This window comes from Scyliorhinus canicula, chromosome 13, assembly GCF_902713615.1.
Source record: "Scyliorhinus canicula chromosome 13, sScyCan1.1, whole genome shotgun sequence".
In the NCBI taxonomy this organism is placed as follows: domain Eukaryota; kingdom Metazoa; phylum Chordata; class Chondrichthyes; order Carcharhiniformes; family Scyliorhinidae; genus Scyliorhinus; species Scyliorhinus canicula.
Window position 1 is genome coordinate 46,408,636 of NC_052158.1, and position 144,179 is coordinate 46,552,814.

The following is a 144,179-nucleotide window of genomic DNA, read 5'->3' on the forward strand; positions in this document are numbered from 1 at the left end:
GTCCCTCAGCCAGGCCTCCACCCTTGGTGGCGTTGCTGACCAACCCTCCAACAGAATTATTCGCCAGTCAACCTAACAAATTGACCCTGTAATTTCTTTCCTCTTCGCCAATGCCGTCATGGTGGGTGCCCTCGAGCATTCCCTACCTCCCTCAATTATCTCGTTCATTAGCCGTTCATATTCCTCCCTCTTTTCCCGATCTGCATGTGCCTTGAACAGGATAATCTCTCCTCGGACCACTGCTTTTAGTGCTTCCCAAAATGTTGCCACCGACACCACCCGTTTTGGTTCAATTCTACATAATCTTTAATCTCAGCCCGCACTTTATCGCAGAACCTCCATCTGCCAACAACCCCGAATTGAGCCTCCGCTCTGGCCTCTGCTCCCGTCCCGATCTAAGCCAAATCTCCAGTCAGTGGGGCGCATGGTCCGAGATTACTATCCCCACTTATTTTGCCCTTTTCATCCCAACGACAACCTCCTGGCTCATCACAAAATAGTCGATTCTTGAATACAGCCTGTAAACATGTGAGAAAAAGGAATACTCCCCCCTCGGTTCTTGAAGCGCCACGTGTCCACCATACCCATTCTTTTCCATAAACCCACCCAGCAACTTTGCTATTCGTACTCTACCCATTATCCTGGGGCTCAATGTATCTACCCTCAGCTCGACGACACAATTAAAATCTCCTTTCATAATCAGCTGGTGCGTGGCCAAGTCTGGGATTGCTGCCAACATCCCTCTCATAAAACCTACATTGTCCCAATTCAGTGCATACACATTCACCAGTACCACCGACGCCCCTTCTAATAATAATAATAATTATTGTAATAATCTTTATTAGTATCACAAGTAGGATTACATTAACACGACAACAAAGTTACTGTGAAAATCCCCGAGTCGCCTTACTCCGCTAGCTATTTGGGTGCACTGAGGGAGAATTCAGAATGTCCAATTCACCTAACAAGCACGTCTTTCGGGACTGTGGGAGAAAACAGGAGCACCTGGAGGAAACCTATGCAGTCAAGGGGAGAACATGCAGACTCTGCACAGACAGTGACCCAGGCTGGGAATTGAACCCGGGACCCTGTCCTGTGAAGCAACAGTGCTAACCACTGTGCTACCATGCCACCCCATTCACCATCACATTTTTGCCACCCGGGTCCCTCACGTCCTTCACATTCACAAACCCGTTTTCTTGCTCATCAAAATTGCCATCCCTCACAGCTTTGAATCAAACCCTAAGTGGAAAAACTGACCCATCCATCACTCCTTTAGCCTAACCTGGTCCTTCACGCGGAGGTGTGTCTCCTGCAGAAAGACCACCTCTGCTTTTAAACTCCTTAGATTTGCAAATGCCCAATATCTCTTCACCAGTCCATTGAGCCCTCGCACATTCCATGTTATCAGCCGTACCAGGGGCTTCCTCCTCCATTCCCCTCTACCATCTGCCATCCTCCCCTTTTGGCTTCACCCCTGTTAATCTCATCCTGTACCTGGCCCATCCAAGATGGCCCCTTTCTCCACCTCTGACCATGTTTCTTCTCCAACCTTGCCGTGCCGCATCACCGCCACCCCAACCCAAATCCCCTGCCCCCACCACAACCATCTCTCTCGGCCTTCTCCCTCACCTCACTTCCATTCACCAGCATTTCCTGCCAGCGTGGCAACTCCTGCCCAAAGGCTCCTCCTACCGACCCCAGCCCACCCCTCCCCCACCTTCACCTCTTTGTTCTGTGAAGAAGCCATGATGTGGAAATGCCAATGTTGGACTGGTGTGGGTACAGTAAGAAGTCTTACAACACCAGGTTAATGTCCTTCATCTGATGAAAGTTAGTGATTCGAAATAAACCTGTTGGACATTAACTAACAACTGGTGTAAGACTTATTAGAACTGAGTTTAGGAGGAACTTCTTCACCCAAAGGGTTGTGAATCTATGGAATTCCTTGCCCAGTGAAGCAGTTGAGGCTCCTTCATTATATGTTTTTAAGGTAAAGATAGATAGTTTTTTGAAGAATAAAGGGATTAAGGGTTATGGTGTTCGGGCCGGAAAGTGGAGCTGAGTCCACAAAAGATCAGCCATGATCTAATTGAATGGCGGAGCAGGCTCGAGGGGCCAGATGGCCTACTCCTGCTCCTAGTTCTTATGTTCTGTGAAGAAGGCTGCCTGCAGACTGCACCCTCCCCCACCCAAACAAAGACTTATCTCAAACCACAGGTCATCTTCCCCAAAGATAAACAAAAAGGAAAAAGGGAGTGAAAGCAGAAAAAAGAAAAACCCCTCCACATCGGAGGAAAAGAACCCCCCTCCCTCCAATCCCCACTCTACCCATATTCTCAAGAACTACAAAGTGCCAGCACCTCCGTCTCCCAAAATTGTTTAGTTCTCCCCCAGTTTATGTTCCTTAATAAAGTTATTGGCCGCTTCTGGGATCCTAAAATAGTATTCCTGGCCTTCAGAAGTTACCCATAGTTTTGCCAGGTAGAGCACCCCAAACCAGATCCTCTGTCGATACAGCACCGCCTTGGCCCTGTTGGATGCATAGCGTTTTGCCTGTTCAATGTCCTGGTATATTCAGACCTTGTTCCTCTCCCGTTCGGAGTTGCGGATCTCCCTGGCCCACTGCAGACTCATTCTCCACAAACCTTTGGAGCCTTGCTATCACCGTCCGGGGTGGCTCCCCTGCTCTAGGCTTCTGCATCAGCAGCCTGGGCACTCTGTCCACTTCAGTGGCCTTGTCCACCACCAGCCCCGCCAGCATCCTCAAAACGTACCTTGTGGCACTCGTACCTTTCACTCCTTCAAGCAGGCCAATTATTTACAGATTCTTCCTTCTCAACCTATTTTCCTGGTCCTCCACCCTTCCTCTCAATGTCTTGCAAACATCTCCTAAGAGCCCCACCTCCGCCTCCAGTGCCACCACCCGACATCACCTTCTCAAACTCTCAGATTTGCGACTCCTGTCCCTCCAAGCATTTGTCCACCCTTTCCATCGATCCCTTCTGGGGTGCCACAGCCCCATCGATGGCCTTCGAATTATCCTCCTGCATCTCCTTCCTCTGCTGGCGGAACTCTTCCTTGATGAAGGCCATCAACTGTTCCATCTGGGACTTTGGTACTTGCAATGACCCTTCCCCCTCTGCCATTTTTCCACTGGCTGCTATGCCACAGGTCCCTTCCAGCTCCTTAGCCAAGTCCTTCACCTTCTTCTGCCTGGTTTGGTAACCAGCAGACATACCTCTCCTGGGGCGAACGTCTCCTCCGACCCAGTGACACTTTTCTGTCGAAGTTACACCTGATTTGGGCTAAAGAGAGCTCTTTTCAACACCTTCAAGCAGGAGCTGCCCTGTGTGCGACCACTCACCCATTGGCCGCCACCAGAAGTCCTCAAGAGCTTTATTAATTCCTTCTTCAAATTACACAATGTTTTCGCCTCAACTACTTTTTATGGTAGTTAATTCCACAGATTTACCACTCTCTGAGTGAAGAAATTCCTCCTCACCTCAATCCCAAAAGGTTTACCCCTTATCCTTAAACTGTGACCCTAAGTTCTGTATACAATCTTCTGTTTAAGATTACCCTCTCTCTCCTTCATCTCAGCCAATTTTGAATCCATCTTATCAAATTACCTTGTATTCCATGGTGCGTTTGCCTTCTTGAAAGTCCCCTGTCATGTGAGTGTCCCTTTAAGAAAGGTTTAGTGTCTTATCATGTGACTTATCGCACATTGGGCTGTGGCTGTGAGGGGAGAGGAGGTTTCAGTTTCAGTTTGACGGTTTTGGAATGGAGAAGGAGAAAGAAGTGTTTTCCCTGGTTTCATTCTAAAAGCTGTTCTAGTAAAAAGCACATTGGTTGTGGCTAACTGCCTTGGTAACTTTAAAGATATAGTTGCTTTCCGAATGGAGTTTGAATTTGCTGGTTGGAGCTGGATCAGCATTTCAGGGAAAGGACAAGCCCCATTCAAGTGAGAATGCAGTGTGCTGAGCCAGGCCCTTGAAAAGGGGTTCAGTTTATTGGATTTTGTTATTGAACAGCTAAGGGGGAATTCATTAAGTGTTATATACATATATTACTGTAGCTGAGTGGTGTCTTTATGTTTTTAATTGATAACAATTCTTGCTGTGTGTGGATATATATCTATATATATAATGTTAGCTACATTCTTAGAACAAACCTTGTTTTGATTAAGTGTCTCGGAAGTCTGATGAATCACACCTGCAGTGAAGGCTTTTGTGCATACCTGAGCCAAATTGAACATAAAGGTTGTACAAAGAACAAAGAAAAGTACAGCACAGGAACAGGCCCTTCGGCCCTCCAAGCCTATGCCGACCATGCTGCCCATCTAAACAAATCTTTTGCACTTCCTGGATCTGTATTCCTCTATTCCCATCCTATTCATGTATTTGTCAAGATGCCCCTTAAATGTCACTATCATCCCTGCTTCCACCACCTCCTCCGGCAGCGAGTTTCAGGCACCCACTACCCTCTGTGTAAAAAAACATGCCTCATACATCTCCTCTAAACCTTGCCCCTCGCACCTTAAACCTATTCCCCCTAGTAATTGACCCCTCTACCCTGGGAAAAAGCCTCTGAGTATCCACTGTCTATGCCCCTCATAATTTTGTAAACCTCTATCAGGTCACCCCTCAGCCTCCGTCGTTCCAGTGAGAACACACCAAGTTTATTCAACTGCTCCTCATAGCTAATGCCCCCTATACCAGGCAACATCCTGGTAAATCTCTTCTGCACCCTCTCTAAACCCTCCACATCCTTCTGGCAATGCGGCGACCAAATTGAACATTATACTCCAAGTGTGGCCTCACAAAGGTTCTAAAGAGCTGCAACATGACTTGCCAATTCTTATACTCAATGCCCCGGCCAATGAAGGCAAGCATGCCATATGCCTTCTTGACTACCTTCTCCACCTGTGTTGCCCCTTTCAGTGACCTGTGGACCTATGCACCTAAATCTCTCTGACTGTCAATACTCTTGAGGGTTCTACCATTCACTGTATATTCCCTACCTGCATTAGACCTTCCAAAATGCATTACTTCACATTTGCCCAGATTAAACTCCATCTGCCATCTGTCCGCCCGAGTCTCCAAACGATCTAAATCCTGCTGTATCCTCTGACAGTCCTCATTGCTATCTGCAATTCCACCAACCTTTGTGTCGTCTGCAAACTTACTAATCAGACCAGTTACATTTTCCTCCAAATCATTTATATATACTGCGAACAGCAAAGGTCCCAGCACTGATCCCTGCGGAACACCACTAGTCACAGCCCTCCAATCAGAAAACCACCCTTCCATTGCTACTCTCTGCCTTCTATGACCTAGCCAGTTCTGTATCCATCTTGCCAGCTCACCCCTGATCCCATGTGACTTCACTTTTTGTACCAGTCTGCCATGAGGGACCTTGTCTCAGGCCTTACTGAAGTCCATTTAGACATTATCCACTACCCTACCTGCATCAATCATCTTTGTGACCTCTTCGAAAAACTCTATCAAGTTAGTGAGACACGACCTCCCCTTCACAAAACCATGCTGCCTTTCGCTAATACGTCCATTTGCTTCCAAATGGGAGGGGATCCTGTCTCGAAGAGGTCAGATGAGCTTCATAATACACTTTGGAGTTTGTAAGCCCTGGCCCATAAACATCCCATGTGGGACCTTGTCTATAAGACCATAGACATAGGAGCAGAATTAGGAAATTTGACCCATTGAGTCGGCTTCATGATTCAATCATGGCTGATATGTTTCTCATCCCCGTTCTCCTGCCTTCTCCCTAGAATCCCTGATCCCCGTTATTAATCAAGAACCTATCGATCTCTGTCTTAAAGACACTCAGTGATTTGGTCTCTATAGCCTTCTGTGGCAATCTGAGTTCCACACATTTACCACCTCCTGGCTGAAGAAATTCATCCTCATCTCAGTTTTAAAGATTCGTTCCTTGTCTGATACTGTGCCCTCGGGCTCTAGTTTTTCCTACTCGTGGAAACATCCTCTCCTCGTCCACTGTATCCAGGCCTCTCAGTAACTGTAAGTTTCAATAAGATCCACCCTCATCCTTCTAAACTCCAATGAGTACAGACCCAGAGTCCTCAATTCATATGACAAGTTCTTAATTTCAGGGAACATTCTTGTGAACCTCCTATGGACCTTTGCAAGGCCACCACATTCTTTCTGAGATACGGTGCCCAAAACAGCTGACAATACTCCAACTTGATATGCCGAACAGCTTCATATAGCCTCAGAAGTACATCCCTACTCTAGTCCTATCGACATGAATGTTATTTTTTAATAAACATTTTTATTGAGGTATTTTTGGTTTTACAACGACGACAAAATAAACAATGTACATAAATTTATATACATAGTGCAAACGCCACCTTCCTCCCTTACAGGTCCCATCTTTATTAACCCCCGACACTAAACTAAACTAACCCCACCCCCGATTAATTTTCCGCAAAGAAGTCGACGAACGATTGCCACCTTCAGGCGAACCCTAACATTGACCCTCTCAGGGCGAACTTGATTTTCTCCAGACAGAGAAAGCTGACCATGTCAGATAGTCAGGTCTCCGACTTCGGGGGCTTTGAGTCCCTCCAAGCTAATAATATCCGTCTCCGGGCTACCAGGGAAGCAAAGGCAAGAAAGGCTGCCTCTTTCTCCGACACCCGGAAAATCGCCACCTCTGGACTCATTGGCACCCTTATTTTCAACACCATGGACATGACATCCGCTAACCCCTGCCAAAATTCCCTAAGCTTTGGGCATGTCCAGAACATGTGGACATGGTTCGCTGGCCCTCCCGCACACCTTGCACACCCGTCTTTTACACCAAAGAACCTGCTCATCCGGCCACTGTCATGTGAGTCCAGTGAATAACCTTAAACTATATCAGGCTGAGCCTGGCACATGTTGTGGTCGCGTTAACTCTACTCAGCACCTCCGTCCAGAGACCATCCTCAATCTCTCCACCCAACTCTTCCCACTTGTGGTTCAGCTCCTCCGTCTGCGTCCCCTCTGACTCCATGAGTTCCCTGTAGATGTCGGAGACCTTCGCTTCTCCCACCCACACTCTGGAAACTACACTGTCCTGTATCCCCTTGGTGGTAGGAGCGGGAAGGAGTTCGTAGGAAGTCCCGCACCAGCAGGTACCTAAACTAGTTTCTCCTCGCCAATCCAAATTTCTCCTTCAGCTCCCTCAGGCTGGGAAAGCTCCCCTCTATAAACACTTTTTCCATCCTCTCAATCCCTGCTCTCTGCCATCTCCGAAACCCCTCCAGACTCTCAGGGCCGCCACCACCACTGGATTGGTGGAGTACCGTGCCGTCGGGAACAGCAGAGGCACCGTTATCAGCGCCCCCAAGCTGGTGCCCTTGCATGAGGCCAGTTCCATACGCTCCCATGCTGACCCCCCCCCCCCCCCACTTCCTGATCATGGCTATATTCGCCACCCAGTATTAATTACTGAAGTTTGGCAGCGCCAGCCCGCCCTCTCCCTGGCTCCGCTCAAACATCCCCTTTTTTACTCGCGGGATCTTGTCCGCCCATACAAAGCCAGTGATAACTTTGTTAACCTGTTTAACGAAGGACCGTGGAATAAAGATGGGGAGACACTGAAAAACAAACAGGAATATCGGGAGGACCGTCATCTTCACCGTCTGGACCCTCCCAGCTAATGACAACGGGAGCGCGTCCTACCTCCAAAAATCGTCCTTCATTTGGTCGCCGAGTCGGGCCAGATTTAGTTTGTGCAGCCGTTCCCATTCCCACGCCACTTGGATGCCTAGGTACCGAAAGCTTCCCCCTACTACTCTAAATGGCAGTTCCCCCAGTCGCCTTTCCTGTCCCCTTGCCTAGTCCGCAAAATCTCACTTTTCCCCATATTTAGTTTATTACCCGAAAACTGGCCAAATTCCCCCAAAATCATGATTTCTTCCATCCCCTCTTCTGGGTCCGATATACACAGGAGCAGATTGGCTGCGTAGAGCGAGACTCTGTGTTCCACGCCCCCTCGGACCAGCCCCTTCCAACCCCTTGAAGCCCTCAGTGCAATTGCTAGCGGCTCTCTGGCTAATGCGAACAACAGTGGGGAGAGGGGGCATCCCTGTCTCATCCCCCGAAGCAGCCTAAAGTAGTCCGATGTTGTCTTATTCGTCCGTACACACACCACAGGAGCCTGATAGAGCAACCTGACCCAGTCAATAAAGCCCCGGCCAAATCTGAACCATCCCATTACCTCCCACAGATATTCCCAGTCTACCTGATCTTTCTGCATCCATTGCGATCACTACCTCCACCTCCCTACCTTCCGGTGACATCATCATCACGTTTAACAACCTTCTTACGACTTCCGGTGGCGGCAATGCACAGCTGAGCCGCACGTTCGGCGGCTCCCGAGATAAACGGACTTCGGGGCTTTTTTAAAGGCCCCCAGCGGAGCTGAAGAGGCAAACCCCGACGGGGGAAGAGGCCAGGAGTCGTCCCAGTGGTCCCATGGTCTGGACCAGGAGCGGGGCAGGGAGAGAAACGACGGAAGAAACACCCAAAAAAAAAATCGGGACCCGAAAAACAAAATGGCGGCTGGAGAAAGCTTCGAAGAGCTGAAGAAGTGGGTCCAGGAGCAGCAGACGATTCTGCTGCGCTGCTTCCAGGAGCTGAAGGTGGAGCTGCTGGAGTCCATCAAGGTAACCAACAGGGAACTGATGGAGACCCAGACAGCCCAGGGGGCTGTGATCCGGGAGCTGCAGCAGCAAGCCACCGAAAGGGACGATGAGGTCCACAGACAGGTGAAGTTTGGAATGCTGCAGCCGGCGCGTCACCTACAAGGATCGACACCACTACTTTGAGTCCCCGGAGGAGGTGTGGGCCTTCGTGCAAGCCGAGAAGCTGGACTCAAACTGAGAGTCCCCCGGATGGGGGATGCTGTATAATACTGTATTTATTTATACTGTATTTGTATTGGCGGGGTTCAGGGTAAGAGGTAGGGTGGCCTCAGGGTGGGTGGGGTGATGTCGTACGGGTGTTTTTTGTATGGGTTTTCAAGCAGGGGTTGGGTGGGTGGGTTCGGACTGAGGGGTAAACGGGGTGTTCGGGGAGCTGGTGGGGGGGACTGACAAGGGGAGTGACCCTGGAGGAGGCGGGGCCCGGCAGGGCGAAAGTGCGGGCTTTCTGCGGGGTCCCCGTGCTGGGAGAGGGAGGGGGCGGGGTTTCCTTTTCCCGCGCAGGAGCGGGTGAGGGTGGGCGCGTTGACAGGCACAATGGAGGAGGGGCAGTCCCACGTTGGGAGGAGCCGAACGTAGGGCGGGAGCCGCCGGGGTAGCAGAAGATAGCTGGCTCACGGGAGTGCTGTAGGGGGGGGGGCGCGGCTAGGAGGGGTCCTAGCCTGGGGGGGGGGGGGGGGGGGGGGTACCGGGTTTGCTGCTGAAATGGTCAGGAAGGAGCTGGAAGACACAGGGGATGCTGGAGGGGGGGAGTTGCCGCCGTGGGAAACTGGCAGAGCGTGGGACGCTGGCCGGGGGTGGGCAAGGGATGGGGTATGGCTAATCGGCAGGGGAAGGGGGCAGGGAGCCCTCGGATCTGGCTGATAACCTGGAATGTGAGGGGGCTGAATGGGCCGGTCAAAAGGGCCCGAGTAGTTGCGCACCTGAAGGGACTGAAGGCGGATGTGGCCATGCTCCAGGAGACACACCTGAGAGTGGTGGACCAGGTCCGGCTGAGAAAGGGGTGGGTGGGCCAGGTATTCCGCTCAGGGCTGGATGAGAAGAGCAAGGGGGTGGTGATCCTGGTGGGGAAGAAGGTGTCGTTTGAGGCGTTGAAGGTGGTGGCTGACAGTGACGGGCGGTACGTGATGGTGAGTGGCAAGCTGCAGGGGGAGCGGGTAGTGTTGGTGAATGTCTATGCCCCAAATTGGGACGATGCAGGGTTCATGCGGCGTATGCTGGGCCGCATTCCGGACCTGGAGGTGGGGGGCCTGATCATGGGGGGAGACTTTAACACTGTGCTGGATCCCCCATTGGATCGATCCAAGTCCCAGACGGGTATGAGGTCGGCGGCGGCTAAGGTGTTGAGGGGATTTATGGACCAGACCGGGGGGGTGGACCCTTGGAGGTTTGCGAGGCCAAGGGCCAGGGAATACTCGTTTTTCTCCCATGTACATAAGGCCTACTCGAGGATTGATTTTTTTTGTCCTGAGCAGGGGGCTGGTGTCGAGGGTGGAGGAAGTGGAATACTCCGCCATTGCCATTTCGGATCATGCCCCGCACTGGATGGACCTCGGGCTGGGGGAAGAGAGGGACCAACGTCCGCTCTGGCGCATGGAGGTGGGGCTGCTGGCAGAGGAGGAGGTGGCCGGGAGGGTCCGGGATGAATTGAGAGATACCTCGAGGCCAATGATAACGGGGAGGTTCGGGTGGGGACGGTCTGGGAGGCATTGAAGGCGGTGATGAGGGGGGAATTGATCTCCATCCGAACCCAGAGGGAGAGGGGGGAGAGGAGGAAGAGGGAGAGACTGGTGGGGGAGCTGTTGAGTGTAGATAGAAGATATGCGGAGGCCCCAGAGGAGGGATTGCTGGGGGAGAGGCGTAGCCTTCAGGCCAGATTTGACCTACTGACGACCAGAAAGGCGGAAGCCCAGTGGAGGAAAGCACAGGGGGCGGTGTATGAACACGGGGAGGCGAGCAGGATGCTGGCGCACCAGCTCCGGAAGCGAGACGCGGCCAGGGAGATTGGGGGAGTGATGGATAGAGCTGGGAAGGTGGTGCGGAGGGGGGTAGATGTCAATGGGGTCTTCAGGGACTTCTATGGGGAACTGTACCGGTCTGAACCCCCTGTGGAGGAGGGTGAAATGGGGCGCTTCCTGGACAAGTTACGATTCCCGAGAGTGGAAGAGGAGCAGGTGGAGGGACTAGGGGCGCCGATCAAGCTGGAGGAGGTGGTCAAAGGGATAGGGAGCATGCAGTCGGGGAAGGCGCCGGGGCTGGACGGGTTCCCGGCTGAATTCTATAAAAAGTATTTGGACCTGTTGGGCCCCCTGTTGGTTCGGACCTTTAACGAGGCAAGGGAGGGGGGGGCCCCTCCCTATGCCCCCAACTATGTCACGGGCGCTGATTTCCTTGATCCTGAAGCGGGACAAGGACCCTCTGCAGTGTGGATCATATAGGCCGATTTCGCTGCTGAACGCCGATGCTAAGCTGCTGGCAAAGATCCTGGCCACTAGAATAGAGGATTGTGTGCCTGGGGTCATACATGAGGACCAGATGGGGTTTGTGAAGGGAAGGCAGCTGAACACCAACGTGCGAAGGCTTCTCAATGTCATTATGTTGCCGGCTGTGGAAGGGGAGGCGGAGATAGTGGTGACGTTAGACGCGGAGAAGGCCTTCGATAGGGTTGAGTGGAAGTACTTGTGGGAGGTGTTGGAGAGGTTTGGGTTTGGGGAGGGGTTTATCCGGTGGGTGAGGCTGCTCTACGAGGCCCCGATGGCAAGTGTAGCCACGAATAGGGGGAGGTCGGAGTACTTTCGGCTGCATCGGGGGACGAGACAGGGGTGCCCCCTGTCCCCCTTGCTCTTCGCATTGGCGATTGAGCCCCTGGCCATGGCACTGAGGGAGTCAGGGAACTGGAAGGGCCTGGTGCGGGGGGGGGGGGGGGGGGGGGGGGGAGGGGAGGAGCATCGTGTCGCTGTACGCGGACGACCTGTTGCTGTATGTGGCGGACCCGGTGGGGGGGATGCCGGAGTTGATGAGGATTCTTAGGGAATTCGGGGGCTTCTCGGGGTACAAGCTGAACCTGGGCAAGAGTGAGGTGTTTGTGGTGCATCCGGGGGATCAAGAGGAGGGGATTGGTAGGCTCCCATTGAAGCAGGCAGGGAAGAGTTTCAGGTACCTAGGGGTCCAGGTGAAAGGGAGCTGGGGGGCCCTGCACAGGCTCAACCTCACAAGATTGGTGGAGCAGATGGAGGAGGAGTTTAAGAGATGGGATATGTTACCGCTGTCACTGGCGGGGAGGGTGCAGTCCGTCAAGATGACGGTGCTCCCGAGGTTTTTGTTCCTGTTCCAGTGCCTCCCCATCCTTATCCCGAAGGCCTTTTTCAGGAGGGTCAACAGCAGTATCACGGGATTTGTGTGGGCGCATGGGACTCCGAGGGTTCGAAGAGTGTTCCTGGAACGAGGCAGGGATGGGGGGGCTGGCGTTGCCCAACCTCTGTGGGTACTACTGGGCGGCCAACGCAGCGATGGTGCGTAAGTGGGTAATGGACGAGGAGGGGGCAGCGTGGAAGAGGATGGAGGCGGCGTCTTGTGCGGGCACGGGCCTGGAAGCGCTAGTAACGGCGCCACTGCCGCTCCCTCCAACGAGGTATACCACGAGCCCGGTGGTGGCGGCTACCCTCAAAATTTGGGGGCAATGGAGACGGCACAGGGGAGAAATGGGGGGGCTCGATGGAGGCCCCGATACGGGGGAACCATCGGTTCGTCCCAGGGAGCATTGATGGCGGATTTCTGGGCTGGAACAGGGCAGGGGTTAGGAGGTTGAGGGACCTGTTTGTGGAGGGGAGGTTCGCAAGCTTGGGGGAGTTAGAGGGGAAGTTTGGGCTCCCCCCGAGGAACATGTTTAGGTACACGCAGGTGAGGGCGTTTGCCAGGCAGCAGGTGGAGGGGTTCCCCTTGCTGCCCCCACGAGGGGTGCGGGAGAGGGTGCTCTTGGGGGTGTGGGTCGGAGGAGGGAGGATCTCGGACATATACCGGGTGATGCAGGAGGTAGACGAGGCCTCGATGGAGGAACTGAAGGGGTAATGGGAAGAGGAGCTGGGGGAGGAGTTCGAGGAGGGGACGTGGGCGGATGCCCTGGAGAGAGTGAATTCCTCCTCTTCCTGTGCGAGGCTTAGCCTCATACAGTTCAAGGTGCTGCATAGGGCCCACATGACTAGGGCGAGGATGAGCAGGTTTTTCGGGGGAGAGGACAGGTGTGCTAGGTGCTCGGGGAGCCCAGCGAACCACGCCCATATGTTTTGGGCGTGCCCAACGTTGGGGGAGTTTTGGAAGGGGGTAGCAAAGACGGTGTCGAGAGTGGTGGGATCCAGGGTCAAGCCAGGCTGGGGACTCGCAATTTTTGGGGTTGCAGTGGAGCAGGGAGTGCAGGAGGCGATAGAGGCCGGTGTTCTGGCCTTTGCGTCCCTAGTAGCCCGGCGGAGGATCTTGCTCCAATGGAAGGATGCGAGGCCCCCAAGCGTGGAGGCCTGGATCTCTGATATGGCGGGGTTCATTAAATTGGAGAGGGTGAAATTTGCCCTGAGGGGATCAGTACAAGGGTTTTTCAGGCGGTAGCAGCCTTTTCTGGACTTCCTGGCGGAATGGTAGGGAAATAGGCCGGCAGCAGCAGCAATCCGGGGGGGGTTATCGCTCTCTTTTTTTTTTCTCTTGTGTTTTTCTCTTCTTTCTTTTTCTTTGTTTTTGTTCTTTCCTTTTGTTTGAAGTTGCTCTCGAAGCTGGGGGGGGGGGGGGGGGGGGTACTGTTTATGGGGTGTTACCGCGGTTGTATGTTAATAGAGTTAAGATGTTTATATTTTGTATTTTGTAAAAATTTCAATAAAAATAATTTAAAAAAAAAAACGACCTTCTTACATTGGCCACCAACTGCCTTCCCTTAACAAACCCTGTCTGGTCCTTCCCAATAACATCTGGCACACAGTCCTCAATCCTAGAGGACAGAATATTGGCCAGCAGTTTGGCGTCCACATTCAATAGGGATATCAGCCTGTAGGACCCACACAGCTCAGAGACCTTGTCCTGCTTCATGATCAGTGAAATTGTGCCTGTGACATCATCGGGGGAAGCACCCCACTCTCCCTTGCTCGCTGAATGTCCTCATCAACAGCGGCCCCAATATAGAACATAGAACATAGAACAGTACAGCACAGAACAGGCCCTTCGGCCCTCAATGTTGTGCCGAGCCATGATCACCCTACTCAAACCCACGTATCCACCCTATACCCGTAACCCAACAACCCCCCCTTAACCTTATTTTTTAGGACACTATGGGCAATTTAGCATGGCCAATCCACCTAACCCGCACATCTTTGGACTGTGGGAGGAAACCGGAGCACCCGGAGGAAACCCACGCACACAGGGGGAGGACGTGCAGACTCCGCACAGACAGTGACCCAGCCGGGAATCGAACCTGGGACCCTGGAGCTGTGAAGCATTTATGCTAACTACCATGCTACCCTGCTGCCCCAGTGACCTTTTTATAGACCTCCACTGGGTACCCGTCCGGCCCCAGGGCTTTACCCGACTGCATGGCCTTCAGACCCTCCGCTATCTCTTCCAACCCGATCGGGGCCCCCAGCCCTTCTACCAGCTCCCTGTCCACCTTCGGGAAATTCAGCCCCCCTCGGAAGGGCCTCATTCCCTCCGGCCCAGCTGGGGGTTCCGACTCGTACAGCCTACTATAAAACTCCTTGAATACCTTATTCACCCCTGCTGAGTCTCCAACCAGGCTCCCGTACCCATTCTTTACTTTCCATATCTCCCTGGCTGCCTCCCTCTTTCTAAGCTGTTGTGCAAGCATTCTGCTTGCCTTCTCTCCATGCTCATAAATCGCCCCCCTTGCCTTTCTCAGCGGCTCTGCCACCCTCCCTGTGGTTAAGAAGCCGAACTCCGCCTGTAGCCTCCGCCGTTCCCTTAAAAGACCTGCCTCTGGGGTCTCCGCATACCTCCTGTCGACCTATAATATATCCTTTGCCAGTCAGTCCGTCTCTGCCCTGGCTGCCTTCTCCCTGTGGGCACATATCGAGATCAGCTCCCTTCTAACCACCGCCTTCCAGACCACCGCTGCCGAAACTTCCCCCGTGTCGTTGACTTCCAGATAGTTCTGAATACATTTTCTCAGCTGCCCGCACACCTCTTCATCAGTTAAAAGTCCCACGTCTAACCTCCAGTGCGGGCACTGGTTACTATCTTTACTAAACTGCAGGTCAACTCAGTGCAGGGCATGGTCTGAGATTGTGATCACCGAGTACCCCGTGTCCACCACCCCGTCAGTGGAGCCCTGCTCAAAGTGAAAAAATCAATCCGGGAGTACACTTTATGCATGAGAGAGTAGAAGGAGAACTCCTTCACTCTCGGCTGCCCAAAACTCCATTGGTCCACCCCCCCCATCTGCTCCATGAACCCTTTTTGTTCCTTTGCCATTGCTGGCACCCTGCCTGTTTTTGAGCTTGACCGGTCTAAACCAGGGTCAATAACTGTGTTGAAGTCCCCTCCCATGACCAACTTATGCGAATCCAGATCCGGTATCTTCCCCACCATCCTCTTTATAAACTCCACATCGTCCAAATTTGGCGCATACATATTTACTAATACCTCCATCCCCCAACAGTGCAAATGTGAACTTTAACTCACACAGCTCTGCAACTGGCCCCAAATCAATACAGAAGGCATTACAAATAACGTCCACAGAATGAAAAACGGGAAACTTTTTAAAAGATGAATGTTGCAGCAAAGTTTAAAGTTCTCAGTCCTCCACCAGTCCTTTCCTTTTTGCAAAGTCCAGTGTTTCCTCAGGCGACTCAAAATAAAAATGTTGCTCCTCATACGTGATACAGCAGTCCGAACTTCACCTTTTTCTTAAAAAGGGTCGATCTTAACTGGTTGAAACCCGCTCTTCTGGCTACCTCCGCACTCAGATCCTGATAGATCCGCAGGATACTGTTTTCCCATTTACAGCTCCATGTCTGCTTGGTCCACTGGAATATACGCTCCTTGTCCAAATACCTGTGAAATCTCACCACCATTGCCCTCGGGGAGTCTCCCATTCGCAGCTTCCTCGTGAGCGCTCTGTGAGCCCTGTTCACCTCCAAGGGTCGGGAGAATGTCCCCTCCCCCAGCAACTTCTCAAACATGCCCCTATGTATGACCCAGCGTCCGCTCCTTTGGACCCCTCCGGGAGCCTGGCGATTCTCAAATTCTGCTGGTGGGACCTATTCTCTAGGTCCTCCACCTTCTCCAGGAGCCTTTTCTCCTGGTCTCTCAGCAGCCCCACTTCCATCTCCACCGCAGTTTAATGTTCCTCCTGGTCAGCCTTCTCTACTAGGGGCAGCACGGTAGCATGGTGGTTAGCATAAATGCTTCACAGCTCCAGGGTCCCAGGTTCGATTCCCGGCTGGGTCACTGTCTGTGCTGAGTCTGCACGTCCTCCCCGTGTGTGCGTGGGTTTCCTCCGGGTTCTCCGGTTTCCTCCCCCAGTCCAAAGATGTGCGGGTTAGGTGGATTGGCCATGCTAAATTGCCCGTAGTGTCCTAAAAAATGTAAGGTTAAGGGGGGGTTGTTGGGTTACGGGTATAGGGTGGATACGTGGGTTTGAGTAGGGTGATCATTGCTCGGCACAACATCGAGGGCTGAAGGGCCTGTTCTGTGCTGTACTGTTCTATGTTCTATGTCTATGTCTACTTTCTGGATCGCCCAATCTTGGGCATCCAATCTAAGCTCCAGCCGTGGAATTGACTCTTTACTCGGGTCCAAGCAGTCCTGCTTCTGTTTGGCCCTCCTGGATAACTTGCATCAGATGCTCCATTGACCGGTGTCGACAAGCCAGAGCTCCGATCCTCCACCATGCTTTCTCCCACTGCAGCTTCAGCCCAAGCCTTCTCTGTTCGTCTGTTTCTTCCTTTGTGAGCACTTCTAGTCTGCCTCTCCATGCACCGATGTGGGAATCCAGTACACAATTGCCTCTATCATCGATTTTCCAAATCAAGTCCGGTAAAAAAAAATCGGGGGAAAAGGTCCAAAGGTCTGACCTGAGCGGGAGCCACCAAGTGTGCGACTTACTCCTTCATAGACGCCACCTGAAGTGCTATCGACATGAATGTTAACATTGCATTTGCCTTTCTAACTGCCGACTGAACCTGCACGTTAACCTTAAGAGAATCTTGAACGAGGACTCCTAAGTCCGTTTGTGCTTCTGATTTCCTAAGCATTTTCCTATTTAAAACATTTACCAGGTGAACTAAGACAGCGGCTCAAATAACAGATGAGACAATTATTCATATGGGACAATGACAAGTTTAAATCCCCACCTGATCTGCTGCTCAAAGTCCCTTTCTTTCACTGCTCAGTTTCCCAAACTTCAGGAAACTCCTGTTACTGCAGAAATATTTGGATTGTCTGTGAGAGACGTCAATCAGAGAGCCCACCCACTCTGCCCATTCTCTCCTCTTCCTCTACCACAGCTGCTTCACTTCCTGTAGGGACTCAAAACCAAGTCAGGAGATGGTGAGTGAAGGAGCAGAATTTACAATCATTACATTGCACAATATCCACACTAATGTTCAGGCAGTCTGACTATCCTGTGGGCAATCAGCTGTGGAAATGCCCCTTATGCTGTGTCAGAAGATCCAGCTCACAGACCTGTTTACTCGGTGCTTTGTGCTGAGCTGTTTGATTGGCTGTGTGTTGGATATTGAGTGTGTTTATTGGAAGCATTTCCCTTCTGATTTACAGGCTGAGTTTTGTTGATGGGTCATTTCTGAATATGAGAAGGTGAGGTGTAATTATCTGGGAAGAGATACATTTATTGAAACGTCTTGTAATGTCTTCTTTAAAGATTTTACCTGAAGGCCTCGGCCTTTCCCAGAAGCCTGGGCCTGGATTTGATAGTTTAGCCCAGTGCTGTGTGCGAGAGCTGAATTTGGGATGTGCAGCCTGAGTGAGTACAGAGTACAGTATCTAATTTCCGAGGATAAACCAGAACCCTTCAATCAGCTACATTTAAGAAATATTTTTCCTTAGCTTCCAACACTTACTGCCCAGTGTGTTTTCTTCAAATAATTTTGGAAAGCAAGGGGAGAAATTTCAAAATCTCCATTGAATTAACATTTTTCACAGAGTTTTTATTTTAAACATATACTCGAAAAGAGTAAAACTGGTCTTTGCCAGCACAATTTGAGCTCATGGTGAATTGATGGACACTCTACTGGACTGTCTTTTCCATTGTCCTCATGGTGACTGGGAAATGGGGTCGGGATGGAGGAAAGAAAGTAGCCACATTGTCAGCTCCTGATCATTATCCAGCGTCCCTGCTGGTAACATTGAGTGTGTGTGACAGTTAAGTGAGAAAAAGATAGGATTAGCATCTGATGTCCCACACAGGGGAATGGCAGACTGGCACTCGCTGTAGAATAGTCCCCAACTGAGGAATCTGCCCCTTCAGCAAAGGAGGAGAGTGAGTTGGGGGAAATCATGTTTTCTTTTCCTGTTTTACAGAAGGATTGCACAGTACATCACTGGAGAATACAGAGATTATAGACACCACAGATAGATCCTGACCATCACCCAAAGGATAACTGTACAACTGTGGGAAGACATCCAGTCTCTTCACAGCATTGATCAATAGAAACTCTTGGGCAGTGAAACCATCATCTGAAAATCAGCTTTGACAAAGAGTCATCTGGTCTCGGAATGTTAGCTCTTTTCTCTCCTTACAGATGCTGCCAGACCTGCTGAGATTTTACAGCATTTTTCTCTCTTAGTTTCCGATTCCAGCATCCGCAATAAATTGCTTTTATCTGAAAATCAGTTGGGACAGAGGAGCTTTGACATATCATCATATCTGAAACTGGTCAGTGGTGTCGAACCTTCCATCAAAAGCAACCTTTCCGAAGGTTTGGCTATGGGTGATCGGTCAGGGTGATGCTGGGAAGAATTGTGAGTGGACTCCAAGTGTGGTGAGAGCTTCAATCGTTCCATCGAACCTCGTGAACTACTGGCTCCTTCCTACACGTGGAGACTGTTCAAGTTTGAGGTGTTTGTCGGGGTCTGCAGAATTCATATAATCTTCTAAGCTGCATTTGTTACAACTACCGATACCACAAGAGCAGCCACATGGAAGGGAAACGATTCAGGTGTGATGTTTGTGATAAAGGTTTTGTCAATTCTACCAGGCTCCTGAGGCACCGGATGATTCACACAGGAGAGAAACCATTCAGATGTAATATATGCGATAAAGGTTTTGTAGATTCTACGAAGCTCTTAATGCACCAGTTAATTCACACGGGAGAGAAACCATTCAGGTGTGATGTTTGTGACAAGTCCTTCTCACGATTATCGACCCTCCGTCAGCACCAACGCATTCACACAGGTGAGAAACCATTTACATGTAAGGTGTGTGACAGATCATTCTCCGTTTTATCAACGCTCCGCAAACACCAGCACCTTCACACAGGGGAGAAACCCTTCACATGCAAAATGTGTGGCAAATCTTTCTCGGAGTCATTTTACCTGCGTAAACACCAGCGTATTCACACTGGGGAGAAACCCTTCACGTGTGAGGTGTGTGATAAGTCATTCACATGGTCATCAAGGCTGAGTGAACACAAACGTCTTCACACAGGGGAGAAACGCTTCACATGCAAAATGTGTGACAAATCATTCTCAGACTCATCGTATCTCCGTAAACACCAACGTCTTCATACAGGGGAGAAACCATTCACATGTGAGGTGTGTGACAAATCATTCACACTGTCATCAACCCTCAGTCAACATAAACGTCTTCACACGGGGGAGAAACCCTTCACATGCCAAACGTGTGAGAAATCATTCTCGCAGTTATCGAATCTCCACCGACACCAACGCGTTCGCACAGAGGAGAAGCCCTTCAGGTGTGATCTTTGTGAGATGACTTTCAAACGAAAAGACAGCCTTCTATCTCACCAGATGATTCACACAGGGGAGAAACCCTTCCCATGCAAGGTATGTGGAAAATTATTTTTGGAATCACTGGTTTCTTGTGTACACCGACATATTCACATATCTGGTCTGTAACAAATCATTCCCTGAGTCATTTTCCCTCTGTGCAAGGTAACACATTCACACAGGAGACAAACCATTCACATGTCTGGTATGTAACAAATAATTCTCGGACTAATCAGCCCTCTGCACACACTGGTGAGAAGCGCTTCATGTCCAAGCTGTGGGGCAAATCATTCTCACGGTCATCAGACCGACAGACACCACAGTCGCACTGCGGCATTTTAGTAATTTCTGTCGTTTGCCTTGGAGATGGTTCTGATATTGTTATAAGATTTATTTGAATTCAGATGTCCCCCTGGGTGCAGGCTGAAAACTGTCTCCAGCACTCGGAAAATGTGTCACAAGAGAGCACAGCAAAGTCTGGGCCATGATTTATTCAAAATTTTCAGTTCTTCCTTTAGGCAAAGCTGGCCCATAACACCCAGGAGCACTCAGTGACTGGAGAGAAGATTCTGTACGTCAAGGAGCTGACGGAACAGGAGGAGTTCACGAGAAAGCTTTTTAGCCTCTCCAACCCCACGATAACCAATGGCGGATCCGAAATGAGGATGAGTGAAGGTGATGTCAGCAGCTGAGTGTTTAAGCCATCTGTAGGAGAGTTAATTTATGTGACAAAAGATAATAATTGTGATTTTCTTCCTCTGACAGATACACAGGTGTCCATGGGCACATCAGATGGTGATGGAGGAGAGTTGGCAGCAACGTCCGAGATTCCTGAAAGGGCTGATGAGGAAGGGACGGAGGTGAATTCCTCACAGCAATGTGGCATGGCAGCTGCAGTGGAGGAGGGAGAGGAGTGTCAGGAGCATAAGATATCTGATTTGGAGGCTAGTGTTGATGAGTTCAAGTTAAATATTGTGTCCTGTGTGAAGGAGGAGGCCTGTGATGCTCTGGCTGCTGTGGTGGAGGGAGAGCACTCGGAACCTTCTGCAGGTGACGAATCTGCGGCTTTGGGAGCAGAAGCTCCGCCGCCTCCACGAACACACGGACAACATCAGGCCCATGATGCTGGTGAAGAAAATGAAGATGATCTGAAATCTCTTGAGCACTTACATCAGGAACATGTTGAAAGTACAGAGAGTTATCAGGCCACTTCTATATTACTTCAGGAAACTTTGACTGAATTTAAGATGGATGTTAGCCAGAATCTGCAAAGAAGCAATGAGATTCTTCAGCACTATCTACAAAGAAACACTGAGATTATTCAGCGGCATTTGCAAAGAAACATTGAGATTTTTCAGCAGCAGAATGAAGTTCTGAGACAGCAGAATGAGATTCTAAGACAGCAAGATGAAATTCAAAACCAGCATCTACAAAGAAACAATGAAATTTTTCAGCAGCAGAAAGTGGCTCTTTGTCATCTTCTGCAAAGAAGCAATGAGACTTTGAATGTAATGAGGCCAATTCTTTCTCAGATTGTAGCAACTGCACCATCTGGACAGCAGCAGCCCAGTGCAGAGACATCTGCTGCTGGACATGCCTTTGGTACTGGCGAGGTCACGTCATGGGGACAGGGAGGACACAGAACGTATTAGGATTCCACCCTCCAACACTGCCTCCTTTATCTCCCCTTCCTGAGGGATATTTTTCTCTCTGGGTTTTTGCTATGATAGAGCCTCACCATCATGAAGAGCATGGCGGAAGAAGCCCTAATCCGTGATTCCTGGCACCCACTACAGCAGTTCCCATTTCTGTGGGATCAGGTGTGGGCCGAATCGGAATTTTCCCATTTCACATAGGCAACTCCATAGAAATCAACAGCTGCCTCCACCAATGTGGTTTTGGGTGGGAGGTGTCTGAAACTAAATGTATGCAGAATAGTCCCAGTAGGAGCAAGTCAGAACTTTGAGGATTGTTTGGATGGATAAGATGCCCTTTTGTAGAGCATAAGCTCCCCAGACATCGTTGTGGGAGCTCTGCTCTTGCTTGGAAAGTGACAATGACCCAGAGGTTGATGCCAAAGTGATGATTTCTGAGGAAATTAGGGACATTTGATCTCGGCAGGGAAGCTGTGTGTGTGTGTGTGCGCGTGGGCGGATGTGACAGGGTAGGGACAGGGGCCGTCAACTGGTGAATAAAGAACATGCATAGAACTGTACAGCACAGTCCAGGCCCTTCAGCTCACGATGTTGTGCCGAACTAGTCTGAAACTAAGATCAAATCAACCTACTCCCAATCATTCTAGTGCACTCCATAGGCCTATCCAATAACCACGAAAGTTCCTAAAGTGTCCGACTCCACTACCATAGCTGGGAGTGCGTTCCACGCCCCAACCACTCTCTGAGTAAAGAACCTACTATAGACATAGTAGACATCCCTCCTATATCTTCCACCATGAACGTTATAGTTATGCCCCTTTCCAACAGCTACATCCACCCGAGGAAAAAATCGCTGAACGTCCACTCTATCTATCCCTCTCATCATCTTATACACCTCAATTAAGTCACCTCATCCTCCTTCGCTCCAGTTGCTCCCTCAACTGTTTCTCATAAGACCTACCCTTCAATCCAGGCAGCATCCTGGTAAATCTCCTTTACACCCCTTCCAATGCTTCCACATCCTTCCTTTAATGAGGTGACCAGAACTGTACCAATATTCCAAATATGGTCTCACCAAGGTCTTGTACAGTTACATAGAACATAGAACAGTACAGCACAGCACAGTTGCAGCATAACCTCACGGCTCTTAAACTCAATCCCCATGTTAATAAATGCTAACATGCTATAGGCTTTCTTCGCGGCTCTATCCACTTGGGTGGCAACTTTCAGAGATCTATGGACATGAACTCGAGATCTCTCTGCTCCTCCATTCTCAGAACCCGGCCGTTAACCCTGTAATCCGCATTCAAATTTGTCTACCAAAATGAATCACCTCACACTTATCAGAGTTAAACTCCATCTGCCACTTTTCAGCCCAATTCTGCATCCTATCAATGTCTCTTTACAGCCTACAACAGCCTTCCACATTATCCATTACTCCACCAATCTTTGTGTCATCAGCAAATTTACTAACCAAACCTTCAAGTCCATCATCCAAGTCATTGATGAAAATCACAAAGAGCAGAGGACCCAGCACTGATCCCTGTGGTGCACCGCTGGTGACTAGGCTCCAGGATGAAAATTTACCATCTACCACCACTCTCTGTCTTCTATGTGATAGCCAGTTACTGATCCAATCGGCAAATTTCCCTCTATGCTATGCCTCCTTACTTTCTGCATGAGCTGACCATGGGGCACCTTTATCAAACGCCTTACTAAAATCCGTGTATACGACATCAACTGGTCTACCTTCATCTATGTACTTAGTTACCACCTCAAAGAATACAATAAACTTGTGAGGCAAGACTACCCCTCATAAATCCGTGCTGACTATCCTGGATGTAGCTATATCTTTCCAAATGATTATAAATCCTATCCCTCAGGACCCTTTCCAATAATTTACCTGTGACTGAAGTGAGACTAACCAGCCTATATTCCCAGGGTTATATCTATTCCCTTTCTTGAACAAGGGACAACATTCGCCTCTCTCCAGTCTTCTGGCACTATTCCTGTAGACAGTGAGGACATAAAGATCAAAGCCAAAGGCTCTGCAATCTCATCCCTCGCCTCCCAAAGAATCCTAGGATATAACCCCCCAGGACCAGGGGACATATCTATCCTCAGGCTTCTCAGAATTTCTAACACATCTTCCTTTCGAATATCTATGTCCTCCAGCCTACCAGCCTGTATCACACTATCCTCCTCAACAGCATGGCCCCTCTCCTTTGTGAACATTGAAGAAAAGTAATCATTTAGGAGCTCTCCTATATCTTCAGACTCCATGCACACGTTCCCACTACTGTCCTTGACCGGCCCTAACTTCACCTTGGTCATTCTTTTATTCCTCACATAAGTGTAAAAAGCCTTGGGGTTTTCCTTGATCCTACCCGCCAAGGACTTCTCATGCCCCTTCCTAGCTCTCCTAAGCTCTTTCTTGAGCTTCTTCCTAGCTATCTTGTATCCCTCAAGTGCCCTAACTGAACCTTGTTTTCTCATCCTTACATAAGCCCCATTCTTCCACTTGACAAGACATTCAACCTCTTTTGTAAACCAGGTTCCCTCACTCGACTATTTCCTCCCTGCCTGACAGGGACATACATATCAAGGACACAAAGTATTTGCTCCTTGAACAAGCTCCACATCTCAATTGTGCCTATCCCTGACAGTTCCTGTTTCCATCTTATGCTCTCCAATTCTTGCCTAATCGCATCGTAATTACCCTTCCCTCAGTTATAAACCTTGCCCTGCCGTATGTTCCTCTCCCTCTCCATTGCTATCATTTTTAAATTTTATTCTCGTTTTTAAAGCACATAAACAGATCATTTGGCCCATATCTTTTCTACTTTGCAACTTCTAAATTAAAAAAAACGTAGAATACCAATTCTTTTGTCCAATTATGGGGGAATTTAGCATGATCAATTCACCTACCCTGCACATCTTTTTGGGTTGTGGAGGTGAGACCCACTCAAAAACAGCGAGAACATGCAAACGCCACATGGATAGTGACCGGGTTCTACTCTACTTATGCTCCACATGAGCTTTCTCATGAAATGGTGATTGATACCCAGCTGCACAGGTCTGCGATTTTGCAGAAATCCAGTGATGTCGCACCGCTGCGCCCAACCTGCCGGTACCCTCTGCACATGTGTCATGATATCACCGTGGACATACACCATCATCCTGATTCTGTGTTGTAAATACCCTGGAATGTTTATTTAGTTCCATTTGTTTCTGGCAGTGTTTCATCTTAATAAATATATTCATTTTAGTTTGTAATAGTTTGACAGTGTGACATTTACTACTTTTAAAATGAGACGGGAAAGTGAGAGGCAACCCACGTATGTGGTCTCTGGGGTATTATAAAGTCATTAATGGTAGGTCCATCCTGCGAAGCACTGATGGAGGTGATCTTGTGGTGCAGTGAGTAGCTTCCCTAATTCTGAGCCAGAAGCTCTGGGTTCGAGTCCCACCCCAGGACTTGATGACCAAGAACATAAGAACTAAGAGCAGGAGTAGGCCATCTGGCCTTTTGAGCCTGCTCTGCCATTCACTAAGATCATGGCAGATCTTTTTGTGGACACAGCTCCGCTCACTGTAACCTTTTATTACTTTACTGTTCAAAAATCTATCAATCTTTGCATTAAAACCTTTTAACGGGGTAGCCTCAACTGCTTCAACAGGGAATACCACAGATTCACGACCCTTTGGGTGAAGAAGTTCCTCCTCCGGTCAGTCCGAAATCACGACCCCTTATTTTGAGGCTATGCACCCTAGTTCTAGTTTCACCCGCCAATGGAAACAACCTCCCTGCTTCTATCCTATCTATTCCCATCATAATTTTATATGTTTCTATAAGATTCCATTCATTCTTCTAAATTCCAATGAGTATAGTCCCAGTCTACTTAGTCTCTCCTCATAAGTGGCCTTAGTATTATGAAGTTTATTCAATTCAGGGTTACCGGTTGTTCTTGTACATTGCTGAAACTCAGTAGAAATTCAAGTTAAAAAAACTTGTCAGGTGCAAATAAGAATTGTTCTATTTGGAGTTCATTGGTTACAACTTGAAAATCATTTAAAAGGTAGTTTGTAGACAATTCGATTTTCTTCAAAGAATCACAGCAATTATCTTCTGAGACAATCACCCGAACACAACTTTAAAAGTCAAAGTCTGAAGTCAAAGTCTGAAAATGAAATATGAATACAGAACTCTTTTCTAACTATCTTCCTTTACTTTTGTCTCTCTCTGTCTCTCTCTGTCTGTCTCGCTCTCTCTTTTTCTTTCTCTCTAAATGGTGGCCAAATCGTCCATGGATATACTATTTCATATCTGTCTTAAGCGATCCGATCACACCCCAATATAATCCTAATTGGTTTGGGTTAGACTCAAACACATTTGATTTGATAGCAAGCTGTTCATCTTCACTATGTAACATTACTTCCAATTGTTGCCTGCTTGTATATTTTTCATGGGATATGATTCAACCTAATCTCGAGCGGCGTGAGAACCGTGCAATCCTTCATTCTTATTCCTCATTGCCATGGATTCAACCCTTGTCCTTGGAAAAATGTAATGATCTTATCAGACTTCTGATATCTGTCTTAAGCGATCCGATCATACCCCAATATAATCCTAATTGGTTTGGGTTAGACTCAAACACATTTGATTTGATAGCAAGCTGTCCATCTTCACTATGTAACAGTACTTCCAATTGTTGCCTGCTTGTATATTTTTCATGGGATATGATTCAACCTAATCTCGAGCGGCATGACTGAGTTTGGAAATTATATAGTTTCTTTCATTTTAAAACTGGGAATTAATATTTATGCTTTAAGCAGCTTTTTACCTATATTAAGTGTATTTAAAATACCTGGCTTCTACAATAAGTTAATCCTGTCAACTCCAAATTCAACCTAGTGAACGTCCTCTGCACCCACTCCAGTGCCAGAACATCCTTTCTCAAGTAAGGAGACCAAAACTGTACACAGTACTCCAGGTGTGGCCTCACCAGCACCCTATATAGCTGCAACATAACTTCCCTGCTTTTAAACTCCATCCTTCTACCAATTGTCATGCGAGTGTCCCTTTGAGAAAGGTTTGGTCTCATCATGTGACTTGTAACATGGCTTCAGTGACGTCATTTGTGGGTGGAGCTGGGCGTTGGCTGTCAGGTGAGAGGGGGTTTTTTTTGTTTCATGTTTTGGTCGGTTGCTTTGGACTGCAGAAGGAGAAAGAAGTCTGTCCCTGTTTTTCTCTGTTTTCATTTTAAAAGCTGTTCCAGCGAAAAAGCACATTTGGTGTGGCAAAACTGCCGTGGTAACTTTAAAGATAGAGTTGCTTTCCGGAAGGAGTTTGAATCTGCTGGTTGGAACTGGATCAGAATTTCAGGGAAGGGACCAGTCCCAGTCAAGTGAGAATACAGTGTGGTGGGCCACGCCCTTGAAAGGGTTTTGATTTATTGGATTATGTTATTGAATTGGAACAGCTAAGGGGGTATACATTAAGTGTTATATACATAGAATACAGTAGCTGTTGTGTTGTCTTTATGTTTGTAATTGATAAAAAAATCTTGCTGTGTTTACATAATTTATATATATATGTTTACCACATTCTTAGAATAAACCTTGTTTTGATTAAAGCGCCTCGGAAGTCTGATGAATCACTCCTGAAGGGAAGGCTTTCGTGCTCATCCTAGCTAAATTCGACATAAAGGTTATAGGTCAGGTGAATTTCATAATACACTTTGGAGTTTGTAAGCTCTGGCCCTTAACAAATTGGGTGCTCGTCTGATAAAAGTCTATCCTTCGTGATTGGGTTGGTTAGTGAACTTATAAATAATGAGGGGTGAGCATATTTGTGTTTGCTTTTCAGGTGTTGTATTCCAGTTTAAATAGGAAGTGTGTTGTGGACAATGGCTCTTTCAATGGCTCAGACATTTATGGGGGTGGAGAAGGTCATGCGCGGAACCTTACAAATGGTGACTAAAACGAGGCTTTTAGAATTGGCAAAAACATTGCAGTTAACATTGCCTGACGAAGTACAGAAAGAAGAGGTAATTGCGGCGTTAGCTGAGCATTTAAAATTGCCTGAGACAGTGTCAAAATCATTGGAACTGGCAAGAATTGAATTACAGATTAAACAGTTTGAACATGAAAAAGAATTAAAGCTGCTTGAATTACAGATCAGGGCTCAAGAAAAGGAAAGAATAGCCCAGCAGAACAAAAAGCCAGAGAAAAGGAGGAACAAAAAGCCCAAGAAATGAAACTGCTTGAATTAAAAGGAAAGGGGAAAAAGAGAGAGAGACTTTGAACTACGGAAACTGGCCATGAAAAGTGAAAGTCAGGTAAAATTTGCGGAGGTAAAATGAGTACATTCTGAGGATGTGAGAAAATGCAAGAGCTTCATAGTCTAAGGCTTGGTGGGGATCGATTTAAATATGTCCAAGCATTACTAAGGTTTGATGAGAAGGATGTAGAAACCCTTTTCATTTCATGTGAGAAGGTGGCTAAACAAATGAAATGGCCACAGGACTGATTCGAACAAAGTTGGTAGGCAGAGGTAGTGAACTGCATAACTATCAGAGGAGGTATCTGGGATGAATGAGGAGGTTAAAAACCCATCTTAAGTGCATATGAACTAGTGCCTGAAGCCGACAAAGGTTTAGAAAATTAAAGAAAGAACCTGATCAAACATACATAGAGTTTGAAAGGATTAAACAGAGTAATTTTGATAGGTGAATATGGGCTTTGAAAATAGACCAAACGTATGAAGCACACAGAGAAATTATAATTTTGGAGGTTTCTAAAAGTTCAGTTCCTGATGGAGTGAGAACTCATGTGGAAGAGCAGAGGGTTAAAACTGAGATTAGCAGTAGAAATGGCAGATGATTATGAATTAGTTCAGAAATCAAAGTTTGGTTTCTAATATCAGTTTCAGCCTGTGAGGGATAGAAACTGGGGAAAAGAGAAATACTCAAGTGGTAAAGATAAAGGAGATCTGATGGGAGATAATAAGGATAGTGTACCTCAGATTAAAAAAGAAATCCAGGAGGGTGGAAGAGAAATTATAAGATTCAGATGTTTTTACTGAAATAAAGTAGGTCATGCAAAGTCACAGTATTGGGGGTTTAAGAAAAGCACTGGGAAGGCTGATGTGGTAAAATAGGATAAGCCAATGGGTTTGTTAAAATGGTAAAGGAAGGGCAGCACGGTGGCCTAGTGGTTAGCACAACCGCCTCACGGTGCTGAGGTCCCAGGTTCGATCCCGGCTCTGGGTCACTGTCCGTGTGGAGTTTGCACATTCTCCCCGTGTCTGCGTGGGTTTCGCCCCCACAACCCAAAAACGTGCAAGCTAGGTGGATTGGCCACTCTAAATTGCCCCTTAATTGGAAAAATGATTGGGTACACTAAATTTATTTTTAAAAAAATGGTAAAGGAAAGCCCAATTGAAGCGATGGAGGTGCAAAATAATGTACAGCCTGATCAAGGGGCGATTGATAAGCAGGTGCCAGATCTCTTTAAAGAATTTACTTGTGTGCATACAGTTTACTTGTGTACCAGGTGGAATAGATAAAGAAGTCAAAATTTTAAGACATACTGGGGCTTGTTAATCTTTGATGGTAAGAGATGAGGAGTTATGCAATTTGGGAGGACTATTGCCAGACAAAGTGGTGATATGTGGAATTCGGGTGAGACGAGTATTCTGTTATGTAAGATGAGATTGGAAAGTCCAGTGAAGAGTGATTAAGTGGTAGTAGGAGTAATAGCGAAATGATGTTGTCCAGGAATACAGTTTATCTTGGGTAACGATATAGCTGGATCTCAGGTGGGAGTGATGTGAGTGTGGTCACAACCCGGAAAACTGGCTCCCTTCCCGTCAGTGACAGACGATCTAGCCAAACTGCTTCAATTGGAAAATAAAGAATGCTGCCTAAAACACAGCTGTCATGATTTGAACAGTGCCATCTTTGGTTGATAAGGGTAGCATGGTGGTTAGCACAATTGCTTCAGAGCTCCAGGGTCTCAGGTTCGATTCCCGGCTTGGTTCACTGTCTGTGCGGAGGTCTGCACGTTCTCCCCGTGTGTGCGTGGGTTTCCTCCGGGTGCTCCGGTTTCCTCCCACAAGTCCCGAAAGACGTGCTGTTAGGTAATTTGGACATTCTGAATTCTCCCTCTGTGTACCCAAACAGGCAGTGGAATGTGTCGACTAGGGGCTTTTCACAGTAACGTCATTGCAGTGTTAATGTAAGCCTATTGGTGATAATAAAGATTATTAAAACACATGCAGGCATGGGGAGAACGGCAAACACCCCAAAGACAGTGACTCAAGGCCTGAATTGAATTGTGAAAATGTCTCTTAAAACTCCCAAGTTTTAACCTGTGCTACCGTACCACCCCAACACAGTTTGCGTTTCACTCTGTTATTACATTGCCACTGCTTCAGACAATGAATCAATATAAATCTCTTGTGCTGAACAGTCTTTCACGTCCACAAAATCCCTAACTCCCTGCTCAGACTAAATTCACTCCCAGGGCCCGAGTCTGTGGTCACAACCCGGAAAACTGGCTCCCTTCCCGTCAGTGACAGACGATCTAGCCAAACTGCTTCAATTGGAAAATAAAGAATGCTGCCTAAAACACAGCTGTCATGATTTGAACAGTGCCATCTTTGTTCCAGGCTGCTGCTTAGTCCATCAGTGGCAATGTAATAACGGAGTAAAACACAAACTGTTGGCAAAATATGCAGCTTTTTATCTCACTCCATCAGCACAGAGACAGACAGTTCGGCCCATCTGCTTTCTACAGGTGCTTACGCTCCACATGAGCTTTCTCCCAACCTATTTTATCTCACACTATCAGCAGATCCTCCTATTCCTTTCTTCCTCATCTACTAGCCTCGCTTCCCATGAAACAATTTGTCTCATTCTCTATGAGTAAGTTTAACATTCAGATTCCCTTTGGAAAGAAGTTTCTCCTGAATTCCTCATTGGATTGATTATTTACCATCTTACATTTCCTGTCCCCAGTTTTGGACTCCCCCAAACAAGTTGGAACAACATCTCTCTATTTACCTCCAAATTCTTAATTTTATAGTTCATCATTTAAAGATTTAAATGATATCCCCCCTCAGTGTTCTATTTTCTAGGGAAAACAGTGCTAGACTGTTCAGTCTTTCCTGATGGTTACAGTTTCTCAATACTCAATATCATCCATCTCAATTTTTTTGGCATCTTCTCAAGTTCCTTTCCGTCCTTTTTCAATATTTGTTCTAACTGCACAGCTCTTCAAGTGTTGTCCAAACAATGTTCTGGACAAGTTCAATATCACTTCTCTGCTTGTCAATTGTATTCCTCAAACAAATGGCCCCAGTGAAATTGTTCGATTTTATAGAAAAATGTCCTTGTTGAGCTGCCCAGCTACTTTTAACGATTGATGAATCTGTAGTTCTGTCCTTGCACAACGTATTTATGACCTTTAACCCTCCATAACCTCTCCTCCTTTGCTGAAGGGGCTGGCTTCTCGGTTAGAGACTGTTCCACAGTGAGTGCCAGTCTGCTATTCCCCTGTGTGGGGGATCAGATGCAAGTCCTTTTTATCACGTGACTGTTACACACCCTCTGTTTCCTGTAGGGACACAGGAGAGTGACGAGGAGCAGAGAAAAATAAAAAACAAAATATTGCCCTTCAGGGAAGGGAACCTGTTCCAGCTGCCTAGTCTGGTCTACATGTGACTCCAGTCCACACTACGTGGTTGACTCTGAACTGCCCTCTGAAGTAGCCCAGCAAACAATAATATACAATCAGTACAAAGTGCAATAATAAAAGGGAAATCAAGCAGATCTGGACATTCCTGACATTGTCTCTGAATAAGATTAAAGTGTCCTCACCATCCTTGGGTTGTCTTTTCCCACTGGCAGGTGGGGAAATTCCTCAATATTGACTCCCTGGAGTCTCATGGCTTCAGGTCAAATAAATTCAAAACTACCACTCCCCTCCCATTGGTAAGATTTTAGAGTCTGTAATTAATGAGATCGCGAAGTACTTGGAAGTGCATGGTAAAATAGGACTGAGTCAGCACGGCTTTGTTAAAGGGAGGTCGTGTCTGACAAATCTGTTAGAGTTCTTTGAGGAGGTAACAAGAAGTTGGACTGAGGAGAACCAGTGGATGTGATTTATTTAGATTTCCAGAAGGCCTTTGACAAGGTGCCACATAGGAGACTGTTAAAATAAGTTAAAAGCCCATGGTGTTCAGGGTGAGATCCTGGCAAGGATAGAGGATTGGTTGACTAGCAGAAGCAGAGAGTGGGGATAAAGGGGTCTTTTTCAGAATGACAGCCGGTGACTAGTGGTGTGCCTCAGGGGTCTGTGCTGGGAGCACAACTTTTCAAAATATATATTAATGATCTGGAAGAAGGAACTGAAGGCACTGTTGCTAAGTCTGCAGAAGATACAAATATCTGTAGAGGGACAGGTAGTATTGAGGAAGCAAGGGGGCTGCAGAAAGATTTGGACAAGCAATGAAGTGGCAAATGAAATATAATGTGGAAAAATGTGAGGTTATGCACTTTGGAAGGAGGAATTTAGGCATAGACTATTTTCTAAATGGGAAATGCTTTGGAAATCAAACGCACAAAGGGACTTGGGAGTCCTTGTTCACGATTCTCTTAAGGTTAATGTGCAGGTTCAGTCAGCAGTTAAGAAGGCAAATGCAATGTTAGCATTCATGTCAAGAGGATGTACCAGGGATGTACGTCTGAGACTGTATAAGGCTCTGGTCAGACTCCATTTGGAGTATTGTGAGCAGATTTGGGCCCTGTGTCTAAGGAAAGATGTGCTGGCCTTGGAAAGGGTCCAGAGGAGGTTCACAAGAATGATCCCTGGATTGAAGCACTTGTCATATGAGGAACGTTTGAGGACTCTGGGTCTGTTCTCGTTGGAGTTTAGAAAGATGAGGGGGATCTTATTGAAACTTACAGGATACTACGAGGCCTGGATAGCGTGGACATGAAGAGGATGTTTCCACTTGCAGGAAAAACTAGAACCAGCGATCACCATCTCGGACTGAAGACACAATCCTTTAAAACAGAGATGAGGAGGAATTTCTTCAGCAAGAGGGTGGTGAATCTGTGGAACTCTTTGCCACAGAAGACTCTGGAGGCCAAGTCACTGAGTTTTTTTAAGACAGAGATCGATAGGTTCTTGATTAATAAGGAGATCAGGGGTTATGGGGAGCAGGCAGGTGAATGGGGATGAGAAAATATCAGCCGATTGAATGACGGAGCAGACTCGATGGGCCGAATGGCCTAATTCTGCTCCTATGTCTTATGGTCTTAATCATTACTGGGATGTTGACTAAGGACATATCCGAAAACTGGATAACCATGAGGTGCAGTGAGCCATCAGTAGCAGCAGGATTGTATCCACCGCAATCACAGCACGGCACAGCATTCATTCATCAATTATCATCAAACCAGTAGATGCACATGTCAGGAGCATCTGTAGGTAAGTCCAAGTTTAAACCAATTGGTCTACAGAGCGCTACATGCAGACATGCATACCAAGAGTGGCTGGTAATAAACAGAGTTGAACCCCCACAACCAACAGATCAGAGCAAAACTCTTGTCGACTTACCTTAGTTTGTCGAGAGTTGTGGACATCAGTTCAGTAACAAGAGGAGGCAGCTCTGTGAACACCTCCGTTCTCAGCAATGTTAGAGCCCAGAACATGAGTACAAGACACAACGTTAAAGTGTCTGCAGCCAAATATAGTGGGTGGATGTTCAAACCCAGCCTGCTCCTGAGGTGCTGGGAGACCACTCCAGACCACTCAAATCCTGCCCACTGTCGAGAAGGCTCGAGTCAGGAATGGGTTATCAATGTGAAGTTTGTAAGACTATTTTGTGTTCAATATTCTTTGTAATTTAAGGTAAAATAAAATACATTGGAAAGGATGATTAGTCGAAGTTTGTACAACTCTGCCTGGCAACAGGCAGGAGACTTCGTAACCACGGGTACAGGTCGGCATTTGCTAAGCAAAATGTAAAGTGATCAACAGCTGAAAACAAAGTCCGGAGCAGCAGGGACAACACCATAGGGACATCTTGCAGTTGGCGGTCTTTATATATACAAGTGTTTATATTTTCACTTTCCTGACTATGTTACCCGGGGGTGGGGGGGGGGGGGGTGGGAGGTAGTGGAGAGATAGAGAGAGGGTGGTCTTGGGATTTGAAAAGACAAAAAACACCCAGATCCCAACACACAGACAGAGATGACCATTCAAAGTCCACAGGATAGTAACCAGCTCCCAACACACACACACACACACAACTCAACAATAGGAAATCATGTCAGAATACTCAGACACTCTGCTCCTCACAGAAAATTACACCTCACCTCATTGCATTGTTCTTGTCGGATGGCCTTATTTATTACAAGAACACTTGTAGTTAAAGCTATAAACAGTTTATTAAAATTAACTGTGGGTAAACTATATATAAGAGAACAGATAAATAACAAGAGAATTATGCACATGCAGCCTCTCCGACTTCCTCGAACCAGTCTTAGGTCAGCTGACTTTACATTCACTGAAATACTAGTGAGACTCCTTGTGGTTATTCGGTGAATTACAACACAACCATGAGATCACAACAACCTTTCCTTTGAAAGAATAAATTATTATTGTCACAAGTTGGCTCACATTAACACTGCAATGAAGTTACTGTGAAAATCCCCTGTTCGCCACATTCCGGCGCCTGTTCGGGGACACAGAGAGAGAATTCAGAATGTCCAATTCACCTAACAGCATGTCTTTCGGGACTTGTGGGAGTAAACCGGAGCACCCAGAGTCAGTCCACACAGGAAGAACGTGCAGACTTCACACAGCGATCCAAGCGGGAATCGAACATGGGACCCTGGCACTGTGAAGCAACAGTGCTAACCACTGTGCTACCATGCCGAATACATTATCACCATATAATATAATCTTTATTGTCACAAGTAGGCTTATACTGCAATGGTTACTGTGAAAAGCCCTCAGACGCCACATTCCGGTGCCTGTTCGGGTACACAGAGGGAGAATTCAGAATGTCCAAATTACCTAACAGCACCTCCTTAGGTAATTTGGACATTTTGAATTCTCCCTCTGTGTACCTCAGTATATTTACATATATCATGAGTCTAACAGTATTTATTTTACATTTTTAAAAACTGGTTTGGCATATATATATATACACACACACACAAGAACAGCAAGCATAGTAAGTACAAATAGTCCAAATCTACAAATAGAGTCGATGAGGTTTTCTTCTGACTCTGCTTGAACTTCTCAAAGTTTGACCTTGCATCACAGAACTTGTAGATTCAATGTTCTCCGTGATATTCTCCTGCTCAGGAACTGCTGAACTATCTGACACTGCAGCAGACGTTGATTCTGACATACATTCTCATCCATCATGTTGTTGTGAAAGTCTTCTCTGGTTTTCAAGATGATTTCTTCTGAAAACCACCCCAGCCTCAGTCTGTACATTGTAGCAATGTGGTGCTACTTCTTCAAGTACAATGGCTTTTTTAGACTAATTGCCTGAAGCTTCTACTCTCACAATGTCATCACCACTCAGAGGTTTCCTGAAGTGGAAAAAGTGCCACACTCTGAGTAGTGATGACATTGTGAGAGTAGAAGATTCAAGACTCTCTCAGAGAACTGCTTTTGTTTTGCTTTAATGTTTAGCATTTCCTGCAGTACTCCTCCTTAGCCAACTATGGTACCACTGTCCTCCTTAGCCAATTATAGAAGTGTGGTACACAACCTTCTATTCATGAGTAACTCTGCTGGCTCAGCTCTCTGATCGATGGCTGCGACAGCCAATCGGGATAGAGGAACCATATGTCCTGCCAGAAATAAACGTGTCAGTCACCCCATGCAGCAAATCATATAAGAGGTGGGACATTGTTACTCCATGCTCTGTCCAGTCTGCACAGCTGCTTTCCAGACCGACTCTCATCCTTTCGGAACTACATTACTGCACACTGCATTTGTTCCCGGAGCCTGCGCAGTGAGGAGTGGCAGTATGGAATCAGGGCACAGCCAGCTTGCGGTGCCTGATGGGAAGTGCAGGTCTGTCACACACAGCGGCAGTTGGTGCCCAGCGTTCGGTAGTGGGAATGTGAGGAAGCGCTAGCCCGAGAGGCTGAATCGAATTGAAAAGCAGAGATTGACCCTTGGGAAGAACCAGAGCGATGGCGATGGGAAGATTCACCATTGCAGCAGATTCTCTGTGTAGAACTGAAGAGGGAAAAGTGGCACAAGTCAGAGCAGCCACACTGACTGCACAACACAGAAGAGTTTCAGGAGGAGGATAGTGTGGTCAGGCATGTCAATGGCTGAAGAGAGGTGACACAAGAACTGTGGTTGGTAATTCAGCCCTCGAACCTGCTCTGCCATTCAATAAAATCGAGGTTGATCTCATCTCGGCCTCATCTCCAACTTCTTGCCTGCTCCCCATAACCCAATTCTACACAAATCTTTTTTTTGCAGCCCAGATGAGATAGCATTAAAACAGAAATTCTGGACAATCCCAGCTGGTCTGACATATATTACACTTGATGCTGTGCTTCAGGAGGCGGTCACACCCACATATTAACTACCTTGAATTCGGTCAGGAAGTGGGGAGTGTGACCACAAGTGAGGCAGAAAGAGGAAACCCTGGTACCAGGTTGGTGACACAGCTTGTGGGAATATCGATCCAAGCTAAAGAGAACAGTGTCTATTCCCCTAGCTACAACATCCCTGACTAGAACAAAGAAGATTATTGCACAGAAACAGGCCCTTTGACTCTCCAAACCCACACCGACCATGCTGCCCGTCTTTACTAAAACCCCTTACCCTCCTGGGTCCGTATCCCTCTATTCCCATCCTATTTATGTATTTGTCAAGCCACCCCTTAAATGTCACTATCATCCCTGCTTCCACCACCTCCCCTGGCAGCGGGTTCCAGGCTCCCACCACCCTCTGTGTGAAAAAACTTGCCTCGTACATCTCCTTTAAACTTTGCCCCTCACATCGTAAACTTATGCCCCCTAGTAATTGATTCTTCCACCCTGGGAAAAAGCTTCTGACTATCCACTCTATCCATGCCCCTCATAATCTTGTAGACTTCTATCAGGTCGTCCCTCAACCTCCGTCGCTCTAACCTCTCATCATAGCTAATGACCTTCATACCAGGCAATATGCTGGTAAATCTTTTCTGTACCCTCTCCAATGCTTCCACATCCTTCTGGTAGTGCGCCGACCAGAATTGAACACTATATTCCAAGTGCAGCCTAACTAAGATTCTATAAAGCTGCAACATAACTTGCAAATTTTTTAAACTCAGTGCCCCGTCCGATGGAGGCAAGCATGCCGTATGCCTTCTTGCCTATCTTCTCTACCTGCGTTGCCCACTTTCAGTGACCTGTGAACCTGTACACTCAGATCCCTCTGCCTATCAATACTCTTAAGGGTTCTGCCATTTACTGTATATTTCCCATCTGTATTAGACCTTCCAAAATGCATTGCCTCACATTTGTCTGGATTAAGCTACATCTGCCATCTCCCCACCCAAGTCTCCAACCAATCTATATCCTGCTATATCCTCTGACGGTCCTCATCGATATCCACAATTCCACCAACCTTTATGTCATCCGCAAACTTACTAATCAAACCATAGAACATAGAAAAATACAGCACAGAACAGGCCTTTCGGCCCACGATGTTGTGCAGAACTTTTGTCCTAGATTAAGAATAAATTAATCTACACCCCATCATTCTACCGTAATCCATGTACCTATCCAATAGCCGCTTGAAGGTCCCTAATGTTTGAGTTACGCTTTCCTCCAAATCATTTAGATATATTACAAAGAGCAAAAGTGCCAGCACTGATCCCTGAGGAACACCACTAGTCACAGCCCTCGAATCAGAAACACCCTTCCACTGATACCCTCTGTCTTCTATGAACGAACCAGTTCTGTATGCATCTTGCCAGCTCACCTCTGATCTTGTGCAACTTCACCTTATATACCAGTCTGCCATGGGGGACCTTGACAAAGGCCTTACTGAAGTCCATGTAGACAACATCCACTGCCTTACCCTCAGTAATCATCTTCGACTAGGATGACATGCTCTTCTCCCCCCCCCCCCCCCCCCCCCCCCCCCCCCCCACCTCACCCATTTGAATGACTCCCTGGTGCTATGGTCAGTTTTCTCATCCTTCTGTCCCTGCTCTCCACACAGGGAGCAAGAGTCTCAAACATGTTGTACAGCAACAGGGCTTGTGGCTCCTGCAACCCTACATCCTGCAACCCTCCATCTGCCTCATTTGTGGTCACACCCTCCTCTTCCTGATCAAATTCAAGGTAGTTAATCTATGGGTGTGACTCTCCTGAAACACAACATCCAGGTAACTCTCCCCCTCCCTGATACGTTGCAGTGTCCAAAGCTCAGACTCCAGCCCCTTAGCTCTGAGCCAAAGCTCCTCAAGCAACTAACACTTGCCACATGTGTAGTCACGATAAACCACAATGGGGTTCACCAGTTCCAGTCATAACTCATCACCTACCACAGCATACAGTCTTATTTAATTGAATTTTCAATGTTTTAAATTTTCCTACTGATCTTTAGTTTTCACTCTAATTTTTCATACTTAGCCTTCAATCTTAAGACAAGTCATAAAGGATAGAAGAAAGGAATAGGCAGCACGGTAGCATGGTGGTTAGCATAAATGCTTCACAGCTCCAGGGTCCCAGGTTCGATTCCCGGCTGGGTCACTGTCTGTGCGGAGTCTGCACGTCCTCCCCGTGTGTGCGTGGGTTTCCTCCGGGTGCTCCGGTTTCCTCCCACAGTCCAAAGATGTGCGGGTTAGGTGGATTGGCCATGCTAAATTGCCCGTAGTGTCCTAAAAAGTAAGGTTAAGGGGGGGTTGTTGGGTTACGGGTATAGGGTGGGTTTGAGTAGGATGATCATGGCTCGGCACAACATCGAGGGCCGAAGGGCCTGTTCTGTGCTGTACTGTTCTATGTTCTAATACTAACCTACCAACCATTTACCTGTGATATCAAATAGGCTGTTCACTCGATGATAGATAAAGGGGAACCAGTAGATATAATATACTTGGATTTGCAAAAAGTGTTTGATAAGTTACTGCACAAAGGAAGAGAGAGGTACCTAATTAGATAAGGGCCGATGGTGTCAGTAGTACATTAGCATGGATACTGGATTATCAAACTGAAAGAAGATGGAGTTGGGAGAACAGGAGCTTTTTCAGGATGGCAACCTGTAACTTATGGAGTGTCACAGGGATCCGTGCTGGGGCCACAATTATTCACAATATACATTAATGACTTGGACAAGGAAAGTGAATGCACCATTGTCAAGTTTACACATGACACAAAAATGGGTGGGAAGGCCAGTAGTGAGGATGACACAAAGTGTCGACAGCACAATATAGGTTAGGTGTGTTATGGGCCAGCATTTAGAAAATTCCAAAGTATATCATGGAGTTCACCTGACCTACGACTGTTCATCGAATTTGACTAGGATGAACACAAAAGACTGCCTTTCAGGTGTTATTCAACAGAGCTCTTAGGTGCTTTTAATCAAAAAAACAAACTTTATTCTACGAATTTAGTTAACATTTGTACAACCACACACATGCAAGAATTTTTATCAACTACAAACATAAATAGCCCCACACTGCTACAGTAATCTATTTATAACCCTTAATGAATCTCCCTTAACTGTTCCAATTTAATAACAAGATCCCATAAACCAGAAACTCCTTTTCAAAGGTGTGATCCAGCATAAGGCGCTCTAAGACTTGTTATTGATACTCTGTTTCCCTTTTCAAACAGCAGGTTTGAATTCCTTCCGGAAAGCAGTTATCTCTTTTAAGTTATCAAGTACTCTGGAAACAGCTTTTAAAATGAAGACAGAGAAACACTTCTTTCAACCACAGAGGGCAGCACGGTAGCACAAGTAGATAGCACTGTGGCTTTACAGCACCAGGGTCCCAGGTTCGATTCCCCGCTGGGTCACTGTCTGTGCGGGGTCTGCACGTTCTCCCCGTGTCTGCATGGGTTTCTTCTGGGTGCTCCGGTTTCCTCCCACAGTCCAAAGACGTGCAGGTTAGGTAGATTGGCCATGATAAATTGCCCTTAGTGACCAAGAAAAGGTTAGGAGGGGTTATTGGGTTACAGGGATCGGGTGGAAGTGAGGGCTTAAGTGGGTTGGTATAGCGCGATGGGCCTAATGCCCTCCTTCTGCACTGTATGTTCTCTGTTCTAACCTGTGCATTACAAACCAGTCCAAACTCAAAACGTAAGTAAAAGCTCAAAGCGAAAGTAAAAACTCACAGAGCCACAGCCCAGCTCCACCCTCACAATGACATCACTGAAGCCCTGTGATAATACAAAAACATTTCTTAAAGGGACACTCCCTTGACAGGTGAGTGGGCAAAAACTTGGCAGATGGATTTTAACGTAGGTAAATATGAGATTCTGAACTTTGGTAGTGTTAGACTTGAAAAAGTAAACAAGGATCAAGTGTGTCAAATTCTGTTCATAGGCTTTATTAAAGATCTTAAAAACGGCTGGGAGAAAAGTCTGTCTTACCGTTCAGTCAAACTTATTTCGGCTTATAGACACAAGAGCAGAGGCTATATACATTTTAGACCTTCTCCACCACTCTTCTTTACTCCTTCCACTATTCTGTATTCTGGCCCTTTCCTAATAAGTAATATTTATTCAAGACACTCAAGGTTTACATGGTGACGCTATTATCCCAGATGTTCAAGGAGTCTCCTGTGACCTTTAAAACTGATAATAAGTCACAACTCTAGATATTTGCCAGCTGGAGACTCCTTCAGCCTATATCGAAAGAATTTATGGCTGCCAAATCCTTCCTCCCGATAACGGCTGATATAGCAGCTTGAATTCCAAAATAAACTTTTAAAGCTTCAGTCTTCTTTATCAGCTAATCAGCCATGAGGCCTCAGCTGGCTTTTTACTACAAGTCTTTTAATACAAAGGATAATATGGACATGGCTTCTAAATCACAAAATGTTTCATAATAATTAGTACAGGAAGATTACAATAGAAATTATACTTAAGGTTATGCAAAGTGAGTTCTTAATATAAGTGTTGCCATAATCACAATTTCTAAAGGTTATACAGAATGAATATACAATATAATATATGGCATAACAGATTATAATGTGACATTCGACACCAGTCTCTATATATCTTTAGTTAATACATAATGTTGAATAATAATCTAAAGACTTATATTATTTCAAATTAGCCACAGACTGTTACAAAGTTTAGCCTATTATAAAGATGAAAGTAGATACTTCTTCGTAACACATATAAGATAGATCATTATATTGAACATCTGTGGTTATGCTTCCTTCTCTCTGGCACCACCAGTCTTCTGTTAATTGCTCCTCCTGCTGGTAACAAATATGAATGGTCCTATTCCCTTGAAGGAATGAACCTCTGGTTGGTGATTGCTTTGTCCTTCATGTAAGGTTAGCCTGGTCTCAGGTCTTAAATTAATAATTATCACAGCCAGCATTTTGTTTTAAAGGATACCTTTCCAGCACCAATCTCTTCAGAGAGAGGCTGTTTCTGCTGGCATAGTGAGTTCAGTTATTAAATATGGAGGCCAATATCTGTTATCTGTGGGTGGTATTTACTGGCCCACAGAGCAACTGTTCATGAAGCAGAAGTTGATGAAATTTCTGTCAAAGAGTTATTTCTAAAGGTGAATGTGATGAATGTTCATAAAACCAGAAGCATTGTCAAATGGCCCTGAGTTATGACTGGGGGTGTGCAGTAGATAAGGAGTAAAGCTCTCCACACTGTATCTGTTCTCATGTGGTGTCCAATATGGGGCTGAATTCTCCGCCGTCAGGATTCTCCATTTTGCCAGCAGCAAGGAGGTTTCCTGATGGCGTGGGGCTGCCCCACAATGGGAAATCTCATTGACCAGCCGGCAAAACGGAGTATCCCAACGGCATGCCGCACCAGAAATCTGGTATGGCGTGAGAAGCCTGCCCATGGAGTCTGATCTGTTCTGAGCAGCCCAAAATGGATGAAGCCCAGATCCCAAATTCTTCAGTAGGAGCTGAATATTATGTGAATGGAGAAGGACTGCAGGAAACTGCAGCATAGAGGAATTTGGGGTCCACGTGCTAAATCACAAAAAGCTGGCATAAATGGGAAGGCAATTAGAATGTTGGTCTTTATTTCATAGGGAAGTCTAGCTAAAACTACACAAGGCAGTAGTTAGAACTACCTGGGATACTGTGAACAGTTTTGGTCCCCTTATTGAAGGAAAGATATACTGGCATTGGAGGCAGTCCAGAGAAGGTTCACTCCATTGATCCCAGGTATGGAGGGATTTTCCTCTGGGAGGTTGAGTAGATTGGGCTTGTACTCATTGGAATTTAGAAGAATGAGAGGTGACCTTGTTGAGCTATATACTATTCTTAGAAGACTTAACAGGGTAGATGCTGAGAGGATGTTTCTCTTGTGGGAGAGTGTAGGACCAAAGGGTATAACGTCAGAGTAAGGGGTCATCCATTTAAGACAGAGATGAGGATGATTTGCTTCTCTCAGATATAGTAAATCGATAGAATCCTTTACCACAGAGAGCTGTAGAGTCGTTAAGAATTTTCAAAGCTGAGATAAACAGATATTTTATCGTAAGGAAATTAAGGGTAATGAGAATCAGGCAGGAAAATGGAGTTGAGTATTAACAGAAGAGGCATCTAAAAGAATGGCAGAGCAGATTTGATGGGGCGAGTGGCGTACTTCTGCTCCTACGTCTTATGGTCCTATGTTGCAGGACTCCTGTGGCTTATCTCCCAGATCTCCAGCCTTTCCAAATATTCATTCTGACCAACAGCTCACCCCCTCCCCAATGAACTTATGTTTCTCCTGTGATGTTAAGCTCTTGGTGTTGCTGACTGTCTGTCCCGGTGTTGTCCTCTCACACTTTCCTCTAGGTGCTGCTCTTTTCTCTCCACAGATGTTTCCTGACCTGAGCATTTCCAGCATTTTCTGAATCTCTATCAGATTCTGGGCGGGCGTGCTCGTGGTCTTAGCCAGGATAGTGGAGGAGAAAGTGGACCCGGACCCTTTGGTGGCGATATTTGAGGTTTCAGAGAAGCTGGAGCTCATGGAGAGGAGGAAGGCCGATGTTGTGGCCTTCGCCTCTCTGATTGCACGGTGGCGAATCTTATTGGAGTGGTGGTCAACATCACCACCGGGGGTAGCGGCCTGGTTGGGTGACCTGTACAACTTCCTGTGGTTGGAGAAGCTAAAGAATGAGTTAAAGGGCCCTGCAGAAGAGTTTGAGAAAAGATGAGGATGTTTGTGACCGTGTTTGAGGAGCTGTTCGTCGCAGTGGGGGGGGGGGGGGGGGGGGGGGGAGAGAAGGGGAGGGTGAGAAAGGGGAAAACATTTGTACAGACTGTATAGTTGTTTCCCGGGGTCTTTGTCTTTATGGGTTGCAACCTGTTTTGATACATGTCTGTAATAAAATACATTAAAAAAAAATTTCCCAGGATATACCAGAACCCTTCAATCAGCTACATGAAGCAATATTTTCCTTAGCTTTCAACACTTCCTGTCCAAAGTGTTTTCTTCAAATAATTTTGGAAAACAAGGGAAGACATTTCAAAATCTCCATTGAATTAATATTTCTCCTGAGTGTTTTCTATTAACCACATGCTCAGAGGGTTAAACTGGTCATTGTCAGTTCAACACGGGCTCACAGTGAATTGATAGCATGTTTTACACTCTGTCCGACTGTCTTTTCCTTTGCCCTCATTGTGCCTGGGTGGATGGGGTCTGGGTGGAGGAAAGAAAGTAGCCACACTCTCTGCTCCTGGTCACTAGCCAGTGTCCCTGTTGGAAATAGAGGGTGTCTGACAGTCAAGTGAGGAAAAAGAAAGGACTTGCATCTGATGCCCGACACAGGGGAATAGCAGACTGCCACTCACTGTGGAACAGTCTCTTACTGAGGAGTCAGTCGCTTCAGCAAAGGAGGAGAGGAAGTTGGAGGAAATCAGGTTTACTTTTCCTGTTTTACTCAAGAATTACACCATACTATAGCAGAGAATACAGAGAGGATAGAAACCACAGATAGATCCTGACCATCACCCAAGGAACAATGACACAACTGTGGGAAGACATCAAGTTCCTTCAAAGCTTTGCTCATCACAGAGAAGATTGGGCAGTGAAACCATCACCTGGAAATCGATCGGGTCAAGGAAGATCTGAAACTGGTCAATGGTGTGGAACCTTCCATCAGAACCAACCTTTCCGAATATTCGGATGTGGGTGATAGGTCATGGTGAGACTGGGAAGAAGTGTGGTAAAAGCTTCAATCATTGATTGAGGCTCATGAACCACGACCCATTCCTCCAGATGGGAGGCTGTTCAAATGTGAGGTGTGTTGGGGACTCCACAGGTTGATAGGATATTCTAAGCTGCATCTGTTGCAACTACTGTTAACACAAAGTCAACTCATGGAAAGGAAACAATTCAGATGTGATAATTGTGATAAAGGTTTTGTGACATCTACAATACCCAAGGCACCAGACGATTCACTTGGGAGAAACCATTCAATTGTGATGTCCATCTCACAATCATGAACCCTCCGTGATCACCACTAACGTCTTCACACGGGAGAAACCTTTCATATGTGAGGCATGTGTAAAATCATTCTGGTACTTATCGACCATTCATAAACGCAAGCACTTCTCATATGTGAGAAAGCCTTCATGTACAAAATGTGACAAATGAGAAGGCAGTGGTGTTGTGGTATTGTTACTGGACTAGTAATTCAGAGACCCAGGGTAATGCTCTGGGGACCTGGGTTTGAATTCAGTCAAGGCAGATGATGGAATTTGAATTCAATAAAAATCTGGAATTAAAAGTCTAATGACGACTATGAAACCCTTGTCCATTGCTGTGGAAAAAAAACCATCTGGTTTACTAATGTCCTTCAGGGAAGAAAATCTGTCATCCTTACCTGGTCTGGCTTACATGTGACTCCAGACCCACAACAATATGGTTGACTCTTAAATGCCCTCAGGGATGGGCAACAAATGCTGGCCCGACCAGCAACGCTTACATCCCATGAACGAAGAAAAATAAAATCATTCACATGGTCAGCAGGCCTCCGTGAACATCAATGCATTCACAGGGGCGAGAAACCTTTCATGTGCGAGGTGTTTGACATGTTATTCACACAGAAAACAGGTCTCCGTGAACACCAACACATGTGATGTGTGCAACAAATCATTCTCACAGTCATCAGACCTCCACAGACACCAGCACATTCACATTGCGGCTCACCTGCTTCCCTTACACTGAGAGTTTTCTGTGTTGTTTACCCTCCAGTGCTCACACAGGGGAGCTGTCCTTCCAAAGTACTGTCTGTCTCAGCAGTGTCTGTCTCAAACCTCTCCCACCATCAGTGCAATCATTTCAAGGTCAATTGAATCTTTGTACAGATTGCCAAACATCATCAAAATAAGACATCAATCTGTGCAGCAGTTGCTGCTTAAGTACAAGTTTCCCTGTGATGGATAAGAGCGCAAGATCTGAATATTTAGATGTTAATTTTCAAAACTTTAAATCGTAGTTTTTGAGCTGAAAATACAGAAAGATAACAAGATTTTGTAAAAGTTGTCTTGGAGATGGCACTGACTTTGTTCAATTGTTTTCTCTAATCAGAAGTCCCCTGGGTACAGGCTGAAAGCTATCTCCAGCACTCGGAACATATGTCACATGACAGCACAGCAAAGTCTGGACCATGATTTGTTTTTCATTTCTTCCTTTAGGTAAAGCAATCCTTCACGTGCGAGGTGTGTGACAAATCATTCTCCAGGTTATCAACCCTCCGTGAACACCAACGCACTCACACAGGAGAGACGCCCTTCAGGTGCGAAGTGTGTGACAAATCATTCTCACAGTCATGGAACCTCCGTGTCCATCAACGTGTTCACACAGGAGAGAAGCCCTTCAGATGTGAGGTGTGTGACAAATCATTCTCAGTGTCATCGACCCTCCGTGTCCATCAACGTGTTCACACAGGAGAGAAGCCCTTCATGTGCATGGTGTGTAACAAATCATTTTCACAGTCATCGGCCCTGCGTGCACACCACCGCATTCACACAGGAGAGAAGCCCTTCAGTTGTACGGTGTGTGAGAAATCATTCTCCAAGTTATCAACCCTCCGTGAACACCAACGCACTCACACAGGAGAGAAGCCCTTCAGGTGCGAGGTGTGTGACAAATCATTCTCAGTGTCATCGACCCTCCGTGTCCATCAACGTGTTCACACAGGAGAGAAGCCCTTCATGTGCAAGGTGTGTGACAAATCATTCTCAGATTCATCTACCTTCCGTGCACACCAACACGTTCACACAGGAGAGAAGCCCTTCAGTTGTGAGGTGTGTGACAAAACATTCTCGCAGTCATCGCACCTGTACAAACATCAACGCACTCACACAGGGAAGAAATCGTTCATGTACGAGATGTATGACAAATCATTCTCGTGTTCATCGACCCTCCATCAGCATCAACGCATTTACACAGAAGAGAAACCCTTACCATGCAAGGTACGTGACTAATTATTTTCGGACTTACTGACTTCCGCATACAGCAAAATATTCACATGTATGGTATGTGGCAAATCATTCCCTGAGTCACCTTCCCTCTGTACACAGCAACATATTCACACAGCAGACAAACCATTCACATGTGACTTGTGCAAAATATAATTCTCACGGTCATCGGATCTCCACAGATTACCAGCACATTCACACTGCGACTTACCTGCTTCCCTTTCCCTGAGAGTTGCCTGTGTTGTTTACCCTCCAGTGCTCACAGTGAAGCTGCCCTTCCAAAGCACTGTCTCAGCAGTGTCTGTCTCCAACAACTTCCACCATCAGTTAAACCATATCAAAAAGGTCAATTTAACCTTTGATCAGGTCATCAAACATCACCAAAAGACATTACAGGGTAGTAGTATAGAAACTGCTGCTTACGCACAAATTTCCCTGTGATGGAAAAGAGGGAAGTATCTGAATATTAAACAGAAATATGTTAATTTTTGAATATTTAAACCCTAGTTTTGGAGTTGAAAGTACAGAAAGATGACATGATGATTCTTAACTAATTTGATGAGGTTTTGTAAAATGTAGTTGTTTTGGAGATGGCTCTGACTTTGTCATACGATTGATCTCTGATCAGAAGTCCCCCTGGGTGCAGGCTGAAAACTATCTTCAGCACTCGGAAACCGTGTCACAAGTAAAGTCTAGACCGTGATTCATTTTTCATTTTTGGTTCCTCCATTAGGTAAATCTAGCCTATGACGTCCAGGAGCTCTCGTTCACTGGAGGGTGGGTTCCGTACATGAAGGAGCTGACAGAACAGGAGGAGTTCACGAGGAAGCTGTTTTACCTCTCCGACCCCACGATAACCAATGGCGGATCAGATATGGGGATGAATGAAGGTGATGTTAGCGGTTCAGTGTTTAAACCATCAGGAGGAGTGTTAATTTTGTTTGTTTTGTTTATTGCCACGTGTACCGAGGGACAGTGAAAATTATTGTTCTACGTACAGTGCAGACAGCCCATTCCGTATATGAAATAAAAACATAGGATATAGATAAATACACAGTGAAAATATATAGACACAATTTATCTGACAAAAGATAATAATTGTGATTTCTTCCTTTGACAGATACACAGGTGTCCATGAGCACATCAGATGGTGATGGAGGAGAGTTGGCAGCAGCAATACAGATTCCAGGAAGGGCTGATGAGGAATGGATGGAGGTGAATACCTCACAGCAATATGGCATGGCAGCTGCAGTGGAGGACGGAGAGGAGTATCAGGAGGGTAGTGTTGATGAGTTAAATTTAAATATTGTGACCTGTGTGAAGGAGGAGCCCTGTGATGATCTCACTGCTGTGATGGAGGGAGGGTGCTCGGAACCTTCCGGAAATGAGGAATCTGCGGCTTTGGGAGCAGAAGCTCCACTGTCTTCACAAACACGCGGACAACATCATGCTTGTGCTGCTGGTAAAGAAAATGAAGATGATCTGAAACCTCTTGAGCGCATCCATCAGGAACAGGTTGAAAGTATGGAAAACTATAAGGCCACTTCTAACTTGCTTCAGCAAACCTTGGTTGAATTTAAGACAGACATTCGCCAGAATCTGCAAAGAGACAATGAGATTCTTCAGCAGCATCTGCAAAGAAACAATGAGATTCTTGAGCGGTATCTACAAAATGACAATCAGATTCTTAAGCAGCATCTACAAAGAAACAATGCGATTCTTCAGCAGCATCTACAAAGAAACAAAGCGATTCTTCAGCAACAGAATGAGTTTTTTTGTCATATTCTGCAATGAAACTTTGAATGAAATGAGGCAGATTGTTGTGCCTGCACCTTCTGGCCAGCAGCAGCCCAGTCCAGAGACATGTGCTGCTGGACATGCCTCACGGAGACGGGGAGACACCACTGGATTAGGGTCTATCCCTCCCACCATTGCCTCCTTGACCCCATTATCTTCTCCTTCTGTGGGATATTTTTCTGTCTGGATATGTTCCAGTACAGAGAATCTCTCCATCGTGAGGACAATTGCAGAAGAAGGCCAAATCCATGAGTCCTTTATCTCCCCACCATCACTCCCCACACAGCCCCAATTATAGAACTTCCCATTTTCAGATCAGGAATGGGTTTGGCTGGGATTTGCATGTTGCACAGAGGCAACTCACCATAGAAATCAGCAGCTGCCTCCACTGTGTAGTTCTCAGTGAGAGATGTCTGAAAACCAATTTGTGCAGGTTTGACCCATGTGATCAATATAGGAATGTGAGATGTATTGTATTATAGCTATTTGGTGCAATTAGGGTTAAAAGCCTGGGTTAGGCTGCTGCAATCATGTTTTAAAAGAAATTCTAGTTTGAAAGGCAAGTATATTTTGGGAGCATGGAGAGCAATTAAACCATTGTAAAAAGCTTTGGTTAATCAAATTTCCTCTTGATTAATGGGATTACTTGTGAAGTTAATTAGATTTCAGCTTGATAAGATGATGTCATTACTGGGTGGAGCTATGGTATCAGGCATTTTGTCAGAAAAGCAGGTCAGTGCAGTTCTGGATGAAGCGGTGATCACAAGTCAGGTTTTATTCTCTGCAGTTCAGTTAAAAAAAGAGATTAACAGTCTTTAAAACAGTGCAGACTAGGGAGCTGAAACAAGCTGAGAAACAGCTTCTGATGACATACAGACAGAGTTTCTGCATAGATCTGACAGGGGTCAGATCTTGACTTTAAAGCAGATTCAAAGGATCTCTCTTAAAGAACATCTCTGGAAAGCAAGTATCCTGGGCGGCATTCTCCCCTACCCGACGTGACGAAAGGGTGCCGGCGTAGGGGAGTAGCGCCAACCACCCAGGGGTCGGGCCTTCCCAAAGGTGGGGACTTCTCCCCACCTTTGGGGGCCAGCCCCGCGCCGGAGCGGTTTGCACCCGAAGACTGGCGCAAAAAACCGGCGCCCTGGCAGCGGGGCTGGCCGAAAGACTTTCGCCAGTCGGCGCATGCGCCGGCAGTGACGTCAGCGGCAGCTGGCCGCTGACGTCACTGCCGGCGCATGCGCGATGTGGGGTTCTCTTCCGCTTCCGCCACGGCGAAGGCTGTGGCGGCCGCGGAGGAAAATAGTGCACCCAGGGCACAGGCCCGGAGTCTGAGCGGGCGGTCCCGATCGTGGGCCAGGCCACCGTGGGGGTACCCTCCGGGGTTCGATCGCCCCCCCCCCCCCCCCCCCCGGACCCCGCTCGCGCTGCTGATCCCGCCGTTCCAGAGGTGGTTCAAAACCTCGGCGGCGGGAGAGGCCTCCCAGCGGCGGGACTTCGGCCCATCCGGGCTGGAGAATCACCGCAGGGGCCTCTCCGATCGGAGTAGCGAGATTCCCGCCACCGTCACTTCCCGGGTGGCGGAGAATCTCTGCCACGGCGGGGGCGGGATTTTCGGCGGCCCCAGGCGATTCTCCGACCCTGCTGGGGGTCGGAGAATTTCACCCCCTATGTGCCATTGGTAGTTACAGTGGCTTTAGAGCTGAGATGATTTTCTTCTTCTTGTTCAAGTAGGAATAAAGAAAGATAGCAATTCAGGGTATTGGATTCATTGCATTGAGGAGTATTGTTTAAGTGGTAATTGTAAGTTATTTTCTGGAGTGATGTTAAAGATTTTAATACTGTGTTAGTAATAAAGTTTGATATAATATACCATATCACTGTTTCTTTGTGTAATCACTCCTGGAGTTAGGTATCCTTTCTCATAGTCTTACAAAATTAAAAGAAAATATTGGGGTTCTGTCCAGTATCCCAGCCACTTTTGGGGTCTGGTGTCGTATTGTAATACCCAACAGGAGCACGTTTGAACTCTGTGGATTTGTTTGGATAGTTAGGGTACACTTTTGTCGAGTATATGATCCCAGGCATCTTTGTTGGAGGTAAGCTGCCCTTTGACATTACTGTAAGTAGAAATGAATGTGCATGGTAAATGCAAAAACCTGTTGGAACTGAGAACTTAAAGAACTGTCAAAAATAATTGTCAGAGGTGTCAACATGAACTGTCAAAAGGAGCCCTCAAGTTATCGAGGCATTTAAACCTCCTGACATTAACTCCGAAGAAACTGGAGTATTAAAAATTATTGCCTCAATGATTGACTGAATTAATGTTACATGATACATTTCACAGCCCTCCATTGTCACAGTAGAGTGCCTGACTCCAAGTGGTTATGGACACTTCAAGTGGAACTATGAATTTCAATGTTTTTTTAGACCGGATGATGCAGTTGAATTAAATATTTGCTATAAGGAATGTAGATGTACTAATTGCTTTTTAAAAATAATAAATTCATGGTTTTAAAAACAGTCTGCAAAAGACACCTGAAACTTCATTTTATTTAACCTCAGCATGTGGTCCTGAGGTCTTCCCATTGTGGATAATGGGTGAGCTGGCAAGGGTGGTGTAATGGCAATGATTGGAAGGCATTGTCTGAAAGAGCCATGTGGATTGGGTGGGGAACACAGGTTGGCATGGAGGGTATGAGGAACCATGAAAGTGGTTGAATGCAGATGTTGAATTGGAAAGTATGGAGTGGGTCATGGTCCGAGGGGCATAGGATGCCATGGAGGATATGAAGGGCAATGCGGCAAGGTAAGTACTTAGGTAAGTACTATTCTGAGTCAGAGATGCTGGAACTGCTGGAGGTAGACAAGCTGAGACCTGATGTACAACACATCAGACTGAAAGAAGCAACATTGAAAGGTCAATATGTGAATCATTCTGTCACAATCTTTGGCACATTGATGTTGCAGCCAAGTTATCAGTTATAGACTTGGGGTTTTAAGAGGCATTTTCACAGTTCGGAACATAGAATCTCTACAGTGCATAAAGGCCCGTTGAGTCTGCACCGACACTCCAAAAGAGCACCTGACCTTAGGCCCAATCCACCACCTTATCCCCGTAACCCCATTTAACCATTGAACACTTAGGGGTACTTTAGGATGGCCAATCCATCAAACCTGCATATCTTTAGATTGTGGACCGGAAACCCAGAGGAAACCCACACAGACACCGGCGTATGTTTACCCAGGACCCAGGTTCAATTCCCATCTTGGGTGACTGTGTGGAGTTTGCACTTTCTCCCTTTGTCTACATGGCTTTCCTCCGGATTCTCCGGTTTCCTCCCACAGTCTAAAGATGTGCATATTAGGTGGATTGGCCATGCTAAATTGCTCCTTAGTATCCAAAAAGATTAGGTGGGGTTACTGGGATAGGTAGGGTGTTCTATCAAAGGGTGGGTACACACTCATGGGTCAAATGGCCTCCTTCTGCACTGTAGTGATTCTGTGTGACAACTCCACACAGACAATCACCCAAGGTCGGCATCGAACCTGGGTCCCTGGCGCTGTGAGGCAGCAGTGCTGACCACTGAGCTACCACGTTGCCCATGAGTCAATATAAATCTCTTGTGCTAAACAATCTCATAGCCACAAAATCTCATCCCGGATAAACAAATGCCTGACTCTCGGACCAAAATACTGCCTGAGGCCTGAGTCTGGCTGTGGCTCGAACCTGGAAAACTGACTCCCTCTCCATTAGTAACAGGTGCTCTGGCCCAAATGCTTCAATTGGGAACTAAACAGTATCTCCTAAAACACAGCAGTGACTTCTTGAGCAGCGCCATCTTTGTTCCTGGCTGTTACCTGATTCATCAGTGGCAACAGAATAAAACACTAAAGCTGTGTTGGCAACAAATGCAGCATTTTATGTTGCCCCATCAACAAAGAGACAGACCATTTGGCCCATCTGCTTTTTACCGGTACTTCTGCTCCACATGACAGTCCTATTTTATCTCACCCTATCAGCAGATCCTTGTATTTCCTCGAACATCTACTTACGTGGCTTTCCATCAAATATCTGAAAACTATCTGCCTCAATCATTCTCTGTGGGAACACGTTCCACATTCTAATCATTGTCTTGGGACAGAAATTTCTCCTGCATTCCTAATTCGATTTATTATTGACCATCTTATATTTCTGGACCCCTGTTTTGGATTCCCCCAAACAAGTGGGGCCATCTATTCATTTACCCCAAAATTCTTTATTTTAGAATTCATAATTTTAAAGATTTCTATGATGGCCCTCCTTTCTAGGGAAGAGTGCTAGCCTGTTCACTTTCCTGATAGTACCAATCTCTGAATGCTGCTCTCCAGTTCTTTTCCGTTCTTTTTCAATATGTTGATTTGAACTGTGCACAGCTCTCCAAGTGTGGTCTAAACAAGGTTCTAGACAAGTTCAGCATCACTTCTCTGTCACTGACCTCATCTCCTCTGGAGATCTTCCCGCCACACAGCCCTCTTTTACTTCCTGCCCAAAATCCACAAAGGACCCAGTAGGCCCATTGTGTCAGCCTGTTCCTGCCCCACCAAACTCACTTTTTCCTATCTTCACTCCATACTCTGTCCTCTTGTCCAGTCCCTTCCAACCTACAGTCACGATTCCTCTGATGCACTACACCAGATCAACAACTTCCAGTTCCCGGCCCTAACCGCCTGCTCTTTACCATGGATGTCCAATTCCACTATACCTCAATTCCCCATCAGGATGGCCTGAGGGCTCTCTGCTTCTTCCTTGAACAGAGGCCCAAACAATCCCCATCCACCAACACTCTCCTCCGTCAGACTGAACGTCCTCACACTCAACGATTTCTCCTTTAACATGTTTCATTTCCTCCAAACCAAAGGTGTGACTATGGGTACCTGCATGGGTCCCAGTTTGCCTGTCTCCTCATGGGTATGTGGAACATTCTTGTTCTAGTCCTACTCTGGCCCCATCCCAGAATTCTTTTATCGGTTCATCAACGACTGTTTCGTTGCCACTTTATGTTCCTGTCTGGGCTTGGGAAAATGTATTCATTTTGTTTCCAATTTCCACCTCTCATCACCTTAACATGATCCATCTCTGACACTTCCCTTACCTTCCTTGACTGTTTTATCTTGACTACAGCTCTTCACACACCATCCCATTCTCTCAGTTCCTTCGCCTCCATATCCTCTGCCAGTTCCGCCAACTCCAGCATGATTCCACCACCGAACACATCTTTCCCTCATTCCGTCTGTCCGCATTTCCCAGGGACCATTTCCTTCGCGATATCCTGAGGGGAGAGGAGTCCATTACTCTATAATGGACTCGTACAAATTGTCTGCTGTCCATAGGTGACTGTGGTCATAGTTGTGCCTGCTATGGCTTGGGTGTTCCCCCATGTAGGTCACTAGTCTTGCCTCAATGTCCCGCAAGCTGAGCTTTTGAATCCCCGTACTAATTTTCTCGAATATCTGTCTCCCTATTACTGAAACCGCAGCCCCGTATTCAGCTCCATACCTAACGGGTGGCCATTTACCTGGGCAGTTATTCGGATTTGAGCAACCAGCGGCACAGCAGTGCAATGTAATTGCATGCACTCATCTTCAGCAGGCTGTTCCAGATGGAGGATCCTGGCTCTGGCTGGTGACCGTTAATTTCCAATCCCTGTGGCTCCCCAGTTGCAAGTGCGGCACAGCCTCGGATCATTCTCCATTGGTTCTGGGAAGGTGTCCTGTCTGGTCATGGAGTGTAAGCCAGATGTTAATTCTTCTGATCACCTGTGGGGCCCCACATACACTGTCATAAAGAGCCTAACCTTCCCCGCAGCCCCAGAAACCAGGATATTCAAAGAGCTAGTGGCACTTGTGACAAACCACTACGACCTCAAGCCATCGGTCATTGTGCAAAGATAGCGATTTAACATGGACGAGAGAACCTCAGGGGAATTCATTACCGAATTTCTGTTGCGATTGCGCAAACTTGCAGAGTATTGTGACTATGGGCCCTCAGCAATGGTCCAGGTCGGATAGTGTTTGGGCCAGGGTGGAGTTCCATGGGTCCCAGCTCTAGGGGCCGCTGTGTTCCTGAATGGGAGGGGGGGGGGGGGGAGGGGGGAGCATCCAACCCTGTTGACCTCCACTCCTGACAGCCCCAGGAGTTCCTGGACTCCTTTCTCTGCACTCATGAGAGGGAGATCTCGACAGCCTTTTTAGGCCCAGTTACGGCTCGGCCAGAAATTCCCGCCGGGTCACCATATTATTTACCCCACATATAAGGTACTGCCATGGGATTTTGGGCAGGAATGGCCCATAATCACAATACTCAAATGAATTCCCCCTCAACGGGGGAGTTCGTACTCCACGATGCTCATGGGAAGATTAATCGGGTCATCCCCGTGGCTCATGGGGAAATGAAGTGAAAATGAGAGGTAGAATTAGGCAAGGAATTAGAGGTGGGATTGTGAGAGGATGTCCTGAGTAGGGTTAAAGTGTTCTCGTCGTGTGCCAGGCTTAGCCTAATACAATTCAAGGTGGTCCACAGGGCGCATATGATTGTGGCCCTTGTTTGAGGTTGTTTGAAGGGGTGAAGGATAGGTGTGGGTGGTGTGTGGAAGGGCCCGCAAATCATGTCCACATGTTTTGGCCATGTCCGAAGCTTAGGGAATTTTGGCATGGATTTGCCAATGTCATGTTCATGGTATTGAAGGTAAGGGTGGTTCCGAGTCCAGAGTTGGCGATTTTTGGTGTGGTGGAAGACCCGGGTGTCCAGGGAGCGAGAGAGGCTAATGTTTTGGCCTTTGCCTCCCTGATAGCCCAGAGATGGATCTTATTGGCGCGGAACCCCCCAAAATCGGGGGTTTAGGTAAGTGACATGGCCAGGTTTCTCAGACTGGAGAAAATCAAGTTTGCCCTGAGGGGATTGATGTTAGGGTTCGCCCAGAGGTGGCAGCCGTTTATTGACTTCTTTGGGGAGCACTGCTGCCTCACGCCGCGAAGAACCCAGGTTCGATTTGGAGTTTGCATATTGTCTGCGTGGGTCTCACCCCCACAAACCCAAAGATGTGCAGGGTAGGTAGACTGGCCATGCTAAATTGGCCCTTAATTGGGAAAAAAGAATTGGGTGCTCTAAATAAATAATAAATGGTTCACTGAAGACTTTAAATTAATTTAACTCTAACGCCCAAAATAAACAATTCTTTGGACTGCACTTCTTTACAAGAAGCACAGACATCATTTCTCCAGTTAAGTGAGCCCACTTACTTTAAAAAAAAATCTGGAATGTACTTTCATTTCTGTTTGACAGTGAATCAGTTTTTGAATACACAGGGTAGGTCATGTGATCTGTGAACATCATTGGAGCACATTTCCCACTTTATGAAGGATAAGTCAGTTCCAAAGTGTCAGTTCCAAAGTTGAACAACATCGAAGATCTGAATATGGCATCCCTTTATTGTGCATGATAGGGAGAAGTCGTGGATTATCTTTTCTCTTCAGGTTGGTTCTGGAGTAATGAACAGTTTTGATAGAGGAAAGCAGGACCCCCTAGTGCTTGATGTGGTCCAGTCAGATCTGCACGGTAGCACGGTGGTTAGCACTGTTGCTTCACAGTGCCAGGGTCCCAGGTTCGATTCCCGCTTGGGTCACTGTCTGTGCAGTGTCTGCTCATTCTCCCCATTTCTGTGTGGGTTTCCGCCGGGTGCTCCGGTTTCCTCCCACAAGTCCCAAAAGATGTGCTGTTAGGTGAATTGGACATTCTGAATTCTCCCTTCGTATACCCGAACAGGTGCCGGAATGTGGCGACTAGGGGATTTTCACAGTAACTTCATTGCCGTGTTAATGTAAGCCTACTTGTGACAATAATAAAGATTATTGTTATAACAATGAATGGATAGAACAGTTGTGTACCAGATACCAAATCTTCACACCTTGGACTTGAGAAGCAGGGAAATCAAAGAACAAAGAACATTACAGCACTGGTACAGGCCCTTTGGCCCACCAAGCTTGCGCCGATCCAGATTCCGTATTTCGACCTACTACTTATTATCCAAATGATCTGTATCCCTCCATTCCCCGCCCATTCATGTGTCTATCAAGATATACCTTGCTCTCATACCGGTCTCCCTCACCTTCACTGGCAATCCAATTCAGGCAGCCAGCACCCTCTGCATGAAAAACTTTCCCTGCACATCTCTCCTAAACTTTCTCCATCTCACCTTGAACTGACTGACTGATTTCTGACTGTTCACCCTGTCTATACCTCTTATAATTTTGTAGACCTCAATCAGGTCTCCCTTCAGCCTCCGTCTTTCCAAAGAAAACAATCTGAGTTTATGCAACCCTCCTCATAGCTAACATCATCTAGACCAGGCAACATCCTAGTAAACCTTCTTTTCACTCTCTCCAAAGCATCCATGTCCTTCTGATAGCGTGGCGACCAGAGCTGCATGCAATATTCCAAATGTGGCCTAACTAAAGTTTTATACAACTGTAACATGACCTGCCAACTCTTGGACCCAATGCCCCAGCCAATAAAGACAAGCATGCCATATGCCTTCTCGACCACCTCATCCACCTGCATTGCCACATTCATGGAACTATGGATTTGAACACTTAGATCTCTCTGTATGTCAATGAGGTTTCTGCCACTTACTGTATAATTCACACCTGACTTTGATCTTCCAAAATGCATCATCTCACATTTGTCCGGACTGAACTCCATCTGCAATTTCTCTACCTAACTCTCCAATCTACCTATATTCTACTGTATTCTCTGACAGTCTTCTTCACTATCTTCAACTCCACCTATTTAGTGTCATCTACAAACTTGTTAATCAGACCATCTGTATTTTCCTCCAGATCATTTATATATATATATTACAAAGAACAGTGGTCCCTGTGGAAAAGCACCAGTTACAGATCTCCATTCTGAAAAACTCCCTTCCACTGCTACTCTCGGTCTCCAGTTGTCAAGCAAGTTCTTTATCCATCTAGCGAGCACATCTTGAATCCCATGCGACTTTACCTTTTGTATCTGTCTGCCATGAGGGACCTTGTCAAACGCCTTACTATAGTCCATGTAGACATAGCCTTCCCCATAATCAATTAATTTTGTCACCTCCTCAAAAATCTCTTATCAAGTTGTTAAGACATGACCTTCCACGCACAAATATGTTGCCTATCACTAAAAAGTCCATTTGCTTCTAAATGTGAATAAATCCGGTCCCTCAGTATCTTCTCCAACAGCTTCCCCACAACTGACGTCAGGGTCACCGGCCTATAATTACCTGGATTATCCCTGCTTCCCTTCTTAAACAAAGGGACAACATTGGCTATTCTCCAGTCCTTTGGAACCTCGCCTGTGGTCAAAGATGATGCAAAGATATCTGTTAAGGCCCCAGCTATTCCCTCTCCTGCCTCCCACAGTAACTTGGGATATATACCATCTGGCCCAGTGGACTTGTCGGCCTTAATGCATTCAAGTTATCCAACACATCCTTCTTCATTATGCTGACATGTCACACACCCATCCCTCTCCTCAATATCTGTCATGTCCCTCTCCTTGGTGAATACCGATGCAAAGTACTCATTAAGAATCTCAGCCACTTTCTCTGACACCACGCATAACTTCCATCCTTTGTCCTTGAGTGGCCTACACATTCCCCAGCTACTCTCTTGCTCACTATATATCCCAATGCCTTGGGATTTTCCTTGACTGCTTGCCAAGGACATTTTATGGCCCCTTTTAGCCCTCCTAACTCCCTGTTTGAGTTTGTTCCTACTTTCCCTATATCCTTCAAAAGCTTTGTTTTTAGTTGCCTTGACCTTATGCATGTTTCATTTTTCTTTTTGACTAGTCTCACAATTTCCTGTCATCCATGGTTCCCTACTACTGCCATTTGTCCTTCATTTTTGCAGAGACATGCCTGACCTGCACTCTAATCTTTAAAAGACTCCCACATATCAATGTGGATTTACCCTCAGCTGCTCTCAATTCACATTCTCCAGCTCTTGCCGTATTCTGTAGTAGTTGGCTTTCCTCCAGTTTAGCACCCTCACTCGAGGGCCAGTCTTGTCTTTATCATAGATTATCATAGAATTTACAGTGCAGAAGGAGGTCATTCAGCCCATCGAGTCTGCACCGGCTCCTGGAAAGAGCACCCTACCCAAGGTCAACACCTCCACCCTATCCCCATAACCCAGTAACTCCACCCAACACTAAGGGCAATTTTGGACACCAAGAGCAATTTTGGACACCAAGGGCAATTTATCATGGCCAATCCACCTAACCTGCACATCTTTGGACTGTGGGAGGAAACCGGAGCACCCGGAGGCAACCCACGCACACATGGGGAGGATATGCAGACTCCGCACAGTGACCCAAGCCGGAATCGAACCTGGCACCTTGGAGCTGTGAAGCAATTGTGCTATCAACAATGCTACCGTGCTGCCCTATGAGTATTTGAAAACTTATGCAATTATGATCACTTTTCCCAAAATGTTCCCCTACTGAAACTTCTGGTCACCTGGCCAAGCTCATTCCCCAATACCAGGTCCAGTAAGGCCCCCTCCCTGGTTGGACTATCAACATACTGTTTCAAAAAACCCTCCTTGCCACACCTAACAAATTGCTCTCGATCTGAATCCCTGGCACTAAGGGAGTCCCAGTCAATATGGGGGAAATTAAAATCACCCACCATAACAACCCTGCTATTTTCACATCTTTCCAGAATCTGTTCCTCTGTATCGCACTGGCTGTTGTGAGGCTTATAATACAATCCCAACATTGTGATCACAGCCTTCCTATTTGTGAATTCTACCCATAATGTCTCACTGCAGGATCCCTCCAACACGTCCTCCCTCATCACAGCTATGCTATGATCCCTAACCAGTAATGCAACTCCCTACCCTTTCTGCTACCCCCTCTGTCTTGTCTAAAAACATCAATATCCTGGAACATTAAACTGCCAGTCCTGTCCCTCCTTTAACCATGTCTCCATAATAGCAACAATATCATAATTCCCCACATTAATCCAGCCTCTAAGTTCATCCGTCTTACCTGTTATATTTCTTGCATTGAAGCAAAAGCACTCCAGAGCTCCAGAGTTCAGCGACCACCCTGTGCCTGCTCTCCCTCTTAGCTATATTTGTCTTTATCTCTCCATTCCTAGCCTCACTAGCACCCAGCATGGGGAGTAATCCTAAAATTACCGTCCTAGAGGTCCTGCTTTTTAGCTCACTGCCTAACTCCCAGTAATATCTTTGCAGGACCTTGCTGCTCTTCCTGCCTTTGTCATTAGTACCAATGTGGACAATAACATATGTTTGTTTGTCCTCCCGTTTTAGGATTCTCTACTCAGAGACATCCATGATCCTGGCACCAGGGGGCTAAAATACCATCCTGAAGTCACTTTTGTGACCACAGAAGCACCTATTTGTGCCCCTGACTATCAAAATAATAATGATAATCTTTATTATTGTCACAAGTAGGCTTACATTAACACTGCAATGAAGTTACTGTGAAAATTCCCTCATTGCCATACTCCAACTCCTGTTTGGGTACACTGAGGGAGAATTCAGAATGTCCAATTCACCAAACAAAAACGTCTTTCGGAACTTTGTGGGAGGAACCAGAGCACCCGGGGGAAACCCACGCAGACACGGGGAGAAAGTGCGGACTCTGCACAGATAGTGATCCAAGCCGGAATGGAACCCGGGTCCCTGACACTGTGAAGCAAGTGTGAACCACTGTGCTATCATGCCGCCCATCAAATCCCCAATTGGTATTGCTCTGTTATGCTTTGCCCTTCCTCTGTACAGCAGGGCCAGCTGTGGTACCACCATTCTGGCTACTGCTGTCACCTGATGGGCTATTCCCCTCATCAGTATCTGTAAGGGCAAACTTGTTAGAGAGAGGGGACAGCCACAGGGGACTCCTGCACCTACTGCCTGCCCTGTCTAGTGGTCACCCATTTATTTTCCTGTGACATATCTCTATAACTTCTATCTCCGCATTTGGTTGCTCTTTACTACCTCCAGCTGCTGCTGAAACCGATCCATTCGTTCAGTCAGCAAGCACAGCTGGATGCACTTCCGCAGACGTAATTGTCAGGGATGCTGTCAAGCACTCATGAATGACCACATCTCGCAGGCGGATCACCAAGCCCTACCAACTGTCATGACTAACCCCTTTTTAGCAGTTCGGGCTCAGATCAGGGTTCACCTCCTGGGTGAAGCTCCTAAACAACACTCCCATGGGAGCTTACGGACAAACACCATGAGCTCCCAGTACTTCCAGCTGCACAGGGGCACCAGGCAGGGATGTCCCCACTGCTGTTCGCCCTATCGATCGAACCACTAGCGATTGCTCTCAGATCAGCAAAAAACTGGAGGGGGATCCTCCAGAGAGCACCAAGTCTTGCTCCATGCAGATGGCCTGCTTCTCTACATCTCGGACCCACAAGGCAGCATGGAAAGAATCATCGCGTTCCTGAAAGAGTTTGGTGCCTTCTCGGGCTACAGCTCAATATGAGCAAAATCAAGATCTTTCTGAGGGCACTGCCGTTTAAACAGGCCCGACACACATTCCGCTATCTGAATGTATGCTGGGATCCCAAAGAACGTTCCATAAAAAACAAAGTCCAGGGGAGGGCTAGCCTTCCCAGACCTACAATACTATCACTGGGCGGCGAAAGCAGAACGAGTAAGGGGATGAATTAAGGAGTCAGAAGCCGAGTGGTGCATGCGGAGGAGGCCTCCTGCAAGGGGACCTCACTCCGGGCCCTTGCCACGGCGGCACTCCCATCCCCACCCAAAAAACACTCCAGCAGCCCAGTGGTGGTAGCCACCCTCCAGATCTGGAACCAATCACGGCAGCAATTCAGCCTGACCGAAATGCGAAATGTCCGACAAACAGCCCATCTGCAACATCCATAGGTTTGTACAAACGCTCATCGATGCCACCTTTAAAAGGTGGAGACAGGAGGGGGGGGGACAATGATAATCAGGGACCGATACTGACGGCAGGGTCACAACATTGGACGAACTGACGGAGAAATTTCAGCCAGCTAAGGGCAACAAACTAAGGTACCTGCAGCTTAAAAACTTCCTACGGAAGGAGACAAGGACATACCCATGACCACCATGACTGACACTACTAGGAGTTACTGGACGCAAACATTTTAGGTAAAGGAAACTGTAGCAACATGTACGAAAGTCTGGTAGAGAGGGCCGACACTACTGGACACGATGAGGAAGCAATGAGAGTAAGACATGGGGCTCGAAATAGGGTGGGGAGTCTGGAGTGAAAACTGCATAGGGTCATAGAACATTACAGTGCAGTACAGGCCCTTCGGCCCTCGATGTTGCGCCGACCTGTGAAACCTCTCTAAAGCCCATTTACACTATTCCCTTATCATCCATATGTTTATCCAATGACCATTTAAATGCCTTTAATGTTGGCAAGTCCACAACTGTTGCAGGCAGGGCATTCCACGCCCTTACTACTCTGAGTAAAGAACCTACCTCTGACATCTGTCCTGTATCTATCTCCCCTCAATTTAAAGCTATGTCCCCTTGTGCTCGACATCACCATCCGAAGAAAAAGGCTATCACTGTCCACTTGTATGCCTCAATTAAGTCACCTCTTAACCTTTTTCTCTCTAACGGAAACAGCCTCAAGTCCCTCAGCCTTCCCTCATAAGATCTTCCCTCCATACCAGGCAACATAAATCTCCTCTGCACCCTTTTCAATGCTTCCACATCCTTCCTATAATGCGGCGACCAGAACTGCACGCAAAACTCCAAATGCGGCCGCACCAGAGTTTTGTACAGCTGCAACATGACCTCATGGCTCCGAGACTCAATCCCTCTACCAATAAAAGCTAACACACCGTGCGCCTTCTTAACAACCCTATCAACCTGAGTGGCAACTTTCAGGGATCTATGTACATGGACACTGAGATCTCTCTGCTCATCCACACTACCAAGAATCTTACCATTAGCCCAGTACTCTGTCTTCCTGTTATTCCTTCCAAAATGAATCACCTCACACTTTTCTGCATTAAACTCCATTTGCCACCTCTCAGCCCAGCTCTGCAGCTTATCCATGTCCCTCTGTAACTTGCAATATCCTTCCGCACTGTCCACAACGCCACCGACTTTAGTGTCATCTGCAAATTTACTCACCCATCCTTCTACGCCCTCCTCCATGTCATTTATAAAAATGACGAACAACAGTGGCCCCAAAACAGATCCCTGTGGTCAACTCCACCTCCACGCATGACTCAATCTAACGCAGAGGTGGTACATCTTGCCCACTTAACAAGAACACCAATGAGTAGGTTCTGCCCAGAGGTGAAGGACAGATGCCCGGCCAATCACACCCACATGTTCTGGTCTTGCCCTGGACTTGCTCGGTGCTCAGTACTGGACAGCCTTCTTCGAGGCAATGTCCAAAGTGGTGGGGATGAGAGTGGAGCTGTGCCTGAAAGCGGTAGTCTTCGGAGTATCACGCCAGCCAGATCTCTTCATGGGGAGGAGGGTGGACGCCCTTGCCTTTGCCTCACTGATCGCTTGCCATAGAATCCTGTTTGCCTGGTGGTCAGCAGCACCACCCAAAGCTACAGACTGGCTGTCCGAACTAACAGAACCTCTCCAAATGGAGAAAAATCAAATTCGCCATCCGGGGGTCGGAAGATGTCTTCTTCAGAACATGGGAGCCATTCACCCAACTGTTTCGGGACCTGTTTGTGGCCAACGAACAAGCAGATAAATGATCAAGTAGCCAAAAGCCAGGAGAAAGTAGCCACAACATGAGAAAAGAGAAGGAATGAGGGAAAGACCCGGGTGGAGGAGGGGTAGGGGACAGTGAAAAAGAGGTTAGCTAAACACAATGGAAAAGAAAGAGAAGCTGTAGGGAGAGGGAGGGAGGCAGGGGAGGGGGGGGGGGCTGGGGAGGAGGAGAAGACGAGGGACCCCAAACTGGAAGGAGAGCGCGGGAAATGACAATGATCATGACAAACACAACAGGGCAACAGAGAGGAAGAAACGACAGACGGCCGAAGCGGTGGCAAATGCACAACAGCGAAAACCGATCGGGAGAAGAAAGCAACATAAGGGCGCCCCCCCACCCCCCCCCCCCAAAGATCTGTTTTGTATTACTGGTGTATGTAATGTCTTTGTTGCAAAAAAAACCCAGAAGATAAGGCCCCCCACGCGCAAAAAGACATATATACATTGTCATGTGAGAGTAACTTTGAGAAATGGGTGTTTATAAATGGGGGTGTATATAAATATCTGTATTGAGAGTACCTTTAAGAAATGTGTGTTTACTACTGCAGTGATGTCAGAGAGTGGGTGGAGCTGGGCTGTCTGTCAGCTTTTTACTTTTATTTTTGAGCAGGCTGCAGGGTGTGTTTTAGTTTCTTTTTCAGTTGGAGCTGAAGCCAGACCAAGCAGGTGTCCTGCTGTTCTCTCTGCCATGAAAAAACTATCTCTTGATCATTTGGTAAATTCAGAATTATAAATGTTCTCAGTAGTGAATGTAAACCTAATGTGCTTTAAGTCTTATTGATGTTGAAAGGAAAGTTGAAAGGATTACTTAGTGTTTTCTTCTTTGGGGGTTGCATTTGAATTAATGGTTGCTAAAATGTTCACTGTATATTTTAAAAAGGTTAACTTGAGTTCATACAATAAATATTGTTTTGCTTTAAAAAATACTTTTCCATTTCTGCTGTACCACACCTAGAGTGGGCCATGTGCTCCCCATACCACAATCTATTAAAAGTTGTGGGTCGTGGGCAGTACGGTGGCGCAGTGGTTAGCATTGCTGCCTCACGGCGCCGATGTCCCAGGTTCAATCCCTGCCCTGGGTCACTGTCTGTGTGGAGTTTGCACGTTCTTCTCGTGTTTGTGTGGGTTTCGCCCCCACAACCCAAAGATGTGCAGAGTAGGTGGATTGGCCACACTAAATTGCCCATTAATTGGAAAAAATGAATTGGATACTCTGAATTTTAAAAAAAAAGTTGTGGGTCAGGTGAACTCCATGATACACTTTGGGGTTCTCTAAACCCTGGCCCATAATAACATGTATAATGTAATTGTCTCTCCAGTGCCTCGATGTATATGCATTTCCCCAGTTTTTATTTCCCACCTCTTGGCTGTTTATTTATGTGATTTTTCTAATTATATAGTGTTGTTGTTTTTATCTTGTTTTTATTATTCTCTTTTCTTCTTCTTTGTGTATATCTGTAAATATACTATGTGCGAAAAACCCAATAAAAAATATTTATAAATACTTTGTTAAATATTAAATTACTTTAATAGATTGTAAATACTCACAAGGATGTCCTCACCAATCAGCTGCCTTCTTAAAGCTATATTCAAAAAAAGAGTGCCCCTCACAGGTCTGAAGCTCTCTTAAATACTATCTCTCTTTTTTTAGCTCGAGGGAGGGATGGAAATCAACCAGGAAAAGAGTAAAGATAATTTTGGAAACAATGGTGTCGAAGGTGGATATGAGGGAGTGATTAAACCAGATTGATGGCTGCCGAAGCATTGTGGTGAATGGTCAAAGGGCAGAGTTGGGAATGAGAAAGCGCTGTCCAACTCACATGGAGGAAGAGCGTCTTCCAGGAATGGAAACTAATTGGTCCAAGGGCCCACATGACAACTGGATCTCTGTAACCATTGTTGGGATTGTACGATGGGAAAGAGCTTCATCCTGTGTCACTGATGTTCGGTGCCATTTCTGACCATTGGAATTGGGAACCAGACTAAAGCACAGGGATTTTAAAGAAACTTCTGTGTGGAGTATTCTGAGAGTTTCCACTGATGTGAGTATGTATATTAGCAAAGTGAGCCAGCTCTCAGCAGTGGATAGTTTCGGACCTCACTTTAATCGGTGATTTGAATTACGGACAGATCCTTTTCAGGTGATGGGTGTTTTACTAATACCTTGGGTAATGTTTGTCCCCTCTGTCTGGGAGGGCTACTATCCTGAGGTAGTAGGGGAGGGAGTGGGCTGAATCCCTACAGATCTGAGTTCCCTCAGCCCATCATACCTCGGTGTAATAACAGTGCAATATGTTCAGATTCATTTCATGTTCTCAGAAAGATCATTGGTAATTTCCAAATGGTATGTTATTTTGGTTGATTCAAGGTTTGGTGTAAGCTGAATGCTGTTGCTCTCCCCCCCCCCCCCCCCCCATCACCCTCCCCCCAGCCCCGGCCACTCCCCACTGTTTCGTCAATCTTCTGTATAAATTCATAACTCATGATAAATTCACGTTTTTTTCAATTTATCCAAACCACCTGATTTTTAGGTATGGTGTGTTCCTATTCACTAAAACACTCGGGAACCTACAGTAAGAGTCCTGTACACAATATATTGGTCAATGTCACTGTAGCTGGTATACTTTTTCCATCAATGGGTTATAATTTACATTTCACAGGAAGTGCAATACTTCCCTGAGAAAGCTATACTTGAATTTATATGTCAAATTTCTTGGCACTGAAATATGTTTTAGAACATAGAACAGTACAGCACAGAACAGGCCCTTCGGCCCTCAATGTTGTGCCGAGCCATGATCACCCCACACAAACCCACGTATCCACCCTATACCCGTAACCCAACAACCCCCCCCCCCCCTTAACCTTACTTTTATTAGGACACTACGGGCAATTTAGCATGGCCAATCCACCTAACCCGCACATCTTTGGACTGTGGGAGGAAACCGGAGCACCCGGAGGAAACCCACGCACACAGGGGGAGGACGTGCAGACTCCACACAGACAGTGACCCAGCCGGGAATCGAACCTGGACCCTGGAGCTGTGAAGCATTTATGCTAACCACCATGCTACCCTGCTGCCCCTAAGTGTGTTTTCAAGTGTGTTTATATTGCAATACAAGAAACATGACAACCAATCTGTGCACAGTGATAATCATTAACAGTTGAAGAGAAATGTGAACACCCATGACCCATGATTAACTAACCCATTGTGTTTTTAATCAAAAACTTTATTGTACACATGTGAATAAAACAAAGAAAGCACCAGAAACATAACACTAGTTTATTATTACACGCTGTGAATCTCAGTTCTACTTCATATTCCACAACAATTCGTTTATACATTACAAGAATCGTGAAGGTTCATTCACTTCTTTTGGGACCTAGTCAAAGGCATGTCACAGTAATCAAAAATTATCTTTAATTCTCCTCAGTGGTTCAGCTAATCTCCTTCCATTAGCTTGTTGAAAGAGCAACCCTCCAATTTTTTCTTCATACCTCACAACTATGAATGCCTCAGCTCCATGTTTGGGTTTCCGGCAGAAACCAAACTGCCTGCACATAGCTTCCAAGCTAACTGCTGATTGCTTTCTGCAACAAGGCTCTGTGAGGACCACCGTCGATTTTTTCTACTAACTACAAACAGAGCAATTTTTCCAACTGCTTCCCTTTCACAAAGTCCCAAACTGTGCTTGAGCCAGGCCTGCATTCCATACGGTGAATGGTAAGGTTAGTATTATCTTGACTAAAACATGCAGTCCTGATGGCCTATTGGCTCTCTCAATCCAGTAAGGTGCAGTCTACCACAAAGCAAAACTGCAACTACCTTCTATGAGCAAACACCCAGCTAAATTAAATAAACTAACCTTCGACCAAATTCTTTAATTCCGTAACCCATATGAATAATTAATAATACAAATAGATGTGATTGTCCTCTCTCCAAATTCACTTTGTGCATCGAAATTCCCTATGTTCACTCAGCTGCTCTCAGCTTCTTTTCATCTGGAAACTAGACATCATTTGAATAATTAAAAACATAAATAATGTTTTTCCAATTAAGGGACAATTTAGCGTGGCCAAACCACCTAGCCTGCACATCTTTAGGGTGTGGGGGTGAAACCCACATAAACACGGGGCAAATGTGCAAACGTCACAGACAGTGACCCAGAGCCAGGATTGAACCTAGGACCTTGGCGCCGTGAGGCAACAGTGCTAACCACTGCACCACCGTGCTGCCCTATTTGAATAATTTATTGAATGTTCAATCTTTTGGCTCCATTTCAAACTTCAAATTGACATTCTATTAATGACTACTTTCACACCACTACCCTTCACCTTACATAGGTTAGCTTTTTACATGAATTAACTCTAAGCCTGTTCAAATTACATTTACATCATTGCCAGTTTCTCAAAGATATCATCAGTTAAAAATTTAAATTCTGAAAACGAAATATTTTCTAAAACATATGAATAATGAACTAGATTTTTTCAACAGCAAGATCCCACAAACAGCCATGTGATAATGACCGAATCTGTTTTGTGATATTGATTGTTCAAATGAAATGAAAAAATGAAATGAAAATCGCTTGTCACGAGTAGGCTTCAATGAAGTTACTGTGAAAAGCCCCTAGTCGCCACATTCCGGCGCCTGTCCGGGGAGGCTGGTACGGGAATTGAACCTTGCTGCTGGCCTGCTTTCAAAGCCAATGATTTAGCCCTGTGAGCTAAACCAGCCCCTATAATCATAATCATTTATTGTCGCAAGTAGGCTTCAATGAAGTTACTGTGAAAAGCCCCTAGTCGCCATATTCGGCGTCTGTTTGGGGAGGCCACTACAGGAATTGAACCCAGGTGTCTGGTCTTGTTCTACATTACAAGTCAGCTGCTTAACCAACTGTGCTAAACCAGCCTAACTGACCAAGATGTCAGAAATAACTTCCTAACTCTTCTACATCCTAATGTTATTGGATCTTTAATGTCCAACACCAGGTGCATAATTCCAGGAACATGGGTTAAAGTTGTTGTCAAGGACACACAAAGATTTCTGGAAGTTCTGGGATCCATGTGCAAACATCCCACCCACTCCCATCACCATTGTTTATTGAAGCAGTTGGAATATTGGAAAAGGAGTGCATGATCATGAACCCGATCAGTTCACAATACTGAGATAAAACTGTTTCAATTGGTCACAACTTAAAAAAAGTCTTACAGAAAATTCCTTGTTGCTTTAATCAGCATAATCTGGCTGAATTTGACTGTGTCAGAAATTTTAAATGTAAGTTATGTCAAAAGTAAACTGAAGTTTTGCGATCTTTAGCACTCAGTAATTAAATATCACCCAGGAAGATTGTACCAACTGCCGAAATTTAAAAAAAATATAAATTTAGAGTACCCAATTATTTTTTTTTCCAATTAAGGGGCACTTTAGTGTGGCCAATCCACCTAACCTGCACATCTTTGGGTTGTGGGGGTGAAACCCATGCAGACACGGGGATAATGTGCAAACTCCACACGGACAATGACCCAGGGCCTGGATCTGAACCTGGATCCTCAGCGCCATAGGCAGCAATGCTAACCACTGTGCCATGTGCCGCCCCTACCAACTGCAGAAATGACCACAGGTCCAGATGGGAATAATGAGAGTGGCGAGCGTCTGCCGATCGTGCCTGTTCAAATTACACTCAAGGTTCTTGGGTGTTCAGATGCCAACAGTCAAGTCTACATGCTGTGGCCAGCAATTATTTCAGCAAACTACAGGCCGACACATCATAGTTTATACAGATGTGGCACAGAAAGGAGTAATAATAATAATCGCTTATTGTCACAAGTAGGCTTCAATGAAGTTACTGTGAAAAGCCCCTAGTCACCACATTCCGCCGCCTGTTCGGAGAGGCCGGTAAGGGAATTGAACCCGCGCTGCCGGCCTTGTTTGCATTACAAGGCAGCTGTTTAGCCCACTGTGCTAATAGTTTAATATAATCATCACCACAATATTACATCAATAACATTGTGTGGGGTTTCTCCTTGTTTTTCCATTTGTGATAGTTCAAAATGGTGAACTTTCTATCTCTTATTTGTATAAAGCTGTAGGAGAAAAAGAGAGCGAAGAGCAGTGATAGAAGAGAGGCAAGAAAATGAGAGCTGGGAGAGAATGGAGGAGAGGTAGCAGAAAGGAATAAGTGGGGAAAATGAAGGAATGGGAGGGAGAGATACAGAATGAAAAGAATGAAAAGGTAGGAAAGAGGATGCGGAGAAAAGTGAGGGTTAGTAGAGAGGAGTGTCAGGAGAGTAAAAGCTGGGGAAGAGCAGGGAAGAGTAAATTCCTCCCTCCTGTGCTGCTCTCTCTGGTCTCATCGACTGTCTGCTGTGAAGTAGCACCTTCTCCAGTTCTACGTAGATTTGACGATAGCTCTTGACATCCATGTGAGTTGACTACTGAAATGAAATGAAAATCACTTATTGTCACGAGTAGGCTTCAATGAAGTTACTGTGAAAAGCCCATAATCGCCACATTCCGGCGCCTGTCCGGGGAGGCTGGTACAGGAATCGAACCGTGCTGCTGGCCTGCTTGGTCTGCTTTAAAAGCCAGCGATTTAGCCTGGTGAGCTAAACCAGCCCCAGAGTGTGGAGTTGACTGTTGAGTGTGTTGAATGTTTGCACTCTAACCGGTTCTCCAATTCTACAATTGGCAGCTTTATCAAACTGAAGTTTGTTTCTCTGTTGTTTCACTTTGATCTTGTCACCCACTCCTGTTGGCCTCAGTAGGTTTTCTGCTGTTGGAAGAATGGTGCACAACGTTCTGTACTTTCAGTAGGTGTGTTTCTCCACTCCTACATTTGTACATATCTGTGCTGCATCTGGATGACTTTTTGATAATCCCTTTGGCAAATTTTCTGCTGTCTCGGCCTTTCCATTTGACTGGAGATGATGTGTGGTGCTGAATTTCCCAATCATTCATTATGTGTCTGAATTCTTCACTCATGAATTGAGGGCCATTGTCACTCATTACAATGTCAAGAATGTTACGACAACTGAAGTGTGCTTTCAGTTCTATTATCTCACTGATAGTTGTTGATATCAGCTCTAACTCCAGTGGTCTGATAGCAGTCAACTGTGACGAGATAATCAGATCCAAGCTTCATCCATGGTTTGTCTGAATAGTCATGAGTCATGCGCAGCTTATCTTGCTTAGCTTGATACTCATTACAAGCACTGCGCTAGCTGATGTTGTCCTTAATCTCATTGCTCGTGTTCATCCAGTAGATCACTACTCTTTCCTTCCTCAGACTAGACTCGATTCCTTGATGGTTTGTGTAAATGTGCTTCAGCATCTCTTTTTTCATCTTTCGGGATAACGACCCTAGTCTTTGTACAAGTTGCCATCTTTGTGATCTTCCGCCCAATGCTCTCTCACAGCAACAGACGTGACCTTGATGGTTTCAGGTCACCCTTTCATCATAATTTTGTGTAAAATTTGTATCTCATTATGTAGTATCCTTATTCTGAGCGAGAAGCATTGCTGTCAGTTTCAATGTCGTTACTGGATCAATGCCTTCTGGGATCAGGAGAGCTGTTGACCGTGATGATTTTCATCCTTGAGAGAGTCCACTGGTTGCCCTTGGAATGTTGAAGAGTCACAAAAACTTCATTACAAACCTCACTTTTGAAGGGTTACTCCAAGCTGTGGCTCCTCTGATGGAGCAGGAGGCTTGTTGACATTGAGAATGATTTGTCACAGAATTCACAGATGTACGGTTTCTTCCCCGTGTGGATGCGTTCATGTATGCGGAGGTACCCTGCCTGTGAGAATGATTTGTCACACACTTCACACCTGAATGGTTTCTCTCCTGTGTGGTACCTCTGATGGACCAGAAGGCTTGATGACCGCAAGAACGATTTGTTGCACACTGAACATGTGAATGGTTTCTCCCCTGTGTGGATGCCTTCGTGTGCGTGGAGGCTCCCTGCCTGAGAGAATGCTTGGCCACATACCTTGCAGATGAATGGTTTCTCCCCTGTGTGACTGCGTTTGTGTGACTGGAGGTGCCCTGCCTGTGAGAATGATTGGCCACACAACTTGCAGATGAATGGTTTCTCCCCTGTGTGGGTGCGTTCGTGTGCATGGAGGTGTCCTACCTGTGAGAATGATTGGTCGCATACCTTGCATCGGAATGGCCTCTCCCCTGTATGGATGAGTCTATGTGAGCGGAGGCTGCCTGCCCGTGTGAATGATTTGTCACACACCTCGCACGTGAAACGTTTCTCGCCTGTGTGGATGCGTTCATGTGCACGGAGGGACGATGAGTGTGTGAATGATTTGTCACACACCTCACATGTGAAAGGTTTCTCCCCTGTGTGGGTCCGTCGGTGTTGTCGGAGGGCCGATGATTGTGAGAATGATTTGTCACACACCTCGCATGTGAAAGGTTTCTCCCCTGTGTGGGTCCTTTTATGTTGGTGGAGATACCCTGATACTGCAAATGATTTTCCACACACATCACATGTAAAAAGTTTCTTGCCTTTGTGAATGCGTTCGTGTACATGGAGATATGATGATGTTGAGAATGATTTGTCACACATCTCACACGCGAATGGTTTCTCGCCTGTGTGAATGCGTTGATGATTGCGGAAAGCTGATAATTTTGGGAATGATTTTGCGCACACCTCACACGTGAACAGTTTCTCCCCAGTGTGAATTCGTTGGTGTACGTAGAAATCCGATGATCGTGAGAATGATTTGTCACAAACTCCACATTCGAATGGCTTCTCCCCAGTGTGAATGCGTCGGTGATTCTCGAATGTCGATGGATGTATGAAAGCTCGATCACACACCTCACACTTGAATCGTTTCTCTGCCATGTGGCTGTCCTTGTATTGCTGGTGGGATAACAGGTGCAGATTGTGTTCGGAGATTTTACAAGCCTGTGGAGACCCCCCTGCCCCCGACACACACTTCACACTTGAACAGCCTCTCACCTTTTGGAATGAGTCAATGGTTCAGTGGTGAACAACTGAAGCTCTCCCCGCACTTGGAGCGCACTCTTACTTCTTCCCAGCCTCACCCTGACCGATCACTCACAGCCGACCAAATTCCAGATGATGTTTGACTGCCCAACCTTCTCTGCCTTGAGCAATGCTGTGAAGAGACTGGGTGTCTTCCCACAGATGTGCAGTTGTTCCTTGGGTGATGGTCAGGATCTCTCTGCGGTGTCTATCCTCTCTGTATTCTTTGTGTAGTACGGTGCAATCCTTCTGTAAAATAGGAAAAGGAAACATGATTTCCTCCAACTCCCTCTCGTACTCTGCTGCAGGGGCTGTACCCTCAATTTTAAATTGATGTTTCCATAGGATGTGGGTGTCGCTGAGTCAGACCACATTTATTGCCCATCCCTAACTACCCTTGATGGTGGTGTGGTGATTTCCTGAATTGCTGAAGTCCATGTAGGTACACACACAGTGCTGTTATGGAGGGAGTTCCAGGATTTTGACATAACAACAATAAAGAAACGTGGGTTAGGATGGTGTGTGACTTGGAGGGAAAATTGCAGGTCGTAGTTTTCCAGTGCATTTAGTGCCCTTGTCCTTCTAGGCGGCAGAGGTTGCTGGTTTGGAAGGGGCTGCCAAAGTAGCCTTGGGAGTTCCTGCAGTGTATATTGTAGATGGTGCACACTGCTGTCACTGTGTGTCACTGGTGGAGACTGCTTGGTCCTGATTGATTAAGAAATTCAAGGTCTTTAATAAAAAATTTCTGCATAATTAAAAATCCCTGAAAAGGTAACAATTTTTAAGCAGTCTGTAGAAACAGCAAGGTCACTAAATTCAGGATGCCAAGCTATCATTCCAAAGTTGGTTAGATGTCATCCAGTACACCTCTTCAAACATTTATCTAACAACTTAAACTACTTTCATATCCTAAACAAAACTTCAAGTATCGGTGAGAGGGAAAAAGAAACTTGGAGACTTCACCGACATGGAGAAACAAAATCATCATCAGTCCTGCTTGTCACAACTCAATAAACCCTCTTGGGGGTAACCACCCCCCCCCCCCCCCCAACACTGTCATATCTCATTCAACCTCTTAGGGGTAACTCCCTCTCTTCCTCTCCCCAGACTAGAAACTTTAGGGACTTACACCAATTTAAATTATTTGCCAGAAGTTCAGTGAGTCACCTTCGAGGCCCGAGTCCAAAATATATCTGTCATGGCTGGTGTTACGTGTGTAATCTCACTGTTATGATTATTTTTGCCAGGAGGCTGATGTCTCCCAGTCCCGCAGTTCACTCACTACCCAGACACTAAGTCAACACCGTTTTACCGCACCAGTTCTCTCCCTATGCCAGGCACTTCTTTGGGCACTCACTCAGACTCTCCCCCCCCCCCCCCCCCCGTTCAACTCTCAGACACAGCACTGGGCAAAATTATCAAATCCAAGCCCAGGCTTCTGGAAAAGGCGAAGGCCTTCAGGTAAAATCTTTAAAGAGGACATTAAAAGACATTTCATTAAATGTGTCTCTGCCCCTCCCAGATAATTACACCTCACCTTCTGATATTCAGCAATGACCCATCAACAAAACGCAGTCTGTAAATCAGGAGGGAAATGCTCCCAATAAACACCCTCAGTATCCAACACACATCAAACAGCTCCGTTCTCTGATTGACGGCTCTCGCAGCCACATAGAGCCAGGTGGAAGAGTGGACCCGCCAATAACGGACATGCCAATCACTCCAAGCAACCAATCGCTCAGGAAGGGGGGGTAACTCACTGGCTGCAGCTTTGCAGCCACTCACCCGATCCGAACTACATTACCCATATTGATTGTGGCCACGGAGCTGCGCAGTGAGGAGCGGCAGTGTGGAATCGGGTGAGAGCCAGCCCGCTGTGCCTGATGGGGGTTGTAGTTCTGGAGCGCGCAGCGGCGGTTGGCGCCCAGCTTTAGGGAGTTGGCAGCGCGAGCTGGAGCGGTTGGTTGTCACGTGGGCGTGGCTGGAATTGGGGGTGCGTATAAGGCTGGGGCAGCGGGAACTTGTGTTCACAATGTGGAGAAACCGTTCCAGTGTGATGCACGATCAATCGTGCAAAGACTCAGATTGGGTACAACTGTGGCTTTATTGCAATAAGATGTGTGACCTCCGACAGCAGCTAGCGAAATGGCAGTTGAATGGAGGACACGCATATTTATACCAATTCCTGGGCGGAGCCAGCAGGCAGGGGCTGCCGGCGAACCTGTAGTACAGGTCCTACCACATCACCTAATACAGGTGTAACAGTGGTTTACCACACAGTGGTGACCAAATCTTCACCAATCGTGGTCACTGGTGTTTCACCGACACAGTCACATTGGGAGAAACCATTCACGTCTTAGTTGTGGAATGAAAACTTTGCACAATTACCAGGCCTGGCGAGTCTCTGACAAATTCACTCAGGGGTGAAGGAAACATTAAAACAAGCAAAATACTGCGGATGCTGGAGATCGAAAATAAAAATGGAATTGAAAAGGAAACATTCACATGTAAGAATTAACTCAGACAATCATTGGGCCCGTTGTATCACATTCGCACAGTGAAGAATCCAAGTGAGGGATGTGACTGAGCTTCACACAGTCAGTAACACTCGTGAAACACTGACCTATCCACACTGAGGGAAAATGTTTCAGTGTGAGGTGTGTGTGTGCGACAAAGGCTTCACAAGGTTGATTTCCTTTCTGATACACCTTGATTCACACAAGGGAGAAATCATTCAATTGTGAAGTGTGTGACCGAGGCTTCACACAGCCAGTGACATTCTTGAAACAATGACACATTCAAAAAGGGGAGAAGCCGTTCAGATGTGAACCATTAAATGGGGGCTTCATTGGCCTGATACCACAGATGTAAGGGGACAAACCATTTAAATGTGATGAAGCTGCCACAAACTTCTCCATCAGAGGAGTCACAAATGGAGTAAACCTTCAAGTATGATGATTCTGATGAAGCTGATGACCCTCCTTGGACACCAATGGTTTCACACGGGGAAGAAACAATTCAGGTATGAGGGGCGAAATTCTCCCAAAACGGGAGAAATCGTCAAACTGCCGTAAAACCCGGGCGGGTTTTACGGCATCGCGCCCCTTCCCGACGGGGGACCGATTCTGGTCCCCCGTCGGGGCTAGCAGCCCGACGTCGGAGGCTCCGACAAGTCGGGCTTAACGAAAATCGTTAAGCCCGCTTGTCGGACTTAGCGCCGGCTGACGCGTCATATGACGTCAGCCGCGCATGCGCAGGTGGGAAGACGCCACCCGCGCATGCGCGGGTGACGTCATCGCGTTTTTGCGCGAAACCCGCGCATGCGCAGTCCGGGTTGCCCCTCAGCCGCCCCGCGTATTGATACTGCGGGGCGGCGGAAGGACAAATAGTGCGCGGGCATCGGGCCCGCTGCCCGCGATCGGTGGGCACCGATCGCGGGCCCATGGCACCCTTGGCACGGCCGTGGTACTGCTGTGCCAATCGGTGCCATGGTTATTTTTTTCCAGGTGGTCACGACGTTTTCACGAACGGCAGGACCAGGTGTGTTTGCCGTTCGTAAAAAGGTCGTAAAGGGCTGGGACTTCGGCCCTTCTAACAGCTGTGAATCGCTGCCGGCCGTAAAAAAAACGGCGGCAGCGATTCGTGTCGGGATTTCAGCGGGGGGGGGGGGGGAGAATAGCGGGAGGGCGTCAAAAAAGTCGGGAAGGCCCTCCCGCTATTCTCCCACCCGTCGTGGGGGGGGGAGAATTTCGCCCGAGGTGTGTCACAAGATTTTCACACAGTCAGTGTATCTCCTGGTCCATTAACAAATTCGCACACGGGAGAACCCCTATCAGTGCGAGTTATGTAATGAAGCCTTCACACAATCGTTGGGCCTCCTGAAACATCAGTGAGTCAACAGGGAAGACAAACCCTTCTCGTGGGACTTGTCTCAGGATTGTCTCACCTACTCTTCCTCTCTCGCCAAACACCGACATCTCCACATGGACTTGGAGCTGGCTCACCTGCTTCCCTTACACTGAGAGTTGTCTGTGTTGTTTACCCTCCAGTGCTCACACAGGGGAGCTGTCCTTCCAAAGCACTGTCTGTCTCAGCAGGATCTGTGTCCAACCTCCCATCATCAGTCAAATTGTTTCAAGAAGGTCAATTTAACCTTTAACCAAACCGCCAAACATCATCAAAAAAAGATATAGAACATAGAACATTACAGCGCAGTACGGGCCCTTCTGCCCTCGATGTTGCGCCGACCTGTGAAACCATCTGAAGCCTATCTGACCTACACTATTCCATTTTCATCCATATGTCTATCCAGTGATCACTTAAATGCCCTTAAATTTGGTGAGTCTACTACTGTTGCAGGCAGGGCGTTCCACACCCCTACTACTCTCTGAGTAAAGAAACTGCCTCTGACATCTGTCCTATATCTCTCACCCCTCAATTTAAAGCTATGTCCCCTCGTGTTGGTCATCACCATCCGAGGAAAAAGACTCTCACTGTCCATCCTATCTAACCCTCTGACTATCTTATATGTCTCTATTAAGTCACCTCTCAGCCTTCTCCTCTCTAACGAAAACAACCTCAATTCCCTGAGCCTTTCCTTGTAAGACCTTCCCTCCATACCAGGCAACATCCTAGTAAATCTCCTCTGAACCCTTTCCAAAGCTTCCACATCCTTCCTATAATGTGGTGACCAGAACTGCACGCAGTACTCCAGGTGTGGCCGCACCAGAGTTATGTACAGCTGCAGCATGACCTTGTGGTTCCGAAACTCAATCCCCCTGCTTATAAAGGCTAGCACACCATATGCCTTCTTAACAGCCCTATTAACCTGGGTGGCAACTTTCAGGGATTTATGTACCTGGATGCCGAGATCTCTCTGTTCATCTACACTACCAAGAATCTTGCCATTAGCCCAGTACTCTGCATTCCTGTTACTCCTTCCAAAGTGAACCACCTCACACTTTTCCGCATTAAACTCCATCTGCCACCTCTCAGCCCAGCTCTGCAGCTTATCTATGTCCCTCTGTATCCTATAACATCCTTCAGCACTATCCACAACTCCACCGACCTTCGTGTCATCTGCAAATTTACTAACCCATCCTTCTACACCCTCTTCCAGGTCATTTATAAAAATGACAAACAGCAGTGGCCCCAAAACAGATCCTTGCGGTACACCACTAGTAACTGAACTCCAGAATGAACATTTGCCATCAACCACCACCCTCTGTCTTCTTTCAGCTAGCCAATTACTGATCCAAACCGCTAAATCACCTTCAATTCCATACTTCCTTATTTTCTGCAATAGCCTACCGTGGGGAACCTTATCAAACGCCTTACTGAAATCCATATACACCACATCAACAGCTTTACCCTGATCCACCTGTTTGGTCACCTTCTCAAAAAACTCAATAAGGTTTGTGAGACATGACCTACCCTTCACAAAACCGTGTTGAGTATCGCTAATCAACTTGTTCTTTTCAAGATGATTATAAACCCTATCTCTTATAACCTTTTCCAACATTTTACCCATAACCGAAGTAAGGCTCACAGGTCTATAATTACCAGGGTTGTCTCTACTCCCCTTCTTGAACAAGGGGACAACATTTGCTATCCTCCAGTCTTCCGGCACTATTCCTGTCTTGTTTTTTAAATTTATTTATTTTAAAATATATTTTAAATTCTTTTTCACATAGCCCAGCAGAGGGTCCATCCCATGGACCAGACCCTCTGTCACTGGCAACCCAGTGCCCCCAGCTCATTGTGCCGCAGCTGGATATATAATGGAGGGGTGGTGTGCATGTGGGTGGTTTGGCTGTGTGGGTGGTGCGTGTGTTCAGCGGGGTGGGAGGTGCGTGTGATCGATGGTGTGGAAGGTGCATGTGATCGGTGGTGGGGGAGGAGAGGGTGTTCGGTGGTGGGGGAGGAGAGGGTGTTCGGTGGTGGGGGAGGAGAGGGTATTCGGTGGTGTGGGAGGTGAGGGCGTTAAGCTGGTGGGGCAGGTGAGTGTGTTAGGTAGTGTGGGAGGTGAGGGTGGTAAAAGGGTATGGTATTGTGGTGTCCATGCCCCAGCACAGCAATCACCAACCCCCCCCCTCCCCCAAACGCTGGTACTCTCCTCCCCCCCCAAACGCCGGTACTCTCCTCCCCCCCTCAAACGCCGGTACTCCCCCCCCCCTCCCCCAAACGCTGGTACTCTCCTCCCCCCCAAAACGCCGGTATTCTCCTCCCCCCCCCCCCAAACGCCGGTACTCTCCTCCCCCCCTCAAACGCCGGTACTCCTCCTCCCCCCCCCCCCCCCCCCCCCCCCCCCCCCCCCCCCCACACACCTAGTTGGTGAAACGTGCGGCAATTAAATTGTCCCGTGCTCGCTGGCCCTGCCGGTGATGTAGTGCAGCCTCCCATGCATGGCCGGCCCCTATGTCCCGTACATTGTTCCCCCTCCCCCTCATCCTCCTAGTCTGGAGAGGCCTGCCCTTGCTCCTCATCCTCCTCCAGCACATTGCTCCTCTGCTGGGCTATGTTGTTCAGGACGCAGCAGACCACAATGATGCAGCCGGCACTCCTTGACCCGTACTGGAGGGTCTCTCTGGAGCGGTCAAGGCACCTGAAGCGCATCTTCAGGACCCCAAATCACCTCTCCACCACATCCCTGGTTGCACAGTGGGCATCATTATAGCAGTTCTCCGCATTGCTCTGTGGCCTCTGTATAGGCGTCATCAGCCACGACCGCAACGGGTAACCCCTGTCGCCCAGCAACCAGCCCCGCAGGTGGGTGGGTGGGTGGGGGGGGGGGGTCTCTCGAACATGCCGGGGATGAATGATTGCACCATTATGAATGAGTCATGTGCACTGCCCAGGTACCTGGCGCAGACGTGCAGGATCTTCATCTAGTGGTCACAGACCACCTGCACGTTCATGGAGTGGTACCCGTTCCTGTTCGTGAACATAGGCTTGTTGTCTGCCGATGGCCACAAGGCGACATGAACCCCATCGATTACCCACTGGAACTGGGGCATCCTGGCGACGGCAGCGAACCCCGTTGCCCAGGCATCCTGGTGGGCGCGGTCCACAAGGAACTGAATCTACCAGTCCACCAGGGCATACTGTCCGTTATGGCATGGATGCACCTGTGCACCGATGCCCGTGAGATGCTGGACAGGTCCCCACTCGGCGACTGGAACGGCCCCGTGGCATAGAAGTTCAGAGTGACCGTTACCTTGACGGTCACTGGTAGCGGGTGTCCACCCCCACTCCCACGCGGTGCCAGATGTGCCATCATGTGGCAGATGTGAGCAATGGTATCCCGACTTCTACAACCTCCTCCTGCATGCCCGGTCTGGGAGTTCCTCAAAGGACATGCGGCGCTTGTACACGTGGCCTCATGTTGCCTCTCTGGCACCACCACCTCCTCCTCCTCCTCGTCTTGTTCCTCCTTCTCCCCCTCCTGTTCCCCCTTGTCCTGTTCATCCTCCTCCTCCTCCAGCCTGGGCGGCTGTCACCTGCCCCTCTGCAGCCCGCTTCTCTGCTGCAGCCTCCACCGAATCTCAGCCGCATGCGCTCACGCTGACACAGCGCTGCATGCAGGGCAGTGGCCCCTCCCCCCCCCCCACGGCGGTCAGCATCGCTGGGTGGTGACCAAACATTATGATCTGCAGGGGGTGAAGGGGACATGTTAACATGGCTCATGGACCCGTGCACAACCAGGTGCCATGGGCTGCATGGTCGCCCCGGTTGGCACCGTGTGCCCCAGCCACGCATGACCCCCACCCCGCCAGTGGCCTGCTCCTGGCACCTGTCCCTGTTGCCATGGCAACCATTTCATGGCACTGCCCTCAATGGGGGCTGCCGTCGGTGTGGCCCTGGGTGTTCCCCCCGGTGGGTGTCGCCGGTTGGGTGGGGTGGCCGGGGAGGGGGGGGGGGGGGGGGGGGGGGGTGTGCAACAAGATGGCGCTGTAATGGTGCTCGGTGCGTGGGCACTGCCATGTCATGTCGGGAGCTCCCGACTGCTCGGCCTGGCCCCCCCACCTTGCAGAAATCACAGCCGGAGTCCGTTTCGTGAGCCCGCGGTCCCCCCCCCCACCAACTCTAGCCCCTCCCGCAGCCGCATCAGCCAGAATGCTGGCTTCGCAATTTTTATAGGTTGTTAGAACTACGCCGTCGGGACTTTGGCCCATTGGGCTGGAGAATCGCTCAGGCTCGGTTGTTGGGGCACCTAATGCGAGAATGTGCAATGTGCCTGTTTACTCCCTTGAAGACCCTGGAATGGGAATCAGCTGTTCCTGGGGATCTCACACTCCAACACGATTAATTTCTCCATTACTGATACCCTGACTGTGTGACTTTTGTTCAGTCCCTGCTCCTGATTCAATAATAGTTTCTTGGGATCTCTGGCATCTTTCATAGGTTTCATCGAATTTACAGTGCAGAAGGAGGCCATTCGACCCATCGAGTCTGTATCTGCTCTTGGAAAGAGCACCCTACTTAAGCTCACACCTCCACCCTATCCCCGTAACCCCAGATAACCTTCTTTGGACATTAAGGACAATTTATCATGGCCAATCCACCTAACTTTCACATCTTTGGACTGTGGGAGGAAACCTAAGCACCTGGAGGAAACCCACGCAGACATGGGGAGAATGTGCAGACTCCGTGCAGACAGTGACCCAAGCCGGAAATCGAACCTGGGACCCTGGAGCTGTGAAGCAACTGTGATAACCACTGTGCTGCCGCGCTGCCCACACATGTTGACCTCTTCCTCTATTGTAAATACTGAAACAAAGTCATTATGTCATTATGCCTGCCATCTCCTCATTGTCATTGACAACAGAACCATTATCAGTTTACAAGGGATATGGTGGAGGTATGGGCTTGGGTAGGGTGCTCTTTCCAAGAACCGGTGTAGACTCGATGGGCCGAATGGCCTCCTTCTGCACTGTAAATTCTATGAAAATAATTCCATCTGACCGCTCTCTTTTTCCTAATGTAATTGTAAAAGTTTTCTGTGATGGTTTTGATCTCAGTGTGAGTTTATTTTCATGCCCCATTTCTGTAGATTTTACTCTCTGCTTTGTCACCACCTTGTGACCATCTTGTAGCCCTATCTCTGTAATGGCTGCCATGTTGTAACCCCAAAGTTGAATTTGTGGCTGGTTTTTATTCAATCTGTTCTTCATACTCTTGTGTGTTTGTATGATTTACACATAATCTGTGCACTGTCCTTCTGCTCTAATGTTTTACCCATATGTTTATTATTCATCTTCCAGTGACATACCCATCCATTTCTGTACACACACTAACCGGGAAGTCCGGAACTAGGAGACACAGTCTCAGAATAAGGGGCAGCCACTAAAGTCTGAAACGAGGGGAACATTATTTCTCTCAGAGGATTTTAGATCTTTGGAATTCTCTATTCCAGAATGCTGTGGTTATTCAGCCGTTGAGGATATTATTTTTGACAGTCTCTGCAACTGAAACTGACGTGTCAACTTGCAGATGGTTCTTAAATATTTGAATAATTTGAGTGTATTTCCCTATTCGACATCAACCCCTCGGGTGAGGGAGGCTGTGAGTCAGTTAAAAACCAAAAGGAGCAATCAGATTGCTGGGAGTGTTCTATAGGCCCCCTAACAGTCCGAAACAGCAGAGCAGATGTACAGGCAAATTTCAGAAATGTTAAAGTAATAGAGTAGTGATAGCGGGGGGATTTCAATTTCCGCAATATTAATTGGGGTAGCCATAGTGTGAAAGGTTTAGAGGGAGCGGAATTCTTAAATGCATCCAGGAGAACTTTTTAAGCTAGTACGCAGAAGGTCCTGGACTTAATTTTCGGTAACAAAACTGGGCAAGTGGTTGAAGTATCAGTGGGGGAGCATTTTGCAGACAGTGATCATGACTCCGTTAGATTCAAGATTGTTATGGAAAAGGACATGGATGGGCCTGAGATCAAAGTTCTAAACTGCGGGAGGCCGATTTTGTTTTTAAAAACTTTATAAATTTAGAGTACCCAATTCATTTTTAGGCCGATTTTAATAAGATCAGATGTGATTTGGCCTGAGTGGATGGGAGCAGATACTTTTAGGTAAAATCTGTGACATAACAGTGGGACGCATTCAAGAGGAAATAAGGAAGCATCGAGGGTCAGAGTGCATGGTGTGCATGTACATTTTTAGCCGTAGTTATTGGAGATAATTTAAAGGTGAAAATGTTAGCGAACCCCTGAAATAATTAAAAGGTAAATAATACAATCATGGGAAATACATCTGGGAATTTGAAGCTACAGTTAATGAATAAGAGGCATGTGTATAAGCTAGCTGGGGAACTAGGAGACACAATTGCAGAATAAAGTTCATCTATAAAAATTAGCTGGGGAACTAGGAAAACAGTTGCACAGTAACGGTCATCTATATGAGCTAGCTGGGGAACTAGAAGACACAGTTACAGAATAATGGTCATGTATATAAGCTAGCTGGTGAACTACCGAATCAGGATCATGTACAACAGTGTTTTTCAAACATTTTGACCGGGACTCATTTTTACCAACTGCCCATCCTTCGGGACTCACGCTGGCCAACACTCGCAAGCCACCATTTTCTCTTACCTTTAATGTGACAGATGAGCCTGCTTGGTCCTCACAATCTCACTCCAATCAGGTTCACAGGAGGAGATGGTTATGCGCATATCAGGTGCCTTTGTGCTGCCTTGATCTTTGTGAGGACGGAAAATCCAACCTTGCAACAAAATGTTTGTTTTACTCAGCACCGAATACTGATCAGAGACACTATAGAATGCTGACAGCCTCATTGACTTCTGGCATGTTTTTAATGTGCTGGTACAGGTGAGACGCAGAAGTTCAGTTTCTTCATTTGGAGTCAGCTGCAAGTTAATAATTGACTTTGGTCTCAAACTCAAAAGGATTTTTCACCCGCCGCTTCGCTTTCAAAATCTGAAACCTCCTCTGGAAAGTTGCGACAAAAACTGTTGATCAGTGCAGCCACATGAGACGGAATAAGGCTTGCCAGTTTATTGACAGTTTCTTTACTAACACAGTTTTCATCAATGTGTTGTAGCAGTGTGGGAAACCTGTGGTGGTTTTGCTTTGCACTTGCAGTTTTAAAACGTTCAACGACTTTTGGAAAGGATCGATTTCTTCACAGTACCGAAAGCAAACACCATCCTTCCCTTGCAATTTGAGCTTCAGTTCCTTTAAAATTGAAGATATCTGCAAGATAAGACATAGTTTGCATCCAAGTTTCATCAGCAAACAAATCAGCCAGAGAGAACGATGTGTCAAGAAGGAAAGCATGGATTTGATATCTCAGTTCGTAAACTCTGAGTAGCTCCTGACCGCTTGACAGCCAACGTACTTCTATGTGGAACAATAAATGTATGTACTCAGCCCCTAGATGGGAACACAGAGTCTCAAAAAGCCTGTTGAGTATCTCACATTGAATAAAACAATGATTCCAAACAATGTCCTGAATAGCTGCCTCCTTAATCCTTATTATAACTCCACTGTTTTGCCCAGTAATGTTCGCTTTTGATTCCTTCTGCAGTGAACCCAGTTGAGCCCGCACTTCCCAACCAAGTAACTACTCAATGATTCAGAAATCTCTGCGTCAGATCTCTGGGTTGGTAATGTCAGGCAGCACAGCAAATCATCAAATTCATTGTGCCAAACATACCTAACATAAACTAACAACTTGAAACATCTGGGGCGCGATTCTCTAACCCCCACGCCGGGCGGGAGAATCGTGGGAGTGCCGGGCTGTTCCCGCCACGACGCCCTGGCACCCGCACACGATTCTCCCACCCCCCCCAAAATGGCGTGCCGCGCTTCACGACAGGCCGCTCGGAGAATTGCCACTCGCCGTTTCTAACAGGCAAGCGGCGATTCTCCGGCCCGAATGGGCCGAGCGGCCTGCCCAATCCGAAGGGTTCACGCCGGCGCCAACCACACCTGGTCGCTGCCGGTGTGAACAGCGCGCGAACGCTGCGTGTGCGGCCTGTGGGGGGTGGTGGAGGGAGGGTCGAGCACCAGGGGGGTGCTCAGTAGGGATCTGGCCCGCGATTGGTGCCCACCGATCGGCGGGCCGGTGTCTCTAAAGGACGCACTCTTTTCCTCCGCCGCCCCGCAAGATCAATCCTCCATGTCTTGCGGGGCGCCCGCGGGGAGGACGGCAACTGCGCATGCGCAGGTGATGTCATTTAAGCGCCGCCGGCCGCGTAATTTATGCGGCGCCGCTTTGATGCGGCGCCAAGACCCGGCACGTGTAATTGACGTGCCAGGGGCGCAATTCTCCCGACGCCGGAGTGAGAACCGGAGTGTTTCACTCTGGTGTCGGAGGCCGCTCCTCGCCCCTTATTCTCCCACCTCAGGGGGCTAGGAGCGGCCTCCAATACCGGAGTGAAACACTCCGGTTTTCACTCCGACATCGGCACTTAGTCTCCCGTTGGGAGAATTGCGCCCCGGAGCAGGATTCTCCGTTGGCCAACGCTGAAATCGGGAAAGGCGATTGGGTGGAGAATCAGTTTTAATATCATTAGCGTGCTTGACCTGGTATTCTCCGCGATCTCTGTGATTCTCCGCCTCCACTGGGGGGAGTTTCTGGTGGTGAGGTTCACTTGTGCTTTTAAAAATTGAGAAACACGAGCCGTGGCTGAAGAGGGAGAGAGGGGATGTAGGAGAGAGAGGAGCGGCATGACCGTGGGCTGCCGTTCCTGACACTGGCTGGGGTGTGGGCGTAGAAGAGGGGGAAGGGGTGACGGGCCATTGGGCCAGGGTGACCCCCCCAAGGGACTGGGGTAGTGCACAGGCAATGACCGCAGCCTGCAAGGCAGCCATATGCCGCACCTGCAAGGCGGCCATTTGCTGCGTACCTCACTGACGACCCTCCTTGGCCCCTGGTTCTGCAGAGTGCCACCGGCTGTATGGATGCCCCAACCCAACCATCCCCACACCCTCCCACACCCTTCACCCCACCACACCCACACCCCAACTTCCATCATACCACTCCCCCCAATCGGTTGCCATTTGCCAATGAGGCATCACTTGGCCTGCCCAAGGGCAACGCCCACATCAACCTCTATAGTTAGAATAAACTTTATTGGTGTCACAAGTAGGCTTACATTGACACTGCACTGAAGTTACTGTGAAAATCCCATGGTCACCACGGCGCCTGTTCGGGTACACTGATGGAGAATTCAGAATGTCGAATTTGCCTAACGCCGACCGTGCTGCCAATCTAACTTAAAATCTTTTTCACTTCCAGGGTCCATATCCCTCTATTCCCATCCTATTCATGCATTTGTCAAGACGCCCCTTAAACATCACTGTGGTGAATGTATAATGCTTAATTCACACTATGTATCATTGTGTCCTTGTGGGCTCTGTCTGTGAGCCGTTGCGTGGCTCTGCCCACAGGGGAAGATGAGGAGCTTGTACAAGGCTCCACCCATGGCTCCGCCCATGGCCCCTCCCACTACCAGAAGAATAAAGTGCTGCGGTCTTGTGAGTCTGCCCTCAGTTCTCCTGGTCGCAGGCAGGCTCAGTTGTAAGTCTATCAAAGCCACAGTTTACTTCCTCTCGTGTCTCGAGTGAATTGATGGTCACCTCAATTTAATAGACTTAAAAAACCACCATGGAATCAGCCTTCAAACCTGATCGACTAGAACTCGACCCGCAGGCCACAGAAGCGAAGGAAATCTTTCTACACTGGCTTCAGTGCTTCAAGGCCTACCTGGCTGCGTTGGCTACCTCCGCTACTACTGAAGAGCAGAAACTCAGTCTCCTGCACGCACAGGTGAGCCATCGCATCTCTACGCAAATCGATAGTACCGACTCGTACACCGAAGCCCTCGCTATACTCAACCGCCTAAATGTGCGGTCTGTAAATGAAGTTTACGCACGGCATATTTTCACTACCCGCCGCCAGCGCCCCGCAGAGTCGCTAGAGGACTACCTGCGCAATCTAAAAGCTCTTGCACGGGAATGTAACTTTCAGGCTGTAACTGCCTCCCAGCATATGGAACTCGCTGTCCGTGATGTGTATGTTGTAGGGGTCCGGTCTAACTAAGTGCGCCAGCGTCTCCTCGAGAAAGGGGCCCAAAACTTGGAGGACACTGTAACGCCAGCAACCTCGCTGGAGGTCGCGTTTCAAAGTTTGAACTCGTTCCCCGCTGACCACGCGACCCCATCATGGACCCCCGACCAGAGACTGCCCAAGGCCTGCGCCGCGCGGCCACCTGCCCAATATGGAGCGCCATCGTGCCATTTCTGTGGTCAGCCCCAACACCCACGGCAGCACTGTCCGGCCCGCAACGTGACCTGCAGCAGCTGTGGTCGAAATGGACATTTTGCTAAAGTATGCTTGTCTAAACCTAAACCCTCTAACTCTCCTGCTATCCAGAGCAATCGCTCCCCCAACTCCAGGCCCGCAGACCCCGCAATATTGCAACGTGTCTGCTGACTCCGCCTCTGCCCAAAATGTGCGACTCATGGGGGCCGCCATCTTGGCAATCCTCCCCCACGCGGCCGGCCATGTGCGAGTCATGGGCGCATCTTGGGCGCCATATTCCGCGCCGCCCGCCACGTGCGATCCATGGGGGTGGCCATCTTGGACACCATCTTCTTCATCGCCCGCCACGTGTGATCAACTGGGGCCGCCATCTTGGCCATCACCCGATGTTCATCTCGACGACTGCGACGTCCGTGGACAGTCATCACGGGGCCACTCCAGCACTGCTGATCAAGCCACCAACTACCCGCAACTCAACGCAGTCACTTTGGGCCAGTCGCGGCCAAAGCACCTCAGAAGCTCAATGATGTCCGTTCAGGTCAACGGATACAAGACACCGTGCCTCTTCAACTCCGGGAGCACCGAGAGCTTCGTTCATCCAGATCTGGTAAGACGCTGTTCGCTCCCTATCTTCCCAGCACGGCAAACTATCTCCCTCGCCTCGGGTTCGCACTCGGTTCAAATACAAGGGCGTACCGTTGCGACATTAACAATACAGGGCACCAGCTACTCTAACTTCCAGCTGTACGTACTCCCAGACCTCTGCACCCCTCTCCTACTCGGGCTCGATTTTCAATGCAATCTTAGAAGCCTCACACTCAGCTTCGGTGGACCCCTACCCCCTCTCACTATATGCAGCTTAGCAACTCTAAAAATCGACCCTCCTCCACTCGACGCTAATCTCACTGCTAACTGCAAACCCGTAGCCACTCGCAGCAGGCGGTATAGCCTGCAGGACAGGGTATTCATTAGAGCCGAAAGCCAGCGGCTCTTACGTGAGGGAGTCATAGAGGCCAGTAACAGCCCCTGGAGAGCTCAGGTGGTGGTCGTCAAGACCGGGGAAAAGTTCTGGATGGTGGTTGATTACAGCCAGACCATTCACCAGTTCACGCACCTCGATGCGTACCCCCTCCCCCGAATTGCAGACATGGTCAACCAGATCGGCCAGTACCGCATCTTCTCCATGGTGGATCTGAAGTCTGCATACCACCAGCTCCCAATCTGCCCGGAGGACCGCCACTACACGGCGTTCGAGGCAGATGGCTGCCTCTTCCATTTCCTCCGGGTTCCCTTTGGCGTCACGAATGGGGTCTCGGTATTCCAACGAGCAATGGACCGAATGGTGGACCAATACGGGCTGCGGGCCACGTTTCCGTATCTGGATAACGTCACCATCTGCGGCCATGACCAGCAGGACCACGACGCCAACCTCCACCGATTTCTCCAAACCGCCCAGAAACTCAATCTCGCATACAATAAGGAGAAATGCGTTTTCGGCACAACCAGAATAGCCATCCTCGGCAAGGTCGTGGAAAACGGAGTCCTGGGGCCTGACCCGGACCGTATGTGCCCCCTCTTACAACTCCCTCTCCCTCATTGTTCCAGGGCCCTCAAGAGATGCCTTGGATGTTTCTCCTATTACGCCCAGTGGGTCCCCCAGTATGCTGACAAAGCCCGCCCACTATTTATGACCACACTCTTCCCACTGTCAGCCGAGGCCCGCCAGGCCTTCAACTGCATCAAGGAGGACATTGCCAAAGCCGCCATGCGGTAGGTGGATGAATCCCTCCCCTTTCAGGTGGAGAGCGACGCCTCAGAGGTCGCTCTCGCTGCCACTCTGAACCAGGCAGGGAGACAAGTAGCTTTCTTCTCCCGAACCCTCTCCACTTCAGAACTTCGACACTCCTCAGTCGAAAAAGAAGCTCAAGCCATTGTGGAAGCCGTACGGCATTGGAGGCACTACCTCGCAGGTAGGAGGTTCACCCTCATCACCGACCAGAGATCAGTTGCCTTCATGTTCGATAACTCGCAAAGGGGCAAAATAAAAAACGATTAAATCTTGAAGTGGAGGATCGAACTCTCCATCTATAATTATGACATCATATATTGGCCGGGGAAGCTCAATGAACCCCCAGATGCCCTGTTCCGCGGCACATGCGCCAGCGTGCAAGACGACCGATTACAGGCTATCCACAATGACCTCTGACACCCGGGGGTCACCCGGCTCGCCCACTACATCAAAGCCCGAAATCTGCCTTTCTCCACCGAGGAGGTAAAAGCCATCACCAGGGATTGCCCGATCTGCGCGGAGTGTAAAACAGACTTCTATAGACCAGACAAGGCCCACCTGGTAAAGGCTTCCTGGCCCTTTGAATGCCTGAGCATCGATTTCAAAGGGCCCCACCCCTTAACCAATTGAAATGTGTACTTCCTCAACGTCATAGATGAATTCTCCCGTTTTCCGTTTGCTATCCCATGCCCTGATATGACCTCCCATACAGTCATCAGAGCCCTGCACAGTGTCTTCACCCTGTTCGGCTTCCCCAGCTACGTACACAGCGACAGGGGTTCGTCCTTCATGAGCGACGAGCTGCGTCAGTACCTGCTCGACAAGGGCATCGCCTCGAGCAGGACTACCAGCTATAACCCCAGGGGGAACGGGCAGGTGGAGAGGGAGAACGCAACAGTTTGGAAGACCGTCCTACCGACCCTACAGTCCAGGAATCTCCCGACCTCCCACTGGCAGGAGGTCCTCCCCGAAGCGCTTCATGCAATTAGGTCCCTCCTGTGTATGACCACTAATCAGACCCCTCACGAGCGATTATTTGTTTTCTCTCGGGGCATTACCACGGGGACTTCGCTCCCATCTTGGTTGAGGACACCGGCCCCCGGAAGCATGTCCGGACACATAAAACGGACCCACTAGTAGAAAGGGTACTACTGCTACACTCAAACCCACACTACGCCTTTATAGAACACCCCGACGGCCGTCAGGACACCGTTTCCCTCTGGGACTTGGCGCCTGCAGGATCCACAACCACCACCACCGCTGAGGTACCCCTCACACTACACCCCACCCGACCCCCCCACACCCTGCGCCCCCACGCCTACAGGTTTCCTGCGCCCCCCTTCGCCCGTCACACCGGTCAGGAACGAAGCTCTGAACGAACCACCCCCGGAGTCCACCCTCAGATCCACACCGCCCGACAGCACACAGCCATCCGAAGTGGCTGCAACCCCAGTGCTCCGCCGATCCCAGCAGACGACTCGGCCACCAGACCGGCTCAATCTGTAGACCCGTCACCCCCGCCGGACTTGATTTATTTTACAGGGGGTGAATGTGCTGAATGTATAATGCTTAATTCACACTATGTATCATTGTGTCCTTGTGGGCTCTGTCTGTGCGCCGTTGCGCATCTCTGCCCTCAGGAGAGATGAGGAGCTTGTACAGGGCTCCACCCTTGGCTCCACCCATGGCCCCTCCCACAGCCGGAAGTATAAAGTGCTGCGGTCTTGTGAGACTGCCTTCAGTTCTTTTGGTCGCAGGCAGGCTCAGTTGTAAGTCTATTAAAGCCACAGTTTACTTCCTCTCGTGTCTCGAGTGAATTGATGGTCACATCAGTCACTAGCATACCTGCTTCCACCATCTCCTCCGGCAGCGAATTGCAGACACCCACTGCCCTCTGTGCAAAAAACTTCCCCCACACATTTCCTCTAAACTTTGCTCCTCGCACCTTAAAACTGTTTCCCCTTCGGAATTAACTCTTCCACCCTGGAAAAAGGCTCTGACTATCCACTCTGTCCATGCCCTTCATAATTTGTAGACTTCCATCAGGTCACCCCTCAACCTCCATCGTTCCATTGAGAAAAAAACGAGTTTATCCGAACTCTTCTCATAGTTAATACCCTTCATATCAGGCAACATCCTGGAAAACCACTTCTGTACCCTCTCCAAAGCGCCCACATCCTTCGGTGTGGCGACCAGAATTGAACACAAAATTCCAAATGTGGCGTAACTAAGATTCTGTATAGTTGCAACATGACTTGCCAATTTTTATACTCAATGCCCCGTCCAATGAAGGCAAGGATGTCGAATGCCTTCTTTTTGTTTTCTCTTTTTAAATCTAGGGTATCCAATTATATCCATCTTCCCAGCTCACCTCTGACCCCATGTGACTTCACTTTCTTTTTGACTGAGCTCAAAATATCAAAATATCCATCATTATCCAACGTTCCTAAAACTTGCCATACTTATCATTCTTCAACACAGAAACATGTCGATCCTGAATTTCAATAATTTGAAAGCCTCAAACATTTGATTTACCCTCGAACATCTGGTTCCAATCTAGATTCTTCAGTTCCTGCCTAATAGTGTTATAATTAGCCTTCCCCCAATTTAGCACCTTCACCCGAGGACTACTCTTACCTTTATCCAACAATACCTTAAAACATACTGGATTATGGTCACAGTTACCGAAATGCTCCCTTATTGAAACTTCGATCACCTTGCCGGGCTCATTCCCCAATCCAAGGTCCAGTTCGGCCCTGCCCTAGTTGGACACTTTACACAGGGGTTCATTGAAGTGTTAATGTAAGCCTACATGTGACACTAATAAAGATTATTATTATTACGTATTGTTTCAGGAATCCCTCCTGGATGCTCCTTGCAAATTATGAAATGAAATGAAAATCGCTTATTGTCACGAGTAGGCTTCAATGAAGTTACTGTGAAAAGCCCCTCGTCGCCACATTCTGACGCCTGTTCGGGGAGGCTGGTACTCAAACCGTGCTGCTGGCCTGCTTGGTCTGCTTTAAAAGCCAGCGATTTCGCCGAGTGAGCTAAACCAGGGTCATGTATGTAAGCTATCGGGGAACCAGGAGACACAGGTACAGAGTAAGGGTTGTGTATGTAAGCTGGCTGGGGAAGTACCAGGCAAAGTTACAGAATAATGGCCATGTATATAAGCTAGGAGACACAGTTACAGAATAAGGGTCATGTATATAAGCTGGCGAACATGAGGAGCGAATTGGGCCATCAACACCCTTGGTGGACTATCCACTGATAAGCAATTGGATGAACCTCATGACTCAGGAGCTCCAGAAACACAGAGATGCCATCAAGCTGGAAATGATGGGACAGTGCAGACCGTGGTCACGGATACCCCGACCCCCTTCAAGGTGGCATTGGAGAAAACAAAGCACCGACTGGAAGCACAGAAGGCAACAGTCAGGGACCTAGAAAAAGCTGCGACTGACCACAGTGACTGTATCGCCTCCCTGGAAACAGAAGTGGCAAGATTGGTGGCTACACAAGGGGCGCTGAAAGGGAAGGCCGAGGACCGGGAAAACTGGCACCTGAATCTCCGTATCGTGGGCCTACCGGAGGGCATCGAGGGCAGAAACCCCATGGAATATATGGCCCAAATACTGAGTAACTTGGTCTGAAGAGAGAGCTTCCCAAAACCTACAGAGATAGACAGCCCACAGGTCACTTCGGCCGATACCTAAAGATTTTAGATTTAGATTTAGTGTCACATGTACCCAGGCACAGTGAAAAGTATTTTACTGCGTATAGTCCAGGCAGATTGTTCCATACATGAAAGACATAGGACATACGATGAATACACAATGTAAATGCAGAGACATAGACATCAAGTGAGCATACGGAGAGAGCATACTATGTAATGCTATACAGTAAAGAAGATGTGTGGAGAGATCAGTTCAGTCCATAACAGGGTCATTCAGGAGTCTGGTAACGGTGGGGAAGGAGCTGTTTTTGAATCTATTACTGTGTGTTCTCAGACTTTTGTATCATCTGCCCGATGGAAGAGGTTGGAAGAGCTCCAAAACCTAGGACTTGGCTCCTCACTCTGCAACTGGATCCTCGACTTTCCAACCCACAGACCACAATCAGTAAGATAGACAACACCTCCTCCACGATAGTCCTCAATACCAGGGCCCCGCAAGGCTGCAAACTTAGCCCCCTACTATACTCCCTGTACACACACAACTGCGTGGAAAAATTTGGTTCCAACTCCATCTACAAGTTCGCTGACGATGTGACTATAGTGGGCCGGATCTCGAATAACGACGAGTCAGAATACAGGAGGAAGATTGAGAACTTAGTGGAGTGGTGCAGCGACAACAATCTCTCCCTCAATGCCAGCAAAACTAAAGAGCTGGTCATTGACTTCAGAAAGCAAAGTACTCTACACACCCCTGTCAGCATCAATGGGGCCGAGGTGGAGATGGTCAGCAGCTTCAAATTCCTAGGGGTACACATCTCCGAAAGTCTGTCCTGGTCCACCCACGTCGACACTACCACCAAGGAAGCACAACAGCGCCTATACTTCCTCAGGAAACTAAGGAAATTCAGCATGCCCACATTAACTCTTATTAGCTTTTACAGATGCACCAGAGAAAGCATCCTATCTTGCTGCATCACAGCCTGGTATGGCAACTGCTTGGCCCAAGAAAAATTTCTGCGAGAAACTTCAGAGAGTTGTGAACACAGCCCAGTCCATCACGCGAACCTGCCTCCCATCCATTGACTCCATCTACACCTCCCACTGCCTGGGGAAAGCGGGCAGCATAATCAAAGACCCCAACCAACCCAGCTTACTCACTCTTCCAACTTCTTCCGGCGGGCAGGAGATACAAAAGTCTGAGAACATGCACAAATGGGCTCAAAAACAGCTTCCTTGCTGTTACCAGACTCCTAAACGACCCTCTTTTGGACTGACCTCACACCCTGAAGTATGCTTCACCCGATGTTGTTACATTGTGTACCTTTTGTTGCCCTATTATGTATTTTCTTTTATTTCCTTTTCTTTTCATGTACTTAATGATCTGTTGAGCTGCTCGCAGAAAAATACTTTTCACTGTACCTTGGTACACGTGACAATAAACAAAATCCAGTCCAAGAGAGAGAAAATCCCGGGTGGGAGGGGTCTTTGATTATGCTGCCCGCTTTCCCGAGGCAGTGGGAGATAGGGACCGAGTCAATGGATGGGAGACGGTTTTGTGTGATGGACAAAATGATGGCTGCGTTCACGACTCTCTGTAGTTACTTACGATCTTGGGTCGAGCAGGTGCCATACCAAGCTGTTGCCATACCAAGCTGTGACGTAGCCAGATGGAATGCTTTCTATGGTGCTTTAGAAGATGTTGGTAAGAGTCAATGTAGACAAGCCGAATTTGAAGCTTTCAATCATCTCCACCTCAGCATCATTGAGGAGTTCCTTAGTTTTGCTGACATTGAGGGAGAGATTGTTGTTGTTACACCATGCCACTAGGATCTCTATCACCCTCCTGTACTCTTACTCATTATTATTCGAGATCCGACCCATTGCTGTCGTGTCATCAGCAAACTTGTAGATGAAGTTGGAGCTGAATTTTGCCACACATTCATGTGTGTAAAGGAGTATAGTAGGAGGGTTAAGTACACAGTCTTACGGGGCCCTGGTATTGAGGACTATTGTAGAGGAGGTATTGTTGTTTATCCTTACTGATTGTGGTGTATGGTCAGGAAGTCCAGGATCCAGTTGCAGAGAGAGGAGCCAAGTCCTAAGTTTTGAGTTTTGATATGAACTTGGCTGGCATTATGGTGTTGAAGGCGGAGTTGTAGTCAATGTATAGGAGACTGACGTAGGAGTCCATGTTGTTGTTGACATGCTCCAATGATGAAGGTTTTGGCCAGGGAGGTAGCGTCTGCTGTGGGTCGGTTGTGGTGGTATGTGAATTGCAGTGGATCTAGGAATTCTGGGAGTATGGTGTGTCTCATGACCAACCTCTCGAAGCACTTCATAACGACAGATGCCAAGGCCATCGGTTGGTGGTCGTTGAGGCACTTTGCCTGGTTCTTCTTTGGCACTGGTATGGTCGTGGTCTTCTTGAAGCAGGTGGGAACCTCGGAACGGAGTAGGGAGAGGTTGAAGATGTCAGTGAACACATCCGCCAGTTGGTCCACGCAGGGCCTGAGTGTACGACCAGGGACTCCGTCAGGACCCGTTGCTTTCCGAGGGTTAATTTTCAAGAAGGCCGAGCTAACTTCGGAGACTGTGACAGTAGGTATGGGTGAGCCTGAGGCTGCTGGGGCAGTTGACAACTGTTTGTTTGACTGCCTGCCCGACCTGGTGGAATTTCTGACTGGTGAAAATAAAATTCACTATACGCTGATCCGAAGAAGGTGCGGAAGCCGTTCACCAACTGGTTTTAAGACCTGTTCGTAGCCAGCAACCAGTTGAGCAAACCAGCAAGGTGGAAGGAGGGTGGGGAGTGGCACGGGCAAGCCATGGGGCAAAGAGGAAAATGTAAAGGGGAGGGTGAGAGAGGAGAGGCAGCACTGGGGGTGAAAGCAAACAAAAAGGCAAGCAAGGTACGAGCAGGAGGGGCAAAGCCACAAGGGACCGGTCAGATGGCAAGCTAAAGCCCAAACCAAATTGTATGTAAATACCTGTAAATATTTGTCCCGTCATATTTGGGGATGTAAAATATGTATGTCGGTTATGGGGGGGGGGGGGGGGGGGGGGGGGGGGTCCAGGGCCACAGTTCTTGTTATGAAGATTCTCGCTTATAAATATACGTGTTTGTTTAGGCATTTTTTTTTCTGATAATGTATAATTTAGAATTTGTTGCATATAAAATTTGAAAACTCAATAAAAACACTTCAAACATCTATATAAGGTAGCTGGGGAGTTGGAAGACACAGTTACAGAATAAGGGACCTGTATTTAAACTAGCTGGGGACTTGGAGTCACAGATACAGAATAAGGGTAATGTATGCAAGTTTACTGAGGAACTAGGAGACACGGTTATAGAATAAGGATCATCTATATAAGATAGCTGGTGAACTCGGAGATAAATTCACAGAATAAGGGTCATGTGTATAATCTATCTGGGGAACTAGGAAACACAGTTACTGAACAAGAGCTTATGTACATAAGCTAGCTGGAGACCTAAAAGTCTCAGGGCGTGATTTAATGGAATGGTTTCTAAGTGTGATAGCGAGCGGCAACTCCTGTGAGCTTCCCGATGGTCGATCCGGCGATGCTGTCACCAGTGTCAAACGTTAATTGGGCCACTTAATGAGGCTCCATGGGCTTCATGTCGCAAATGATTGTCCTACTAAAATGGGATGGCTGCACTTAAACCGATGCCACAGAGCGAAACCCAGACAGCACACAGGTGTGGAGAGGGCCCAGACATCAGAGTCCTTACCCCCTATGAGGAATGGGCCCTGGAGGTTGTGGGGTTGGCTGAGAACAGGTTTGTCACTGACGTAGAGGTTGGCATATGCTGCAGCGGTGAGGGTCCACCGGCCCCAATCCAGATGTCCTCTCACACGTGGGTTGTTAATGCCAGAATGATGATCCTTTCCTCTCACCGACCATCTGCCCATTCCCCTGCAGGGTGGCACGGCAAGGCATGTGCCCTTGGCGGGTGGGTCAGAGCCCTCCGGCACTTGGGGGCCCCCAGAGGATGCCTGCCAGGGCCATGAAGGGCCACAGGGCATGGTAGACAGCAGGCTCCCTCCACCTCTGACACCACCCTAGGGACACACCTAGATGTAGTGGCAGTGCACAGAGGGCTAAGCAGGTTGAGGATCACTGAGAGGACACATGGGTGTGGGGGAGGGGGATAAGAGGAGGAGGGATGGGGAAGGGAGCGAGGGGGGGTTGGAAGGGGTTGTGGCACCATTGAGAGCGAGGGGCAGTTGGGTTATGATCGTACAATACTAATACTTATTGTACCCGAGACATGTGAAGCCTCTGACACATTATTCCGCAAAGCGGGTCGACTACAAGAGCCTACCCCAGATCCCCAGCAGTTTTCCTGGATTTCCCACTTCACCAGGCATACCATGTGAAGGTGATGGGTGTGAACGTTCACTCAGTAGACAGACCGGAACCTGAGTATTGCAGAGATTGAGGAGCACCAGAGCTCAGTTCATAGCAGGTTATTATCACCCTCCTGCCTTCATCAGTGACCCGCTGATGGTGCCGATACAGCTCCATCACACTATAGTGATGTGACACAGACCATGGGAGAGTGGAACAGGGCAGTTGGGAGGAGCGCAGGGAACGGGTGGAGTGGTGGGTGGGGTGGAGGGTGAGGTGGGCTTGGTGTACAATGGGGGAGCAGGTGTGGTGGAACAGTGGATGGGAGGTTGGGGGGGGGGGAGGGGGCAAGATAACAGACAAAGCCACATCCTATGTGAAACAGGCGTGAATGAGGGCCTTCCTGCCCCCCCCCTCCACCCCGGGCACCGCTACCGCCTGCTCTCCACCTTCTGGACTGTTGTACACGTCCTCTCCGGCATTGACCGGGTGGCTGCAAGGGCGCAGTTGTATCGGGTCTCTGCATCGGTCACCATCCTCTGTACTGGTGTCATTAGCCAGGTCCTATGCGGGCACCCCTTAGAGCCAACCGATCATCCTAGGGTGGTCCTCGAAGAGGCCGGGGAACACCGACTTTCACAGGATGTAGGTGTCACGCACACTCCCTGGAAACATGCACACGTGCATGATCCAGGGTGGTGGTTGCACATAATAGAGCATAGAACATAGAACACTACAGCGCAGTACGGGCCCTTCGGCCCTCGATGTTGCGCCGACCTGTGAAACCATCTGAAGCCTATCTGACCTACACTATTCCATTTTCATCCATATGTCTATCCAGTAACCACTTAAATGCCCTTAAAGTTGGTGAGTCTACTACTGTTGCAGGCAGGGCGTTCCACAGCCCTACTACTCTCTGAGTAAAGAAACTGCCTCTGACATCTGTCCTATATCTATCACCCCTCAATTTAAAGCTATGTCCCCTCGTGTTGGTCATCACCATCCGATGAAAAGACTCTCACTGTCCACCCTATCTAACCCTCTGACTATCTTATATGTCTCTATTAAGTCACCTCTCAGCCTTCTCCTCTCTAACGAAAACAACCTCAAGTCCCTGAGCCTTTCCTCGTAAGACCTTCCCTCCATACCAGGCAACATCCTAGTAAATCTCCTCTGAACACTTTCCAAAGCTTCCACATCCTTCCTATAATGTGGTGACCAGAACTGCACGCAGTACTCCAGGCGCGGCCGCACCAGAGTTATGTACAGCTGCAGCATGACCTTGTGGCTCCGAAACTCAATCCCCTTGCTGATAAAGGTTAGCACACCATATGCCTTCTTAACAGCCCTATTAACCTGGATGGCAACTTTCAGGGATTTATGTACCTGGATGCCGAGATCTCTCTGTTCATCTACACTACCAAGAATCTTGCCATTAGCCCAGTACTCTGCATTCCTGTTACTCCTTCCAAAGTGAACCACCTCACACTTTTCCGCATTAAACTCCATCTGCCACCTCACAGCCCAGCTCTGCAGCTTATCTATGTCCCTCTGTATCCTATAACATCCTTCAGCACTATCCACAACTCCACCGACCTTCGTGTCATCTGCAAATTTACTAACCCATCCTTCTACACCCTCTTCCAGGTCATTTATAAAAATGACAAACAGCAGTGGCCCCAAAACAGATCCTTGCGGTACACCACTAGTAACTGAACTCCAGGATGGACATTTGCCATCAACCACCACCCTCTGTCTTCTTTCAGCTAGCCAATTACTGATCCAAACCGCTAAATCACCTTCAATCCCATACTTGCTTATTTTCTGCAATAGCCTACTGTGGGGAACCTTATCAAATGCCTTACTGAAATCCATATACACCACATCAACCGCTTTACCCTGATCCACCTGTTTGGTCCCCTTCTCAAAAAACTCAATAAGGTTTGTGAGGCATGACCTCCCCTTCACAAAACCGTGTTGACTATCGCTAATCAACTTGTTCTTTTCAAGATGATTATAAACCCTATCTCTTATAACCTTTTCCAACATTTTACCCACAACCGAAGTAAGGCTCACAGGTCTATAATTACCAGGGTTGTCTCTACTCCCCTTCTTGAACAAGGGGACAACATTTGCTATCCTCCAGTCTTCCGGCACTATTCCTGTCGACAAAGACGACATAAAGATCAAGGACAAAGGCTCTGCAATCTCCTCCCTGGCTTCCCAGAGAATCCTAGGATAAATCCCATCTGGCCCAGGGGACTTATCTATTTTGACATTTTCCAAAATTGCTAACACCTCCTCCTTTTGAACCTCAATTCCATCTAGCCTGGTCGACTGAACCTGAGTGTTCTCCTCGACAACATTGTCTTTCTCCAGTGTAAACACTGATGAAAAATATCCATTTAACGCTTCCCCTATCTCCTCTGATTCCACACACAACTTTCCACTACTATCCTTGATTGGCCCTAATCTTACTCTAGTCATTCTTTTGTTCCTGATATACCTATAGAAAGCCTTTGTGTTTTCCTTGATCCTATCCGCCAACGACTTTTCGTGTCCTCTCCTCGCTCTTCTTAACTCTCCCTTTAGGTCCTTCCTGGCTAACTTGTAACTCTCAAGTGCCCTAACAGCCTTCATGTCTCATCCTAACATAAGCCTTCTTCTTCCTCTTGACAAGTGCTTCAACTTCCTTAGTAAACCACGGTTCCCTTGCTCGACAACTTCCTCCCTGCCTGACAGGTACATACTTATCAAGGACACGCACTAGCTGTTCCTTATAAAAGCTCCACATTTCGATTGTACCCATCCCCTGCAGTTTCCTTCCCCATCCTATACATCCTAAATCTTGCCGAATAGCATCAATATTGCCTTTCCCCCAGCTATAATTGTTGCCTTGCGGTATATACCTATCCCTGCCCATTGCTAAAGTAAACATAACCGAGTTGTGATCACTATCACCAAAGTCCTCACCTACATCTAAATCTAACACCTGGCCGGGTTCATTACCCAGTACCAAATCCAATGTGGCCTCGCCCCTTGTTGGCCTGTCTACATACTGTGTCAGAAAATCCTCCTGCACACACTGTACAAAAACTGACCCATCTATAGTACTCGAACTATAGTATTTCCAGTCAATATTTGGAAAGTTAAAGTCCCCCATAACAACTACCCTGTTACTCTCGCTCCTGTCGAGAATCATCTTTGCAATCCTTTCCTCTACATCTCTGGAACTATTCGGAGGTCTATAGACAACTCCCAACAGGGTGACCTCTCCTCTCCTGTTCCTAACCTCGACCCATACTACCTCAGTAGACAAGTCCTCAAACGTCCTTTCTACCGCCGTAATACTTTCCTTGATTATCAATGCCACACCCCCCCCCTCTTTAACCATCTTCTCTGTTCTTACAGAAACATCTAAATCCTGGAACCTGCAACAACCATTCCTGTCCCTGCTCTACCCATGTCTCCGAAATTGCCATAACATCGAGATCCCAGGTACCAACCCATGCTGCAAGCTCACCCACCTTATTCCGGATGCTCCTGGCGTTGAAGTAGACACACTTCAAACCAGCGTCTTGCTTGCCGGTGCCCTCTTTCGAACTTTTAACCCTATCCCTGACCTCACTACTCTCAACATCCTGTACACTGGGACTACAATTTAGGTTCCTATCCCCCTGCTGAATTAGTTGAACATTCAGGGAGTGGAACACCTTCCTATTGATGAAGGGCACCCCCGACACCCAAGTGCGCGCAAGGGGACATGTGTGCCATCTATTACCCATTGGACCTGTGCATCACGGTGATGGCAGAAAATTCTGCTGCCCACGCATCCTGTTAGTGTTGGTCCAAGTCAAAGTTTGTGAAATCTGCTGCCCGGGTATACAGGACATCCGTAACTTTATGGATGTACTTGTGAGCTTCAGCTTGGCAAATGCTGCACAAGCCCCGCTCGAGCATTGGAATGATCTCGAGGCATAATGGTTCAGGGTTGCGGTGACCTTGATGGCCACCGGAGCGGTAACAGGTGCTGCACCTTCTCCTTGTTCAGGCGGAGCTTCCTGCGGCACATGCTGCTTGAAAGAATAGCGATGCCTGTACACCTTGTGTCATTGCCAGTCTCCCCCTCTGGTCCTTCCCTGGCCTGATGGGCAACTGGGTCCTGAGGGCGTGGGGCAGAGCCCTGCACAAGAGTTGCCGAGCCGTTGTCGAAACTGTTGCCACTGCCTCCTGCGGTGTCTGGCCACCCGGCCTGCCACCAGCACTTAGAAATACTCTGTGCCCCAACCATTTCGGATAAGGGTTGCTCAACTGCATAAGCTAGCTGGGGAACTAGGAGACACAGTTACAGAATAAGGGTCATGAATATGAGATCTAGCTGGGGAACTAGGAGACTCGGAGATTCTCCAATCGTCAATGGTAAAATTGCGTTCGCCAATCGACCAGAGAATGCTTTTTTACACTGGAATCGGGGGGGGTGGGGTGGGTAGGTGGGGGGTGGGGTGGGTGGGTGGGGGGTGCTCTTTTTCCGATGCTCCACCCTATCAAAAATGGCGTACTCACAGAGTACACCGCATGCCTTCGGGACGGCCTCGGTATGTCAGGGAGCAGGCCATCCCTGATGCTCCACTCCTGATCAGTCGAGTCCCTGACAGCATGGGCCGCATATCCTCACAACGTTCGGGGACCTCGCGTGGCGGCTGTGGACTGTGTCCAGCGGTGTCACATTCGGGGGGGGGGGAGCCATTCTGCTGGCCGGCGGGGCTTCAGCGCAGGCTGGTGGTACTGGTGTGGGATGGTCTGGAGGTGCCGATTGGGGTTACGGGGGCAGTTTTTGGCAAGCCAAGTTCTGCGCGACCGGCGCCATGTTGTGCTGCATGGTTGCTGCAGGCTGCCACTGTGCGCATGCACGGCCACGGACCCAGCCATTCTGTGGCCTAATCAGCAGGTAAATTCGGGGGGTTTAGGCAGCATGGCTACCAATAGCCCCCCACCGGGTGGAGGATCGATGCTGGCCGGTGCCAACTTTATGGTCTAAAACCAGATGGATCCTGCTGACATATCGCAGAATCTAACCCACGGTGTTTGAAGAAGGGTCATGTGTTTAAGCTACGAGGGAAATGGGTGACACAGTTAGAGTTAGAGTCATGTATATAAGCTATCCGGGAAATGAATGAACAGAGTTGAAGAAAAAAGAATTGTATATAAGATTGGTTGAGAACTAGGAGGCACAGTAAAAGAATGGTTGGCATCTATATAAGCTACCTGGAGAACTAGGAGAAACAGTTACAGAATAAGAGTCATGTATATAAGCTAGTTGGAGAACTAGGATATACAGGTACACAATATGGATCATAGAACATAGAACAGTACAGCACAGTACAGGCCCTTCAGCCCACGATGTTGTGCCGACCATTTATCCTAATCTAAGATCAACCTAACCTACACCCCTTCAATTTACTGCTGTCTATGTGCCTGTCTAAGAGTCGTTTAAATGTCCCTAATGACTCTGACTCCATTACCTCTGCTGGCAGTGCATTCCACACACCCACCACTCTGTGTAGAGAACTGAGCCCTGACATATCCTCTATACCTTCCTCAAATCACATTAAAATTATGTCCCCTCGTGACAGCCATTTCCACCCTGGGAAAAAGTCTCTGGCTGTCCACTCTATCCATGCCTCTCATCACCTTGTACACCGCTATCAAGTCACCTCTCTGCCTTCTTCGCTCCAGTGAGAAAAGCCCAAGCTCCCTCAACCTTTCTTCATAAGACATGCCCTCCAGTCCAGGCAGCATCCTGGTAATCTCCTTTGTATCCTCTCCAAAACATCCATATCCTTCCTATAATGAGGCGACAGAACTGGACACAATATTCCGAGTGTGGTCTAACTAAGGTTTTATAAAGCTGCAGCAAATCCTCACGGCTCTTAAACTCAATCACCCTGTTAATGAAAGCCAACACACCATACGCTTTCTTAACAACCCTATCAACCTGGGTGGCAACTTTCAGGGATCTATGTGCGTGGACACTGAGATCTCTCTGCTCATCCACACTACCAAGAATCTTCCCATTAGCCCAGTACTCTGTCTTCCTGTTATTCCTTCCAAAATGAATCACCTCACACTTTTCTGCATTGAACACCATTTGTCACCTCTCAGCCCAGCGCTGCAGCTTATCTATGTCCCTCTGTAACTTGTAACATCCTTCCGCACTGTCCACAACTCCACCGACTTTAGTGTCATCTGCAAATTTACTCACCCATGCTTCTCCCCCTCCTCCAGGTCATTTATAAAAATGACAAACAGCAGTGGCCCCAAAACAGATCCTTGTGGTACACCACTAGTAACTGGACTCCAGTCTGAACATTTCCCATCAACCACCACCCTTCGTCTTCTTCCAGCTAACCAAACTGCTGAATCACCCTGAATCCCATGCCTCCGTATTTTCTGCAATAGCCTACCGTGGGGAACCTTATCAAACGCTTTACTGAAATCCATATACACCACATCAACTGCTTTACCCTCATCCACCTGTTTGGTCACCTTCTCAAAGAACTCAATAAGGTTTGTGAGGCACGACCTACCCTTCACAAAACCGTGTTGACTATCTCTAATCAAATTATTCCTCTCCAGATGATTATACGTCCTATCTCTTATAAACCTTTCCAAGACTTTGCCCACCAGAGAAGTAAGGCTCACTGGTCTATAGTTACCGGGGTTGTCTCTACTCCCCTTCTTGAACAAGGGGACAACATTTGCTATCCTCCAGTCTTCTGGCACTATTCCTGTAGACAAAGATGACTTAAAGATCAAAGCCAAAGGCTCTGCAATCTCCTCCCTAGCTTCCCAGAGAATCCTAGGATAAATCCCATCCGGCCCAGGGGACTTATCTATTTTCACACTTTCCAGAACTGCTAACACCTCCTCCTCATGAACCTCCAGCCCTTCTAGTCTAGCAGCCTGAATCTCAGTATTCTCCTCGACAACATTTTCTTTTTCCTGTGTGAATACTGACGAAAAATATTCATTTAGCACCTCTCCTATCTCCTCGGACTCCACGCACAACTTCCCACTACTGTCCTTGAGTGGCCCTACTCTTACCCTAGTCATTTATTCCTGAAGAAGGAAGCTTATGTAGCAGCTATAAAAGAATGGCTAGGATTCTAAGTTGAAATAGGTAACAAATGTTTAGGTGTGAAATTCTGCTGACACCAGGTGAATATGGGAAGCTGAAGACAGCTTGTCCACAGGAACACATGTTAGACCCAAATTGGAGTCAGAGTTCTGAGCTGGTGGCACTATTTGGTAATAAAGCAACTTTAGAATGACATAATCCAGATGTAACACCCCTCTGGGATCAAAGCACTTTTGAACATCACAAAGGAAACAATGTAATCAGAGATCGATGAGCTGAAGTCATGCTCAATAGGAATACATAGTCGTGTTAGAAATTACTCAGATTAATGGTACCTTTTACAATCAGGTGTAAATAAAGTTACTTTACAATAATGTCATAAAAACTTAATAACTATTAGAAGGGGAATATAAACCCTAAAAAGGGGGACAGCTAGCAGTCGGCTCTCATAGCTTGGTCATGGGAAAGATAGAGCATAGCAACTGAGCAGAACAGCGAATCCACCTGAGAAAGACCAAAAACTAAAGAAGAGAGAGTCTGCTCTCATAGCTCAGTCATGGGAAAGATAGAGAATAGCAACCGAGCAGAACAGTGAATCCATCTGAGGAAGACCAAAAGTTAAAGAAGCGTGATTGTCAAGATGGACCTGAAGGCCTCTTCAAACAACTAGGAGAATCCAGAAGCAAGATATTTTTACTTTTCTGTGAAGACAGTGATTGCATCTTTTAAAAGAAAAAATATAATAATAAAATAACTTAAACGTTTTAAGCTGAAACAGTGGTTATTACGAAGTCTACTTTACTTACTTAGCAACACGGGACCCAGGACCGATGCTACTAAGTGCTAAGTAGATAAAATTCTTCTGTGAAGGTATGGGTTATACCGAGGGATAACTTGAAAATATTGTTTGACGTGAATAGCACCCACCTAAGCCTGCATAGGAGTCAGGGAGTGAGAATCCCTGTTCATCATTTAGAATGCCTTATTGACCCTTTTTGGTATAGGGGGATTTCTAAGAATAGTGGTGAGTTTTCAACTTCAGACTTCTGCTCTTTATGGTTTTTATAAATGACTTGGATGAGGAAGTGGAAGGGTGGGTTAGTAAGTTTGCCGATGACACAAAGGTTGGGGGAGTTGTAGATAGTGTTGAGGGTTGTTGCAGTTACAACAGGACATTGATGGGATGCAGAGCTAGGCTTAGAAGTGGCAGATGGAGTTCAACCTTGATAAATGTGAAGCGATTCATTTTGGAAGGTCGAATTTGAATGATGAATACAGGGTTAAAGGCAGGATTCTTGGAAGTGTGAACAGAGGGATCTTGGGGCCCACATACATAGATCCCTCAAAGTGCCTGCAACAGTAGCGGACTCGCCAACACTAAGGTCATTCAAATGGTCATTGGTTAGACATATGGACAATAAGGGAATAGTGTAGATGGGCTTTAGAGGAGTTTCACAGGTCGGCGCAACATCGAGGGCCGAAGGGCCTGTACTGCACTGTAATGTTCTACGTTCCTCTTGACTACAAGCTCCACTTCTCTTGTCATCCAAGGCTCCTTCACCTTACCATTCCTTCCTCGTCTCAGTGGAACAAAACTATCCAGCACTCACAGCAAGTACTCCTTAAACAACCCCCACATTACTGTTGTGCATTTCCCCAAGAACAATTGTTCCCACTTTATGCTCCTCAACTCCTGTCTAATAGCAGTATAATTTCCCATCCCACAATTAAATACCTTCCCATACTGTGTGTTCCTATCCCTCTCCATGACTATGGTAAAGGTCAAGGAGTTGTGGTAACTGTCACTGAAATGCTCTCCCACCGAGCCATCTGACACCTGGCCTGGTTGCCGAGCACCAAGTTCAATATGTTCCCCCCTCCCTCAATATGTTACCCCCTGCCCTCCTCCTCCCCCCCACCCCCCCAATTGGCCTATCTACATATTGAGTCAGGAATTCTTCCTGTACACACTTGACAAAATCTGCTCCTTCCAAACCATTTACACTAAGGAGGTTCCAGTCAATATTAGGGAAGTTGAAGTCACCCATGGCAACAACTCTGCTACTTCTGCACTTTTCCAAGGAGGGTGGGGGATCTATAGAAAACTCCCAATAAAGTGACTGTTCCTCTCTTGTTTCTGACTTCAACCCATACTGACTCAGTAGATAAACCCTCTTCAACTACCTCCTTTTCTGCAGCTGCGATGCATTCCCTAATTAACAGTGCCACTCCCCCTCCTCTTTTACCTCCCTCCCTATTCTACTGAAAACATCTAAACCCCAGAACATCTAACAATTATTCCTGCCCCTGTGAAATCCATCTCTCTGTAATGGCCACAACATCGTAGTTCCAAGTACTGATCCATGCTCTAAGTTCATCTCCCTTATTCCTGACACTCCTTGCATTGAAACAGACACACTTTAACCCATTCCACTGAGTGCAACTTTGCCCTATCAACTGTCTATCCTTCCTCACAGACTTGCTGCAGACTATTTCCGCCTGTTCAACAGCTACCCTATCCTCTGTTCCATAGCCCTGGTTCCTAACCCCCTGCCAAACTATTTCAAACCCTCCCGAAGTGCTCCTGCAAACCTCCCACCAGGACATTTGTGCCCCTCCAGTTTAGGTGCAATCCGTCCTTCATATACAGGTCCCACCTTCCCCAGAAGATATCCCAATGATCCACATATCTGAGGCCTGCCTTCCTGCAGCAGCCCTTATATCATGTATATATGTTTGCTGGGTAGGTAGATGACCTTTTACTGAGTAAGTGCCATTTATATAAAATGGCTGGACAACTTGTAGACACCTTTGCAAGTGAAGGATCAGGAATTTAAGCTAGTTGGGATTTTGCAATGTTACTAATTACTCCCTTGAAGACCTTGGAATGTGAACCATCTGTTCCTGGGATGTCTCACACTAAGACTATTAATGTCTCCATCACTGATACCCTGACTGTGTGAATTTTGCTCCTGATTCAATAACAATTTTGTTGGGATCTCCGGCATAAGAACATAAGAACATAAGAACTAGGAGCAGGAGTAGGCCATCTGGCCCCTCGAGCCTGCTCCGCCATTCAATTAGATCATGGCTGATCTTTTGTGGACTCAGCTCCACTTTCCGGCCCGAACACCATAACCCTTAATCCCTTTGTTCTTCAAAAAACTATCTATCTTTACCTTAAAAACATGTAATGAAGGAGCCTCAACTGCTTCACTGGGCAAGGAATTCCATAGATTCACAACCCTTTGGGTGAAGAAGTTCCTCCTAAACTCAGTCCTAAATCTACTTCCCCTTATTTTGAGGCTATGTCCCCTAGTTTTGCTGTCACCCGCCAGTGGAAACAACCTGCCTGCATGTTGACCTCTTCCTCTATTGTAAATATTGAAACAAAGTCATTATTCAGCATCTCTGCCATCCCCTTATTGTCACTGACAGCAGCATCATTATCAGGTAACAGGGCCACATTACCTCTGACCGCTCTCCTTTTCCCAATATAATTGTAAACATTTTCTGGGATGATTTTGATCTCAGCGTGAGTTTATTTTCATAAAATCAATTTTTGTGGATTTTACTCTCTGCTTTTTCACCCTTTACTTTACAGTTGTGACCATCTTGCAGCCATGTCTCTGTAATGGCTGTCATGTTGTCTCCCCCAAGTTGAATTTGTGGCTGGAGTATATTCAATCTGTACTTCATACTCTTTTTAAAAAATTTAGAGTGTCCAATTCTTTTTTTTCCAATTGAGGGGCAATTTAGCGTGGTCAATTCACCTGCTCTGCGCATCTTTTTGGGTTGAGGGGTTGAAACTCACACAGACATGGAGAGAATGTGTAAATTCCATGCACGGTGACCTGGGGCCCGGATCGAACCCAGGTCCTTGGCGCCTTGAGGCAGCAGTGCTAATCACCATGCTGCCCATGTTCTTCATACCCCTTGTATTTTTATCAAGAACACTATTTACACCATAAACTGTATACTGTCCTTTGAATGTTTTACCCATACTTTTAATATTCATCTTCCTGTGACATTTTCACCCGTTTCTGTACACACATTAACCATGCAGTCCGGAACTAGGAGACACAATCTATCCCAGAACGCTGTGGATATTCCTCTGTTGAGGATATTGGGTGGGATTCGCCAGGACTGAATCGTGGAACATCTATGGTCATGATGGGGGTGCCGGTCCAGGAGCAGTTCATGCTAATGGGCCAGACTGCCATGTTGAATTAGTGCGAATCCAAAGCATGTCGGCGTGTGTATCGATGGGGCCGTGATTGGCGTTCAAGAGACTAGGAAGCTGCAGCAGCATATAAGCACTTCACTCCCCACAGACTCTCTGTCCAGTTATGAAGCTGATACTCCGAAGAGTGGCACCGAGGTTCGTCGCTGCAGAGCTGAAGATACTGTTGGAGGAGAGGCCTGTTCCCCGGGATGGGAAGGAGGCCACTACCAATTGACGTGAACTAGGTGTGGGTGCAGATGGCATTGGCCATGAGTGCCGTGGGCCCCATCGCCAGGAAATGGCAGCAGTGCAGGAAGAAGCTGCATGACCTCCTCAGAGCAGCCAGCGGGAATTATTACCTCCGTATTCCTGGCACCACTCCTGTCCCATCAACACACAACCTATGAACTCCCATTGCCTCCCTTCGGCCCCACCAGCATACCGGTAGGCAGTGTTGGGTGAGGATGGGCAACCCCCCAGGCTAACCAGTGAAGGTCACCACCACCACCATGCCCCTGTCACTGACCTCCGTCCCATACACCCGTAGCCCTCCCCTGCCCCTGAGGCCAATCGAACCCCAACTGCCAGCAGCTCACTTGTATCCTACCACCCCGTACCACATGCCAACATCCATATCACCTACCATGGCTGGGTGCCCTGCACACAGAGGCCACCAGCCGCAAATCCCCTGTGCTGACCGCATCTGCATGTCTCACATTGTGCATTCTGTCCCCCCAGGAGACGTCAGCGGGAGAAGTCCGAAGACCGGGGTGGGGGGAGTTGCTGGATCTTCTGTCCCTCACCGTTGCAGAGCAGAGGGCGATGGGCCTGGTCAGTGGGGTTGGAGAGTGGTCAGGCACCGAGGCGGAGGTCGGCAGTAGAGATCCAGCTTAGCACCCAATCAATTGCGAACTCCCTATGGCATGCAAGTCACCCCTCCCTCCCACACCATGGTTAGACATGAAAATATTCACACACAGGCCTTTGAATGAGTAAAGATGCAGTTTATTATATCTGAGCTCTGGGAGAAAGGCCTGTGGCTCCGCAACCTTAGACAGCACACTTTCTCACTTGAGCTAAGGTTCACATTGGGTTAATATCCAGATTCAAGGGGCGGAATTAGTTGTATTCTCATTTACATACAATCAATCAACTATATTCGCGTCACAATTCATTACATGCGGTCAATCCATTTTCTTAGTATCCCAGTTTAGACCATGTATGATTAAAGTGGGTTGGCTCTTACCAGTCCCTAACTTCATGCAGAAGTCACTCAAAACTAACTTAAGGTTATGTCTCCCGCCTGCATCTGGAGACCTTGAGCTATTGAGGATACACTGTTGTCCTGTGGAGCTGTTATCAGCAGCTGTTAAAATACTCCTAGAAATACCCACGTCTGGTTCTCATTCAATGAGGCTGTTTACACAGTTTGTAACTTAACCCAGCTAATAATTGTTCAGGAATGTGGCTCGTTCAGCTAATAGCCATTTTGTGTCCTTTCTGATATTAGTAATTCGTAGTTTATAAAATCACAAGCATTGTGTATACACTATCTATTCCGATAAATTACCTCTTATACAGGCATCTAAGCAATGAGTACCTTTTGTCTAAAACCTTCTTTCCATTTTGCAACATAGCGAAATTCACCGAGACCCAGCAGGGTCAGAGAATCGCCTGGGGCCCTCGAAATCCCCGCCCCCACCGTGGCAGAGATTCTCCGCCACCCGGGAAGCGGCGGCGGCGGGAATCACGCCACTCCGATCGGCGAGGCCCCTGCGGTGAAGTCCCGCCGCTGGGAGGCCTCTCCCGCCACCAAGGTTTGAACCACCTCTGGTGGCGGCGGGATCGGTGGCGTGAGCGGGCCCCGGGGTCCTGGGGGGGGGGCGGTGGGCGATCGGACCCCGGGGGTTCCCCCATGGTGGCCAGGCCCGCGATCGGGACCTCCCGCTCAGACTCCGGGCCAGTGCCCTGGGTGCCCTCTTTCTACTCTGCGGCCGCCACGGCCTCCGCCATGGCGGAAGCGGAAGAGAAACCCACATCGCGCATGCGCCGGTGGTGACGTCAGCGGCAGCTGGCTGCTGACGTCACCGCCTGCGCATGCGCCAACTGGCGAAAGCCTTTCGGCCAGCCTCGCTGCCGCTGGCGCCGGTTTTTTGCGCCAGTCTTCTGGTGCCAACTGCTCCGGCGTGGGGCTAGCCCCCAAAGGTGCGGAGAATTCCCACCTTTGGGGAGGCTCGACCCCGGAGTGGTTGGCACCACTCCCCTACGCCGGGACCCCCCGTCACGCCGGGTAGGGGAGAATCCCGCCCATAGTTAATTATCCAGTATACATTTAAAACACAAAGCTTTCCCACAACACCATGCCTACCCATGATCTAACCATGCATCTTGTCTTTTGTCTTGCAGGATCACCTGGTGACGAGGTGGGGTCCTCCGCCCTCAACTGCAACCGTGCAACACTGCAGAGCACCAGTTGGAGGACAACGCTGACTTTTTGTCACTGCTGTCACCAACACCCCCCACCATCTCAGAGACTTTCACCTCGGTGAATCATTATAGTGAAGAAGCTCCTGGGGCACTATCTGGTGTGCACTATACACATGCTGCGGCACATCAGGTGTAGGGTAGGAATCACCGAGGGGAGCACACTCAATGAACAGGCAGCTCCCAGGGACTAGCTGCCATTCAGGCTCTCAGGCTTCTGGAAAGGGCAGTCCCATCACTGCTGGAGATGCAGGCGCAGAGTCAGGATGGAGCGTTTAGATGGAACATTTAGATGGAGCTTTAGAATTATAGAACCCCACAGTGCATAAGGAAGCCATTCGGCCCATTGAGTGTGCATCGACCCTTTGAATGAGCACTCTACCCATGACCACCCCACTCTATCCCCATAATCCTGCAGCCTAACCTATACATCCCTGGGCACTAAGGGGCAATTTAGCATGGCCAATCTACCTAACCCGCCTGGAAATATTTGGACTGTGAGAGGAATCTCATGCAGACACGGGGAGAACTTACAAACTCCACACAGACAGTGAGCCATAGCCAGAATTGAACCTGGGTTCCTGGAGCCGTGAGGCAGCAGTGCTACCCACTGTGCCACCGTGTTGCGAGGGCATGGAAGGGTAGAAAGGTAGACACCAGTTAAGTTGGCATGGGTGAAGCATATAGATTAATTATAGAGGTTAGGGCACAATACCTGTATATATCACAATAAGTGTGGAATCCCTTCCGGTTTGTGAGAGGCATCCCCTCATGTGGTGGTGCTCTTAAGGGTGAGATGTGTCCATCGATCACCCCCTGGACCTGGGGCATTCTAGTGATGGCAGTGAATCCCTGGACCTGGGGTTTCCAGTGGAGTCGATCCGAGTTGAATAGAGGGCCTTCGTCACGGCGTTAATGAACCTGTGTGCTGAGGTCTGCACTATCCTGGACAATATCCCACTCGGCGCCAAGAAGGACACTGTTGTGTAAACGTTCAGGGCGACAGTCGCATTGATGGCCACTGGGGGCAGGTGTCCTCCTCCATACCCCCCGCGGTTCCAGGTGCGCCATGATCGGCAGATATACCATACAGTCTCCCTGGTTAGCCTGAGTCTGCGGTGGCACATGCGGCCTGGCAGGTCCTCGAAAGACAGGCGCTACCAATACATACGTGGCTTGATGCAGTGCCTCCTTCCCACCCAAATGGCCAGTGACGCCCTGCACATCTATGGGTTGCAGTGGGCGCTGCCAAATGGCTGCCTTGCAGGTCACGGCCATGGCGGTCCATGCTAGGACACCCTGGTTCTGGAGGGGACCCGTGACCTTATGGCTCATCCCCTGTCGCCCCTTGCTACTACTCCCGGCCTGTCCCACAGCAATGGCACAACTGTCAGACCAGCATTGCGCTTCTGTGGATATTATCTACCTCCTATCTCTCCCTCGGAAGCCATGGCACCTGTTTCTTGATTTGAAATACCACACGTGAACCTCGCCATCATCACATCCGCCTGGCAGAGGAGGAGCATCACGGGAGTACAGAGACTACCGAGTTATACCCGTTGATGAGATATAAATGCATGCTATTGTACATTTAGCATGCTCAAACCGGCGAGCAAAGTGGACTGCATTCACTATCGAGGCGCTGGAATATGGCATTCCATTGGGTGCCCAATGCCAACCTCGATTTTCAGCATATTCACCGCCCAATCGTGCTTTGCGATTCCGGCGTAGCCCGATAGAGATCCTGCCCATTATCACGCTGGTTAGCACTGTGGCTTCACAGTGCCAGGGTCCCATGTTCAATTCCCCGCTCGGTCACTGTCTGTGTGGAGTCTGCATGTTCTCCCCATGTCTGCGTGGGTTTCCTCCGAGTGCTTCGTTTCAACCCACAGTCCAAAGACATGCAGGTGAGGTGGATTGAACATGCTAAATTGCCCTTAGTGTCCAAAAAGGTTAGGATTATTGGTCTATGGGGGTAGGGTGGAAGTGAGGACTTAAAGTGGGTCAGTGCAGACTCTATGGGCTGAATGGCCTCCTTCTGCACTGTATGTTCTATGTTCTATCTTTGACAGTCAATCTTTGTAACTGAAGCTGATGTGAAAACTTGAAAAAGGACCTTAAACATTTGAATAATTTGTAAATGTTGCTGCTGATCTGTTGAGTGTATTTCCCTATTGGACATTGACCTTTCGGGTGAGGGAGGCTGTGAGTCAGTTTAAATAACGTGAAGAAAGATCATTCTTTAGACCTAATATTGGAAGACATTGGGCGGCAGTGTGGCTCCGTGCTTAACACTGCTGCCTCACGCCGCCGAGTACCTGGGTTCGATCCTGGCCCCGGATCCCTGTCCATGTGCAAGTTACAAATTCTCCCTGCGTCTGCGTGGCGCTCACCACCACAACCCCAAAAGATGTGCAGGGTAGGTGACTTGGCCATGCTAAATTGCCCCTTAATTGGAAAAATTAATTGGATACTCTAAATTTAAAAAATATATATTGGAAGACAATTTAGAACAAAATATGTAACGAAATTCCAGAAATGTTCAAAGATAAACGTAAAAATCATGGGAAATTAGATAGCTAGGGAACCAGAAGCCACATTCAAAGATTAAGAGTGATGTGTGTAAGCCAGCTGTGGAAATAGGAGACACAGGTACAGAATAAGGGTCCTGTATACAAGTTGGCTGGAGATTCTCCGACCCCCCAGCGATGGGCCAAAGTCTCGCTGGTTTTTTGCCGGTCCCGCCGGCGTGGATCAAACTAGGTCCCTTACCGGCGGTATCTGGTGGCGTGTGCGGGCTCCGGGGTCCTGGGGGGGGCAGGCGGGGCGATGTGGCCCCGTGGGGTGCCCCACAGTGGCCTGGCCCGCAATCAGGGCCCATCGATCTGCGGGCGGGCCTCTGCCATGGGGACACTCTTTTTCTACACGTCGGCCATGTCAGCCTCCGTGATGGCCGATGCGTAAGTGACCCCCGCCCTGCGCATGCATGGGGATGATGTCAGCAGCCGCTGATGCACCCATGCATGCGCGGACTCTCGCCGGCCAGTGGAGTCCCTTCGGCCCCGTCTGGCGTGGCGCTAAAGGCCTTCCACGCCAGTCGGCGGGGCGCAAACCACTCTGGCACCGGCCTAGCCCTGAAGGGGCCTGAATGGTTCATGCCACTCCGTCCCACTGGGAGCACCGCCCCGCCGGATACGGGGGAATCCTGCCCACAGTTACAGAATAAAGGTCCTGTATATAAGCTGGCTCGGGAACCGGGAGACAGAGTTACAGAATAAAGGTCCTGTATGTAAGGTAGCTGGGGAACCGGCAAACACAGTTACAGAATAAGGGTCAAGTATATAAACTGGCTGGGGAACTAGGAGACACAGTTACAGATTAAGGGTGCTGTATATGCTAGCTGGAGAACCAGGAGAGTTTCAGCAGAAATAATATAATGTAAATGAAAGCCCCCGATGGTGATAGGCTGCTCTGCCCTTTTGAGAGAGTGTAGATTTCTGTGTGAGATTTCACTGCAGGAGATTTCACTGCAGCACTGAGACAGAGAGCAGCTTCTGTCTGAGCTTCTGCCCCCCAACAAATGAAAAAAAATGAATTTTATGAACAGTGTCAATGAAAAACTGATGATCAAATTTTCACCTTTTTATACATTTTACTATCATCATCAAACCAGCATCAATGGAAGTTAAATGTTAATTCAGGTCAAATTATGATCAATATAAACTACAAATGACACAATAAACAGTTGACACAACAGAGAAAAATGTCAGGAATTTACAGGACAGTTCACATCGGATGTGCTTGGCTCACAGGATGACTGTTTTACCTGTTGCATCATGGGTAACAGGATCACTGATTTTCCTGCTGCACCGTCATAATAATAATATTAATAATCACTTATTATCATAAGTAGACTTCAATGAAGTTACTGTGAAAAGCCCCTAGTCGCCACATTCCGACGCCTGTTCGGTACGGGAATTGAACTTGCGCTGCTGGCCTTAGTTCTGAATTACAAGCCAGCTGTTTAGCCCACTATGCTAAACCAGCCCCACATGATCACTGGTTTTACTGCTGCACCGTCGCCACAGGATCACTAGTTTTCCTGGTGCACCCTGGGTCACAAGATCACTGGTTTTCGTGCTGCACTTTGGGTCACAGAATCTCTGGTTTTCTTGGTGCAGCCTGGGTCACAAGATCACTGGTTTTCCCGGTGCACCCTGGGTCACAGGATCACTGGTTTTTGTGCTGCACCCTGGGTCACAGGATCATTGGTTTTCGTGCTGCACCCTGGGTCACAGGATCACTGACTTTCCTGCTGCACCATGGGTCACAAGATCATTGTTTTTTTTCTCTGTGCGCTGGTCATGAGATCTCTGATTTTCATCTGTGCCCTGGTCACAGGATCACTGGTTTTCCTTCTGCACCATAGTCGGGGGATTACTAGTTTTTGTGTCCTTTTGGGGTGTGGGATAACACATTGTCCATTGTGAAGTTCACACCTACTCTGCAATAGTTACAGTGTGAGTGCTTGGTGCTGTGGGAGGTAGAGTGGGGGGGGGGGGGGGGGGGGGGGGGAGAGAAGCGGTCATGTGAAGATGTACCATGAAGATGTGTCAAAAAATGAGGATGATAGCAATCAACTACAGTAGGTTATTGGCAGGTCAGCAGAATGGACTGGGAGGAGGTAGACGGAATTTAATACAGAGAGATGTGTGGTGAAGCATGTTGGCAAAAGTGATTGGGAGAGATTGTACAGAGGTAATGGCGCTGTTCTGAAGAGTGCAGGGACACAGGGTCTGGAACTGCATGTGGATAGACCGGTGAAGGTGGCTGTACACAACGAGACAGCGATTCTCAAAACAGGTGTGATGATATTGGCCTTCACAAAATAGAGGCAGTTCGTCCAAAATCGGGAACATTTTGGTGAACATTTTCACAGTCAGTATATGTACATATGCACTATAAGCACATCTTCTTTTTGGAGGGGCTGGCTCTCTGTAAGAGGCACACGCCAGTTGGATTACTAGCCATATATGCTGCTGTCCTACTTTAGACTGTTCAGCTCACCAACAGTGTGGGGTTAACTTTGCTGAAGGTCACAGTCATGGAAATGAGACAGCACTAAGGAAAACGCCTTTTTCCAATGATATCACCAAAAAGCAGAGACATGTCCCGTGTGTGTGATTATAAAGGCAACACACACTCCATAGTTAGATACAGAAGAAATCTCAACCAGAATTCTGATCACAACTCTGAAAGATTCCAGCGAAGATGACGAAGCGGCTGCTTTTGGTGCTTGTACTTCTGGTGTGGACTCAGCACAATCCTACTGGAGCGAAATATGAAAGATGTAAGCATCTGTAAATTCTTCCAAAGCAGCTGGTCTTCATGCAGTTTCATTTTAAATCTGCTTAATTTTCTTTGAGCGCCATGATTTGATTGCTTGAAAGACTTTGATTGTGAGATTATAAAACAGATTGAAGAATTCAGTGTAAAACATCTCCATTAATAAATCCCTGATGATTTAGTCACTCTCTGAGTGGGTCGTGAGGATGGTGGGTGTTGGCAGCTGATCACAACAGACCAACAATGAAAACACAAATTACAGGGTGGGGTCAAGTTGTTCGGTCTCAGTTGGAGCACTGATCCAGATGGGAGACTCTGTAATTGGCCTCAGTACCTAGATGGGGAATTCACAGTTGCTGCTCCCGATCACTGCTGCCTGCTGCAGACTGTGAGAATGTGGACTGTGTGTGAGCGCAGGATGAGGAGCTCCCATCCTCACTGTCCAGCCTCCCAGGTGAAGAATGGGAAATTGGGAGTAATACTGGAACCAGTCCCCAGACGGCAGTTAACTTTAAAATTTTTTTTTAGAGTATCCAATTATTTTTTCCAATTAAGGGGCAATTTAGCATGGCCAATCTACCTATCCTGCACATCTTTTGGGTTGTGGGGGTGAAACCCACGCAGACACGGGGAGAATGTGCAAACTCCACACGGACAGTGACCCAGGGCCGGGATTCGAACCAGGGTCCTCAGCGCCGTAGGCAGCAATGCTAACCACTGCGCCATCGTGCTGCCCTTGCAGTTAACTTTTAATTACTTATCATTATGAATCATGGTATAGTTAATTGACTAGTAATCCCGAGACCTGGAGTTCGTAGCCCACCACGACAGACGGAGGAATTTAAATCCAATCAAAATCATGAAACCATTGTCAATTGTCATAAAACCCATCTGGCTCCCTAATGTCCTACCCGGTCTGAGCTGCATGTGACTCCGCAACCATTTCCAGGCTGATTCTTAACTGCCCCTCTGAAATGGCCTTGCAAGACCCTCAGCAACCACTCAGCTCAGGGAGAGGGTAACAAATGTTGGGTCCGACCAATGACACCCACATCACATGAAAGAATAAAGTGAAAAAGATAACGAGAGGGAAATGAAAGTAAAATAGTTTCAACCGTGTCCATTTAGCTGGATGAACACTGCCGCTTTCATAGAGATGTGGGTGTGAAGGTGGATTCAGTAGCTGTGACACTGGGTGCATTGATTCATTGTCAGTAACTGGAGGTCAGTCTCTGTCTCAGTTGGGAGTTGAGTGAACAGATTGTGGGTTGATGTCCCACTGCAGTAAATACAGCTCAACACTGCGGGAGTGCTGCACTGTTGTGGGTTGATGTTCCACTGCAGTACATAGAACCCAGCACTGTGGGAATGCTGCACTGTTGTGGGTTGATGTCCCACTGCAGTACATACAGTCCAGCACTGCGGGAATGCTGCACTGTTGTGGGTTGATGTCCCACTGCAGTACACACAGCCCAGCACTGCGGGAATGCTGCACTGTTGCCAGGGGGAGGGGGGGGGGGGGGGGGGAGGGGGTCATGTTTTAGATGAAACATTAAACAGAAACCTCGCCTGTTCCTTGGATAGGGAATATATGGGATATTCTGTGAAATGGCTGAGAGTTCTCCCAGTGTCCTGGACCAACATCATTGTCTGCAGATTGGCTGCAGTGTTTCCTTTAAAACAGTTTCTTAAGAAACTGTTGGTCTGTGAAACTGTTCAGATTCTTCAGGTGATGGGAAAGGTTCTATATAAATATCGAATCTTTCTTCTCCCTATCTCTGGTCTCAGATAGTGGGTGTGGTGGTCTCCAACCTGAGGTAACCCCCAGAGCCTCTCTACAGTACAGAGAGTGGGAGGGAGACAGTGAGTCTGTACAGGTCGGCAAATGGGACAGAGGAAGGGAGTATGTACAGGGCATGGAGTGAGATGAAGGGAGGGAGTCTGAAGAGGCCCCCGAGTGAGAGAGAGGGAGTGAGTGTGTGCAAGCCAGGGAGTGGGAGGCAGGAAGTGAGTCTGTACAGATCAGAGTGGGAGGGAGTGAGTCTGTGCAGGCCAGGGAGTGAGAGAGAAGGAGGGTCTGTACAAGCCAGAGAGTGGGAGGGAGTTAGTCTGTATAGGTCAGGGAGTGAATGGGTGTGTGTGTGCACAGGCCTGAGAATGGGAGGGAGGGAGTGAGTCTGTACAGGTCAGGGAGTGAGAGGGAGGGAGTGAGTCTGTACAGGGTAGGGAGTGGGAGGAAGGGAGTGAGTCTCTATAGGCCAGGGAGTGAGTGGGAGGGAGTGAGTCTATATAGGCCAGGGAGTGAGTGGGAGTGAGTCTGTTCAAGCCAGGGAGTGGGAGGGAGGGAGTGAGTCTGTACAGGGTAGGGAGTGGGAGGGTGTCTGTACAGGGTAGGGGGTGGGAGGGAGGGAGTGAGTCTGTACATGCCAGGGACTGTGGGAGGGAGGGACTGAGTCTGTACAAGCTAGGGAGTGGGAGGGAGGGAGTGGGTCTGTACAGGGTAGGGAGTGGGAGGGAAGGAGTGAGTCTGTACAGGGCAGCGAGTGAGAAGTAGTGAGGCTGTAAGAGCAAGAGAGTTGGAGGAGGGGAGCTGTGGGACTTTATTAAATGCAAATAATCTAATGTTGCTTTGTTATCCGAGTCTGTCCCTGTCACATTGACAAACTCTGCTTCATGTTTTCTCATTGTTCTCCCTCCAGCTGAAGAACCGACAATTAATTTGGTCTTCATATTTTCTTTTAATTTTAGGGAGGAGTAGGAATCAGCTGGATGCTCTGGCGAGAAACAGTGAAGTGTCAGTTGCTAAGGAGAAACCTGACATTAGTGAAGTGTCAGTCGGAAAGGAGAAACCTGACATTCGTGAAGTGTCAGTTGTTAAGGAGAAAGCTGACATTCTCTTGGCCAGAAACGAGGAGGGATCAACACCCTATTGAAGGTAAAGGTGAAAGATCCAGTGAGGAATTGCCAGCAGTCCGAGCTCTCCCCGGTCTTACTGAATGAAAGCTTCATTCCCGGGAAACAGGCTCTGTTTGATTGCTTCACTCCCCTAACCCCTGACCCTGTATTACTGCTGTCTGAATAATGGGCTGTAATCAGAAATAAAAGTTACTCCATCGATCAGGGCTTCATATCCCTGTCTTGTTATTCTTTAGGATCAGTGTGTCTGTAAACAAGATGCCGGGGTGGAATGAGCAGGGAACAGATGTGGGAATTCCTGGAATTGGGAAGGGGAGGTCAGTGCAGGGAAACACTGAAAGTACAGAATAACCCATTCAGAAATGAACTGAGATCTCAGAATCACAGAATACTACAGTGAAGAAGAGGCTCTTTGGCCTCGGTGAGTCTGCACTGATGCATGAAAGGCCCTGAGCTAAGACAGGGGTCCCACAATGTCAGCATTCTAACCATTCACAGTTAAAGATATCTCACAAATTCCAGGATGTGGTGATTGACCTGAGGGTCTGGATGAGGTTTAAGGTTTTGGGAAACTGGCTCAGAAGCTGGGAGTTGATTCAGGACATGGAGAAGATCTTCAGAGGTTTCGAGGGAGGGTAAGAGATCCAGCTGGCAGACAAGGGTCCAGTGGCAGAGTGTTGCTCGTTTTACTGGAGTGTGATTAACACGCCTCCGTTTAAAGGCCATGTGCTTAACACTACTATGGCTCTGTGTGTGTAATTATGGTCGGAGTCGCCAGGTGTCATATTGAGACACCGTCACAAGTATATCAAGGTCAGGTTCAAAGTAATAAACCCATACACCGATTAGTAAGTCCAAACGATTGGTGTTTATTATAACAAATATAATAAATACTCATGCATACGCTAAAGAGACTAACTTACTTTTAATACTAAACAACTAAATACTTATCTAGACAGGAACAGGCAAGGTCAGGGAGAAAGGCCTTCGTCCCGTTCTTGGTCTGTAACTTTCTGATTGGCAAAGTTGTCAAGAGCTAGCAAGGTCTGGATCACGTAGCGATCGTTGTGTTGGCACTTACAGTTCGATGGCTGATGCTCAACGGCCGGTGATGAAACTGGAGTCAGGATGCGATGCAACAGATCTGGGCCGGAGTCTGGAAACAACAGACCGAGTCATGTGCTTGACCTCCTTTTTATAGGTCCCAGGAGGTTCAGGCCCCCTTGGGGTGGTTCCGTCATCTATTGGGTCTTTCCCAATCGATATCTTTCAAACTCCCCAATCCTAGGGTCGTTTCTCGATGTTTGGGGCGGTCCCTACGGCTCTTTGTTTTGGTTGCTTTGGCGCCATTCTGTCTGGGCTTCTATGGAAAAGTATCCATTGATACTTAAATGTTTCTATTGTACCTGGGCCTGGGCCGGGATCACCTCATTAATATGCAGATCTGTTTCCCATTTGCACCTTTGGCTGAAACTCTGCAACTCTTTGGAAACTGGTTTCTGTACGTGCAAAATGCAAAACAGTCTTTTGCAAGCTGTGTGTCTTCACTATGACTGTTTTTCCCTGTGTTCCTTGCGGTTCTCCATTTTGTAGCCCAGTGTCCATCTTAGATGGCTACAAGAGCAATGATTTCAGTGGCTGATGAAGTGGTTCAGGGCTGAGGAAGTAATTGAAGGGGTGGGGCAGGGGATTCAGAGAGTGGGGAAAGGATTCAGTGGTTGGGGAGTTTTTCAATAGGAGGGGAAGGAATGGAATAGTATAATCCATACAGTGCAGAAGGAGGCCATTTGACCCATCAAGTCTGCACCAACCCTGTGAGCACCATACCTAGGCCCATACCCCTACCTCATCCCCGTACCCCTGTATCCCAACCTAACCTTGGACACTAGGGGCAATTGAGCATGACCAATCCAACTAACCTGTACATCTTTAGACTGTGGGAGGAAACCAGATCAACCAGAGGAAACCTGCGCAGACAAGGGAGAACGTGGTCAGAGAGAGAGCGATGTGGGAAATTACACATAAGATAGCAAGGAGAGAGAGAGAAGACAAACCGGGATGGAAAGCTCAAGCAAACAGTGGAACCAAGTGGTGAAAAGTGAAAGAAGAGAAAAGTACAAAGAAGTAATAGACACTGGGACAGGTCTGTTACCCAAGGTCCGAATAGGACCTGGGCCACTGGCCCTGTGAGGCAGTAGTGCTAACCATTGTGCCACTGTGCCACCCCAATGTATGTATGAAAAGCTATATTGGGTGGGGAGGCGTATCAATGGTTTGGGAAGGGTGTTAGTGGCAGTGGAGTGGTTCAGTTGGATGATGATGCAGGTGAAGTGGTTTTCTTAGTCAGAATATGATTAGCAGATCACCAGGATATTTAGAGGGTGCATTGGGGAGAGGAATTGGGGGAAGAGTTTCAGTGGGTGGGAAGGAGATCGGGCGAGCAGTATAATCACAGTAGGCGGGGGAGAAGGTGATTGAGTAAGAAATGAATCAGTGAGTGGGCGAAAGGATTCAGGAGATGGGGAAGAGGTTCAGAGGTGGGGAAGTGGCTCAGGGGGTGGGGAAAGGGGTTGGGGGTAGGTGAAGGAGATCGGGGGTCAGAGAAGCTAAATTGAATACTTGTCTAAAATCTGACCGTTTGGAATATATCCCTTCCATTTCAAGTTAGTGATTAAAATCCAAGCAAGATCTCACTAAGAAGCAGTGTTAGTTGGACAAATATTAAACTTTGTGGGAAAGGAAAGCGAGCACTTTTCCAGGAGACACATCCAGAGTGAGACTCATACTTGGTAATTTGGTGCAGTGAGGTAATTCGGTGCAGAGTGTGAGGAGGTGCTTTTTAACCCTGGTAAGTGACTGGTAAGTAGTCTCTCTTTTTCTTTTCATTGTCTAATTTATTTATTTTTATTTTGAAATTCTAGTTGTTTAAGTTTACCAAGGGTTTAAGACATGGCAGGAGATCCTAGACCCGTGTCATGCTCCTCGTGTGCGATGTGGGAGCTCAGGGACACGTCCACTGTCCCTGGCTCCTTCACGTGCAAGAAGTGTGTTCAGTTGCAGCTCTTGTTAGACCGCTTGACGGCTCTGGAGCTGCGGATGGACTCACTTTGGAGCATCCGCGATGCTGAGGAGGTCGTGGATAGCACGTTTAGCGAGTTGGTCACACCGCAGGTGAAGGTTACTGAGGGAGATAGAAAATGGGTGACCAAAAGAAAGAGCAAGAGTAGGAAGGCAGTGCAGGTGTCCCCTGCGGTCATCTCCCTGCAAAACAGATATACCGCTTTGGATACTGTTGAGGGAGATGGCTCACCAGGGTAAGACAGCAGCAGCCAGGTTCATGGCACCGTGGCTGGCTCTGCTGCACAGCAGGGCAGGAAGGAAAATGGCAGGGCTATAGTGATAGGGGACTCGATCGTAAGGGGAATAGACAGGCGGTTCTGTGGACGCAATCGAGACTCCAGGATGGTATGTTGCCTCCCTGGTGCAAGGGTCAAGGATGCCTCGGAGCGGCTGCAGGACATTCTGGGGGGGGGGGGGGAGGGTGAACAGCCAGCTGTCGTGGTGCACATAGGCACCAACGATATAGGTAAAAAATGGGATGAGGTCCTACAAGCGGAATTCAGGGAGTTAGGAGTTAAACTAAAAAGTAGGACCTCAAAGGTAGTAATCTCAGGATTGCTACCAGTGCCACAAGCTAGTCAGAGTAGGAATGTCAGGATAGATAGGATGAATGCGTGGCTCGAGAGATGGTGCAAGAGGGAGGGATTCAAATTCCTGGGGCATTGGGACCGCTTCTGGGGGAGGTGGGACCAGTACAAACCGGACGGTCTGCACTTGGGCAGGACTGGAACCGATGTCCTAGGGGGGGTGTTTTCTAGAGCTGTTGGGGAGGGTTTAAACTAATGTGGCAGGGGGATGGGAACCAATGCTGGAAGTTGGAAGGTAGTAAAACAGGGACAGAAACAAAAGGAAGTAAGGGGAAAAGTGCAAGGCAGAGAAGACATAGTCAGAAATCCATAAGGGCGACAGTACAAGGTACAGTGACTGAGGGGAGCACAGTGAATAGGCCCAGTAATAACAAAAGGAATAAAACTGGAGATGTTAAGATTCAAAACAGAGGTAAAAAAAACCAACATAAGTGTACTTTACCTGAATGCTCGTAGTATTCGGAATAAAGTAAATGAGTTGGTGGCACAAACCATCGTAAATGACTATGATTTAGTGGCCATTACTGAAACATGGTTAAAGGATGGTCACGACTGGGAGTTAAATATCCGAGGGTATCAAACTATTCGGAAGGACAGAGTGGGTGGTAAGGGAGGTGGTGTTGCTCTGTTATTTAAGGATGGCATCCGGGCAATAGTAAGGGATGACATCGGTGCTATGGAGGATAAGGTTGAATCCATTTGGGTGGAAATCAGGAATAGTAAGGCGAAAAAGTCACTGATAGGAGTAGTCTATCGGCCACCAAATAGTAACGAGATGGTGGGGCAGGCAATAAACAAAGAAATAACTGATGCATGTAGAAATGGTACAGCAGTTATCATGGGGGATTTTAATCTACATGTCGATTGGTTTAACCAGGTCGGTCAAGGCAACCGTGAGGAGGAGTTTATAGAATGTATCCGCGATAGTTTCCTAGAACAATATGTAATGGAACCTACGAGGGAACAAGCGGTCCTAGATCTTGTCCTGTGTAATGAGACAGGATTGATTCATGATCTCATAGTTAGGGATCCTCTCGGAAGGAGCGATCACAATATGGTGGAATTTAAAATACAGATGGAGGGTGAGAAAGTAAAATCAAATACTAGTGTTTTGTGTTTAAACAAAGGAGATTACAAGGGGATGAGAGAAGAACTAGCTAAGGTAGACTGGGAGCTAAGACTTTATGGTGGAACAGTTGAGGAACAGTGGAGAACCTTCCAAGCGATTTTTCACAGTGCTCAGCAAAGGTTTATACCAACAAAAAGGAAGGACGGAAGAAAGAGGGAAAATCGACCGTGGATATCTAAGGAAATAAGGGAGAGTATCAAATTGAAGGAAAAAGCATACAAAGTGGCAAAGATTGGTGGGAGACTAGAGGACTGGGAAATGTTTAGGGGGCAACAGAAAGCTACTAAAAAAGCTATAAAGAAGAGTAAGATAGAGTATGAGAGTAAACTTGCTCAGAATATAAAAACAGACAGTAAAAGTTTTTACAAATATATAAGACAAAAAAGAGTGGCTAAGGTAAATATTGGTTCTTTAGAGGATGAGAAGGGAGTTTTAATAATGGGAAATGAGGAAATGGCTGAGGAACTGAACAGGTTTTTTGGGTCGGTCTTCACAGTGGAAGACACAAATAACATGCCAGCGACTGATAGAAATGAGGCTATGACAGGTGAGGACCTTGAGAGGATTGTTATCACTAAGGAGGGAGTGATGGGCAAGCTAATGGGGCTAAAGGTAGACAAGTCTCCTGGTCCTGATGGAATGCATCCCAGAGTGCTAAAAGAGATGGCTAGGGAAATTGCAGATGCACTAGTGATAATTTACCGAAATTCACTAGACTCTGGGGTGGTCCCGGTGGATTGGAAATTAGAAACGTGACGCCACTGTTTAAAAAAGGAGGTAGGCAGAAAGCAGGAAATTATAGGCCAGTGAGTTTAACTTCGGTAATAGGGAAGATGCTGGAATCTATCATCAAGGAAAAAATTGCGAGGCATCTGGATAGAAATTGTCCCATTGGGCAGACGCAGCATGGGTTCGTAAAAGGCAGGTCATGCCTAACTAATTTAGTGGAATTTTTTGAGGACATTACCAGTGCAGTAGATAACGGGGAGCCGATGGATGTGGTATATCTGGATTTCCAGAAAGCCTTTGACAAGGTGCCACACAAAAGGTTGCTGCATAAGATAAAGATGCATGGCATTACGGGTAAAGTAGTAGCATGGATAGAGGATTGGTTAATTAATAGAAAGCAAAGAGTTGGGATAAATGGGTGTTTCTCTGGTTGGCAATCAGTAGCTAGTGGTGTCCCTCAGGGATCCGTGTTGGGCCCACAATTGTTCACAATTTACATTGATGATTTGGAGTTGGGGACCAAGGGCAATGTGTCCAAGTTTGCAGATGTCACTAAGATGAGTGGTAAAGCGAAAAGTGCAGAGGATACTGGAAGTCTGCAGAGGGATTTGGATAGGTTAAGTGAATGGGCTCGGGTCTGGCAGATGGAATACAATGTTGACAAATGTGAGGTTATCCATTTTGGTAGGAATAACAGCAAATGGGATTATTATTTAAACGATAAAATATTAAAGCATGCCGCTGTTCAGAGAGACTTGGGTGTGCTAGTGCATGAGTCACAGAAGGTTGGTTTACAAGTGCAACAGGTGATTAAGAAGGCAAATGGAATTTTGTCCTTCATTGCTAGAGGGATGGAGTTTAAGACTAGGGAGGTTATGTTGCAATTGTATAAGGTGTTAGTGCGGCCACACCTGGAGTATTGTGTTCAGTTTTGGTCTCCTTACTTGAGAAAGGACGTACTGGCGCTGGAGGGTGTGCAGAGGAGATTCACTAGGTTAATCCCAGAGCTGAAGGGGTTGGATTATGAGGAGAGGTTGAGTAGACTGGGACTGTACTCGTTGGAATTTAGAAGGATGAGGGGGGATCTTATAGAAACATTTAAAATTATGAAGGGAATAGATAGGATAGATGCGGGCAGGTTGTTTCCACTGGCGGGTGACAGCAGAACTAGGGGGCATAGCCTCAAAATAAGGGGAAGTAGATTTAGGACTGAGTTTAGGAGGAAATTCTTCACCCAAAGGGTTGTGAATCTATGGAATTCCTTGCCCAGTGAAGCAGTTGAGGCTCCTTCATTACATGTTTTTAAGGTAAAGATAGATAGTTTTTTGAAGAATAAAGGGATTAAGGGTTATAGTGTTCGGGCCGGAAAGTGGAGCTGAGTCCACAAAAGATCAGCCATGATCTAATTGAATGGCGGAGCAGGCTCGAGGGGCCAGATGGCCTACTCCTGCTCCTAGTTCTTATGTTCTTATGTTCTAATCCCTTTGTCTCTCTGTCTCCATTTCTCTTGGCCTGTTTGTCTCCATTTCTTCAATTAGTTTTTTCTCCCTCTCTCTTCACTCTGCCACATTTTGCCTCTCTCAATCTGTCTTTTTCACTCTCTCTCTCTGTTTCTGTTCCTGTCTGTCTTGTTCTCGCCCCCTCAGTAACTTTACTATTCTCTCTCTCTCTTTCTCTCCCTCATTCTCCCCGTGTCTATTATTTCTTTGTACTTTTCTCTTCTTTCATTTTTCACCACTTGGTTCCACTGTTTGCTTGAACTTTCCAGCCCGGTTTGTCTTCTCTCTCTCTCCTTGCTATCTCATGTGTAATTTCCCACATCGCTCTCTCTCTGACCCTTTCGCTCACTCCTTCCCCCTCTCTGTGTGACAATCTATTTCGTTCTGTTTACCTCTGATTCTCTCCGATTCTCTTTGTGTTTCTGTCCTCTGCTGGATCTCTGTCTCCACATTTCCCCCACTTCCATTCCTGTAAACATGTCACTACATTTCCCATTACACTGCCACATGCACACATTCTTTACCCATGAATTCTCCATGATTTAAAAAGAATTAATTTACGGAATGTGGGCTTCACTGGCTGGGTCAGTATTTATTGCCCATCCTTAGTTGCCCTTCAGAAGGTGGTGGCCTTCTTGAACCACTGGAGTCCCTGAGGTGTAGGTAAACCCACTATACTGTTAGGGAGGGGATTCCTGGATTTTGACCCAGTGACAGTGAAGGAATGGTGATATATTTTCAAGTTAGGGTGGTGAGTGACTTGGAGGAGAACCCCCAGGTGGTGTTGTTCCCAGATATCTGCTGCTCGTGTCCTTCTAGATGGTACTGCCCATGGGTTTGGAAGATGCTGCCTTAAGCAACCTTGGTGAGATCCCACAGTGCATCTTCTGGATGGTACACATAGCTGCCACTGTTTGTCAGTGGTAGAGTGATTGAATGTTTGTGGAAGGGAAACTCTTTGCCATTGATAGTGTCGAGCTTCTTGGGTATTGGAGTTGGACTCATCCAGGCAAGTGGAGAGTATTTGATTACCCTCCTGACTTGTGCCTCGTAGTCAGTGATGTGTTTGGCAGGTTGGTTCGATGTGGACTGCATTCGATGCAGGGAAGTTAGAAACAGATGTCTAACACCGGAGAAGATCCAACACTGTTTTATTCAACTATAGAACTGATATACATATTCAACTGTGCGTCGACACTATACTGATCTGACTGGTGATCTTGTAGTAGCCTGACCAGACTTACTAGCTACCGCATGGTGTTTGCACTTTCTAGCTTGTGGACTCTGACTGTCTCAGTAGCTGGGTCCCGAGAGCACGGGAAACCTAGTACCCTCTGGCTTTATAGTGGTAGTGTCCTGTCTGGTGATTGGCTGTACTGTGTTGTATGTTTACTGGTCATCCTATGTGTCAATCACTGCCTGTCTGCATCTCATTATATACATGAGTGGATATTATGACAGTCGGTGGACAGATTTTGGGGAGTCAGGATTTAAGTTACTCACTGCAGAATTCCTAGGCCTGCTCTGGTCACTGCAGGATTTATATGGTTGTATCTGGTCAATGGTAACCCCTAGGATGTTGATAGTGAGGGATTCAGCTGTGGTAATGCTATTGAATGTCAAGGGGTGGTATTTAGATCCACTCCTGTAGGAAATAGTCATTGCCTGGCACTTGTGTGGCATCAATATTACTTGCCACTTGTTAGCTCATGCCTGGATATTGCTCAGGTCTTGCTGCATTTATACATGAACTGTTTCAGTATCTGAGAAGTTGCGAATGGTGCTGAACATTGTGCAGTCATCTGCGAACAGCACCACTTCTGACCATGGAAGGAAGGTAGATGAAGCAGCTGAAGATAGTTGGGCCTAGGACACTACCCTGAAGAACTTCTACAGCGATGTCTTGGACCTGACATCATTGACCTCTGACCATCACAGCCATCTTCCTTTGTGCCAGGTATGACTCCAACCAGCGAGAGTTCCCAACTGATTCCCTTGACTCCATTTTTGCTAGGGCTCCTTAATGCTATACTCAATCAAATGCTGCCTTGATGTCAAGGGCAGTCACTCTCCCCCCCACCTCACCTCTGACATTCAGCTCTTTTGAACCAAGGCTGTAATGATGTCAGGAGCTGAGTGACCCTGGAGGAACCGAAACGGAGTGTCCGTGAGCATGTTATTAATGAGTAAGTGCCGCTTGACAGCACTGTTGATGAATCCTTCCATCACTTTGCTGATGATTGGGAGTAGACTAATGGGGCAGTAATTCGCTGTGTTGGATTTATCCCGTTTCTTGTGTACCGGATGCACCTGGGTAATTTTCCACATTGCCGGGTAAGTGATTATTATTATTTAATAATAATCTTTATTGTCACAAGTAGTCTTACATTAACACTGCAATGAAGTTACTGAAAAGCCCCTAGTCGCCACATTCCAGTGCATGTTCGGGTACACAGAGGGAGAATTCAAAATGTCCAATTCACCTAACAAGCACTTCTTTCGGAACTTGTGGGAGGAAACCGGAGCACCCGGAGGAAACTCACGCAGACACGGGGAGAATGTACAGACTCCGCACAGACAGTGACCCAAGCCGGGAATTGAACATGGGACCCTGGCGCTGTGAAGCAACAGTGCTAACCACCGTGCCGCCTCGATGTTTTCAGTTTGGCAGCAAGATGTTTAAAAATGCCTGTGCCTAAAACAAACATTATTACATTTTTGGAATCATGAGTGTCTAACAACCGAATCTCCACTCCAGGCTATGCGAAGTTGTTGGACTCTATTTTACTCAAAAACTCCCAGGGTTCAGCCCAGCTGCTCCACCACCATCTAGTGCTTCTAGACTAGGTTTTGTGAGCAACACCCGCAAAAAAATCCAAATCTAAAACACTGGATGCTGGGAATCTGGAATAAAAAGAGGAAATACTGGAATATTGAGCACATTGGGTGACATCAGTGGAGAGAGAGAGGAACAAAGTTAACACTGAAGGTGTCTGACCTTCCCTCAGCCAGCAATAAAACATTTACTTTTCAAAAAATATATTTTTATTAAGGTATTTACAAAATCTTTAGAACAATAACAATAAAAATCAATAATACTAACATGGTAGAAAAGACATTTCTCCACTCGATCCAATCCTCACACACCTCAACCATACAACACCCACCCGCCCCCCCCCCAACAAAATGCTGCATCTGCTGACATTTCGATTCTCCCCCCAGAAAGTCTACGAACGGCTGCCACCTCCGAAAGAATCCTAACATTGACCCTCTTATGGGAAACTTTATTTTCTCAAGACTGAGAAACCCAGCCATGTCACTAACCCGGGTCTCTACACTCGGGGGCTTCGAGTCCCTCCACATTAAAAGCATCCATCTCTGGGCTACCAGGGAGGCAAAGGCCAGGACGTCGGCCTCTTTCGCCCCTGAACTACCGGATCTTCCGACACTTCGAAGATCGCTAACTCCGGACTCGGCACCACCCGTTTTTTTAGCGCCGTGGACATTGCCTTTGCCAAACGCCTGCTAAAACCCTTCAAGCTTTGGGCATGCCCAAAACATGTGGACATGGTTTGCTGGGCTTCCCACACACCTCACACATCTATCTTCTACCTCAAAAAACTTGCTCATCCTCACTACTGTCATTTGTGCCCGGTGGAACATCTTAAATTGTATTAGGCTAAGCCTGGCACATGATGAGGAGGAATTGACCCTGCTTAGGTCATCTGCCCACAGACCTGCCTCTAACTTTTCACCTAACTCCTCCTTAAGCTCCTCCACTGGGGTTTCCTCTGCCTCCAACAGCGCTTGGTAAACATTCCCTTCCCCCACCCAGGTACCGGAAACAACTCTATCCTGTATCCTGCGTGGTGGCAGCAGTGGAAAGGCCGGCACCTGTTTCTTCAGGAAGACTCACACCTGCAAATACCTCAGACCGTTCCCTGGTAGCAGTTTAAATTTATCCTCCAATACCCTCCCCCCCCAGTAAAAGCAGGAGCATATCCCATCTCTTTAAGTCCCCTTCCATTTGTTCTACCAACCGGGATAGGTTTAACTTGTGTAGTACCTCCCATTTCCGGGCCACCTGGATTTCCAGATAACGAAAGCTCTTCCCTACCATTCTAAGCGGCAGCTCTCCCAATGTCTCCTCCTGCCCTCTTGCCTGGATCGCGAACATCTCGCTTTTCCCCATGATCAATTTATATTCCGCCAAGATCCGCATTACCTCCTCCATCCCCTCCAGTGGGTCCAAAATATACAAGTGCAGATCATCCGCGCAGAGCGAGACCCGGTGCTCCACACACACCCCCTCCCCCTGAACCAGCCCTTTCCAGTTCCTAGAGGCTCTGAACGCCATGGCCAAAGGCTCTATGGCCAAAACAAACAGTAACGGGGAGAGGGGGCACCCTAGCCTCGTCCCTCGGTGTAATTTAAAATACCCTGACCTCAGCCAGGTCTTAGACACGCTCACTAAAGGCGCCTGGTAGAGCAACTGCACCCAGTCAATAAAGCCCTCACCAAACCCAAACCTTCCCAGCACCTCCCACAGGTAATTCCACTCCATCCGATCAAAAGCCTTCTCCCCATTCATCGCTACCACCACCTCAGCCTCTCCTCCTTCCGAGGGCATCATAATAACATTTAAAAGCCTCCGAACATTCGCCTTAAGTTGCCTGCCTTCACAAACCCTGTCTCGTCTTCCCCTGTCAACTCCGGGATGCAGTCTTCTATCCTTGTGGCCAAAATCGTAGCCAACAGCTTGGCATCCACATTCAAAAGTGAGATCGGCCTATATGACCCACACTGCTCCGGATCCTTCTCCCGTTTAAGAATAAGCAAAATCGAGCCTGCAATATTGTTGGGGGGAGGATTCCCTTCTCTCTAGCCTCGTTAAATATCCTCACCAGCAGTGGGCTCAATAACTCTGAAAACTTCTTAGAAAATTCCACCGAATAGCCATCAGGCCCCGGAGCTTTGCCCGACTGCATGACCTCCAGCCCCTTGATAATTTCCTCTATCTCAATCTGGGCCCCCAGCCCCTCCACCAGGTCCTCCTCTACCCTCGGAAATATCAACTGATCCAAAAATTGCCTCATCCCTTCCACTCCAGCCGGGGGTTCCGACTCATATAATTTACTATAAAATTCTTTAAAAACTTCATTCACCCCCTCTGGGTCCAAGACCGTTATACCGTCCCTATTCTTTACTCTACCAATCTCCCTGGCCGCCGCTCTCTTCCTAAGCTGGTGCGCCACATTCTACTCGCCTTTTCCCCATACTCATACACAGGCCCTTTACCTTCCTCCGCTGTTCCACTGCTTTCCCTGTGGTCAACAACTCAAACTCCGCCTGTAACTTCCACCGCTCCCTCAGGAGCCCCGCATCCGGAGCCTCTGCGTATCTCCTGTCTACCCGGAGTATCTCCTCCACTAATCTCTCCCTCTTCGCCTGTTCCCCCCTTTCTCTGTGGGCCCGGATTGAAATTAGTTCCTCTCTATTAACTGCCTTCAGAGCTTCCCAGACAGTCGCTGCAGATACCTCTCCCATGTCATTTGTTTCCAGGTTGTTCTGGATGGACTTATTAACCCACCCGCAGACCGCTTCATCTGCTAGCAACCCCACATTCAGTCTCCACAACGGGCATTGCCCTCTCTCCTCACTAACCCATAGATCCACCCAATGCTGGGCATGATCTGACACTGCAATTGCCGGGTATTCCATCCCCGCCACCTTCGGTATTAGCGCCTTGCTCAGAACAAAAAAATCAATACGAGAGTAAACCTTATGGACGTGAGAAAAAAAGAAAACTCCTTCATCCTCGGCCGTGTAAACCTCCATGGGCCTATACCCCCATCTGTACCATAAAGCTGTTCAATTCATTGCCGCAGCCGGCCTCCTCCCTGTCTTGGATATTGGCCGGTCCAATTGCGGATCAATGACCGCGTTAAAGTCCCCTTCCATGATCAAGTTATGTGACTCTAAGTCCGGGATCGTACCCAGCACATGCCTCATAAATTACACGTCATCCCAGTTTGGAACATATATGTTCGCAAGCACCACTCATACATCCTCCAACCATCCACTCACCATTGTGTACCTACCCCCTTATCTGACACGATTCTCCCAGCCTCAAATGCCACTCGCTTACTGATCATGATTGCTACCCCCCCTGGTCTTTTGAGTCGCCCTGTGGAACACCTGGCTAACCCAGCGCTTCCTCAATCTCGTCTGATCTATGACATTAGATGTGTCTCTTGTAGCATTGCCACGTCCGCCTTAGCTCCCTTAGATGCGCGAACACGCGAGCCCTTTTGACCGACCCATTAGGGGCTGGTTTAGCTCACTTGGCTAAATCGCTGGCTTTTAAAGCAGACCAAGCAGGCCAGCAGCATGGTTCGATTCCCGTACCAGCCTCCCCGGACAGGCTCCGGAATGTGGCGACTAGGGGCTTTTCACAGTAGCTTCGTTGAAGCCTACTCGTGACAATAAGCGATTTTCATTTCATTTCATTTTCCGTCCTCTCAAGTTCCACGTGATCAGCCTGGACGGGGGCTTCCACCCCCCCCCCTGCCAACTAGCCATCACCCTTTTTTGGCCAGCCCTGAGCCCGTGCCTCTGCTTCCTTGAGTACCCCCATGAGCAGCAGCCGTTCCCTTTATTCCCCAATAATAGTTTCTCCCCTGTCAGCAAAGCAGCCTCCACCCCCCTCCCCCCTCCACAACGATACCAGAAACCTAATTCCCCAGGTCAAGCACCAGCTTAACACCTGCCCACCCCCACTGCGCTTCCGAGAGTCAGCTGACCCATGCTGACCCCGATAGCCCCCGCCCCTAGCGCCAAGCAGTCTGTCTCCCTATTATTCGAACCTCTTCCCCCACATGAATAAGCCTTTTAACAGCATCACATTCCCCATTAAGTAAACAACAGCAAAATCAAATAAACCAGTGAAGAAACAATCACTTAAAACAAAACCCAATTGCCTGAAAAACAGACCTAACTTCAAGACCCCCTCCCCCACCCCTCCCCGCCCTGATCAGATCCCTGCAAGAAAAAGCACCCTCCAACCATCACCACAGCCCATTACTTCACCCAGAACTACATAAAATTTTACAGTCCAATATTAAAAACCACCGCCACAAAACTTCTCCGCAGCTTAAATGTCCTTTAAAACGTCTCCAGCTTCTTTCTTTAATAAATGTCCATACATCGTCCGGCGATTCCAAGTAAAAGTCCCGTTCCTCGTGCATAGCTCACAACCGTGCTGAGTACAGCATCCCGAACTTCACCCCCTTCTTGAAGAGGGTCGCCTTTGCCCGATTGAACCCAGCTCATCTCTTGGCCAAATTCGCTCCCAGGTCCTGATAAATATGCAACTCACAGTTCTCCCACTTTCTGCTCCGTTCTTTCTTGGCCCACCGCAAGATGTGTTCCTTATCCATAAAATTGTGAAAACGTACCACCATTGCCCTTGGCAGTTCATTCGCTCTGGGCTTCCTCACGAGGGCTCTGTGCGCTCTGTCCAATTCCAGGAATGTCCCAGCTCCCATCAACTTCTCCAGCATGCCCGACACTTTTGCCCTCGCATCTGATCCCTCACTGCCTTCAGGGAGGCCAACAATTCTGAGGTTCTGCCTCCTGGACCTATTCTCCAGGTCCTCCAGCTTATCCTGCATCCTCTTCTGGCGGTTGTCCAACATTACCACCTTGTTCTCCAGCACGGTTATATAGTCCAGCTTGGTGAAGCAATCCTCAAAAAACCACCAGCTGCTCCGTCGACCACTGTGCCGTCTCTCCTTGGCCCTTGCCCTCCGCTTCTGGTCCAATTTTCCATATACCGGAGAGCGTACCAACTTTACTGTTGCACCCTTCACCGATTTATCCCATAAAATCCGAGAAAAGTCGGGGAAAAAAGATCCGAAAGTACGTTATAGGTGGGAGCTATTGAATGTAAGACCTACTCCTCCATGACCACCACCGGAAGTCTAATAAAACATTTACTGACAGACAGTGACTAATGTTGGCCACAATTCCCACAATACGCTGCTCCCAGAAATCGCTCCACCATTTCCCGCAGGCTATGAGAGTGCACATGCTCCCTAAGTGACTCTGATTCAGCCTCTCAGAGCCGCACTCGGTGTTGCTGAGGCTGCGCTCGGCCCCGCCCAGCTTCCTGGAGCGGTACCCATTGCGCATGCTTCGGCTGACAGGTGGCTCCCAAGGGAGGGACTACCCACGCCTATTAATGCAGATGGTACCGTACTACAAGCGCCATATAGTCTGGGTAGGACCGTCCCCATAACCTCAGTTGAAATCATTTCTAAAGCGGCCATTCAGCGCTTAGTGCTTAACAACATTTCAGAAACTATTGTCTGCTGCAATGGAAGATGACTTGTCTGTGTGAATAATTTGAAAAACTGTCAAATCGTCTATTCCTCAAACCTGTTTCACTACTTGTGATTATTAGTGATACAATACCACTCTGTCGTCGGATTGACGCTACTACACAAGCAAATGGGAAATCATTAGGGATTCAAGTAAGTGAGAGGATAGCATCAAATCAATGATAAATAACAAGTAATTAAAACGCTCCATTTTAAAATTCATAACGTCGCCCTGTTCAGTATTTGCTGCCACTCCAACAGGTCAATTATTTCCCAAGCTTTGCAGGACATGTTTGAATGTTCCTCAAAGTTTGATTGGATTGGATTGAATTGAAGTGTCGTATTAATCCATTGACTCCATCTGCACCTCCCGCCTAGGGAAAGCAGGCAGCATAATCAAAGACCTCTCCCACCCGGCCTTCTCACTCTTCCAACATCTTCCATCGGGCAGGAGATACAGAAGTCTGAGAACATGCACGAACAGATTCAAAAACAGCTCTTTCCCCACTGTTACCAGACTCCTAAACGACCCTCTTGTGGACTGACCTCATTAACACTACATCCCGGTATGCTTCACCTGAAGTCGGTGTCCATGTATTTACATTGTGTACCTTGTGTTGCCCTATTGTGTATTTTCTTTTCTTATCATGTACTTAATGATCTGTTGAGCTGCTCGCAGAAAAATACATTTTACTGTTCCTCGGTACACGTGTCAATAAACAAATCCAATCCAATAAGAGGAACGTTTAGGAGTCTGTTAACAGTGATAGTATCTTTCAGCACTTACCTGCTGTTTCTGCCTTCACAGCGTTGTTATCAGGCCTGCTGAGTATGTGTTGGGGGTGGGGCAGGGAAGGAGGGCTGTTAATTTATCCTTTCATAATTGCTGAGTGCTTTTCGAGGAAAGCTATTACCAAAGAATAACCCTTCAGCCATTTGCGTTTTAAATAAGAACAGAAAATGCGGAACAAACTCTGCAGGCCAGGCAGCAAGTGGAGAGGGAGAAACACAGTTAACGTGACATGTCTTTTGATTCTGCTTCAGAACTTCGTTTGAAATCATTATTTTTTTTAAATTTAGAGTACCCAATTCATTTTTTCCAATTAAGGGGCAATTTAACGTGGCCAATCCACCGAGCAATGCACATCTTTGGGTTGTGGGGGTGAAACTCCATGTTGCAAACTCCACACGGACAGTGACCCAGAGCCGGGATCGAACCTGGGACCTCGGCGCCGTGAGACTGCAGTGCTACCACTGAGCCACCGTGCTGCCCGACTTTGTTTGAAATTATAAACTCGATTTTTGATTTGTAAATCAGGGGAAGCGTGAACACAGTTCTCCACAACCACAAATTCTGTAATTGAGTATCTCGCATTTGGGGACCTCGAGGACATCAGCACACCCGGAGTGCAAAGGGACAGCCTTACCCTAGGAAATCACCTTGCCTGATGATTAACTCTCCCCTGCCAGGTAAGTGCGCTCAATAATTCTCACACAATGTCACCCCACATGAAGAACTTCTTTTCACACTCTCACAAACTCAATTTTAATATGGCGACTACCACCTTTATTTGCACATGGACCAACTGCTGTAAAATGGGATTTGAATAAATAGCCGCTTGATGGCCGGCACAGACACAATGGGCCGAAGGGGTTCTTTCTGAGCTGTAAAGCTCTGTGACCTTTAAAAGAAAATGACTTATTGGGCAGTCGAGGATAACTTGCTTCCACTCCTGGGAGGTGGATTCTGTGGTGGCTGAATAGTCCAATCCTGGACTCTCAAACTCTGCCACAGGTTTGGCAGGTGGTGTTGGATAATAATAATCTTTATTGTCACAAGTAGGCTTATATTAACACTGCAATCAAGTTACTGTGAAAATCTCCTAGTCACCACACTCCGGTGCCTGTCCGGGTACACTGAGGGAGAATTCAGAATGTCCAATTCACCGATCAAGCATGTCTTTCGGGACTTGTGGGAGAAAATCGGAACACTCGGAGGAAACCCACGCAGACACAGGGAGAACATGCAGACTCCAAGCCGGGAATCGAACCCGGGCTCCTGGCGCTGTGAAGCAACAATGCTAACCACTGTGCTACTGTGATGAGGTGGGTGGATGCTTTGGATTCTGTGCTCTCTCTCCACCATTTACCTGTCTGCCACCGTGTACTCCAGCTTGTGACACTCGAGTTGATTGGTGCCTTCGCAGATGCTTCTTCTCCAGATGTCTTCTAAGGCAGGTGATTTCCACGTGTCAATGAGGATGTTGCAATTATTTAAGCTTTCAGTGTGTCCTCCTAGTAATCACTTGCCATTGCAGAGCTCAGAGTAGAGCACTTGTTTCGGGAGTCTTGTGTCGGGCATGCGACCCGCCCATCGCAGCTCTTCGAGTGTTACTGGGATGTTGGCTTGAGAGAGGACACTCATATTGGTGTGCCTATCCTGCCAGTAGATTTGCAGCATTTTGTGGCGGGAATGTTGGTGATGCCTCTCCAGGGATTCTCCTGAGGTGTCTGCTGTTTATTGTCCATGTTTCTGATGCATACAGGATGGCAGGAACCACAGCTGCTCTGTAGACCATGAGCTTGGTGCTGGAATTGAGGTGTCGGACTTCAAGCACAATGTTCCTCAGGCATCTGAAAACTGCAAAGGAAAGAAAGAAAATGAAATGAACTGCCCTCCTGGAATGCTGGCTGTAATACGGATATTGTCCATTTGGTGCCGCAGTTCCCTGGTAATTCTCGGTATTATTGAACCCAGGTCCCTGGCACTGTGAGGCAGAAGTGCTAACCACAGTGCCACCATGCTGCTCAAGTTTATCATAGAATCATGTAATCTCTACAGTACATAAGGAGATAATTTGGCTCATCGAGTCTGCACCAACCCTTCGAAAGAGCACCCTACTGAGGCCCACTCCCTCACCCTCTCATTGTAATCCCAGCTGACTTTCACACCTTTGGATTCTAAGGGGAAATTTAACATGGCCTATCCACCTAATCCGCTCACCTTTGAATTTTTCCAATCGAGAAAAGGCTGCATTGATATAATGACTACATCTTTATTTGCATATGGAGCAAGCTGGAAAATGGAATTTGAATAAACAGGCGCAGAATAGATACAATGGGCCAAAGAGCCTCTTTCTGTTTGTTTGTTACTTCACTTACTTCTTGTGAAGATAAAAGGATGTTTACGATATCTTCCTTGCCCATTTTGTTCAGGATGGGGGAACGATGCTGTCATGTCCTCATGATTAATACCTTGAGATCATTGTCTCAAAATGTATTTAATTGTTATGAAATCAATCCTCTATCAGTGAGTCTATGTTATTTGAAACTTCCTGTTACGTATCTCTGGTTACTTGGAATGAGTTACTCTACTCTTAAAACAAAGAAAAGAATAGTAATGTTGCTTATAACCTGAAAAATATTTAAAATGTTTACTAGGTACTAATATTCAATATATAGTGTTGCATATAGAATAAAAGTGAGAATAGTTGGCTGGTTTAGCACAGTGGGCTAAACAGCTGACTTGTAATGCAGAACAATGCCAGCAGCGCGGGTTCAATTCCCGTACCGGCCTCCCCGAACAAGCGGCAGAATGTGACGACTCGGGGCTTTTCACAGTAACTTCATTGAACCCTCCTTGTGACAATACGCGATTATTATAGGGGCTGGTTTAGCACAGTGGGCTAAACAGCTGACTTGTAATACAGAACAAGGCCTGCAGCGCGGGTTCAATTCCCTTACCGGCCTCCCTGAACAAGCGGCGGAATGTGGCGACTAGGAGCTTTTCACTAACTTAATTGAAGCCTATTTTTGACAATAAGTGATCATTATTATTATAGTTTTCATGTCCGATTTTAATTGAGATAAGAGTGGAGCTACTCTGCAGGATGACCGGGAAACTATTCAACCAATGCTACCTCCATTCCAGAACCAAGATCACCCCAACCTCTGTTTTTGAAATGTAAGATGCTGATGACACTTGTGTATCTGAACAGTCGGCCGAGCTCCAAATTATTGTTGATTCAGTCACAGTGGCGTTTGAAAGAATGGACCTTAGGCTCAACACCCAGATGACAATGATCCTCTACCAACCTGTTACTGCTGCACAACACTGCCCTCTCTATTCCCTGACAATCAAGACTCACAGTGAAACACTAGACAACATGGATAATTCCTTATACTTTCCGGGCCTACTCTCTGAGGACAAAGATTGATGATGAAACTCAACAATGCCTGCAGTGTACCAGCACAGCCTTTGGCTGACTGAGGAAGAAAGTGTTTGATGACAAAGACCTGAAACTTGGGAACAAGCTCAAGATTCCAGACTCAAAACGTTAGCTACCTTCTCTCTCCACAAATACTATCAGACCTGCTGCGATTGTCCAGTATTTTCTGTTTTTGTGTATGAACACGCTCATGATCTAAGATCTGCAGTGTCACCTGCCCTCCTATATGTATCAGACACATAGGCAATGTACAGCAGACACTGTAAATCGTGGAAGAAATATCTGCAGTGCTGCCGCCAGAAACTCCTGTGAACTCAATGGCAATACAGGCCAATATCAGTATCTGGATGAGGTATAGGGTAGAGTGTGTAGATATTCTGAGTCATATTGATATTAATAAATAGGAGGTGTTGGGCATCTTAAAAATCATTAAAGTAGTGGGCAGCACGGTGGCCTAGTGGTTAGCACAACCACCTCACGGCGCTGAGGTCCCAGGTTCAATCCCGGCTCTGGGTCACTGTCCGTGTGGAGTTTGCACGTTCTCCCCGTGTCTGCATGGGTTTCGCCCCCACAACCCAAAAATGTGCACAGTAGGTGGATTGGCCACACTAAATTGCCCCTTAATTGGAAAAAATAATTGGCTAATCTAAATTTATAAAAAAAAAATCATTAAAGTAGATAAGCCCTCAGGGTCTGATGGGATTTACCTCAGAATACTGCAGGTGGGCAGCACGGTGGTGCAGTGGGTTAGCCCTGATGCCTCGCGGCGCCGAGATCCCAGGTTTGATCCCAGCTCTGGGTCACTGTCACTCATGTGGAGTTTGCACATTCTCCCCGTGTCTGCATGGGTTTCACCCCCACAACCCAAAAGATGTGCAGGTTAGGTGGATTGGCCATGCTAAATTGCCCCTTAATTGGAAAAAATGAATTGGATACTCTAAATTTATAAAAGAAAAAAGTATGCTGTGGGAGACAAGGGAGGAAATTGTGGGGGCCTTGACAGTAATCTTTGTATCCTCATTGGTAGAGGTGAAGATCCAGAGGAGCCAATGTTGTTCCATTGTTTAAGAAGGGCAGCAGGGATAATACAGGAAATTATAGGCAGGTAAGTCTTACGTCAGTGCTAGGGAAACTATTGGAAAATATTCTTAGAGATAGGATTTACTCACATTTGGAAACAAATAGACTTATAGTGATAGACAGCATGGTTTTGTGAAGGGGAGGTCACGCCTCACTAATTTGATCGAGTTTTTCGAGGAAGTGACAAAGATGATAGATGAGGGAAAGGCATTAGATGTTGTATACATGGACTTCGGTAAAGCCTTTGACAAGGTACCTCATGCTAGACTGGTACAAAAGGTGAAATTGCATGGGATTAGAGGAGAGCTGGCAAGTTGGGTACAGAACTGTATTGGGCACAGAAGACAGAGGGCAGCAATGGAAGAATGCTTTTTTAAATGGAAGGCTGTGTCTAGCGGCATCCCACATGGATCAGTTGTGGGGCCTTTGTTGTTTTGTGGTGTATATTAATGATTTAGAAGAAAATGTAGCTGGTCTGCTTAGTAAGTTCGCAAATGACACAAAAATTAGCGCAGTTGCGGATAGTGAAGAGGATTGTCAGAGGATACAACTGGTTAGAGTCTTGGGGGGAGAAATGGCAGCTGGAGTTTAATCCGGACAAGTGTGAGGTACTTTGGAAGGTGCAATGCATGTAGGAATTACACAATAGATGTACTCTTGCGAGTACTGACAGGCAGAGAGATATGGGCGTGCATGTCCACCGATCACTGAAAGTGGCAACGCATGTGGATAAGGTGGTCAAGAAGGCATAAGGCATGCTGGCCTTCATCGGTCAGGGCATTGAATATAAAAATTGGCAAGTCATGTTGCAGCGGTACAGGACCTTAGGTAAATCTCATTTGGAATATTGTGTACAATTCTGGTCGCCACACTATCAGAGGACGTGGGTGCTTTGGAGGGGGTACAGAAGTGGTTTACTAGGATGTTGCCTGGTATGGAAGGTATTAGCTATGAGGAGAGGTTAGATAAACTCGGTCTGTTGTCTCTGGAATGATGGAGGTTGAGAGGAGACCTGAGAGAGGTCTACAAGATTATGAGTGGCCGGTCGGGGAAGGTGGTAGAGTCAGATGGGTTTATGGTAGAATATTATAAAAAATTGAAGGATAAACTGGCACCCCTGATGGTGGGGATGTTTGAAGAGGCGATAGGGTGTTGCCACAAACCTTGGGCAGGCATCGATTTCCCTGCTGCTAAAAAAAAGATAAGGATCCGGCAGAATGTGGGTCGTGTAGGCCCATATCACTTCTGAATGTGGACGCGAAAGTATTGGCAAAGGTACTAGTGGGTAGGCTGGAGGAGTGCTTCCCGAAGTTGATAGGTGAAGATCAGATGGGGTTTGTGAGAGGGAGGCAGCTCTTTTCAAACATTAGAAGGGTATTGAACGTTGTTATGGCACCAGCAGAGGGGACGGAAACAGAGGTGGTAGTGGCATTGGATGCTGAGAAGGCGTTTGACCGGGTAGAATGGGGGTACTTGATGGCACTTCTGGAGCGGTTTGGGATTGGACCAAGACTTGTGAACTTGGTAAAGCTACTACATAAGGAGCCAAGGGTGAGTGTCCGCACAAACAACATCAGCTTGTGATACTTTTCTCTCCACCGTGGGACAAGTCAGGGACGTCCTCTGTCCTCCGTGCTGTTTGCACTCAAGTTTGAGCCGTTGGCCATTGCATTAAGAAGTTCTGGAGTCTGGAAAGGAATAGTGCATGGGAGGGGGGTTTGGGGGGGGTGGGGGGATAGAGCATAGGGTGTCCTTATATGCCGATGACTTGCTGTTATACGTGTCGGAACCGTGAGTCAATAGGGGGAATATTGGAGCTGCTTTGAGTGTTTGGGTCTTTCTCAGGGTAGAAACTAAATCGAGACAAGAGTGAGTATTTTGTGGTGTCTCAGCCAGAAGTGGGTGCAGGGGTGGGGGGGGGGGGGGGTGGCTGCCATTCCGTAGGGCAGGGACTCACTTTAGGAACCTGGGGGTGCAGATTGCCCGGGAGTGGGGGGTGGGGGAGCTCCGCAGGTACAACATTTCTAGTTAGGTGGGGAGAGTGAAAGCGGATCTGGCAAGGTGGGATCGTCTCCCTCTGTCACTGGCGGGTTGGGTACAGGCGTTTAAAATTAATGTGTTCCGCGATTTCTGTTTATTTTTCAGTGCATGCCGATTTTCCTGCCAAAGGCTTTTTTCAGAGATTGAGGGAAGGATTATGTCGTTCATACGGGGTAGGAAGGTGGCCAGAGTTAGAAAGGTGCTGCTACAGAGGGGAAGGCAGGCAGGGGGTTTGGGTCTTTACTACTGGGTGGCGAATGTGGAGAAGGTGCGGATCTGGGTCAGAGGGGTTGATTCCCAGTGGGTCAGAATGGAGGACAGTTTTTGCAGGGGGTCGGGACTGAAAGCACTAGCAATAGCGCCGCTCCCAATAGCCCCGGGGAAATACTCAGGGAATCCGGTGATAATAGCTTCATTGAGAATTTGGAGATCATGCAGGTACGAAATTTTGCCATAAAGGAGATACAGGGCTTCCCGGTGGAGCCGGTCTCCACATTGCTGGAGGAGGTGCTGTCGACAGGGGGACTGGAGAAGGGGTAGTGTCAGCGGTTTATGGAGCTATTTTGGAAGAGGAGAAGGCACCATTGGAAGGGATCAAAGCAAAGTGGGAGAAAGAGTTGGGAGAGGATATGGAGGAGGGGTTCTGGTGTGCGGTGCTCCAGAGAGTAAATGCCTCCACCTTGTGCGTGAGGTTGGGACTGATACAGCTGAAGGTAGTACACAGAGCACACCTCGCGAGGGTGAGGATGAGCCGACTCTTTGAAGGAGTAGATGTGTGTGAATGTTGTGGACGGGGGTGGGGGGGGGGGGGGGGGGGGGTGGGGTCTAATGGGGGGGGGGGGTGTTAATCACGTTCATATGTTTTGGTCCTGTCCAAAGCTAGAGGATTACCGGAATTTAGGGTAACTTCTAAAGTTGTGTACGTGAAACTGAACCCAGGCCCCTGGGAGGCCATGGGCGGAGTGTTTCATGACAGCATCGGAGGCCGATCCTCGCCCCCTATTCTCCCCCCCCCCCAAGGGGGCTAGGAGCGGTGTTCCGTAAATCTCGGCCGCCGGGCCTTGATGCTGGCATCAAGGCGGTGCGCCGAGATTGACGCGGTCGGCGGCGCCTAATGACATCAGCTGCGCATGCGCGGGTTGGCCGGCGTCTCTGGGCCCGACAATCAGTGGGCACCGATCGTGGGCCAGCCCCCTCCCGAGCACGGCTGTGGTGCTCGATGCCCTCTCCGCCCCCTACAGGCCCAATACTCACCTTTTGCGTGATGTTCACGCCGGCAACGACCAGGTGTGGTTGCTGCTGGCGTGAACAGGCTGCTCGGCCCATCTGGGCCGGAGAATCGCGGGTCGCTGTTTTTCACGGCGACCCGCGATTCTCCGAGTGGTGTGTCACAAAACGTGACACGCCATTTTGTGGGGGGGGGGGGGGGTGGGAGAATTCGCAGGGGGTGCCAGAGCGGCCCTCCCATGATTCTTCCACCAGGCCTGGGTCTGTGTGTGTTATTGCTGACTATGGATGATTCCTGATTCCTTTTGGTCATTTGTTTATGTGAACATGCAGGCTAATGTTTGAGGGTTTGGTGGGAGGATGGGATCATTGTTATTGATATGGGGATTGGCATATTTGTTACTGATTGTTGTTGGTGGGTTTAAATTTGGGAGAAAATGTAAAAAAAGAGAATAAAAAATATTTCTAAAAAAAGATTATGAGTGGCATGGACAGAGTGGATAGTCAGATGACCTTTCCTCGGGTAGGAGAATCAAGTACTAAGGACATAAGTTTAAAGTGCGTGGGGGAAAAGTTTAGAACAGATGTGCGAGACAAGTTTTTTTACGCAGAGGGTGGTAAATATATGGAACGCGCTACCTGGGGAGATGGTGCGAGAAGGTACGATAGTGGCATTTAAGGGATATCTGGATAAATATATCGATAGGATGGGAATGGAAGGATACAGACTCCGTAAGTGCAGACGATTTAATTTTAAGCAGGTACTATGAAGGGCGCAGGCTTGCAGGATCGAAGGGCCTGTTCCTGTGCTCTATTGTTCTTTGTTTTTTGTTCTCTCTCAGGTCGTTTGCCTTGTCAGTTGTGCAGAATCAGCCCGAGAGGCGAGGGAGCAGCATCACCAGCTGGACACAAGCCGTATTGTAGGCGGCTTTCCAGGAGGACCACTAAGGTTTTCAAAACTGCTCTTCAGATTGCAAACCCACAAGCCCAGTCACACAGCTGGAAGAACAACGACAGAGCCCCGAAATGGGAGTAAAATTAAAACAAAAAACGCTGCCAATACTCAGCAGGTCTGGCAACATCTGCGTGAAGGGAGAAACAGAGTAAATAAACGCAGAAGTCTCTGTGTCACTGCAGCCCCTGAATTTTTCTCCTCGTTCTTTCTCATTGATTGATGTTGTGTGAAGCTGCCCCCCCCCCCCCCTCAATGAATTCCTGATGATTTCCCATCCGCTTCATTGGTAGGGTCCATCCGCCAGCACTTTCAGACCAGCGTCGAATTAGAAGAATTTTATGCGCACTTTCCTGCTCCTGAAAACTGCTGCAACGTCCGATGGCCGGAGCTTACTGGGGCATCGAAAGAGGGAGTGGTGTCTTTCGGTGGGGCTTTGGGATAAAGCGGGTCGGGGAAATGGGGAATGATTGGAGGCGAGGATGGCGAAATCCTCTGGGGTCTCCCAGATCCGACGCTGGGGAGCTCGGAATTTTAATTTGATTGCATCAATCGTAAGATAGAGGAACTGGTTTGAGGGAGAGACGCTTTGACTTCCTTTGATTTCGTGACCTATCCAGTCATTATATAATTCAGGAGCCACTTGTTTCTGAAATGTCTTTGAGCTTTCAGCTCCAAATGAGGGCCTCGAAGTAACTTCAATGTGAAATAATGGCGGGCGGCCATTCCCAGAATGCACCAGGCGGGTGAATGCGGTCCATCTCCATCAGCAGACTGGCACAGATACCCGGGCGGGAGCGCACAGGGCGCGGCTCCCAGGGCCTCAATCAGAGTCGCCCGGGGAGCATGCGCGCTCTCGTCTGGACAAAATGATAGAGCGGTTTTTGGAGCGCGACGGGTTGTGGGAATTGTGGTCATCATTACTATTTTTGCACAAGCTTTTAATACTCTTGGCAAATCTTGATTCTCATAATTTATTTTGGTAATGTAGACATTATTGGCAAGACCAGTAAACACAAAAAAACCTTGTAGTGAGAAGATGATGGTCAGCAATCTTCGTGGCCAACTGCAATCCGTAGAATCATCGGAATCTTACAATACTTTTAGTATTTTAACCCAGTGATGATGTAGAGGAGCTGATGGTTTTCTTGTCCACTGTGGATGCCAGGGATTGTGATTTTGTTTCATTTCTGATCAATCTTGGTCCAGATGCAAAGTCCCTCTCCTCCGCCCCACACTCGCCCACCTCTCTCCTTCGCTGTCCCCCATGAACCAATAACGTTCGCAGGTTGGTGAAGTATTAATTAGGAAAGCAAATGGAATGTCAGCATTTATTGC

At 47.7% G+C, this 144,179-nt stretch overlaps 2 protein-coding genes and 1 non-coding gene across 7 annotated transcripts; 1 reads left to right on the forward strand and 2 right to left on the reverse strand.

The window, feature by feature from the left end:
• Positions 1-17,127: 17,127 nt before the first annotated feature.
• On the forward strand, positions 17,128-48,912 carry LOC119976636 (zinc finger protein 271-like). Of its 2 annotated transcripts, none has more exons than XM_038817274.1 (5): positions 17,128-17,278; positions 18,269-19,753; positions 45,233-46,012; positions 46,752-46,908; positions 47,139-48,912. In XM_038817274.1, the coding sequence occupies exons 2-5, from the start codon at positions 18,887-18,889 to the stop codon at positions 47,810-47,812; spliced, it is 2,478 nt and encodes an 825-aa protein (XP_038673202.1). In that variant the 5' UTR covers positions 17,128-17,278; positions 18,269-18,886; the 3' UTR covers positions 47,813-48,912. The 2 variants fall into 2 exon arrangements, with proteins under 2 accessions (XP_038673202.1, XP_038673203.1); XM_038817275.1 differs by lacking the exon at positions 17,128-17,278 and adding an exon at positions 17,384-17,545.
• On the reverse strand, positions 47,417-73,333 carry LOC119976674 (zinc finger protein 709-like). 4 transcript variants are annotated; one of them, XR_005462960.1, is made up of 4 exons: positions 73,164-73,333; positions 71,600-71,875; positions 52,951-53,127; positions 47,417-47,617 (listed from the first exon to the last, which is right to left on the reverse strand). XR_005462960.1 is itself a non-coding variant. In XM_038817355.1 (2 exons), exon 2 carries the CDS (start codon positions 71,480-71,482, stop codon positions 70,295-70,297), a length of 1,188 nt encoding a protein of 395 aa, XP_038673283.1. In that variant the 5' UTR covers positions 71,483-71,875; positions 73,164-73,329; the 3' UTR covers positions 68,659-70,294. The 4 variants fall into 4 exon arrangements, 1 of the variants encoding a protein (XP_038673283.1); XR_005462958.1 differs by having other exon boundaries at positions 47,436-47,650; XR_005462959.1 differs by lacking the exon at positions 71,600-71,875 and having other exon boundaries at positions 47,436-47,650.
• A 61,294-nt stretch (positions 73,334-134,627) lies between these two features.
• LOC119976847 lies at positions 134,628-134,791 on the reverse strand. The gene has a single exon (XR_005463023.1). It is a non-coding gene; the product is annotated as a U1 spliceosomal RNA (small nuclear RNA).
• Between the last annotated feature and the right edge of the window lie 9,388 nt (positions 134,792-144,179).

Coding starts and splice junctions, on each gene's coding strand:
- LOC119976636 (XM_038817274.1), top strand. CDS start 18,887: ATGGAAGGGAAACGATTCAGGTGTGATGTTTGTGATAAAGGTTTTGTC. Junction 19,754..45,232: donor AGAAACCCTTCCCATGCAAG/GTATGTGGAAAA, acceptor TTCTTCCTTTAG/GTAAAGCAATCCTTCACGTG. Junction 46,013..46,751: donor AGAAACCCTTACCATGCAAG/GTACGTGACTAA, acceptor TTCCTCCATTAG/GTAAATCTAGCCTATGACGT.
- LOC119976674 (XM_038817355.1), bottom strand. CDS start 71,482: ATGGCAGAGAAACGATTCAAGTGTGAGGTGTGTGATCGAGCTTTCATA.